General features: G+C 53.3%; 2 protein-coding genes and 1 non-coding gene across 3 annotated transcripts; 1 reads left to right on the forward strand and 2 right to left on the reverse strand.

Annotated features, from left to right (window-relative positions):
* Positions 1-8,961: 8,961 nt before the first annotated feature.
* CCN4 (cellular communication network factor 4) lies at positions 8,962-44,132 on the forward strand. The gene is made up of 5 exons (XM_039240217.1): positions 8,962-9,114; positions 27,666-27,945; positions 34,347-34,607; positions 37,929-38,122; positions 39,921-44,132. Exons 1-5 carry the CDS (start codon positions 9,046-9,048, stop codon positions 40,218-40,220), a joined length of 1,104 nt encoding a protein of 367 aa, XP_039096148.1. The 5' UTR covers positions 8,962-9,045; the 3' UTR covers positions 40,221-44,132.
* Positions 44,133-49,735: 5,603 nt separating this feature from the next.
* On the reverse strand, positions 49,736-105,965 carry NDRG1 (N-myc downstream regulated 1). The gene is made up of 16 exons (XM_039240191.1): positions 105,842-105,965; positions 92,472-92,552; positions 89,150-89,185; positions 75,202-75,307; positions 73,347-73,467; positions 70,688-70,750; positions 69,889-69,949; positions 69,181-69,267; positions 67,050-67,106; positions 63,708-63,811; positions 62,159-62,215; positions 61,314-61,365; positions 60,130-60,177; positions 58,435-58,470; positions 54,482-54,533; positions 49,736-51,627 (listed from the first exon to the last, which is right to left on the reverse strand). The coding sequence occupies exons 2-16, from the start codon at positions 92,532-92,534 to the stop codon at positions 51,416-51,418; spliced, it is 1,155 nt and encodes a 384-aa protein (XP_039096122.1). The 5' UTR covers positions 92,535-92,552; positions 105,842-105,965; the 3' UTR covers positions 49,736-51,415.
* Positions 105,966-118,365: 12,400 nt separating this feature from the next.
* Positions 118,366-118,450, reverse strand: TRNAQ-UUG. The gene has a single exon. It is a non-coding gene; the product is annotated as a tRNA-Gln (tRNA).
* Positions 118,451-141,652: the final 23,202 nt, after the last annotated feature.

The following is a 141,652-nucleotide window of genomic DNA, read 5'->3' on the forward strand; positions in this document are numbered from 1 at the left end:
TATGTTTGCAGAAAAAGCTGGGCGGGCTCGCTCACAGCAGCTGTGTTTTTAACAGCCCCGAAACTGGAAACACCACAATTACCCTTCAACGAGTGAGCATCTAAATCAACCGGGGCTCCCGTGCCATGGAGCGCTCTTAGGCAACAAGAAAGAACAGATTGGGGTGCCTGGGGGGCTCAGTCGGTTGAGCATCTGACCTCAGCTCAGGTTATAATCTCAGGGTTTGTGGGTTCGAGCCCCATGTCAGGTTCTCTGTCGTCAGCTCAAAGCCTGCTGAGCTGCCTCCCTCTCTCTCTGCCCCTCCCTTGCTCTCACTCTCTCGTGAGCATGCTCTCTCTCAAAAATAAATTAAAAAGCATTAAATAAAAAACTAATTGGGAATTGGTCCTAGGAAAGACAGGCTCCTGGGTGGGGATGGCTGGGAACTGAGGCCCAGAGCGGGGCGCTGGTCTGCCCACCATCCCCCAGGAAATGCGAAGCCCCAGTTCCCTTGAGGGCCAGCCAGGGCCCCCACCCCCTGCACCTGGGGAGGCCCCTGTACCTGCATGTCCAGCCTTGGCCGTCGGAGCAGCCACCCGGTGCTTCTCAGGATGGCCACCCTCCCCTGGTGACACTGTGTCCCGTGAGTCCATCCCAGGACCCACGTGGTTGCGGAGAGGGTGAGAAGTCAGGCCGCACAAGAAGCCAGGTCCACGTCCTAGCCTCCAGAGCCTGGGCTGTGACCTTACCTGGGAAAGGAGTCTTCAGAGATGCAAGTACATTAAAGATCCTGAGACGAGATCTTCCTGGATTCTTTGGGTAAGCCCCGAATCCAATGACAAGCGTTTCTGTCACAATTGCAGAGACACCTGGAGAGAGGAGAGGCCATGGGAATGTCAAGGCGCACAGGGAGGTTGTGCGACCACAAGCCAAGGGACACCCGGAGCCACCAGAAGCCAGAAGAGGCAAGAAAGCGTTCTCCCCTTGAATCGGCGGGGAGACTACAGCCGATACCTAGGTTTCTGATTTCCGACCACCAGGTAGGAGAGCAGAGGCGACTGTGGATTTGAGCCACCTGGGCTCTGGTAATGTTTAAGGCAGCACACGAGCACTGTGCTTGATTCCGTCCACATAACCCTGAGCGGAACACATCATCAGCCCATTTTGCAGATGAGGAGTAAGAGGCTCAGAGAATGCAAACGGCAATTCTGGGACGAAATGCTAGCAGGAGCTGAGTCCAGCCCAGGCCCGCTTGCACCCATGGCACATACTTGTTTTCTCTGCCCCATTGTTTCTCAAAGCAGGCTCTGGGGAACACGCTCCCCCCACCCCGGACTTACTGGGAAGTGTTTGTTTAAAAGCAGAGTTGCAGCCCTTCCCAGACACGCCGGCTGACTCAGAAGCTCTGGGTTGCAGTCCTGGGAATCTGTACATCATAGAAGTGAATTCCATGCATAATTACTTTTGAGAATGTCCAGTCCACCCTGGGCTGCATTTGAGGCCAGGCATGCCCAGAAGCTCAAGAATGAAGGCAGCTGGCCCATCACTGGCCTCAGTTCCCGTATAACCGACTTGGACAGGGATCTGGGACACAGAGAGGTGCACACTTTCTTTGACTTAAGACTCCTAAAATCCCATGAAGTAGATAGTGTTGTCTTTTTATAAGAGGGTCAGGGAGGTTTGTCTGCATAACCAGCATCTACGGAATCACCACTGCATGCAGCGCACAGGGTCAGCTCAGAGGGGGTGCAGAGATGGAAAGGTGGGATTGGTTCTGGTAGAGTGTCCCCGCTGCCTCCCATCCGGCGGGGACCGCCAGGCCCAGGGAAACAGGAGTGAAAGGTGGACACAGAGGCAGAGTCCCTCCCAGCTGGGTCCCCCGTGGCAGTGGAAGGGGCCAGGTCCCAAAGTTAGGCTCTGAGACGGGACCACATACCAGAACTGCATAGCAGCGATACAACGTCCCACCTCCCCGCCTGCCCCCACAGCCCCGCACCCCGGAACAACAATGGCAGCAGGAGCCGTGAGGATGAATCTCACAGACATGGCATTGAGCCCAAGAAACCAAACGCAGAAGGAGTTTCTGTTTACATGGAGCTCCAGAACAGAGAAAATGAATCCATGGTGACCGAGTCATCACTGTGATTTTCAGAGGAGGGTATCAGATGGGGAGAAGGAATATGGGGAGCCTTCCTACCCTGATCTGGGTGAGGGGTACGTGGGTGGACTCAAAGCTCACATGTAAAATCTGCCAAGCTAGGGGCCCCTGGGTGGCTCAGTCAGTTGAGTGTCCAACCTCAGCTCAGGTCATGATCTCACAGTTTGTGGGTTCGAGCCCCGCATCAGGCTCTGTGCTGACAGCTCAGAGCCTGGAGCCTGCTTCAGATTCTGTGTCTCCCCTCTCTCTGCCCCTCCCCTGCTCATGCTCAATGCTTCTCAATAAATAAATGTTAACAACAAAAATAAAATAAAGTAAAATAAAATCTGCCAAGCTGTATACTTAAGGTTGGTAGGTTTTCGGGTGAGCTCTACTTTAATAGAAAGGTTTTTAAAGAAGAGTAAGGCTGCCTGTCTGTCTGTCTCCAGGATTGTCCGTCAGGTAGAAGAGCCCTGGAAAGCTTTTGCCCTGGTTCGGACAGCGGGAGACAGCATGGATGTTCCAGCTTAAGGGTCCCCAAAGACCCTGCAGTCCAGGCAGGAAGGGATCTCAGGGTGGGCGAGTTCAGGGCACATCTGCATCCAAGGGGTCTCAGGCGAGCAGACCCCCCATCACCCCTTTAGAAGAAAGCCCCCTGATGCCACAGCGACAGCCAGGAGCCAGTCCGACTAGGTGGTGCTGGTGTCCCTGGGCTTCCGTTCTCTTTTCTCTTTCCTCATCTGCACACACCGCCCCCACCCCCATCCAGTTCTTCCAAGAGACCAGCAGAGACCCACACTCTGAGGACCAGAGGGCTGGGATTTTACTGGAAGAGGCAGGGACACAGAAGAACTGGGGACATTGGGTCCCAACCGCACCCCTGCTGAAGAGGAGACTCGGGGGAGGCTCAGGGTGACCCAGGCGCAGACACAAGCAGGGCTCTGTGATAAGTAGCAAAGCTCATATTAATTCCAGCCACTTATTCAGCATCCACCACGTGCTAAGCACTGATTTAGTCTCCAGTCACAGCCCTAGAAGGCAGATGGGATCAGCACGCCCATTTCACAGACAAGAACACTGAGTCTCAGAAGCAAAGTGGCTTCCCCCAGATCTGCCACCTGGTATGTAACAAAGGGAGCGTTGGACATAGACTGTCCTGACTCCAGCACCCTTTCTTTTCCCCCCTCTACCTTCCTGGGTGAAAAATGGGGGCTCCTGGGGTGTCCCCACCTGTTTCCAAGGCTGACACTAGACGTGTTCTCCTGCCCGGGTTAGTCACTGCTCTAGAACCAAGTAGTGAACAGGGGAGCCAATTGGGGGCTGTGCGTGGCTCCAGCCTCCTGGAGCTGACCTAGATGTTTCCACCAGGCACGAGGGACCGTTATCCCGACTCTCGGAATCGAAGCAGACCTGGAGTCCAGGGTCACCCTTCAAGGGTTCCTCCATTCTTGCTTGGGCCCCAGGAAGAGAGCAGAGCCCCACCCAGGCCACCGAGCAAGCGTGGCTGGGAGGCAGGGCAGAACCACCTCCCCCTCCTCCGCCTTCTGAACCAGGCTGGTTCAGGAGATGTGGCTTCTGTGTCCCAGGCAGGGGTGTGCTGTGTGCGTCTGAGTAGCCCCTGCAGACACATGCTGCATGCACAGTGTGGGCTTCGTGCTCATTCGTGTCACAAACAAATGACAAATAGGCCAGGAGCAGATCTGCGGCTTCCTGGGCGCCTGGTCCTGAGAGTGTCTGGAATCTTCTGTGCATCTGGTTCTGGTCAAGACGGCCTCACTGTTTGGCACAGGAATGCTCCCAAGTGGCCTCTGTTCTTGAATCCTCTCCTCCAGACCCTCTTTGGAATTTATTTACAGCTCTGGGAGGTCTGCTGGAGAAAGTTTCTAGAAGCTGTGGTCAGGCTAAGAGATAACATGCAAACAACTGGAGACAGGGACCCTGGGAGAGAAGGAAGCGGAGGCCTTGGGGAATGGGGCTCGAGCTAAACGCTGCCCCAGTCGGCCTTTCCCGTCCTTTGCCACAGACATCTTCGGTCCCTGCTGTGTGTCAGGCCGGATGCCTGACCTTGTCCAGACTCTGTGCTACCAACACAGAGGCCAAGTGAGAGTGTTTATCACAGATGAGGGCTCGAGCGAGCACTTGCAGAGAGGTTACGTGACTTCTCTGAAGCCACACGGCAGAGGAGTGGCAGGAGGCGAGATCCGGCCTAGGCCATCAGCCACCACGACAACTAATGGTGAAGCCCGAATCCCAGACAAACCCCCCACGGTCCCTTACGGGGACACGTCTGAGCCTGCTGGTCGGGAGTTGTGCGAGGGCCCCTCAGGAGGGGGATGGGATGAGGTGCAGCCTGAAGGTTGCACCCTGGGGAAACCAAGGCACACACACTAGAGAGAAGGAATGACCAGAGAGAGATCTGAAGGCCACGGAAGTGAGTGGGGACTTGGGCACTAGAAGGAGGCTGCTTCCCGCCCTTCCCAAGGAAAAGCCCCCAAGTGCGAGAGACGCAGAGCCCACGCGCCGGCCTTGAATCTGCACTCTGGCATTTGTTTGCAGATCTTTTAGCTCTCTGTGCCTCAGTTTCCCCGGATATAAAGAGGAATGAAGCCAAGACCTACCCTCCCTGTAAGGCGCTCAGAGCAGAGCTCAGCAAACAGTAAAGGCTTCATACGTGATTATTCAATTAAAAACCTCACTACATATTTTACAAAGATACATGCGTACAGATGACATGAGTTCAAGGATGTAGATCCTTGCTGTTGGGGGTACGGGTGGGGAGGGGTGTGGAGCGCAGGGGTAAGTAGGAGAGAGGAGCCAATGCTAAGCACAGACGGAGCCCCATGTGGCCTTGGCAGTTTGCCATGAACCGTCCGCAGCACCAGCAGAAATAAATGACCAAGGAGGATGGACATAAATACCCCTGTGTGACATCCTTGGGCCTCACGCCAGGGAAAATGCAGAATGTCACCTTCACTCCACCCCGCACCCTTCTGCTGTCACCTGGACTTGTCGGGACACTGCTGGGCCCCCACCTTTCAATTACTCCCCAGCTGCCTCTCAGCAAAGAGTTTCTGAAGATCTAAGCATTTCACATTCTTCAGGCTCTTTGAGGAGCACGGGGTGGCCTGAGAGACACGTGGATACATTTGTCTCCAAGTGGCCTTCCTTCCCTCCTTCCTTCCTTCCTTTCCTTTCCTTCCTCCTTTCCTTTCCTTTCCTTTCCTTTCCTTTCCTTTCCTTTCCTTTCCTTTCCTTTCCTTTCCTTTCCTTTCCTTTCCTTTCCTTTCCTTTCCTTCCCTTTCCTTTCCTTTCCTTTCCTTTCCTTTCCTTTCCTTTCCTTTCCTTTCCTTTCCTTTCCTTTCCTTTCCTTTCCTTTCCTTTCCTTTCCTTTCCTTTCCTTTCCTTTCCTTTCCTTTCCTTTCCTTTCCTTTCCTTTCCTTTCCTTTCCTTCCTACTTCCCTTCTCTTCCCTTCCCTTCCCTTCCCTTCCCTTCCCTTCCCTTCCCTTCCTTCCTTCCTTCCTTCCTTCCTTCCTTCCTTCCTTCCTTCCTCCCTTCCTCAACCCATACACCCCTCACCACCTCTCCATCTGCTTCATGCATTTGTGCACCCTCTTGCCCACAGTAGGTCACGGCCCAGAACGGAAGATGTGAGCCTGCTCTGGCCCTTGGACCTGACAATCTATGAGACCAGCCAGGGCCTGTGTTGGCAGAGTGGTCAGGGAAAGGAGACGTGGATGTGGAAAACAGAGATGTGGAGCCCAGCCTGGGAAGGCCTGGGAACTGGAATATTCCAGACAATGGCTTCATCTCCCCATGTGTTCATCCATCGGTCCATCCATCTGTCCATCTACCATATTCGTTCATTTCTGCATTTACTCATTTCCTTGCTCGCCACATGAGGCAACTCGGTCTACTTGAAAAAAAAACAAACAACTTGTTTTGAAGCCACACAGGTGTGAGTTCTGATCACAGTTTCACTGCGCACTAGCTGAATGGCTGCGGCCAGACCTCAGTTTCTTCATCTGTAAAGGGGCACAATGATAGTGAGATGTCAGCATGAGGATGAACCGAGATGGGGATCCGGTGAGGGAGCAAGCGTCGCGGGGACGGGACCGTTGCCCCATAAGTGGCGGTGGTGTCACCGTCACCACCAGCCGGTCATTGAGAGTTTGTCCCGCTCACGTGCGGGAAGTGCCTGGCCCCAGGCCCCCACTCACCGCGGCTGAACCCAGGCACAAACCCAGGCTGCACCATGAGATCTTTCGAGATGCCGATGCCCTAGAACAGGACAGGCATGGGGCGACCCGACCACACTGGCCTCAGCCGGGGCCCGTTCTGACTCCTCCAGCCACAGATGGACCCGCTCCCCGCCTCCTTCAGGCCTCCTGATGACCTAGAGGTTAGGCACCAACACAGTCCTGCTTCTGTGCACGAAGGAAACTGAGGTACAGACACACCGTTGGTGGTCCAAGGCCCTCCAGTAAGTGGCAGAATCATGGTGGTACCTCAGGGGTCTTGCCTGCTAACCCGCCACTCGGCCCGAGTCACCGGGTCACCTCTCTCTGGGTGTCACTGGTGCTGAGGAGCGGCGACTTCCGGGGCTGGCTGGGCCATCCGGGCCTTCCCCAGCAGGTGCAAGCTGAGCACTGCATCGTGCTTTGGCTAGCTGTCCCACCTGCCCCTCGCGTTCTCTGGGTTCTGCTTGGCTCCTGTCCGAGAACACCGACAGGCTCGCTTGGCAGGGTCCCATCCTGACTCTGCTTTGTCACGGTCCTAGCCCCAGGCCTGACCCCAGCGAGTGTGTGCCCTCGAATTACCCAGTGTCTCTGCGTTTCCACTCCGTCTACCTTATGCTCATGAGAGGTCTCCCAGCACAGGGCCACGAGTGTTCATCAAAGGCTCACTGAACCTGAGTGAGCACCTAACACCTTGGGTGATTTCTTTATAGACGCCTGTCGACAGTGATTACTTTATGGGACTTCTATTTTTTAAGTTTATTTATTTATGTTGAGAGAGCAAGAGACAGAGTTGGGGAAGCGGCTGAGAGAGAGGGAGAGAGAAAACCCCAAGTATGTTGTTCGCTGACACCGGGGCTCAAACCCATGAACCGTGAGATCATGACCTGAATGGAAACCAGGGGTCAGATGATTAACCGACGAGCCACCCAGGTATCCCTTCATGGGGCTTATTCTTAAGAGGAGCAAGTAAGTTCATGAGAGAGGAAACAAGAACTGATGTTACCTATGTATCGTACACCCCTGTTTGCCATGCATTTTTATAAAGCCCCATTATAGCAATTAGGATGCAGTTGGCGCTAAGGAATAAAATAACTAACTATACTTGAGCATAAATCACCAAATTAGCCCCTATAACAGGAAGTCTGGAGGTAGCTGTTCCGTTTGGTTTAGCATCACTATAAAATCCCAAAGACCCCAGCTCTCTTCCTCTTTCTCCTCCACCAACCTCGGCATGTTGGCATTTCATCCTCAAGTAAGTTGTGCCTCATGTGCCCACGTGACTGCTGCAGCTCCAGCCATCAACTTTACACACAAGTAAAGAAGCAAATGAGTAGACAATTTTTTTCTCCTCCCAAGAGATGCAATCCTTTCTAGGAGCCCCCAGCAGAATTCTCTTTAGGTCTCACTGTCCAGAATTGGGTGAGAGGCCCAGTCCGAGGTCAATAAATGGAGAAACTTCTGTGGGGTAACAAACTCACTCACACAAACCTACACCACTGCCAAGTGGCCATGCATGCTCCCGCATCTCCTTGATAGGCTGCAGGAAAAGGAAACGAAGGGCAGGGAGTCCCCCTGAAGCCCAGAGACGGGATCTTGCTGGGGTGTGAAAGGGAGAGCAAGGAACTGAGTGTGGTCAAGTGTTCCCACTCACCAGGGCTGGGGGTTCCACCTAGTCCATGGGCAGGCTCGGGGAGGCTGTAGCCCGGAGGGAGCTTGGTTCGGTTTTCCAACATTCGCTCTGATGACCTTGGGAATTGGTGGAGGTCATTGGGGGGCCAGAAGGGAAGCTGTCTCTTAGATCTACACAGAGGATGAGAAGGTGAGATGGGGGTAGACGGGGCCCCAGGGGACACCCTTCCCGTGTGCGGCGATGTCCAGCAGAAGGCAGGCGAGGCACCCACGCCCACCAGGGATAACAAGTACCCGGACACGGGGAGACGGTGCCAGCACCAGAAGGGGTCTGGCTGATGACAGGGAAAGGGAACTCCTGTAAATTGGCAGAAGCATGGCTTTCATCTGTCGTGGAGGGATGATGAGAGCCTGAGCCCCAGGGCTGAGTTCATTTGTAAATTCCTATCATTTCTAGATGGCTGCTCTCAAAGCCATGCTCCTCTGCTCGCAGCCAGGGAGAGACGAGTGAATGAAATGAAAACCAGAAGTAGGAACAGCCTGAAGAAATGGGAGGGAGTTCATTTCCCCCGCTGGGAGCCCCAGAGTTCTTCCCCCCCCACCCCGCCCCGCCCGCCAGGGTAACTGTATCTCCACCTCGCCTGGCACCCCCCCTCCCGCGAGTCCCCCCTCCCCACCTTCGTGAAATACCTTGGCAGGATGGTCCCGGCTCCTTCCGCGAGAATTTACTGCCCCAGTGTGAAATCATAGCCCTGTAACTTTCCCTTTAAGAGCTGTCAGAGCCGGAGAGGCTGGCCAAGCTTGGGCTGGAGGTGGGGACAGAGGGAAGAAAGGGAAAAAGAGAGAGAGAGAGGCAGGAAAAGTTTTTTCAGAGGAAAATGCAGGGTTTGTCCTTAACTCTGACGTCAGATCTTGCTTTAATAAAACCCCCCCAAGGGCTGTGGGAAGAGACATATCTGGTACTCCTGATGGGCCGGGCCAGTCTCTCGGCCCAGCTCTCCCGAGAGGCGGCCGGATCCTCTGGGCTGCTCGGTCGATGCCTTTGCCCCTGACTTCCAGGCATGAGGTGGCTCCTGTCCTGGACGCTGGCAGCAGTGACCGCAGCAGCCGCGGGCAGCACCCTGGCCATGGTGAGTCCTGCTCGGAGGGGCTCAGGGAGGGGACCCAGATCTCTTTCTGCTGCACGGCTGGGTGGATCAAGAAGGGCTCGAAGTGTGGGGCCAAGGAGGTGCCCACCTTGAGACTGGAGTAGAGCCCAAGGGGGCGCTGTGCGGGGTCAGCTGATCCCCGCGTGGCTGGGGTCCGAGGAATGGGGAAGAGGCAGCGCCTGGGGGGGCAGAGCAAACAGGTGGCCCCCGCCCTTCTTTCCCACCTGAAGCGCAGCAGAAGGGGGGCGCTTGGTGGAGCGGGAGTCGGGGGCTGTGCCCAGGGCTGGCTGCGTGACCTTGGGCCAGTCACTCCTCCCTGAGCAGCGCTGGGTGAGGAAGTCGGCAGGGGATTTGTGACATCTCGGGTTTGGGGCAGGAGCCCCTCCAAATGCTGGAGATACTACAGGGAGAGGAGTCGGAAAACGCCGAGAGCGTAGGAAAGGAAAATGCCAGCTTTCAGCACACACGCCTCTCTCTTGAGCACACACCGCTTGGGGGTGATTTCTGGCCCTCGCGGCTGGCGCCTTGGGCTGGCACGGCCATCTAGGGCTCCGGAAGCTTGCACGTTGGGGCCCTGCGCGCGAAGCCTGCTGTTTCGGTGGCGGGGGGGGGGGGATCCCGAGGGTTCCCTCTCCTCCTCTCTCTCCCCCAGGGCAACCCAGAGGGAAGTGGGGAGGGTCTGCCCCTCTAGGAAGCCGGGGGAGCAAGTCACGTGGCAGACACAGCCAGCCTGCGGGCTTTGGGGGTAGAGGCGGGCCCAGGGTGGGCAGGAAGGTCCAACCTAAGATCTCGCAGCCCGGGCCACAGCCTGCTGCCAGCTGTAAAGCCAAGAGTCAGAGGGAAGGTGGCAAGAAGGGATTCGTTACCCGCTCACGAGGACGGCTTCTTCTGGCCTCCAGGGGCCCCATCTGTGGGTGAGGGAGCTGAGGCTCAGGGGCGAAGCCGATCGCCCACCGGCTCGAAGACACAGGTTCTGATTCACCCAGACCGGAGGCTGAGAGCAGGCGGCCGGCCCCAGCCCTGGTGCCTCTGGAGCTGGTGAGGGCTGGTGCCCCAAGCGCCGTCGTAGCGTGGAGTCGGGCAGGGAGCGTGTGTGAGATTTGTGGTCAAATCTTCTGAACCTTGCATGGTGCCCCGCCCCCACAGTCGGGGCCAAGCCATCCTACAAAAAAGCGGATACTAACTTCATTTTATAAAAGAAAGAGGGCAGCCTGGGGGGCTCGGTCGGTTAAGCATCCTACTTCAGCTCAGGTCGTGATCTCACCGTTCACGAGTTCAAGCCCCGCGTCGGGTCTGTGCTGGCAGCTCAGAGCCTGGAGGCTGCTTCCGATTCTGTGTCTTCCTCTCTCTCTGGCCATCCCCTGGTCACTCTTTCTCTCTCTCAAAAATAAACATTAAAAAAACTTTTTTAAAATAAAAGAAAGAAATGGGAGCTTAGAGCAAGTGAGGAACTTGTCCAGGGTCTCCCAATTAGCAAGTGGCCAAGGCTTAAATTTCGACCTTCCCTTGCCAAATCCTGCTCTTTCTTCCAGAGCTTCCCTAGCTTTGGGGAAACTGAGGGTTCCCTACAGACTGGAGCAACTGCAAGGGACCAGATCAGCCTTTATTCGGGGTTGCTGTGGCTGGGAGGTCAGGGGGTGGATGGAGAAGAGGTGCGAGGTGTAGGGTAGCAGGTGTGTGAGTGAGGAGGGGGAAAGGAGCCGCGGGTTGTCCAAGCACACCGGAGCCCGTTACCTCCCAGAACGGCTGGTGCTGGGGAAGACAGAGCCCGTCCACATCCACGGGCTCAGCCAAGGGGCCTGTAGCACAGGGGCCAAGAGTCTAGACAGCCCTGGGCAGCAGGACAGGCGAGAAGCTCCTGGGAGGAGGTGGGCATCTCTCCTGGATGCAGCCCCGGCCTGGGGACCATCTCCGGGCACCCAACCCTACTGGGCCCGCACTTGTGTCCAGACTCAGGAGCTGCCAGACAGAGTCCGGCAGGAAAGCTCTTGGAGCATCCTAAGCTGGCCCCCTCCCCCCACCCCACGAGAGCTCTGAGACAGATGGCGACAAGGACTTAGCTTTCCCGCTGAACCCCGTACACGGCCAGCCTGTCACACTAACATAGCGGGAATGCAAGCCCATTCGGGAACAGGTGGGACTTAATGGAAAAAATGATCGTGGATGTTCATATGGAAGAATAGGTTTGCGAGAATTGCCAAGAAGGCTCTGAGGGAAGACTTGCCCTGGCAGATAGTGAAGGATTATCTAAAGGTTCTGTTATCAAAGGAGGAAGATGCCAACAGTGAAGAGATGAACGGAGGAAGACGGGGCAGGGAGCTGGGAAGCTCAGCCAGGTCTCCTGGGGAACGTAATATACCATAAAGGTGTATTACACATACGGCCGGCTTTCCATCTCTTTGCTCTTTTCTTCCTTCCACATGGGCAGAGGCCAGCCCCTTGTGCTAAGAGAGAGGGGCTACAATTAGTGGGTACCGTGGCGTCCCGTGCCAAATGCTGAGTGTGTGTTCGTGTAAGACCTTCCTCGGTTCATCCAACAAGCATTTGCTAGCATTTATTGTGCACCTCCTCCAAGTCTCATAGCAATACTGTGAAGCTGATGTAATTAATCATCTCTCTTTGTAGAGGCAGAAGCTGAAGGTCAGAGAGGTTAAGCAATTTGTCCAAGGTCACACAGCTAGTAACCAGCAGATCTCAGTTTGATCCGGGGTCCAGCTCTTTGCGCTACAGCCCACTGTCTCCATGGTCCATGTACTCGTGCAGAAGTGAGGGGCTCGCGGTTTCTGTCCCTACAGAGCTTACAGGCTTGTGAGGCAGATGAGAGCCAGCCACACGGGGGGTTGAGAGGTGACAGGGATGGTCCCCTCCAGGAGAGAGGGGTTGGGTGCCAGCTGTGGACCAGCTGGACCGGCGTCAGCAGGTCCCTTAGCCACCCCGGGCCTCACCATCTGCTCTTGCAAACTGGGGCTAACGACCGTGGCCCCACCGTCTCCCTCTCAGAAGCCTGCGGCTAGGTAAACAAAATCTGCGCCAATAAATTCCAGGGCACACGTTAGGTCTGTGGTATCCTGAGTGCGGGTGAGACCCGCACCCCTTCCCCCGTACACATGTACACGGGATGTGCACAGCTCTGGGTGTGTGCGCCCATGTGTTGGAGATCGTGGCTCATCTGAGGGTGTAAATCGCCACGGTGCGTGTGCACACACACGGGTGTACGTGCTGGGGGTGCACGTGCTGGGGGTGCAAGTTCGTCCTCTGCACCTAGGACCCACCGCAGAGTAGTGTGGCCCAGAATTGCAGCATATCCCTTTTAAAAATGTGAGAACAGAAATGATATGCCTTCTTTACATCTCCTGCCCATGGTTTGGGATCTGAGCCAGCATTTCAAACTCCACCCCAGGCCCCTGGACGCTCTGCTCCCAGCTGCGGCCCCTCCCGCCTGCTGCTACTCCGGGACATCCCGGATGTCTGTGTGGCCACGGACGGGCACTTTCCACCTGGCGGGGCGCTTGGCGAAGCCCCACCTTCTGGAACGGGCGTGGGAGCAGTGCTCCTTGGAGAACCAGACCCTGACCACGGGCTGGGCAGTACCTCTGGGGGCCTGTTAGCCGACTCAGCTCCCCCAGCTTCTAGAAAAGGTCCCCGCCCCATGCCGGCAAAGCAGCCAAACTCCAGGAGGCTGCTTTCAGCTTCATACAGGGATCTGTGCCCGGGGTTCCTCCCAGAAACCTCTGGGCAATCGGGAGGGGCTGCTATACACACTGTGGTTTCCGTATGGGAGCAAGGAAATCGAGACAGCAGTGGCCCAGGCTGGGGTCCCGAGAGGGGCTGGGAGTCTTGCCAACCACAGCCAGGAAAGTGAAGGAAGGAAGGAAGTTTTGAGCTGAGACCGTATAACGCTGCAAAGGTCTAAGAGCTAGGGGTTGGCACTTTGCACACTCATTCGACACCACCAGAGCGCCCCATGTCTCAGCAATGCTGATGGTAAGGAAGGCCTACACCGATTAGGCACTCACGGTGTCCTGGACTGTGTCCTAAGCACTCTGCATATAAGTCACTCGAAAACCACATCTATGAAGCAAGCAGCATCATTCTACCAGTGCCGTCCAATGTGGTCACTGAGCACGCGAGGCCACGGAGGCAGCTCTCAGCTGTAACACACACACACCAGATTTCAAAGATTCAGTGTGAGTACAAGGACATACCATTCTCACTGTGATTCTTCTATTGACTCCGTGTTGACATGAGAATATTTTTAATATATTGAGTTAAATAGGATGTTAAACTAACTTTCCCTGATTTCTTGTTAGTTTTCAATGTGGCTCCTAGAAAAGGTAGAATTCCACACACGGCTCGCATTGTGTTTTTCTAGGCAGTGTTGGCCAGGAGAGGCAAGAGCATACAGATGGGTTTTAATAGGTGGAAAGGGAAAGCTACCAAGGGCTCTACCCCCAGCTCTTCCACTAAGAAGGTTTCTTCATTTGTGAAAAGAAATAATATTAGTGCTTTCCTCCTTGGGTTCTTGAGATGATTAAGGAATACAGATAAAGCACAGAAAGCCACAGCACACCCCAGGGGAAGGGGGGAAATGATTCCCTTTGTGTCAGTCACAGGGGTGGAGGCAGCCCAGCTTGATAGGAAGCTGCAGAAAAGTGCCAGGTCTGAGCAGATGAGCAGGGGTTTATACAGACTGCAGACTCAGCTGCCGGCGGGCAAGAGGAGGGGCAGACTTCATGGTGGGCTGTGATGGGCTTAGGGCTGAGCTGGTCTCCTGAAGCTCCCGAGGTTTTCACATCCTGGCCAGCTTCCCAGCACGCATCAAAGGAGTCAGCGAATGCGTTCGGATTATCATGTAGGAGAGAGAAATATGGACGGTGACGGTGGGGAAGATGGTGATGGTGGTGGTGGTGATGGTGATGGCGGTCATGGTGATGAACATGGTGGTGGTGGTGGTGGGGCTGGTGGTGGTGATGGTAGTGGTGAAGGTGGTGATGATGGTGGTTGTGGTGATGAAGGTGGTGATGATAGTGATGGTGAGGAAGATGGTGAGGAAGAGGATGGTGATGGTGGTGGCGCTGATGAATGATGATGCTTGTAGTTGAGACTTATGCCTTTACAACCCTGAGTCCCCTGATACCGACCATGGCTTTCATAGCCCATCCGCTTAGCTGTTCCACAGAAGTCGACAGCCTTGCTGTGCACACGGCCTCTTCCCATTTCCAGAGCCGTGGTGATAAACTGTCATCTGTGTCCCCACTGTCAAGTATGACTCACGTGTTGGATACAATTTTTTACACTAGCAGAGAGGAGTGCATTGAGGAGTCCGAGAGGAAACTCGGAGGGCTGCAGGAGTAAAGCACCAATTCCGGGGCCCTGAGCCTGATTCTTGAGGGAGAGGCCCCAGACACAGTGCATGTTAACTGGTGCCTTGGTGACTCTTACACAAGCTTGATTTCAAAAATCACTCTTGTCCCTCCTCCAGCCTTGACATTCTGTTCATGTGTCTTCCTGTTGCTCCTCTCTGGAAGAGAGACGCGGAGGGGCGGAAGGGAGACAGACTCAGAGGACAGAACTAGGCCTCTTGAAACATGAGCAAGGAACATTCCAGGGGATACGACACCATTTATACACACCCACCCCCAAGGACCCCAGTCTGGAGGCGAGTCCAGGCTTGGGACATCAACACCGGATCTACTGAGCCTTGGTGGGGGTGGCAGGGGGTGGTGAGAGGAAATGTGAGCCCAGGCCGCAAGAAGAGGGAGAGAGGGGTCCAGCCCAGCCCCTCTGGGAATCCTACATTGCGTCTTCTAGGTGAGAGAAGGGTCATGTGCCATGAGCCTGCCCAGGGCGGGAATGCACAAGGGGGTGAAGGCTAGAGCAATGTTCTAAGAAAGCAAGGACTCGTGACCTTGTCCTTGGGACAGATGGTGGACTGGCTTGGCCAACAGCTCATTGGGGTGACTTTAGCCACCTGCCTTCTCAGTGCTTGCTTTCTGATTTTGAGAATGAAGAGGTTGGACTTGACCCCTAAACTTGCTTCCAACCGAAGCCATCAGAGTCCTGGGGTCCATCCACTCCTTCCCTGGGCCCACCGTGGCATCAGCAGCAGGGCTCCCGAGCTATGGTTCTTCCTGAAGACGCTCTAGGGAGAGCTTCATTGGCTTCGGTGCCCAAAAGGGTGTCTTGTGCCCTGGGATGTCCCTCTAAACATGCATCCTTCCCTTAAGGTATTGCCAGTGTTTTCCTGTTTGCCTACGTCTCATCTTTCAGCCCTCAAGGTGTATGCCCGGTGTCCTAAAGTTGAAAAGCTCACCACCTGTTTCATCTCCATGGGGCCCCCCATGTTGGGGGTTCTTAGGTTCCTCAAGTTCTACCCATAGAGAGCACCCCGAGGCAGGCCCAGGCCTACCAAGTCAGGCTGGGGCAGGCGTCCAGGACTTGAGTTCCAACATTTCCCACCGCAGATGAACCTTGCGGTCTTGCAAGCTCAGGAAGCACCCTTGTTAGTGACGGTGCCATAGAAGGAGTTAGGTCCCCACCTGCTGCCCCGTTTTGGTGAGTAATGGCTCCATCTGCCCCTGTCAGAAGCCTGGGGCTACCGCTCACCCTCATCTCCTCTTCCAGTGCCTCCACTCTTCCCTCCTGTTCGTGGGGGTGAGGCCCTCCCTATAGTACCCAGGAGGTACTGGGTACTATGGTACCTGGGTACTATAGTTTCTTGGGACCCGGAGCTCCAATTCCCACATGGAGCTTGGAGGGAGGATTATACAACCAGAATGCAATCTTTCTGCACCAGAATCATCTGGAGTAAACCGTGCAGCCTGCGTTGGGAAAGGGGGTCGTCTTGAGCACGTCACAACGTTTTTGAGCCTCAGTTTCCTGTGATGCAGGGACCTACTCTCTCTGAATGTCAGCGAGTCAGGGAGGGAGTTGGGTGGGACGGAGAGCCTGGGTGCTCCCTGAGTAACATCTTACCTGCCCCTCGCTCTCCAAGCCTGCTTTCCAGCCTCCTCCCCTGGGACTGCCTTTGCTCACCTTCTCCCCTAATTCAAGGGCCATTTTCCCAACTACTCGTGTGACCTCACTCCTGCATGCGCCCCTGCGGTTCCTTCTGCCTGAAATGCCTTCCCCCCTTCTGTGTTCAGAAAATGGCTGTTGCTGTCACTGGTATCCTCCAGGAAGCTGCGCGTGGCCTCCACCAGGCACAGCAGCCGGGGGGCACCCATGGGTCCCTGTTCTTACCCAGGCGTTGCCCCATGTACGAGCCACCTTTCCTCATGCACCTTCCTCTCGCAAGGACAGACCCCTGGGCCTTAGCATGTGCTGTGCCCTGCCGCCTGGCCTTGCTCAGGCTTTCCCCCTTCTAGACCTGAAACTTTCCCTACCCAGCTCTGCTGCCACTGTGGGTGCACGCTATAGGGGCTTAATGCATACCTGTTGGTTGAATGAATGAATGAAGGAATGACTAAACAAAACCAGAAGGGCTGAGCAGGATGTGTGTAGAGGGACAGGGAGGCAGGGAAGGCACGAAACTGGCCTTTCTAGTGGAGGCTTTGTGCCTGGGAAGCAAGGAAGGACCTGACGAGACGGCCTGACCCCTAAGAGGGCTCGAGGGCGAGCAGCTCAGGAACTGACGTCCCGAGCACAGAGCCAGGAGTCAGAGGCCTGGTTCAGGTCAGGCTCTGATTGGGTGTCGAGCCAATCTTGTCTTGCGGACAAGAAACCCGTCCCGTGCTCCCGGCGGGACGGCGCCCTGGGTCCGGGTGGGGGAGGGGGGTGGGGGGCAGCACACAGCCCGGGCGAGAGCAGCTCTGCCGCCTCCCAGCTGGGCCTCGGGCGTCCATCCGTACAATGGAATTGAAAAGCCCGGCTCACAGAGCCCCTGTGGCTGGAGAGAGAAGGCGGGGTGGGTGCCGAGTGCGTGTGGAGGACGAGGTTGGGGGCCACAAGTGGGGGCGACTGTCCAGGAGCTCCAGCACCAGAGGGGAGCGAGGGCCGCCGGCTGGGAGTCCCTGAGCGTCCGGGCGGGGCCACAGGCGCCTACCTGTGCTGGTCACCGCGGCCCTTAAAACCTGCACCCTAGGTGTGCGTGTGCACGCACAGACACAGGCATACTCACTCACAAGCATACACACACATGGAGACACAGGCAGACACAAGTGCACAGACACAGGCATACATACGTGTTCATGCATACACACAGACACACGTGCACACGCATACACACAGACACAGGCATACTCACAAGCATACACACACACAGAGACACAGGCAGACACACATGCACACACATACACTGGCATACTCACAAGCATACACACACACAGAGACACAGGCAGACACACATGCACACGCATACACTGGCATACTCACAAGCATACACACACACAGAGACACAGGCAGACACACGTGCACACACATACACTGGCATACTCACAAGCATACACACACACGGAGACACAGACACACATGCACACACATACACGCAGACGCAGGCATACTCACTCACAAGCATACACACACATGGAGACACAGACATATGCAAGTGCACACAGACATATGGGCACACACAGACACACAGATATATGTGCACACACAGAGGCACAGGCATACGCACATGTGCACACATAGGCACATACACAGAAGCACGTATACCCACACAGAAACACAGGCATACACATGCGCGCGCGCGCACACACACACACACGCATGCACACGCACACATGCACACACCAGCTGACTTCCTTAACAGCCGCTCCAAGGAGCCGTGTCCTGAGCCTGGCAAACTCCCCCTCCTGAGCAGCCGGAAGCTTCCCCCCCCCGTTGGACCCTCCCTGTGAGCCGGGGCCCCACACACCCTGTCCAGTGCCCAGGAGGGCTCTCTGTGCACGAGCTGTTATTGCCCCCACTACACAGAGGAGGAAACCGAGGCAGGGTTTTACCTACTCCCCAGGCCATCCGAGGTTCTAAACCACTGACCCCCTTATTCCCCAAGGGAATGCCAGCCCCTTGCCCGAGTCTATGCTCCCAGCCCGAGCTGGGACCCCATGCAGGAGGAGGAGGGGAGGGAGCTGAGGTCAGGCCCTGGATGGTGGAGGGAAGAAGTACCTATCAGAGGCCCAGCGCAGCCAGCTGGGGCAGGGGAAGAGGGGGCGGGGTTTCGGGGCTGGAGCCCAGGGCCTCCCACGTCCAGGTACCCCTAGGAGCTAGGGACACTTCTCTCTGCTCCGTCAGGCAGCGGCTCCCTCCTCCCTTGAGCAGGTCTGCTCTCAACATGGCGGTTTCGTCCACCTTGTCCATCTCGGCTACTGCTCCAGGGCTGTCCCCTCCCTGCTCACCCCATGGCCACCATCACTTCCAGGCCTGGGAAGTGGATGGTTCCCACTTCCTTCTGGCAAATCAGCATGAACTGGAAATGGGGCAAGAGAAGGGTCCCTTAGAAGCCACTGGAGGAGAATGAGACCTAGAGTCAGAAGTGAGCGTGCAGTTTTCTTGCTGTGTCTCTTAACCGCTGTGGGCCTCAGTTTCCCCATCTGTCGAATCGAGACCACGAGGGCTGTGACCTCACAGGGCTGTGTGATCATCACCTGGCATCATGAGTTGGCTGAAGACCCCTACTTCCCCCGGGGGACGCACATGTCCCAGCATGGCCCTCTGACGCTGGCCCCATCCTAACATCTCCATAACCCTGAACCCTAAGCCCCAACACTGGCCACTGGCCATTCGCGTGCTCTGCCACATCGCTGCTACCTGCACGGCCTTACTCACGCTGCTCCTCAGCTTCGGCGTTCTCTCTGCCCTCGCGGTCAATTTTCACTCATCCTTGAGGACACAGTGCAAAGAACGCCTCCTCCAAGAAGCACTCCTTGCTCCCATGCCCCTGCCCCTGGCCTTCTGGTCATGTTCTCATACCCCTTATTTAGACTCTGCTGAGACCCTTCGCAGTCTGGCCCTTGGGTTCAAATCCCAGCTCTACCATTTGCTAGTGGCCTTGGGCAAAATATCTGACCTTTCTGTGGTCCAGGTCACTCCGCTGTACATTGGGGAAGATGATTGTAAAAGCAGCCCGCCCCTTAGGGTTATTGCAAGGATTAAATGATTTACATAAGATATAAATGAATAAAAGAGGCACAAAAGGTGAAACGCAGAATCCCATGTAGACCTTGTGTTGATTTTGATTCAGAGAAACCATCTGATTAAAAAACAAAAACAAAAAAACCCCACAAAAAACAAAAAACAAAATCGTGGAGACAATCAGTGCAGACTGAATAAGGACTAAGGACTGGGTACTAACCAGAGAAAACTACAAAAGTGTAACTAATTAATTTTAGTGATCATTATATCGGGGTTGTGATTTTTAAAAATTTCTTGCCCATCAGAGCACAGGCAAGAATTTCAGGTAAAAATCATGCGGTATTTGGGATTTGCTTTGAAATCCTCAGGGAAGAAAAGCAGGTGGGAGTCGGTGCAAGTTGGTGGGTGGAGTAGGTACGAGTAGGTGAGAGTAATGGATGAAGCAGTATCAACAACGTGTGGATGAGCATTGAAGCTGGTGACAGGTGTGAGAGTCTCCAGATTTTGGTGATGTACACTTGTCTCTGACAAAGAACAAACAGGTTTTAAAAAACTTTTTAATTTTGAGAGAGAGACAGAGCATGAGTGGGGGAGGGGCAGAGAGGGAGGGAGACACAGAATCTGAAGCAGGATCCAGGCCCCCAGCTGTCAGCACAGAGCCCGACGCGGGGCTGGAACCCACAGACCGCGAGACCATGACCCGAGCCGAAGTCAGACACCTAACCGACTGAGCCACCCAGGCGGCCCAAGAATGAACAGGTTTTAAAGTCGTTGACCTGAATAGTGCTGATACAAACACCTGCCCGCTGAGCTGTGTGCCACCAAGGGTTAGCGGTCATTAACAGTCCCATCGCTCCGTCTGGAAGACAGCAGATGCTCCCTATAAAAGATCAGATGGCGAATATTCTAGGCTATGTGGGCTATAAGGTCTCCATGGAGTATTCCTCTTTATTTTTGTTGTTTTGTACAACTTCTTAAAAATGTGAAATCCATTCATTCCCCCTTACAAATCGCAATGGGCCAGGTGTGTCACTGGGTTGCAGTGTCCACCCTTTGTTCTATAATGCAGTTCCCTTTCCATATTCCTGTCTCCTCAGAAAGCTGCGTGCTCTCTGAGGCTTTGTACTTGGATCTTAGGAGCCGCTTCATATATGTTTGATGAGTGAATGAATGAACGGACACACGAGGGCTTGTTATTTGGAAAGAAGTCTGGCTTCCTGACCCTTCAACCCTGTCATATAAGGTTGAGCCCCCTCCCCAACCAGAAACTCACAAGACTGCATGCTTGTAAAGCCAGTTAGCAGAAAATCTCAAAAGTTCCTCCACACCCCATGACATGCAGCTTGGCCAATGTCTTCCAGGGGCTTCCATTCCCTGGAAATCAGCCAGAGGCTGGCATGGAAGGCTCTGGGAAGTGCTGCTGGGTCCTCCCCACACTCAGGTTAGGGGTAGGGAAGCTAAGACCTTTCCAAGACAGCCCCCCTCCCACGAAGGGCAGCCCCCGCTGGGAACACGGGTACAGATCCCTATGGGTTCTCTCCTCCAAGGAGCTCAGAAAATAGATGTCCCCCCATTTATACTGTGGCTGCCCCCATCAGTGGTACCAAATATGAGGACAATGTGATGGCGACAGCCCCGTTCAGGGCCCTTTTATCAGTAAAGGGATGAACAGAAACTGCTTCCAGGCAGGGCCGCCCCATCCTGAAGCCCCCCCAGAACACAGTTGGGGGCCACTCAAGCCATTTCTGTCTCAAGCCTGCCCTCTTGTGACGTCTCTGGGTGCAGCCTCCCAAATGCAGGCAAGCCAGGCTCTAGGACCATCCCTTCCAGAGGTTGGGCACTTGCCCAGGGCACGCGGGGCCCAGTGCCGGGGACTGAGGGGGCAGGAAGGGATAGCTCTTCCCTGAAAACCCCCATGGCACGGCCCTTGGCAGCTTGGGCTCAACCCCACTGCATCCCTCACCGCCCCGCACGGTCGTCTTAATGCTGTGCCCTTTCTTCTCACCGGTGCCCATCAGTGGTGAGCCACACACACTCTCAGAAGAGGACAGGGTCCACTTTATCATCAAGCAGAAATTTCAGTTCCCTGGGTGCCCCTCCCCACCAAGGCCAGCCCCCCACTTCCTGCCCCCGTACCTGCTGCCCTGCCTTCTCGGAAAATTGACGTGCAAGTCAAATTGAACACTTGTCCCTGAGGCCTGGAAAACACCGTAAAGTCCACAGTTCCCGCTCGTCTTTAAACAGCATCTCAAAACTACTTTTGCAGCATTTTCTACAGGGGCTTTCATTTCCACCCCCCCCCCCCGCCCCGTTTTCACCATCTTAAGTTTGCCCAGGAAGCACAACGGAAGGGATCAATTCATGTCTTCTAACCTGCCTGGTGATCACCCCCTTTGTCCAGGGGGGTAAGTGAGTGACACTATCTCAGTGCACTCAGGCGGCTGTAAGGAAATACCGCAGGTGGGGGGCGTATAAGCAACAGAAACTTTCCAATGAATGTTCTAGGCCGGGTTCGCGAATCTGTGTTTTAACGGGATCTGTGGGCTCACTATTCTCAACCGCTTGTGGCATTCGGAGCCACATGGAAAAGTTAGGCTATTTGGGGACAGGACCACACACCCGCGTTTGTTAAAGCCTCTGGGTGGTTCCGGCAAGCGCGGGGTTTGGGAGCCGCCGAGGGAAGTGATTTTATTTGTAATGGCTGCATCCGAGCTGCCTGGGGAAGGAGGCAGGGTCTGGGGCCAGCTCCTGTGTGTTCTGGAAAATACAGGGAGAGGGTCCAAAACCCAGAGAAAGCGGGAGCTTGGGAAAAGCCTCAGGGTGTCCCAAAATCCCCGTCAACACCCTAGGGCTCCAGGAAGAGCCTCAGCCCCTCAAAGGAAGTCCTAGAGAGAGAGGGACTGGAGAGAGGGACTGCGGCTTTGAGGGGGACTCAAAGGGAGACCGGAGGCTTCAAGCAAGGAGATTAGAGTCAGACCCTGAAGACTGGATCCTTATGCCAGTCGCTGCCCGAGCATCCGGGCAACTCCCTAGACTCCCTGAGCCTCAGTTTCCCCACTGGTTAAGTGGGTGGAATAGTTATTCCACAAAGGCTTGGTATGCAGAGGTGCTAACTGGATGCACACAGGGGCCCTCAGCACCGTATCCAGTGCATTTCACGCCGACAGTGACTGGTGTTAATTACCAGCGTCGCCTGTCCGGGGCCCTGGTATCAGCTGCGGGCACTCCTGGAATGGAACTGTAAGTTCGTGGAATTAAGAGCCTGGAAAGGCGGCCCAGTGAGACCGAGCCCTGCGAGGACAAGGAATCTTCTGGACCCGCCGCCCCAGCCCCGTCCAGCACAGGGCCTGCCCCGCTGCTGGCATCCAGGAAAGATTCTTCAGGAAGGAAACCATGGGCTTCGTGTCCTCCTTCAAAAGTGCAGGTTGGTCACAAGGAGCTCTGAGGGGCCTCCCAGCTGGAATGCTCAGGGCCCTTCAGAACGAGTCTGGTCCTAAGCCCTTCCCCACCCCCAGCAGTTATCAGCGCCTGCTCTTTCCAGCCGCTCAACCCCAGGATGGGAGCTCAGGCTAAAGTCCCTGGGGGAGGCAGGACTTCGAAGGAGGGCGCGGGGCCGTTGGGCCTCAGCTTCGGCAGTGCTGCGGACGCCGAAGGCCTCCACGTGGCACGAAATGCCATCCTGAAGGGACAGACACTTCGCACGGGGACCCCCACCGCCTCCAGGGGAGCTCCCAGCCTCTGGGAATTTGCCTTGGTTAGGTCTGATGAGAGCATGTTTCCAACGACCACAGGGGCTCGGCCTTTCCTGCGGGGGTGGCCAAAGACGGCAGAAGGGCTGAGGGCTCAAGACCTTCGGGCAAGGCAGACCTTAGTTTCATTCTGGCTGTGCCCGTCCCCCCCACCCCCGCCCCTGTCATGACTAGCTGAGTGGTCTCACACGGTCCTGAGCCTCGCCGAGCCTCTGTTTCCTCTGCTCTGGAGAAAATTAGTAGGCCTGCCTTGTGATCTGCGGGGGGAACCATATGAGATGAGGCGTGAAAACCTCTCCATATATAAAGAACACTCAGTAGATACTAGCTCTGATGTAAGGGCCTGTGCACGCACGCACGTGCACAGGGAAAGGGAGGACAGTGTCATGGGGGAATGTACATTGACTCTTCCATTCGTTCTATTGATAGATGCTAATTGACACCTACTGTGTGACAAGCTTTGGGAGGCCTGACACCCCTCTACAGCCCCCAGCCCAGAAGAATGTCTAGATGCTTCTTGATTACCTCCACGGGCAGTGTGCTCACTACCTTACAACTGATTCCTTCCATTAGAAAATTCTCCTCGTACTGTAGTGGGAAAAGCATGAACCCAACAGATTTGGGTTTTGAGTCTGAATTCTACCACGTCCTATGTGTTAACCATGGACAAGCCCCTTTGCTGATCTATAAAATGGAGATCGTGATGCCAACCATTGTGGGGAAGACAGAAGATAGGCCACAATAACAGACCTAGCCCACGACTGGCCCCTAGCGGTCACCAGAGCAGTGGTCTGCAGTGCAATGGACTGGGAAGGACAAGCTGGAAGCTACAGCCATGATCTCATTTGGTGCCTGCTCCCAGAACCTTGAGGGTGGGGGTATCTAGTCAGAAAAACACCGTTTTACAACAGAGAAAACCAAATCCCAGCAAGTGGACTCCCAGAGTCCCTCGGACAGTATGTAGCAAAGGCTGCACTTGACCCAGGGTGGTGTTTCTGAAACACAAAGCTGCCCCCATCTTTCTCCCGCTAACATCCTTCAACAAATTATTGCAGCGGACTCCAGCCAAAAGCCTGAGGCTTCCCACAGTCAGGTCGGTTTGGTTTCCCCACGGTACCCCTCAATGTCTGCCCAGCACCCGGCGCAGCACTTGGCACGAAGGGAGAGCGGACTAGAGGTGTGATGAGCGACCCAATGAATGGAGGGGGCGGGGTGGGGGCGGGGGGAGGCGCATGAATGTGTGACGCCGTCCTTATAGTGCCATCGATGGAGCGCAGTGAATTGCAATGACCACGTTGAGGTCTGTTGGCCTCGTGGGTGGGAAGCTAGTGAGAAGAGGGGTTGTGCCTCACACATTCTTGCTTCCTTCAAGTCTTGCACAACGTGGCACACGCCAAGCGTTCACGAGGCATCTGTTCCCATAGCATGCATGGAAGGGCAGATGCACATTTCCGCAACTAAACAGTCCACCCCCGGGGGTGCTACCCTCTGCTTCCTGTACACACACACACACACACACACACACACACACAGAATTCATCATCAGGAAGAGCATGCGGCCGCAACCCCTGTGGTGTCAGCGCTGCACAGGCAACAAGGTCTCAGAGGGTCTCACACCAAATGCGGGCGTTCCCAGGCCCACCCACCATGCACGCCAGGAACCTTCTCCCCTGGACTGAGGGCTAGGAGGTTTGCCACCAGCAGATGGCGCCAATGGCTAGGGCTGAGCTTAGCAGATGCCCAGAGCCTGTACCTGGAAGCCCCAGGTCCCTTAACTGGCTTCGCTTAAGGAGCTGTGTGGCCTGGGGCTCCAGGCAGTTACTGAAATGGAGGCTTCCTTTCCTCCCTTCCTTCCTTCGTTCCCCTGGAGCCCCCATGACAGACGGTGACCATATGGAGAGGGGCACCTGCCAGGCTACAGCCCATCCCAGCTCAGCTCAAAGTGAGCCCTACATTCCCCCCCAAGCCCTGTGCTGAGCCCTGTGGGGGTGGGGGAGGGTGCCAACAAAGAAATGCCAGGGAGAAGTCATGCTTTTGAGTGCCTGCCGCGTGCCAGACCCTGCTGACCCTCCGCACACACGGGAGCCCCTCCCCCTCCCAATGCCTGGAAAGGGGGCATGGCTGTGGTCAACCATACACGGGGAGGTCAGGGCCCAGACAGCCTAGGAAGCCAGTCCAAGGCCATGCGGAAGGAAAGCACTTCTGACGGTCTCAGGTCCCATGTTCTTTTTTTGACACTCAAAATTTAATCCGAGCTGAGAGGAGGGTTCCAGGACGGGAGTCCTAAACATCCAGTGACACCAAAGCGCCCGTGGTCAGCCGTCCCCCGACCACCCCTTCCTCTGGGCAACTGTGTGTCGTGGGCCACGTTCCAGGCACACAGACGGAAGCGAGGCCTTTACAGCTCACGTTCTGGTGGAGAAGGAGAACCGTTAACACACCTGAGGAAGGCATGGAGGGCTTCCTGGAGGACAGGACTCTTTGACCCTCTCTGCCATGTGTGTGTGTGTGTGTGTGTGTGTGTGTGTGTGTGTGTGTGTGTCCTGCGGGCCTGGGGAACTGGTTAGAGACTGTCCACAGGTGCTCCTGAAGCTCTGAGCTTTCTAGTATCACAGACCAATGAGGGAAATTCTCTCACAGAGTCAGAAAGAGGTGTGATATGTGTGTGCATCTGGTTGGTTTTACCGATTAAGGGGCTTGGGGTTTTATTGTGTTGCGTTGTGTTTATGAGGAAGAGCAAGCAGGGGCAGGGAAACTTATGTCCCTCCGGTAGAAAAGGAGAGGCCACGACTGAGCCCTGAAACTAAGCCCAGAGGTGACAAAAGCCTCAAATAAAGATCTGCTTGTTTGACTTTAAAGGGCCCTTCATTCGTTAAATCAATTTTTGCAGCACCTATGATGCGCCAAAGCCATAGCCAAGAGCCCAACTAACCCAGCACCTACCTGGATCATCTCTCTGGGCCACCGGTCCACACAGCCAAGTGCTCAAGGTGGACTTCACTCCCCTCGGCAGATCAATTTCCTGCCCTGACTTTCCGAGAGCTCCCGGCACTCCCCTGGGATGCCCAGTACTCCGCCTACAGCCCTGCGTTGTAATAAATCGCCTCTAATGTCTGTCTCTCCCCTGAGCTGTGGGTTCTCCAAAATCAGAGAAGTTTTCAGTTCGTCTTCAAATGCCTAAAGCTTGAAAGAGGCTGTGAGCTGTGCTGGGGTGGCGGGAGAGTGGGGTGCGCAGTACAACTTAAAGAACCCAGATGGCAAAGGTAAAGGATGTAGAAGTAAGAGTTACAAGAATCGTGTGTCTCTCAGTCCTGACACAGATTGGGTCTCCCTGAACATGTCCGTCTGCCCCTTTGGGTCTCAGTTTCCTCCTCGGGAGAAGGGAGGAAGAATCTGTCCGAATCTGTCAGCGTGTGCTGTTCAGAGGATGAAATGCAGAGCTCTAGATTCTAGAGAGCAAGGCTCCCTGCGTTCGAGATAGAGGGGCTGGCCTGGGCCCCAAGCAGCTGCACATTGGCCCCTCACAGAAGCCCTGGCCCCACCATTGCTGACCTTGGGGCTCCGGAGTCTTGGCTGAGAAGCCCTGGGCAGGATGCTCCCCAGCAGGGACCACACTGGCCTGGGGGTGGGAGAATGGCCGGAAGCTGGCTGCACCTTTCTCCCAGGGCCTCAGTTTCCCCCCGTGTAGAGAGGGAGAGTTCAGGGAGGGAGCCAGAGGGAATGGGAAGGGGACTGGCTCCCAAAGATGCAGGCGACTTGAAGCTCCTTTACTCAAAGACACCCCAGAGCCTTCTATCTACCTGTTTCTCGATGCAGGGACGGCTTTTGGGACCTGTTCCCGCCCCCCTTCCCAGCTTCCCTGTGTTGTGTCCGTCGTATTTTCAGGACAAAGACGAACCTGTGGGCTGGGGGATGGGAATGGGGCCCTGGGAAGCCCATGGGTAGGGGAGACTCCTCTCTGCAGGACTGACGCTAGCAACACAGCACTAACTCCCCTCTGCAGGGACAGGGAGAGCCAGCTGCAGGGGGCTCTGATGGTGGACACCTGCCCCCATGGCACCTGCAGCCTTTCCTGGTGCTCAGAGAAAAAAAAACAATGATCGACAGTAGTGGTAAGAAGAAGAAGAAGAAGAAGAAGAAGAAGAAGAAGAAGAAGAAGAAGAAGAAGAAGAAGAAGAAGAAGAAGAAGAAGTCAGCTGGCTAAACCTGGTGTCAACTATGAGTCACCTGACCCCGCAAGCGGCCCGGGACCCTCAGTGGAGTGAAGAGGGTCGCTCTTTGGGCCGCAGAGGAAAGGCAATGGGACACAGGCCACGCCTTGCAACCTGAGTAATCAGAAGCCATGCACTCCTCCAAGCCTCGGCTCCCCAGCCGCGAAATGAGACAGACTCAGTGCCCTCCCACGTTGTGGGGTGCTTGAGAAGGGAAGGAAACTCACATGAGGCTTGGTGGGACTACAGTTCCGATGTTGAATCTGGACCCCACCTCCTCCAGGGAGGCTGAGGAAATCGGCTTAACTGCTCTGACCTCCTGGCTCCTTGGTCCTGTTCGCTTTACTAAAGGGAAAGATGTCTGGCTCTCAGAAACGCGGTAGAAAGAGACAATTTTATGTATCCTCTTTAACACCATGAAGATGAGAAGGTGCTTGCCTGCACTTAGGGCTTCGAAACCCCTGCCTGACAGTCCTTTATCTCTGCTGTTCCCCCACAGGCCTTCTCTCCAGCCCCCACGGCCATGGCCTTCACCCCGCTGCCACTGGAGGATACATCTTCACGCCCCCAATTCTGCAAGTGGCCTTGCGAGTGCCCGCCGTCCCCACCCCGCTGCCCGCTGGGGGTCAGCCTCATCACTGACGGCTGTGAATGCTGTAAAATGTGTGCTCAGCAGCTCGGGGACAACTGCACAGAGGCAGCGGTCTGTGACCCCCACCGGGGCCTCTACTGCGATTACAGCGGGGACAGCCCGAGGTACGCAATAGGAGTGTGTGCACGTAAGTGAGACCCTCCCTACCTTCTGGCCAGCCCCCAGCACCCCCAGCCCTAGCCTTCACCCATAGCCCTTCCCTTGGCCGGGCTCCTGCCTGCCTACTCCAGGCCATGGCCAGAGGTCAGAAGCTGGGCCCTTCCTGAGGACGGAGGGATGCTTGCATTTCACTTGCCTCTAGAACCTGGCTTCCTGCTCTCTTTTCCATCTGGGAGGCACATCCATGGCTGGCTGGGGAAAAGGAAGCCACCAAGAAAGACCTAAGCATGGTTTCATTCTTTTAGTGGTAGACACTTTTTGAGATGCCTATGCTTCCCAGAGGTACCAAAACCCATCAGAGTTCCAGATATTTTAGTACTGTTTTAAATTTAAATAATATGGTTTTTAAAAACTTTGAAAGAATTAAATCCAGCAGCCTGCAATCATCTCTTTCTACACACCCATGTTCCTTTCGTTACTATTGTCACTTTTGATTCTTTTGCACTTTCTTCTGGTAGTTACCAATATATAATACGTGTCTTCTATGATAACTTAATTGGCTTAAAATACCAATTTTGAATAACCTCTCAAGGTTCCTATATGTTAGCTGATGACTTAACTCCTCAATACCACCTGACACATCCCGTATCTTCCAGTATCATTTTCATAATTTTGGGATATACAATAATCGGTATTTATAACATTTTGACTAGTAAATAATTGTTGCTGAAGCATGAGCTATTGTACTCATTTGAATTTCCTTTCTCATGAAGCTTTTGGTTTTCCTGGGGGTTCTAATTGCCTTTGATTTTTCTTTAGTTTCAGTCTTTATAATATCCTCATGTGGGGTAGACAACTGTCTGTTGTTCTTTTGCTCTTCAAGTGCTCTGTCATGTCCTTTTTTGTTCTCAGGAACTTCCTTTCAAGGACTTTCTGGTCTTATGCTTCTACCTGGAATGATAGTCACTTAGCTTGAATCATCTAAGCATTTATTCGAAATACATGACCCAGCATGATGAAAAGAGGTAACTAGGCATCATGATGCAGCAGTCTAACTTCTGAAAAATTATGCAAAGCCTCGTAAACCCAAGAACCTCTTTCTTCCCTTAGTGCTGAATTAAGACTTCTCCATAACTATGACCCCATACACACCCAATTACATGTTCACACACAGTGTAGTCTCTCATCCTCAGCTAACCTGCTCTATCTCCTGAGGTGGGTTGTTGATGAGGGTTATGCACATAATTCCACACCGAATGATCCTACCTGTGCCTCACAGTTAATTATAAGCACTCTCTGCTCTTTCATCATTGGTTCATGCTTCAACTTTCATACCAAGACATACCAAGTAAGCATCCTTGACTCTCCCGTCCTTCTACTTTTTCCCCTTTTATTCAGACTCATTAATAGCCCCACAAAACAGTGTGTTCAAAGAGAACTTGCAGCACCACCTGCACAAAATCATCCGACGTGTTGGTTAAAAAGGTTATTCTTCAGCCCGACCCCAGACCTACTGAGTCAAATTCTCTAGAGGTGAAGGTGGGTATGGACACTTTCAACAAGTTTCCCGGGGGATTCTCATGCATACCCAACTCTGAGACTGCTTATAGAGAGAGACAGCTGTGTAGTCCCTCCCCACACCTAGGTGAAGAAAGCCGGCTGAGCCTTCCTCCACTAGGATCCCTTCCAGCTAGATGAGGCCGTCTCCTCATTTCTTTCTCCTTTTTGAAGCTGCTCTTCAAGGTCACTAAAAAGGGGGCTCAGTTCATTGTAATCATTCTAATGTCTAAAGCTGCACTGACATCTTGCTATGGTGCCAGGCACCATGCCTTATTCTCTCGTGGACCCAGAGATTATGCAGGCCCTGAAACTGCCTCTCCTTCCTGCCATTCCCCACCAGAGACCCAGAAAACCGCCTTCCCAATCCATCTACACCCCCATCTCTTCGTATCTCAGGTTCTGCTTCTGCTCACTATAGCCTCTTATCTCCTTGTCACCATGAGTCCCTGTGTATTCCCTTCCCTTTTTTTCTGGAAAGAAAACTGGTCCACAGATTCTAATAGGTATCACACTTGCCAAGGGGTCCCTGGTCACATCGGTTTGCAGACACTGGAATAAACAATGTTGAACAACTATACAGAACTTCCGAGAGGTTTTAACTGTTCATGTCCACTGTAAAATTCCAAAGTGGGAGATATCAGAGGAAGCCCGATTTTTGAAACTTATGCGCACAGGGAATTGCTTTGTCCAGGTAGATGTTTACCACTCAACCATCCCACCACACACGCATGCACATTCCCAGATACACACATTGCACGCATGCGTGTGTACACACATACATACACAACTCACGAGTGTTCCGCCAAACATCTTCCCAGAAAGGCTGCCGTGGTGTCTGAGTTCATGAGACGCCAAGGCAAGAAAGAGGAGAGGCCAAGATCTGATGGCCATGCAGAGGAAGGCACCTCAGGGTCAGAGGGAGAAAGAATTAAGGACCCCTTTAAACAGACAATTTTTTGGCAAGTGGTCAACTCAGCCTATAGATGGTCCCCAAGACAGGTGACATCTATCCTTGGAGATGTGCACGTAATGAGGCGAGACAAGATAGGTCACAATGAGCAGTCATAGCACTGGCGCACGTGACTCAGAGAAAGGAGGAATGATGGCAAATTAATGAATGTCGGCTTTGGCTACCAGCGGTCACAGCTCCCGGGTACCAGCCACCATGGCCAGGCAGAAAAGCAAGCTAGGTCTTGTCCATTCTGCTCTGTCTTCCAGAGAATCCAAAAATCCAGATTTGTATATACTTTGTAATGTTGGTGACGTGTTCCAAAAAAAAAAAAAAATTTTTTTTAAACGCTCTGTGGGCCAACCTAAATACTTCTGTGGGCAAAGAGTGACCTCTGAATTATACTCTTTGACTATTTTGGTTGTACAAACATTACTCGGCCTTTAACTCAGCTGGGTCAGGCCTGAGAGCAGTGTGGCTTGCTGGAAGGATCGTGAAATTTACAGGCAGACAGACCTGGGTTTTGAATCTTAGCTCTGCCATTTGCTGGCTACGTGACCTTGGGCACATCACTTACGGAGCTTGATCAAACCAACTTCATGCAGTTGTTGAGAATAAACAAAGACCGCATTAAAGCCTCAAATGTAACCGGCTATCGTGGGTCATTGTTTTCCTTGCTTTGTTTTATTTAACTTTCCCTTGTAGAAATTATCTCAGCCTTATCCGTGGTCATCCTCAGAGAAGCCTTGCTCCAGGCTCAGCCTCCCCTGTGTGAAGAGCAAGGGCGTAGAAAGCTTCTGCATGGTCTCTGGGGCTGGACAATCTAAGTTCGAATCCCAGCGCCAAAGCTAACTAGTATGGTGTCCCTAGGCAAGCTAGTGTCAGTTTCCTCAGCAAGGAAAATGTGAAAAATAAGGCCTACTTCTTTGGGTGACTGGGATGTCAAGAACTTGATGCATGGTCAGGGCACAATACAGATTAGGGCTCACCCCACCTCTCATCCATCCATCCATCCATCCGTCCATCCATCCATCCATCCATCCATCCACTGACTCATCCCATAGCTATGAACAGGTAGGTGATATTTCAACAGTGGGGTTACAAGGCATGGCCCCTGTCCTTGCTGCCACACAGCTGACACTCCATTAGGGTGCAGGTAAGGGAAGTGAAGGTCTGGATGGTGGAGCAAGGGACCTGAGTCCCTGCTGGCCCTTCAGTAAGCACAGGCCATGGCTGTGCTTGCGAAGTCTGAGATTAGATAGGAGATGGTGAGCTTCACCACTAGTTTGAAAGTCAATGAGGAGGGCGCATTAGAGTCGGCCGTGGGCCCAGCCGTTGTACCTTTCATACACCCCTACTCTCACTCTCACAGGTGGTGGGCAGGCTGCCCAGGGCCACCAGCACCACCACTGTCCCCCACCGGCCCCAAACTCCCAAAGGACTGGGAACAGCTTTCAGAAGCAGTGGTTCCCAATCTTGACTGCAAACCGGATTCACCTGAGGAGCTCAAAACCGCCGAGCTCAAGGGATCCTGGGGGGCTCAGTCGGTTAAGCATCTGACTCTCGATCTCAGCTCAGGTCTTGATCTCAGGGTCAAGAGTTCAAGCCCTGCCTTGGGCTCCGCAGTGGGCATGAAGCCTACTTAAAAAAATAAGTAAGTAAAAATCCTAAAGCCAAAAAAATAATAAAAGCACAGAGTCCCATAATCTGAGGCTCGGTGTGGGGGTCAGATTTTTTGAAAGCTCCCCAGGTGGTGGTTCCGTGAAGCTGGTGGTGAGGGCCACTGTGCCAGGGGCTCCCAGCACTACTGCCTTGTCCATGCAAAGTCCCCCACATGGGGGCAAGGACCAGGCTTCTGCACACTCCTTCCTCCCCACCAGCAGCGTGCACGCACACACACGCACGCGAACGCACACCTTCCCGGGGCAAGGGCGCGGTCGGGAGTGACTCAGAACAAACGGATGAGTGATTCACCCAACGTGCTTCCTCCGCTTCTTCTTGTTTTGGTTTGGTTTGTTTGTTTTTCCAATTTCCCCTCCTTTACTGGTGTCTGGTGGAAGGAAATGGGCTGTGGAGCTATCGCTCCCCTGGGTTCGAGGTGCAGCTCTACCATTTCGCCCGCTGGGTGACCTTGAGCTAATGAATCACTTGACCTCCCTGCCTGCCAAACAGGGAAAATAAAACTCTCCCCGCGAAGCCCCTGAGAGAACCGAATGAGATAACGTATCAGATGGTGTCTGGCACGAGATCAGATGGTCAGCGAGCGGTCGGGCCTTTCCTTTCTGGGCCTCCTCCCTGTACAGTCTCCTCCCAGGAAAAACAGCAGCCGCGCCAACATTCCCACAGGCTGAGACTCTGTGTCTAGCTGTGCCGCCTGCGGCACGTGACTTCACGGAGACTCAGTTTTGCTGGACCTGAAAATGAAGGTGGTAGTGGGTGGTGTTTCCTTCTAGGATGAAATCAGCAAGGCAAGGAAGCCTGGCACGAGCCGGTCAGGTGACCAAGGACAGAGACAGCCAGCACCCAGGAACTCTCACTCCGGGTAGATAGTGGGATTATTTTTATTATGCCTGACCACCTGCAGGCAAACCTGGGAGATGTTCTAGAACCATTGTCAGACTGGGGGTGGGGGGCATTCTTGCCGCCTGGAGGCTCTCCGCCTGCGCTTCCAGACACTGTCCTCCAGGTAGGACATGGTGTCTGGGGTAGAAGAGGGGGTGCAGCGCTGGCCAGGCCCAGCAGCCCCAGATCCCACCCCCACCCCCCACCCCCGCCAGGACTCCGAACTTGCTTACGCACTCTCATGTGTAACAAAGAACTCTTGAGGCCACTCACCCCCAAACCAGCTTCTTGTCTCCCCTTCCAGGGTTCAGGTCACAGGAGTCATTCCTGACCCCTCTCCTCGCTCCTCACATCCATCCAGCAGCTTCTCCTTCCCAGCACATCCAGAAGCTGAGCCCTCCTCTGGGGTCCAAGCATAGCCACCCCACGCACCTGGATCACGGTGGAGGGGGCTCCTGACACCGCCCTTCTCCCTCTTCTTTCTGTTCACCCTTCAACACCCCGCGTGCTCCTGGGCAGCATAAGTCCTAGAGTTGAGTCAACAGTTTCTTCTCGAACACATCCTGTGTGTCCAGGTGCTGGCTTTGCACCTTCCTCCGAGTCTGCAAGGAAGCCGTCTCTCCCCTCATCTCCTGCACCCCCCCCCACCTCCCAGGCCTGCTCCCACCTGGCCCTTTAAACCTGGCGCTCCCCCCTGCCTGGAAGGCGCCTCCCGCAACGCCTGCGCGGGCTACCTGCCTCCCCTCCTTCCGCCTTTGCTGAAGCGGCCTCCCTTGGGTGAGGCTTGGATGCCCTCTTTAATGAGCAACCGCCCCCACCCCAGCCACCCCTCCCCTTCACTGTTCTCCCTGGGACTGGTGCCCGTCAACACTCTGTGTGATCTGTCTTTTCTGTGTCACCTTCCGCTGTAAAGTAAGCTCTGTGGGGGCACCGTTTGTTTGTTTTGTTCACTACTGAATCTCCAGTGTCTAGAACCTTCTATAAATATGCATCGAATGAGTGGAATGGTGTTTCCAAGTGTCCTGATTGGCTTTACACTTGGCCTTCTCAGAATCACGACCCTAGAGGTATTTGTCAGTACTAGGCTCTGTGCCACATGCTGGGGGTGGCCAGGGCGCGCATAGGTTCGGGCCCCCACCGTGCCCTAGCTTCCCACGGCCGCCAGGCTGGCCCCTGGGGGTCACTCAGTGGGTAGTGGCTGAGCTGCACCCCACACTCCCACACTGCCCCACCCTCGCCCACGGAGGGCGCCCCCCGGGGTCTGCGACAGGTCCAGAGGCGGGAGGTGGGCGCATGGGGGCGCGGGGCCCCCTGGGCCTGACCCGAGCATGTGTGTGTGTGTGTGTGTGTGTTTGCAGAGGTGGTCGGCGTGGGCTGCGTCCTGGACGGGGTGCGCTACACCAACGGCCAGTCCTTCCAGCCCAACTGCCAGTACAACTGCACGTGCGTGGACGGCGCGGTGGGCTGCACGCCCCTGTGCCTGCGCGCGCGCCCCCCGCGCCTCTGGTGCCGGCACCCCCGGCGGGTGCGCGTGCCCGGCCGCTGCTGCCGGCAGTGGGTGTGCGACGACGATGCCACAAGGCCGCGCAAGACAGCGCAGCGCCACACGGGCGCCCTAGGTGGGTTCGGGGGAGGGGCGGCAGGGTGGGGGAAGGGAGGGAGGGACCCCGACCCCCGTGATTGGCGCAGGCACGGAGTCTCAGTCCCAGAACACCGCCCCTCTAGCTGCGTGACCTCTGGGACCCTATTTCTCCATCTGTGCCACCTGTTTTATGGGGTCCTCCCAGCATAAAATGAGGAAGAGCTTTATCAAAGAATAAAGCCAGGTACGTGGGATTCAATGTTATCCTACTTAAGAGATTAGGTGGGGGAGTGGCGGTGCAGGAACATGTGTGTGCCCCAGGAGAAGTGTGAATACCTAGTGCAAGGGAGGGAGAGGGAGTAGGTGGCTTCCCCCTCACTATGGAGGCCAGGCGGACAGGTGAGGCTGCAGCCAGGTAAACCAGGCCAGAGGAAGCCCTGGAAAAGGAGAGGGACAGGCCCATTTGTTTTAACACTACTTACTGCAGTAGCCCAGTGCCAGCCACTTACCAGGTGCCAAACCGACGTTTGTTATATGGATGGATGGGCCGATGGTTAGATGGATGGATGCTTAATTGGATGGATGGATGGATGGATGGATGGATGGATGGATGGATGGACGGACAGATGGATGGACAGACGGACGGGCGGACAGATGGATGGATGGGAGGGAAGGCAGATGGATGGATGGATGAATGGATGAATTGATGGATGGACAGACGGACAGACGGGCAGGCAGATGGATGGGTGGGTGGGTGGATGGATGGATGGATGGACAGGTGGATGGACAGGCGGCAGATGGATGGATGGATGGTTGGTTGGATGGATGGATGGATGGATGGGCCAGTGAGGATCTTAGCTAGGGGAGTGGGGGTGGAGGTCGCAAGGAAGATAGATGTGAGAAGCACTGCGTGCGGAGTAAGACTGTAGCCATAGCATCAACCCACTGCATGCACTGAAGGGGAGGGAGGTATAGATAGTGACTCCCAGAGCTCATCATGGGCTGGGTGAGAAAATACGAAGAGCACATGGAGGGTGAAGGAGATCTGTGTTGTTTGGAACAGGTTGAGTTTGAGGCTGGGGGCCCCTGGCCTGGCATCACCCAGAGGAGCAGCCAGTGAGGCAGCATTGGAGGGGAAGGGGGGGCAGAGAGAGCTCTGGAAGCCATGCAGCTGGGGCTGCTGACGGCAAGTACGATGTCCCAGGGAGACTGTGCAGAGCAAGGTTTCTCAACCTTGGTACAGACAACATCTAGGACCGGAGAAGACTCCGCGGGGAGGGCTGCCCTGTGCATTGTGGGATGTTTAGCAGCACCCCAGCCTCTCCCTACTAGATGCTTGCAGCACCTGCCCCTCAGGCAGTAACAACCCAAAATACCTCCAGACATTGCTATCTGTACTCGGGGGACAAAATCGCCCGCGTGGAGAACCATAGGGATGGCCCTGGAAACACCACCATTTAAGGTGAGGGGGGAGGAAGCTGAGACGGGCAAATCCAAGAGGCAGGACAGAAAGAGGAGAAATAGGTTTTGCAGAAACCACGTGACGAAGGTGTCTCAGAGAACAGACTGGAAAGCAGGAAAGGAGGGGGTGCGAGGAGACCAGCCTAGGCAATAGAGACCTGCCCCCAGGCTGTGCACCCTCAGCGGGCGCCACCCTTCGGGGGTCCTGCCCCACCCCTCAGTTCAAGGGGAGCACAGCCTCTCCAGAGGGGCTTCGGGTGGTCCCCGGGGGCCGAGCCAGCCCCAGGAAGAAGCAATCTGGTGTTGATGGAGGAGGTGGCAGGGAATGCTCAGTTCCCAGCAGGCCCAAGGCAACAGCCCCCCCCCCCACGGCCCCCAACTGTCAGAGCCACACAAGGGTCACAGGAGGAGGGGCAGTGGCTGGCTGCCCATTGTATGTGGCCCAGTGACCCCCTTCTGACCCAGCCCAAGCAGAGCCCCTGCCTGCCAGCGGGTGACCCAGAAACCAAAGCCTTTTTATCCTCCTACGCAAACCCGTTCCTCCTCCTCCCTCCTCCGTGCTCCCAGCCCCAGCCCCTCCCAGCCCTCCTCCCTCTGCTGTTAGATGCCTCTTCTTGTTTTCCTCAGCCTCTCATAGCTCCCCCGTCTCACACATTCTTCCCGCCTTCGTGCATCCCTGCCCCCTGCACACCTGTTCACGTGGAGGGGGGCTGGGTACCCGGCCTGACCCTTCTCCTCCCTCCCTCCCTCTGATCCTATTAGATGTCCTTACTTTCCTCTTTCCCCCTCTCTGCCCCTCCCCCATTCTTTGATCACTATCTTCCTCCCCCCACATAGGCTCTCTCCCCCACCTTCTTCTCTTCCCCTCCCCTCTCCCCTGCCCTACTATCTGTCTTCCCCACCCCACCCCCCTGCCCAGTCCTTTCTCTGTCTTCCTGCCCATGTACACGTGTATCAGAGAGGGACTGGCCTGATCTTTAGAGCTTCTCTCATGTGTCTTGTTCTGTCTTTCTGGGGGACCTCTCCTTTGTCTTTCTGGCTTTTTCCTTGCCCTCCCCTCTAGCTCAGCCCATTTTCCCGTTCCCCAGGGAGTAACCGAGCACTCACCATGTTCTAGATGCTGGGATGCATACATTAATAGAACCATCCAAGACTCGCTGTTGAGCTGACAGTCAAGAAACCACGTAAGCTCATGTTTACTGCGAGTCTGCTAAGGGCCAGAGACAGCTCGTGGCTTTCCTATGTGTGACCCCATCTTTTCCGTCCGCAGCCCTGGGAGGGAGATGCTAGCATCAGCCCGTCTTGCAAGTGGGGAGCCTGAGCCACGGAGGTGGGGGCTGGCTTATCGAAAGTTGCCCAGTTACTAAGTGGCCATGCTCATAGTTGAACCCAGGCAATTTGGCTCTGAAGCCTGCGTGTCTCCTTAACCACTGTGCCCTCAGCATCACACAGATTAGATATTAGGTTCTAGGGTATAGACACTCCCTCTGACCTTCTCCAAATAAACTTGACCACTGAAGGGGCAGGGAAAGCGCCTGGCAGGTGATATGCATGCAATAAACAGGCCCTTTCACGGGCCACCAGCCGTGGAAGGCAGATATTTTGTTCCAACCAGGACACGGAGGCCCAAGGGTGAGCTATCTGGAGCCACACGGTGTGTAGGTGGCCACGCAGGATGTGGCCCACCTCTCTCTAAAGAAGAGAAGTAGAGGAGCTCAGAGCAGATCCTCCTCTCCCTGGGGAGGGGTTAGACGTTAACTTGCCCCTTGGGGAGTGGGTGAGACAGCCCACTTTTCTCCTCTTGGAGTGTCAGGGTCCTGGACCCTGTGGGCGCTGAGGGTGGGGAGGAGTGGCTGACGGCGGCTGGAAACTCAGAGCCTGGTCCCTATATCCACAGCGGCCACGGGTGGGGTGGAGCCGTGGCATCGGAACTGCATAGCCTACACTAGCCCGTGGAGTCCCTGCTCCACCAGCTGCGGCCTGGGGGTCTCCACCCGCATCTCCAACGTCAACAGCCAGTGCTGGCCAGAGCAGGAAAGCCGTCTGTGCGCCCTGCGGCCCTGCGATGCGGACATCCATCCACACATCAAGGTGAGGAGTCCTCCTTCCGGGGTGCGGCAGGCATCTCACACTCACAGCCAGGCAAGCCCGGCTCAAGGCCTGGCCCCTGCCCTTCCTCGAGGGGGCCATTTGTGAAATGGGGAGAGTTAAGCCCACTTTGTAAGAGTTCCGTGGGATAATGTGTGTCCGTGGGTGCCAGTGAATGGAAGCAATTGTGGTGACCGTATTCTTAGAAGCGGGGTCACTCTGGAGAGAACTCAGAGGCCCTCGGCAGTGCTCTCCTGTGGAGACGCAGGGGGACCGTCACCGACTGCCACTCCCTTGTGCTGCTGTCCCAGCCCCCACCCACACACACGGACGTGACAGCCGCGCCGGCGGAAGGAGAGCTCAGGACAGCTCGAGGCAAATGTGCACCCACCGCTGACTGCACACGACCGTGGCCGGTCTCGGCATCTCTGAGCCCCGGGTCCCTCATCGGTAGCACTTGGAGTTGGTCAGACATCTTTTCTGGCTTTGAGAGGCTAAGATGATCAAAGGATCAAGGACAGAGTGGGCCGCAGTAGTTAGAAATGGGTCTGATTTGCCTAACTCAAGGCCTCCTCGCTTCTGTCTGGGGACTGGTCGAGGTTCTGGTGCCACATAAAAGGAAAAGAAAAAAAGGAAAGAACATCTGAGCCCTGACTCCGTTCTTGGAGCACTGATGGCCGCTTGGGGTTGCTGAGGAGAGAACTGCCCAGGGGTCAGGACAGCCCAGCTTCCCACGAGTCCTCACTCCGGTCCCCCCCGCCCCACACCAGTTATCTCTGTGCCAGCCAACTGGATCTTTCCACCTTCTCCTTCTCCTTCTCCCCTTCTCTCTTCCTGTCCCTCTCTGATCAGTTATCTCTGCCACTCTGGCCTCCGTATTCATGGTGCCTGGTGCACAGTAGGTCCTCAGCAGCTGTGGCTTAACTGAGAGCATGAATGGAAGAGTCACGTGCAGTAGGAAAGATGGGAGCAAAGGCCTCACGCTGGGTGAACGCACCGTGCATTTGAGGTAGAGGTGGGTCTACCATAAGGCCAGCTCAGGTCCTTGCCGTTGGCCCTTGCATCCCGCCCAATTTTGGTTTTGGAATAATGAACCCAAGATGGCTTCTCGAACTGTATCAGCCTCAGGCCCTGCAGAGCCTGGACCCGCTCTACCCCCAGTTCTGCATGGGGCCGGTACACCGGAGAGCCATTCATTCAGTGAACTGAGTGAGTGCCTACTGTGTACCAGGCACTGAATTAGACCGTAGAGTCACAGAAAGGGCCCTGCTCTCAAGTGGCCCATTGTCCGGTGGGAGAGACAGAGCTAGCATTCTAGAATGTACTCTGGTCAGACAAGCTGCATGGGGACGATGTGTGTGAGAGTCTGTGGGGAGCGGAGGAGGAACAGGACAGAGGAAAGCGCGTCTCCCCGATAGTGGAGCCCCGTGATGCCTCTGGCACTCACCAGCTGGACACGTGGTGGACGAAAGAAGTTACACAAGCATCCTGCGTTGGTAAAACTGTGAGAGTCTTGGGCACTGGCAAGGCAGGAATGTAGGAAAGAAGACCTCATGGGTTGCGGGGAGGAGCCGTGTATGCAAGGCAGGGCCCTGTGAGGCCTTCAGCTACTTCTGCTTACTGTGTCTGGGTGTCGTTGTGTTTGGGGAGGTCCATCCTAGCTTGAAGCTGCCACAAACTTGAAGGGAAAGTGGAGTGTTCCCGCATGGTGAGTGCAAAGGGAGAATTGAGGGCTTGGAGGGAGGAAGGTGGCTGTTCATCCTCTGAGCATCCCAGCTGGAACCTTTTTCCTTTTCTGCAGGAAGGGAAGAAGTGTTTGGCCGTGTACCAGCCCGAGGCACCCGTGAACTTCACCCTCGCCGGCTGCACCAGCACACGCTCCTACCGGCCGAAGTACTGTGGAGTGTGCACAGACAGCAGGTGCTGCATCCCCTACAAGTCCAAGACCATCGACGTCTCCTTCCAGTGTCCCGACGGGCCTGGCTTCTCCCGCCAGGTGCTGTGGATCAACGCTTGCTTCTGCAACCTGAGTTGTAGGAATCCCAACGATATCTTTGCTGACTTGGAGTCCTACCCTGACTTCCCAGAAATTGCCAATTAGATGGGCACAAAACATGGGGCTCGGGGCGTGGCCCAGTGTGTGCGAAGCAGCCAGCCCTCCGAGGCCCACAGCTGAGCCTTCTTTGTCCACCTCCCACTGACTTCTAACTATCCTGATCCAGACCGTTGGCCCCCTGTCCCATTTCCAAACACCCAAATGACCCATTCCACTGCCGCTCGGGCCCAGACTCTGACTTCTGTCCTTGGCAGCTTTCTGAATACACTCCAGACAAAGTGCCTGCTTCCAGCTCTTCTGGACAAAACTCAATGGTGTCCAAGTGATTGGAAGTCCTGCCGGATCTTACCTGAGTTCCAAGGAACAGCACCAGCTAGGCATTTCCCCTCGCTCGTTCCCTTTCTAGACGCCATACCGCAAGACTCTTTGGGTCCATTCAGAAGGGCAGACAGAATCTAGGACAATGGGGCCGTCTGTTATGTGGGCCCTGCCAAGTGGACTCTAATAGACAGTTCTGGTAATAGCACACCCAAGTGTCTCTGATTCCAAAGATCTGTATACCGAAGGTCACCAAATATTTGCCAAGTGAGGTGAATTGTTGTTTGGTTTTGATTTTTAATGGCAAATTGTGTTCATGAACCCAGGCTTTGTGGAGGTGAAGTCTGTCTTCATCCCTCCCTGTAAAGGTTCCAAATTGGCTCGTTTCGGTCAGAAATGCCATTTGATAACTTTCATTCTTATTCATGGGAAAAGTCTCCAGTCAATACTGTAGAGTCAGAACAGGGTCAGAAGAAGCGATGGACCCTCGCGTGAATTTGCTGCTGGCCGACAGGACACTGGGCGGCTGGGCAGCTCTTCTGTGCATCCAGACCCTCTCCCTACTTGGGTGCTCCTGGGAGTTGGTGGTGCCTTTAGGATGGCCTCTCGGACCCTGGAGAGTGGCATCCCAGGATGTCTCTCTCCCTTGGGAGACCTAGCTGAAGCCCAGGCCAGACCTGCCTGAAATAACTGAGACAGTTACAGGCTATGTGTGGCTCAAAACAAGAAGTGGATCCACTCTGCATCAGCCTGGAGCAGCAGAGTCACCTTCTGGGCCCAGGACACCTGTCCTTCTCTTGCAGTGACCCTTCTCACAGACTTCGGGTCTGCTGACCCAAGCCCCAGTCCTGGTGCGAGGACAGAGGTTGACCAGTTGTTCAGAGTCAGAAATCTATTTAACAGGGACCAAATGCAAAAATGGGTTGAGGCTCAAAAGGAACAGAAGGCTGTTATGAATGGAAATGAGGCTGTTATCTATCTGATTAGCAGAATATAAATAATTACTGTTATAATTCTTTTATTTACTACCTTCTGTTTACCAGACATCGTTCCCAGTGCTTTATGTGCATTAGCTCATGGAGAAACGTGGCGATTGTGTTGGAAAGTGCCTCTTACTATTTCCATTCTTACAGATGTGAAATAGGAGCTTGGCAGGACCCTTGACCAGTCACCCAGCTGCAAGTGGGGAAGTCGGGATTCAAATCCAAGCCCGACTGACTTCACAACCCGTGTCTTTGTCCTTACTTTTAGAGCTTCCAGATGTGTCGAGCGGAAAGACATGTTGGAAATAACTGACTTCCTACTCTTGTCTTCCACTCTTTTTACTGTCTCTCTAGCTCCTTTCCCAAGAGAGGAGTATCTGCCTTTCAGATATGTAGGTGCCTGCACATTCAAAAAATACGGGATGGACAAAATACCCTCGGATCTTCTGTTCGTCCTCCCCTCCTTCAGATCAGGAGTCAGCTCTGATCATGCGTTTAAGAGATGGTTTTGTCCACACAATGCTGTGGATGAGAGACATATGGCTTATTCCTGAGGGGATTCGGTGCTGGCGGCCTGGGATTCTGAAACAGGAAAAAAAGGACTGGAAATATGCCCCCTTGACCGTGACCTCCCACACGCCTGGTCCAGTATAAGGCGTACAGTGGTCCTCAATATCTATTTGAGGAATAAAGGAAACTATGTCTGTGTTCCTACTTTTACTCAGAGGCCCTCTTCTTCCAAAGGTACGTGACAATCGAAGTTGTATCAGCCAAATCTTATTTTAAGTGCCACGGGGAAAGAGACACTTACTATTTCAACCGATGTATATTTTTGTTGAAAGAAGAATTTCGTGCAAAGAGCATTTACCCCAAGAATAAGCTCTTCTCTAAACCTGTGTGGATCTCTGTTGGATTTTCTCAGAGTGAAATCTACAAAGGTAGATTTGTAGGTCTACAAAGACCTCAGAGTGAGGTCTGTAAAGTACAAGGACTGGATGACAGCTAACCACATTTGACATCCCAAGAGCTAGGTTCTTCCTGAGTTTGCATCCCAGTTTGGAAAGATGAGCACAGCTTCCAAGATCGTAGGAAGCCTGGTTGGAGGAATCTGGGATTATCTTGGGGCCGAGTGGGCTGGGGTACCTCCAGACACTATTGGTTTTGAGAAACGGGCCTGTCCTCGGCAGGTGCCATGGGGAAAGTCTCAGCTCTATGCTTTGAAGTCATGGGGAAGGAGATTTGGGACCAATATAAGGAAAATCTTTTTAGCAGTCAGAATCACTAGGCAGTGGTGTGTGACCTACTTCCCTAAAAGTTAGGAATATTAATCACAGTGGAAGTCCCTTTATCGAAAGCTTACATGGTGCCACCCACTTTGCTAAGTTTTAAACGATCTTACTAATATTCACGACAGTTGGAAGGAAGCTTCTCGTCCCTCTTTTTATACATGGAAAGGTTGAGATGCAAAGAGGCTGAGAAATCAAGAGGCCAAAACAAGTTGGAGCCCAAATTCCAGCTTATTCCATTCGGCCTTGCTCTTGGGGAGGCCTCCAGGAAGAGCATGAATGATCCCCAGCAGAGTATCTCATGGGCAAGACCATCCAGTAGACAACATAGATGGGCCTTCCAGTCCTTTGTTGCTCAGTGCTCTGGGATAAGGGAGAGACACAGTAAGGACTTGTTAGCCTTTGGTGAAGAAATTCACATTAGTGCTTCAAGTGAATTTCTCTGGCATGCTTAGGTGGGAAGATAGAGGAAGCCTGTATTCTCAAACCACTACTTCTTGCTAAACCTTATTGCCAACACTTGGTGAGCACTCACTGAGTGCCAGGCCCTGGCTAGGTGCTTTACTGCTGTATCTTTCTGAATCCCCATAGCAAACCTATGAGACATGGCACTACTATCATTTCCCGCTTTAGATTAAGGTGCTGGGGCTCACAGACATTAAGTTCTTTGCTCAGTGTCTTACCAGCTTGTGAACTGCAGGCCAGGACTGCCATCCAGGGTTAGTCTGACATGTGAGCCACCTGTCCTCACACAAAGATCAGTGAGCATGCCCCCGAAACCAAAAGGTACCCAGAGATGCTTCACTGGCAACAGGGCAATGACTGCGATGTTAATTTCAAGGTGATTCAGAGAGGGAGTCAGGAAAGTAGATTTGAATGATACGGTTGTCTATAATCTCATTAACATTGTGCTGTGTGTACGTAGAGATAATGGGCAAGCAACGAGACCCCTGACTATTCTATTGAATTAGGTCACTGCTTTTTAAAGACTTACCTTGATGTAAAGCAACTTGCACAGCTTGGGACTCATGAATAGTCAGAATGGTCAACTATGGATCTCTGCACTTATACGTATGTGTGTGTGTATATACGTGTCTGTTTATATCTGTTTTCAAACTGTGACTTCATATTTAAGTATTCCTACCGCCATTTTCGCAAGTGGCTAAAAAATACAAACGAAGAAACGTCTTGGAATCTCCCAATAGAGGAAAAAAGTAGCACACGGGCGATCTGTCATGTTCTACAACATTCCTCATTTTTCTCACGATTCGTGTAGCGCGGAACGTGTTTGTTCAATGTGAAGGATTTTCGGTGCGCAAATTCCCCGTTTATGCTTTTCTCCTTAAAGCAATAAATCGTCAGCAAAATGACTTACTGGATCTTCTTGTACTTCAGTTATTATGCGCCAGGATGGAGCACTGGGGACATTCCATGGATGTGCAGATGGTGGAAAATAGGTCCCAGATATTTTACGTATGGTAATGAAAATAGCTAGATGTTTAGAGACAGGCTTAGAGGTATGAATTCTGAAATTCACAAAAGACCAGTGCTACACGTATGTCCACACTGGAAGATAGCTCCTGGAAATTTAATATTTGTGCATTCAGTCAGTCAGTCACTCACTCACCCATTCAATGCCTGTCTACCAGCTAGACTATGGGTACTTGGAGGGCGGGACGATGACTACATCCTCTGGGCCCAGCACGCTGCATGGCACATGGCAGAGACTGGGCAAGCGGGGATTGGAGGACTGGGTGCATAGAGATGGAGATTGCCAGCTGCTTTGGGAACCAGTGGGAGTAAAGAGGAGTGTAGGGGAAGTTGCGTGATAAAACGAAACAGCTCTGACTTCGGGACTTAAGTGGATCTTCTCATACTTCAGTCTTTACTGGAGCTCCTCACTTAACCCATCTGAGCCTCAGTTTCCTCAGTTGTGAGATGCAGAAAATGACGGGACCTGCCTTTGTGGCAGTGATGGTGTCATATGGAAAATGCAAAGGGCATTTGAGGTCCCAGGACAGGGCTTGGCACATGGTAAGAACTTAACAAAACCAGGTACTGTTGGCAGATTTTCAGTTTCCTCAGGAACGGGGGATAACCAGCAAAACTCTAGTAAAAATTTGAGTCAGGGTATGTGCCTGTATATTTTTACTTATTTAGATGGTTATGTCAGAGTAGTGAATATACAGAAAACGTATCAACAATGTTTGGTTGAACGCTTTTTTACTTTAATAATCATATGCTGCTTGATCCCTTAACTTTTATTTTTATGCCCTTGGTATGGGCTGTAATTTGATTAAACATCCTGCTTCTTTAAGGCAGGAACTTTTCTGCCTTTGCTGTACTTTTCTGTCTCCCAAACCCAACGCAGCACATAGCACATTCATAGCCACGTGGACAGGTATGTGTAGGGCTGAGTACAGGGAATGAAAGACACGTTTGATGCCTTCTGGTGAAATCCTCCTCATTCACTATCCCCAAAACACATTATGCTATTATAATAAAGTCAGAGGGAGAGCCAATGAATAAAAGAATAATTGCCACGTGAATTCTTTCCCAGAACACTTCTATCCTGAAACATACCTTTTTCAAAATTGGAACTTAGACCATGGAGTCCTATAGATGCCTCAGATTAAGAGAAATGTGTAGATTAGGGGAGAAACTTCTGATGACATCAGGTGGGTGAAATTTCAGGAAAATGGGATTTGGGGGAAATGACCAGAGCATTTCATTGTGAAGGTTAAAACAAAGCATATGGCCGAGATCCCAGTGATCTTGATCCCCTCCCTGATGAAATGAAAATGCAAAAGCATCCTACGTAATCAGCAGTCTAAGGTCCTGCTGAATCTGTGTTCCTTCCAAATAGAGAACTGAGCAAAAATGACTTCTAAGGGGGTGTAAAAGTGGGCATCAAGCCCATGTATGTTTTTATATATTCTATTCTGTAAAGAATGATTCCAGATTTCCACGCTGAACCAGACTACTCTTGCTTTTCACACAATAGTAACAAAGTGGGTTTCTCAGTCCATCACATCAAACGGGAGAGGACGCTGCTAAGATCAGGCTCATTGAGAGCCCGGAGAAAGCATCAGCCGGCCAGCAGAGGATGAGACAGAAGAATGAAGAACCAGATAGAAGACACAGTGAAGCACAGGTCACCCAAGCCTGGGCGAGACTATTTAACAGAGAGACAAGCATCCCCACAAGCAATAAAAGCCTTAAGGGCATCTGCAGCTGCCATCCAGGGGACAAACTGATGTCCCACTATCCGAAGACATCAATAGTGGCTGCATCAGTCATGTGCTCAGTGAACTGTTTTAAAAGGCAGCAAGGGATGCCATTTATTTTAGAAATTACTGGACAAGCCATTTGATCTCTCTGAGCCTTGGCTTTCTTAACTGTGAAGCAAGGATAACTCATCCTCACAGATAAAGAATAAGAAGGGGAAGGAAACAATAACACTTGCTAAATATTACTGTTATTGGAGGAAGTGTTTGTCTATTTAACAAAAGCCTCCTGCTTGGTGCTGGGCATCTGTGCTGGCCCTGGAGATGCCGAAGAAATGCTCGCATTGGAGGAAAGGACACCTAAGGGGATGTGCATTATAAATACGGCACAGACTCCCAGGCCCGCGTCTGCAGGATGGTCTTGTCACACAAGGTCATTAAACAAACACTTCTCAGAGCGGGGATGAGTAAGGGCCTGTCCTGCACCAGTGAGTTTGGCTGTCAATGAATTTAAGTGGGCAAAGCACTGGGCAACTTACAGGCTACAACTACATCAGTTGCTTCGAACCCCTGAGGCAGTCATGTGGGGAAACCGGGCTGGGGAAGGACGAACCCAGTCATAGTTGATTGGACAGCAAGTGGATGCCCAAATCAAGCTGAATCAATTCAATGCTTTCCCTTAGGAGACACAAAGACCTGATTGGGTCCACAACCAAGACCCCAAAGGTCATAGCCTTTGGGTGAGAGCCACCATTTTATTATGCTTTGGAGGCAGAGAGAAAGCTGATCTTGCAAAGAATGAAACTGGGGCGCTTGGGGGGCTCAGTCGGTTGAGTGTCCAACCTCGGCTCAGGTCATGGTCGTGGTTCAAGCCCCACATCAGGCTCTGTGCTGACAGCTCAGAGCCTGGAGCCTGCTTTAGATTCTGTGTCTCCTTCTCTCTCTGCCCCTACTCCACTTGTGCGTGTGCGTTTTCTCTCTCTCTCTCTCTCTCTCTCTCTCAAAAAGAAATAAACATAAAAAAAAAAAAAAACAAAGAATGAAACTGATGTGCTCCCTACGTCCCCATCCCTAACCTGGTCTCAAACTTCACAAGGCCAGGTTTCCCCTTCTGCCTTTGGAGTCAGTCCACGTGGCACACAGTTGAAAGTTTTCCCTGCAGCCTAACAAACCCAAGATGGAGCTACATCAAGGGCCCGATCCAATGACGAATAGTGAGGTTGTGTCGAGAAGGGGCAATGAAGAAGGGGACAGCCCTTGGCCGTCCCCACAAACCCTGCACATGGTCCATCTCAGAGCACGCTTGGTCTCCCAGCTCCTACTGAAACCCAAGGGTCAGGGGACAGAAACCAAAACAAGCAGCTAGGAGGACAGAAATAGATCCCCCAGCTGACGAACAGCCTCCGGGTATAGACCACTCAGTAGCTGCCGGCACATGTAAACACCTGTAACAGTCCGGGCCCTGGTGGAAGTCAGAGCCCCGAGGGGCTGAGCGTGGCATGTACGGCGGGGGTCTGCGCCCCACCCCCCACGCCCTCAAGCAGATGTTTGCACCCACTGGTATGGAACTTGCTTCTGGGCTCTTCCATCACCTGCCCTTTCATTGTTCTAGGCCTGACACAGAAAAGGTGATTCTTGTGAATTGGAAAAAGCTTCTCATCCTGCGTCTAAAGCAGACCTCTTTAACCCGAGGTCGTCCAGCCAGCGGTCCATGGATAGAATTCAGGGGCCGTGGATGGTGAGGATAACATGCATCTTCGTGTCTACTCTAATTGTAGTTTAGCATACACCTCCTCTAATTGTAGTTTAGCATACACCTCCATTTAAGCGTAGGCAACAAACCCCGATGTCATTGGTTGGCAGACATCTGAGGTATTCTTACGCGTATCGCTACCTTGAAATCCCATTGAGATCGGCCCCAATGCCACTATTGAACTTACTAAAGAAACATAAGCTGGTATGTCACACATTTGGATAATTACATGTGACTCTAATGTAATTGTGTATTTTACTTTACACATGTAAAACTCTTACTGCCTCACTGCCTGCCAGCATCCGAGGTCACCTGCCCTGGTCTACACTACAAGGCTCCCCGTGAAGGCACTCATCTTCCATCCTCCAGAGTCCACACTGGCCCCTTGGCTAGGAGTGCCTTCTCACCCTTCTGTGCTGTGCTAATGCCTCCTTGCCATTCCAAGTCAATTTCTGAAACTACAGTGTATCCGCTCACTGGACCATAATGCAGACTTCAAGTTTTCAGCGAATTACACACTCTAAGAAACTCTTCAAGTGAAGAAAATCCAATACAAATAAACAGCATGATAGCTATTTAAAAGGGGAGGTGGACAGGGTGACTCAGTCGGTTAAGTGTCCGACTTCATCTCAGGTGATGACCTCACAGTTCATGGGTTCGAGCCCCGCATTGGGCTCTGTGCTGACAGCTCAGAGCCTGGAGCCCACTTCCAATTCTGTGTCTCCCACTCTCTCTGCCCACCCCCCACCCCCACCCACCCTGCTCACTCGGTATCTCTCTCTCTCTTAAAAATAAATAAACATTAAAAATGTTTTTTAAGAGGAGATAGGCTTGAGCAAGGGGTGCATGTAGTGACTTCCTTCCAAAGAACAAGTGTGGGGCAGCAGAAGAAGTAATGGAGTGGTGGAGAACCCTGGCAAGCACAGCCTCAGCTAGGTGCTCAAGGTCAACTCCATCCAGCGTAACTCCCGTTGACCCATCATGCTGATAGCACGACACTTTGCTTCTGTGGTCTTCGTTCCAAAGACCCACCACCCCAGTTGAGCCATGAGAAAAGTGCCAGAGAAACCTTAACTGAGGAACGTTCTACAAAACGTAGCCTGACCAGTGCTTCTCAAAAAGGCCATCAAAAGCAGGGAAGGTCTGAGACACTGTTATAATCCAGGGGAAGTTCAGGAGACAAGAGGGCTACACGTAACGTGGCATCCTGGATGGTATCCTGGGACAGAAAGTATGGACATTCCAGTAGAGCGTGGAGCTCAGTTCATAGGAATGTACCAGCGTTGATTTCTTAGTTGTGATCAATTACAATAATGTACGATATACTAATCGGGGAAACCGGGTATATATTGGAACTCTGTGCTATTTTTGCAATTGTTCTGTAAACTTGCAACTAACCGTAAAAGACCTAAATAAAAATGGGAGGTTATACTAAAACCTGTTGTTTACCGTGTTTTTTTTTTAGTGCAGTATAAAAAAACATAGTCGTTGTCACTGGGTGTGAGAAAGGAGTGGTCTTATCACGTGCTTTCCTGTAATAAAAATAAAATGTAAAAAAAAAAAAAAAAGGATGTTTCTTTCTAAATATAGCTGGAAAAGCTTTAACCCTTTGTCACTGGGGTGCCCAAGCCATTGAGCCCCTGCAACGGGGCTGGTCTGCATCGACAGGTGCCATGGTGTGAAATACTCACTCGATTTCTTAGTGTAAAGAAGGTGAAATACCTTAATAGTTGTTATATTGATTCTATGTCAGAATCGTAATATTTTGGATATGCTGGGTTAAGGGAAATATACTATTAAAATTAATTTCACTTGTTTCTACCTTTTAGAATGTGGTTATTAGAACATTTAGGCTTAACATTGAAGGTTTTATCACATTCTTATGGGACAGCAATGCTCTAAGGCAAGTGTCAGGAAGCCCCAGGTAAAGAAGGACCCGCCCCCATACTGTGGGGCCACATGCACGATCTCCGAGGAAAAAGACACAAGCCGCTGCAAAGTTACAAATTTATTGGTCTGGAAATAAATACAAATATCTCATTAAGAAACTGCTCCGGAAAGCCTTGTACACAACGTTTTTCCAGTCTCGATTCAGCCATGCCTGTCCTGACCCGACCTTTCTGCACAGGTCAGGGGAAGCCTCCAAGTGGTAGGGGGAGTAAACTGAGTCACCGCCCCTCAAGCTACCTAGAAGCCTTGACTACTTCCTTCTACCAACTCTAGGGTCCCAGAAAGCACCAGGCCCCAGTGGCTGAGTCGCAATGATCTGTCCGCTCTGATCAAACTTCCTATAAGAAATGGTTAGCCAAAATGAAATCAAAAGGCAGTAGTATAGGAACTTGACCGCTACGCTGACGTTGCCCAGAAAGGTCAGTGGTGCCGCCCCGTTCAGCAAAAGGTTAGAGGGGCAGGGAAGGGGGGACGGCAGGAGAGGGAAGGAAATCCCGTGGAATATTCCAGAATCCTTACTTCGTCTCAGCCACCACTCCCGTGTGAATCCCCACCCCCTGCGAGAGGGAAGAACAGCTCTACTCGCAGACCCAGTGATGTTGCCAGGTCAGAAACGTTCAGCCGCCAAGTTCAGGTTCAACCCCCCGTTGTCAAATATTGGAAGCTGGATTTAACTCAATCACACAAGATTCCTGGGGACCAGGGTGGGATCGACTGAAATCACAACTGGGCTCGACCCCATTGCAACCGCAGAAATCCTTTACATCTAATAACCCAAATGCCCCCCCACCCCCACCCCAGTACCCCTGCGCCCCCTCACTGTGTGGAGGCATCACGTCCAGGTACAGCTGTTGGGACTGTTTCCTTCCATTTCAAAGAGAGCAAGTGCAAACCTAAATGGTCTTCCCCATGCACCCCATAATCACCATGAATTTGGGGTGAGAAGCTGGGCTATGGAGGAGGAATCAGACAGCAGAGCCAAAGGCTTGAATTCACGATACCAACGTTTGCCAAGACTGTATCTTTGGGAAAGCCCAGAGATTTTGCCGCCCGCTTACATCGTCCATTGGAAGGATGCCAGAAAAAAGCAGGCTCGTATGTTTCGTATGTTTCAGCATTAAAAAGCAGATATAGACACGCACTTGAGAAACCTATTTCTTCACGTATCACTACGTAGATTTGTTTTTCCAAGCATTCTAGCCACCACAGAAAGTCCACCTCTTTCCCACTTCCTGTTTTGCTGAGTTAGGAGAGGACACCACCACCCGCGGCTCTCCCCCTACCCAAATCAGAACGGGGTTTTGTTTCCAAAAACTGGGTCAGTTACTCCTTATGTGGACAGGAAACAGGAAGTAGAGGGGCTGGGCTTCCAACCTGTGCCGTTAGAACCAGCCTAGGCCTGGGTTTAGGAAGAGTTTAGGGCGGCGCGTCTTGTTTTTGGCAGTTTGATGTCTCTGAGGGAGAGTAAGAGGGTGGCCGCCGGGCCACCCGCCGATGAGCACAGGACACTGAGATGCTTCTTTTCCTTTGGTCCGCCCGTCCTGCCCTGCTGGGAGAGGCGCCCTCGACAAACCCGGTCTAACTTTGTCCCCCCAGAGCTCTCTTACACCATAAGCTTTGGGTTAATACGAGTTACGTGTGGTGTGGCAGGCGGGGCGGGAAGGGCTGGAGGAAGGGCAGCTGCGTGAGCCCAGAGTCCAGGGACGGCCATGGCGCGGGCCGCCTAGCAGGACACCTCCATGGACTTGGGCCCCGCGCTGTTGCCGGTGGCCCCGGAGTTGGGGGTGATGTCCAGGCGGGCGCCCTCGCTGGTGTGGGAGCGGCTGCGGGCGCCCTCGCTGGTGTGGGAACGGCTGCGGGCACCCTCCAGGGACGTGACGCTGGAGCCAGAGGCTGTGCGGGAGCGCATCAGGCGGGTCATGCTGGCCGAGGGCACTGGGGAGAGAGGGGAGCACCGGGTTAGGGATGGGAGAATGTCAGAGGCACCTGTGTGCGGGCAACGGTGCCTCCTGGTGCCTGATCTGCCCCTCCTTGCAACGATCCAGCCACCAGGCTCTCTGCCCTCCGTGTATCTGCTCACAGAGGTGGGCAGTGAGGCCCTGGTGGGGGTAAGGACTTGCGGCCGCATGGTGGTTTGAATCCAGAGGTGGCTCTGAATCCCAAATCTGCCAGCTTAATGGCTGTGTGACTTTGGAAGTGTCCATCTCTGAGCCCTCCATTCCCATCAGTGAAATGGGAATACCAGCCCCCTGGTATCAAAACCCATGTGTGTGCCTGTGCACCACAACCCCATACCGCCTACAGTCTCCGGAGTGGGGAAGATTGTCAAGGTGAGCTCGGCCACAGGTAGGGGAGCCAAGGCCACACAGCAAGTCTGCGGCCAGCCATCACTTGTCACCTCTTCCAGAGAAGGCTGTGAGCTCCCAGGATCTACCAATGGCAGCGCCCATTCTTCAGGACTGAAAGTGCCCTTGCACATAGCAGGTGGCTGAGAAAGTGAAATGAAGCAACAGGACTGAACCCTGTCCCTGTCCCTCCCCCTCCCCCAATTCACAGCCACCAGAATCTTAGGATGGAAGAGGAGTCCTTGCCAATATATTTAGTTGAGATCATACTGCATTAGGGAGGGCTCAAATGCAATGGCCAGTTCCTGGTAAGAGGAGACAGAACACCCCCTCAAAACACACACACACACACACACACACACACACACACACGCACACATGGAAGAAGGCCATGTGACCACAGAGCAGAGATGGGAGTAATGTGGCTACAAGCCAGTGCACACCAGAGACTTCCAGCTCCCACCAGAAGCTGAGATGAGGTAAGGAAAGAGCTTCCTAGAATCTCTAAGATGAGTACGACCCCCCATACCTCTTGATTTTGGACCTCTAGGTTTCTAGAACCCTAGCACAATAAAAGAATACATTTCTGCTTTTCCAAGCCATCCAGTGTGTGGAGAGCAGTCCGGGCAGCTGGAAGCTGGCGCACCACCCAAAGAAAGCGTCGCTGCGAAGTCCACACTGAACATCAGACACCACCATGTGAGGCGGCTCATAAATACGGATACGTGTAGGGGGCTTACATCATTCGTTCCATGGCTTTCTGTGACACATATCCCCGAAGAGAATTAACCCTTGCTGTATTGAATTCCCTTCTCAAAGAGCTAGTGTTTAAATCCAGAGAGAGTTGAGATCATTCTCACATCTGCCACTCACCTATTTCTCAGCCCCAAATCTGAGCGTTTTCCTGCCCTTGCAGGGCTCTGCTGACTACAGAATGGTGTCACCGAGGCAGAGAGCAAATCGTGCCTGGCCCCGCTTGAATAGGCACTCGAGCGGATGACTACTTGCTTTTTCTGTGGTTCATGCCTCTGGGACTAAATCTCTTCCTGCCGTCTTCCCTTCTAATCTGCCAGATGCTTCAGCTTTCTGGAATTAGAAGCTGGTGTGTGTGTTGGATGGAACAAAACCTGCCTTTCACTTCCTTTCTCCCCAGAATACACTTTCAAGGCAGAAATCCAAACCCAGGACAGGCCCAAGACGAACGAATCGTGACGCACGCCCTGCAAGGTAAATGAAGCCTGCCCGTCGGCGAATTCAGGCACTGTCTCTGCCTGCACACTCTCCCGTGGGGAAAGCAGATCAAAAGGCAGGAGATCCACAGGCAGAGGTTTTCCACTGGGATAGGGCACCTGGGGACAATGGACTCTGCCCAAAGTATATAAATCAGGCGCAATAGCTCTTGGCCTCTCTAGAAACTAAAACATGGCTGAGGCCAATCTTAAGACTGTGGTCAGTTTACCAAACACATCATTATTATTTTAAATGAACAAACAGTTTCAGTCCCAGAGGAAAAAAAAAAAAAGAAGAGATGAGACATTCAGACTTCCTAGTTAAGATGGGCACATAAATTATAATTATAGGCAGAAAGAGCCAAAAGAATCACCCATTGGCTCACACATCAATGGGCACCATCTGTGGCTGGTATCCAGTTGCTTAAACTTGGCATTTCCTGTCCTGGTCATGGGACTGCATGTATAAAAAAGGGCTATAGGTGTCTAACAAACTATAATCATCAAGTAAGAAACAGCAAGTTCTTGAATTATGCTTCCATTTATCTTTCAATTCCCTAATCTAATGAGCTGGCGAAGACGCACTGTATTGAGTATAAGCGACTTTATCACCTGCTTACACAGAGCTTTACAGTTGTCAAAGAACTTTCAGAGTTCCTCACTCTGCTTCTTGCTTCACCTCTCAAAGCCTAGTTCCATCATTTGTAAAATGAGAGAAGAATGTTCTCAAAGAATTGTTGCAATGATTAAATGAGAAAAAAGGAAGGATTTACTGATACTCTTTCATCATTACCATGACCATCATCATCACCATCTTCATCACCACCACCACCACCACCACCACCATCACGACAACTGGAAGTCTCTTAAGAAAGCTTGTAGTCAAAATGTCAAAGATTTTTATGGTTTCAATGTTGTCTTCTTGATGCTTGAAGAAATAATCCTCACCTAAATCTAAAGAAAATTCCCTCCCGTAAAACAACTCTTGTTCCACAGTGGAGGGAAAAGAAGCTGCTGTGGTATAAAGAGACACTAGGACCTCTACGCCGCCCTCCATCCTCCACATGCCTAAATATTTCCTCCCCTGACCTTCCTAGTTCGCAAAAAGGTGAAGGTGGCCAAGGTGATACAGAATACTCATCCAAACCCAGTTAGGGTCGTGATATTTTCAGTTCCCACATCTGCTCCCAACCCACTTGGAAACATCACACTTACTGTATCCCATGCCCTGCACGAAGTACTTGAAGGCCTCAGCAAGCTTGGCTGGCTGCAAGAGAAAGAGGGGAAAAGTGTGGTCAGTCGCCGAAGGTCCAGATCAAGAATGGCCACATTGAGCTGTGTCCATGGTCACCTTCATTAAAGAGCTTGACCCAAGAGAGAAGGCCACCACGTTGATAGAACAATATACAAAAGTAAAGGAAAGACTATTAGATATTATGGGGACCACAATTAGCTTTGGCGAGGGAGAAAATGTCAAATTCGTTTCATAGCTGGGGGGGTGGGGAGCGTGATTGGTCAAGTTACATGACCTCACCTGTGAAACAAGGACAGAGGGCCACACTTTCTTCTGAGTTTCTATAAAGAAGGCTACTCTGATAGGTGGACGCGTCTAACGCAGCATCCAGTTCCCCTGACAACTTTATGAGGTCGGTGCCATTTTCACACATAGGTCATTGCTGAACAGTCATGGAGGTAAATAATCCACCCAAGGTCCTACAGTTAGTTAGCTGCGGATCCTACAGATTAACCTAGGTCTTTCTAAACTCTGTGTTCTCCAGGCAGTTCATTCTCAGCCTCAAATACCAGCTGGATGGCTGGAAGGGTGGAAGGAAGAAAGGATGGTGAATAGATAAAAAGGAAGTAAGACTGATGGATAGAAGTAAGGAGGATAGACAGATGGATGAAAACAAAGGATGGACGGATGGAAGGAAAGAAAAAGATGGAAGAAGGAAGGATACATGGATGGATAGTTGGACCAACCAATTCACCAAATCAGTGGGGCTCCTGTGAGTGAAATGAGTTGGGAATGCTAAGAACACACCCAGTTCTACCGATTAAATTTAATTTAATGTGAACTGAGAGGTGAATGCTCTCACGTAAAGGCCATAGTCACAGTCAAATTAACCGCAACTCTCAAATGCAATGCCCTGGGCCTATTCTCCTCTTACTCTTTCTGCCCCGGTAAGAAGTCATCGGCAGAGGCAATGCTCCGGCCCCTATGCTACAAAAGAGCCACGTGACATTTAAAGGAGAGATGGGGCTCAAGACGTCCTCTGGGGTTTGTGTGATAATGGTAAGAAGGTGACATAAGGTACAAGCAGCGGCTGCGGGGAGCCAGGGACTTCCGTGCCAGCATGGCGGCAGAAACAACCTTCCGGCCTCTCTTTCCCCTCCCGGGACACTGCAATAAACACGTGCTCTTCTCACCTCTAAGGACCATTGTCCTTGCAGATGGAATGAAGGGTGGGAACGCCCTCCGTAAACCCGACCCGTAAGACCTTGGACTGGTCTCCTGGATGCCTGCATTGGTTCAGCTGTGGCCACACATTTAGAACGTGCTTTAATTACGGTTAGGGTTGGGTCTGTCCTCGTTTCAAATAGACAAAGGAAGAAGGGAAGGGGGGAGGGGAGACAGACAGGGAGGGGGGTGAGGTGCAAGGAAAGCCAGCCCCCTTTCTCCCTAGCCAGCCCTGGAGCTGTGCAGTCTCAGCAGGAATCTGGGGAGCGGGCTGGATGGATAAAGCTTCCACCACTAAAGTGCGGGTATTAACTCATTCTTCCGACTAAGCAGGGCTTTACTTGGAGCCCATCTGTTCCTTCTGGCGGCTGGGACACCCCAACCTTCTCTGGCTTCCCCCAGCTGTCAAACAGGCACAACACAACAGCAGATGAAACACTGAAAGGATTTTGTCCTTTTCTAGTGGCCGCAGAAGGGGGACACCACGGAGAGCCTCACAGAGCCACGAAAGGCCACTTGTGCCTCTATTTCTGTACAGAGTTCCAGAGGAAGGGGCTTGCAGTGACAGAAAATCTAGAGCAATGAGTTAAGATCCAGGATCCACCTGATGCAGAAATCTACTTCTCGGGGATCGCTTCTTCCGACCCCCAGCGAAATAGTCCGCTACCCCCAGAGAGAAGACTTTTCTGTGGGATAGCTCTGCCTACAGCCAGGGGAACCTCTCAGCCATCGCCCACTCACTGGGGGACCCGGAGCCAAGATTCTCCCTTTTGTATCAGACAATCCCTGAAACTGGCGGCGCCACCGGAAAGTAATCAAAGAACTGATCTCTATAGCACCGCAGGGAACAGTGAGGAACCGGAAATAACTTACAAATGTCCGGCAATAGGGCGTCAGGAGAATCAATGACAGTATATCTGTGCAATGGCATTTTTGTCCTGTCATTAAAAACAAATGACAGAGAGGGGTGCCTGGGCAGCTCAGCTGGTAAACATCAGACTCTTGATTTTGGCTCAGGTCACGATCTCACGGTTTGTGGGTTCGAGCCCCACGTTAGGTTCTGCATTGACAGCGCAGAGTCTCTTGGGATTCTCTCTCCCTCAATCACTGGCCCTCTCCCACTCAGGCGCTCACTCGCTCTCTCTCTCTCTCTCTCTCTCTCAAAATAAATAAATAAACTTAAAGAAAAATTACAGAACATTTTTTAACCAAAGGAAGAGGGCTCTGAGCTGTCAAGGTATGTGGACAGATGGAAAATATACATGTGATATGACCCTAATTTTGCTGAGAGAAAGGAAAAAATGTAGCAACTATAAAAGGAGACTAGGGGGATGCCTGGGTGGCTCAGTCAGTTAAGCGACTGACTTCAGCTCAGATCATGATCTCACAGTTCATGGGTTCAAGCCCCATGTCGGGCTCTGTGCTGACAGCTCAGAGCCTGGAGCCTGTTTTGGATTCTGTGTCTCCCTCTCTCTCTGCCCCTCCCCTGCTCACACTCTGTCTCTGTCTCAAAAATAAACATTAAAATAATTAATAAAAAATAAAAGGAGACTAGAAGTAAATACTTTAAAGTTTGTAACAACAATAATCTGACTATGGACGATGGACACGGTTTTGTAAATTTTTCTTTGATTCACCTTTACTTTCACATTTTTATTGATGGGCATGTATTACTATGTAGCTAGAAAATGACAAGTAATATATACCATGGATTAAAAAAAAAAAAAAAAAGCCTCCTAAAATATGCATTTCAGGTCCTGCCTGGTCCATCCCTCTGAGAGTCTAAGTTTTGTTTGTTTGGCCTCCCCAACCTGGTTCACTGTCCCCACAACAGGCTCGTGGATAAGCAGCCACTCATCAGGGACACAGGAGTCCCGGGCCTGCATCCAGGGTGGGGAGACCCACTGGGGGGAAGATTTAGGCTCTGATGCTCCGTGCCCTCCGCCTCGCCTCCCCCCAACACCCTGGCGGGTGAGAAACCCCCCAGAGGCACGCTCACTGCTGCAAGGGAGGCTCTCCAGGTTGCCCGGGAAGGGGGGGGGGGCGGGGGAGAGTACATACAGCTGGAGAAAGACCCAGAAGCGATCGCCGCTGGATTACAGAGCCCAGGGCCCCTCTCAGGGTGGCAGGAGGCCTCATTCCATCTCTTCCCCAGTTGGGTGCAAAAGACGACCAAAAATTCACACAATGTCTCATTTTAAGACAGAGTAAAAAACTATAATGATATAAAATCAAGGCTATAAATTAAAAAGTTCATTCACTTATTAGGTTGGGGTTTATTTATAGGGGAGGAGTTGGAGGGCCCAGTGATGGTGTGGCAAGCACACTGCACTGAATGATAGGTTTATGCATGCACGCGCGCGCACACACACGCACACACATGTTCACACCCACACATGCTTTGGTTTCGCCTCCTGTCTGCCCCCTCTGCCTGAGCCTTGAACTCTAGCAGAAGCCCATGGTCTTTGAGGTCGGGCCCATCTAGATTCTGGTCCACGGTTGCCAAGTTGTGTCTATGCGGCCAAACCCCTTCACGCCTGTGAGCCCCCGTGTTATCTAACCCCCAGGGACTCCTATTTTCCTGGCACGTGAGTCCTGTATAAACAGCAACGTGTCCACAGTGTGATGGGATGTCACAGTGAGGCGGGGGACGAGGGGGGACAGGTCACAGAGGCACCTGCCCTCTGCCTAGATGGCAGGTGGGACTCACCTGGGAGATCTGGGGGAGGCCGCCGCAATCTGCCATCTGGGAGAGAGGGAAGCGGGTTAGTGCTGGACACCCCAGCAGAGGGGCACCCCCAAGCGGGCGCCCCCCGCCGCTGCCCCTCCCCCTGAGCAGCGCCACGCTGGCTACAATCCATCTCGGCATTGACCCGTGCCTTCCTGAAAACCGATATGCTGGGAGAGCTCGAAGAACCAGCAAGGCTCTGGCCCGGGTCCGTCCAACCAGACGGCCGTCGCTGCGTGACGCCCTGTTTGCACATCTCTGTAAATATCCCCTCAGAAAGAAACCGCTCCCGACGGTCTCCTCGCTGGCCACACAGGGAAAGACTGGGGCTTCCCAAGTTCCTACTGAGTCATGAAACCTAGAGCCGCCACCTCTCAGTCAAGGCTGCTACAGGCACGTGTGGCTATCAGTCAGGCCCAGGGCTCGGGAGTTTCTGGGCATCAGGACCGGAGGCAGTGAGGACGGCTTGGAGACAGAGGTCTGAGAGGCGTACGTGACAGTGGCCGAGACGTGGCCATCCTCGGGGGCTAACCTCAGGACCACGCTCACCGGGGTACTCTGGGTAAGGGAATGCAGTGAAAAGAGGCCAGAATTTAACGCCAGGGCCCAGCCAGCCGGGCAAAGGGGCACAGTGGGTGCAGCCTGTCTGGAATCATGCTGAACCAGTTTGGATTCCCATCCACTATCGAATCGGCCGCTTTGACTCAGTCACCTGCCCTCTGCAGATGGAATGAGTTAAGATTGAGGCGGGCCCTAAATCCAACGACTCTGGTCCTTAGAACCAGGGGGAAGTTTAGACACAGAGACACCCAGAGGAGAGGGCTGGGTGGCATGGAGGCAGAGATGGGAGCGAGGTGGCTGCCAGCCAGGGACACCCTGACTTTGAACTTTTACAGCTTCCAGACGGTGAGAGAACAGACTCCCGTGCCTTTCAGCCCACCCAGCTTGTACTTGTTATGGAGACTAGGAGATCAACCCACCCTTCCGGAATGTTCCTTCCTCCTCTCCCTGTCAGAGGTGACTGTGGCCTGTCCATCTTTCTCCAGGGACAGCAGCCCAGATGTTGCTGGGGTCCAGACAAGCAGGTGCATGGGGATAATTTAGGCAAAGGGGCTCCCGCGTTAGCCCATGAGCGGCCCCCTCAGGCCCGAAGCCCAGTGTTTTCCAGTCCTGCAATTTCCTTGTGAGGGAATCTTAAAGAACCAGTTTGGGGACCAGGTCCGCCTCCTCAGGAAGCATCAGACGCTTCCTGGGCTGGACTGGACACAGACCTCCTGCCCGGCCTCAAGACCTGGTGAACTTGCTGGAGAGAATCCTGCCCTTCCATGGCCTGTGGGGGGGGGGGAGGCGGCAGGGGGGGTGTTTTCTCCTCCTCCACAGGCACAGCCCCCCTCGAGGAAGGCCCCAGCCCCGCCCTTGGCAGAGCCGGGGCCGTCCCTCATCAGAGCCACCACGGCCAGCAGCCCACAGACTCTCGGGGTCCCAGAGAGGGTCCCCTTCGTCTCCACAACCTCGGGCATCCAGCTAGTGCCAGGCAGAGAGACGTTTGTAGGGGACATAATTATTCCTACGGTTTCGGGCCACCAGCTTGGCCTCAATTAGGCACAGCTCAATTTTGCAGGCGACCGGGGGTTCCCAAGAAAGAACACGTACAAACTCCCGTCATGTCGTCTGTACCTTGAGGAGGGTCGTCTTTGTTGGGTCCAGTTTCGAGTTGCACTCCACCTGGACAGGGAAGGGGGAGGGGACTTGTTAATTTTCTATCTGGAGCCCAAGTCATAATCCTGCCCCGTCTGTGCCTCCCTGCCTCGGTCATCAGCACCCCCAATGTTCCCACTAGCGTGGGAGAAAGAACGTGGGCTCCGAGATTAAGCAACGTGGCCATAAACTCCAACCTCGCCATCACTGGCTGACCAACCTTGGGCAAGTTGCTTAATCTCTTTCCGCCTCTGTTTTCTCATCCATAAAATGAGGATGATGTCTTTTTCAAAGGGCTGTTACGAAGACTCGCTAAAATCTAGAAGGGGCTCCAGTACTAGCTGCTGACTGAACGGCATTGTGTCACCAGCTGCTGCCACAGATTCTCCAAGTTCAACATCTCTAGTCCTGGCAACTTTCTTCTACAAAACGGCACCCTAAGCTGGTTCCTCTCTTCAGTTTGCCAATGACCGTCTTAGCAGTGCATCCAAATTCGGGCAAAATTCCCACACGTAGCCTGTGATGTTCAAAGTGCCTACAGTAGAGTGATCACCTCCTTGGATGTGAAAAATGTATCTCTGCTGATGCATCCTATGATTATGCCCAGTGGGTCAGATCACAGGAGACTCACAGTCCATTAAAGGCCCCTCAGGTCTTTACCAGATGAACCTTTGCAAGCCCTGCTCGGTGGCCCACCGCACAAGGTGCGTGACCACCCTGGGACTCCGCTCACTAGCCCCGAGGTCTCCCAGTCCCCAGCCACAGGCATGTCGGAAAGGTAGAGTCTTTGCTTTGCCTCCACAACATCACAGGTGGGGATCAGGGGTGAGATGAGCCGAAAAGGCTGGTCTCCGCCCCCCTCCCCAGGTGCCTCTCCGCCCTGTCAGACAATCAGGCGCCAGCCAGGTCTGAAAACCGATTCCCAAAGGAGAGCATCTTGGCAGGAAGCCAAGTGGCAAAGACCCCCCCCCCCCCGATATACGCAAACCACTGGGAGGCAGACTGGCAGGTGACGGGGCCTGGGGAACGACAGAGGGCCACTACCGAGCAACAGGACTGGCAGCCACCCAGCAAGGAGCTGGGATCTGGGCCCTCTGTCCGAAGGCCGAGCAGATTGGGACTGTTGGATAAAGCACAGAAACAGTGGGACAATGTCTACGTACCACAGCATCCACAGCAGGCGAACTGTCCCCAACCACCAACAAAGCAGGGCACCTGGGGGCCGGGAGAGAAGAAGAGTCAACCCAAAATTCATTTAGAGATTCACACACTCCCAGGCCCGCCAGGCTGGGACCAGCGTTCTTAAAACATTTGTTTTGGTTTTGCTCTTTTCACTTCCTTCCCCTTCCATCCTCTGCTTCGCTTTTAGGATAAACTGGGTTGGTAGTCATTTACACCTTAGTATGAATTTCAGCCAGAGAATTTCTGTGCCCTGGTGTTTTTATTTTCAAGCATCCTCTCCTCAAAGAAGGATGAGTAGGACTTTGCGCCTTTGATCAGAGACAACGAGAACACACCCACAAAGGAAATGGCATGTGTCAAGTTCAGGTGTCAAATATTACAGTTCACTCAGGAAACTATAAAGAGACAGACATTGCTGGCGGAACGCAGTTAGCCATGTCCACAACTGTATTTTCCTCCTAGCCTTAGTGCGCACTTCAGGGTGGATTGTCCTCTGTCTTATTCATCTCCAGGCTCTGTGAAAGCAAAGCCTAACACGGTATTCGACACAGAGTAGGAGTTTAATAATAAATTCTATCCAAAGTGCGCTTCTCCTCTGAGATCCAAGGCTCTGACCCTGGTCCCAGGGACACCCCAGGACCCGAGCACCTGCACAAGGAGAAGGCAAGTGAAATGGGGTCGGGCCCGACTCCTGGGAAGAACGCACCCCGGGCTCGCCAATTACGATGTCCTAGCACAGAGCGGCACGGCCACCAAGCTGGGGAAAAAGCCCCGCGAGCGGCCGAGCCAGGCTACGCAGACGACGAAGAGGAGAAGATCTACTCACTGCAGGGTGACAGTGTGGGCTCCGGGCATGGGCCGCTCGATATCCAGGTCTCGCCGGCTGCGGACGAGGGCGCACAGGTACATGGTCACAGGGGCAGCGGCCCCGCCCCCCGGGGCAGCCCTTCCCACCTCGCCCATCCCAGGAGGTCTTCCCAGGGGCCATTCTGGCAAAACTATCCGTGTCCCAACCCATATGGCTCTCGGGGCATCATGGCCTCCTGGGGGCCACGTAATGGTTTTAGGGACAGTGGGACTCATGTATTTCCCAGGAAGCCCACTTCCTTGACCCCGATGTGGCTTTTTTTTTTTTTTTTTTTTAAATACAGGAGTACAAACCATATTCTCCACCACGGAGGGTCCAAACCCCCCGTACCTCTGGTTGGAGCACCTGAGTCCCTCTAGCCCCCAGCTCGGAGTCCTCTACACAGTAACCCAATCTCTTTAGATCTCAGATGTGATCCTGCACCCCCTCATTCCAAACCCTGCAACACTTTCCCACCGGACCGTGTCCCCACAGCCTGTCTCCTGGCCGCTCCCACCACCAGACAGCTGCCCGGAGCCAGACAGATTCAAACCACGCCCCTCCACTTCCTAGCTGGGTGACCTGGGGAAGGATGCTGAACCTCTCTGTGCCTGTGTTTCCTCAGTGGGAAATGAGGATGGGGCCAGTGTCATGAGGTTTTTAAGAGGATTCCCTTGATTGCCATGGGCACCGTGAGGGCGCGGCAGTGTGTGGGGGTTGGGAGGGGGGGTTTGTTCTGGTCTCTGTGTGTCCACCGCCCAGCTGACAGCCTGACCGCTCCGGGCCTCAGGACGCATCTGCTGAAGAAATGCGCTACTGAGTCCGCACTACCGCTCCCTCCCGCACCGAGAGGCGGGTAAGAGGAGACGGACCCTGACCTTTGGTACAGACACTAATGCCCTTCATGAAGGTAGTAACCATGATGAGACTCGGCCCACGTGGCCCCTTCACGCCCCCTTCCCGGGAACGTGGCTGGTGGCGCTGATTCGGCAGGCTGAGTTCCCTGCAGACCCCCTGGCTGACACCAGCGTCCCCGCGCTGTCCACTCCCCTCGCCGAGGTCCAGACCAGCAGCTAGTTACGGCCCCTCGCCAGAGGCCGGAGGAATGTGCCCTTTATTGGGATGACTCACCTCGGGACAGCCTTCCTGGACTCCTCCCTTCCCTTCCCTTCCCTTCCTCCCCCGCGCTATGCGGCTCGCTCGCTCGCTCTCTCACACCTGGCGTTTTGCATGGTCAGCCTGGGCACAGACACTAACTCCAAACCCTTCCAGGGCGTGACCGTGTCGCCCTCCCTCATGCTCGCGCCCCGGGAGCCTGGAGCCGTAGCTCAGCGCCTTGCAAAGCACTCAAAACCTCCGACGTCCCTTACTCCAGCCGCAGCCCTGTCCTAGTAATCTGTTTGCTCAGATGCAGGGGCCGCACCTCCCACTAACCCTACAACCCCCTGTGCCTGACCCCCACCCGGCTCCAGACCGACAAGAGGAGCTGGGCCGACGGCCGCGGTGTGGCCGAGCCGCGCGCCGGTACCTGTTGTAGGCGTTGATGAACAGGTGCAGGTTGCCAGGGTTCATGTCGTTCACGATGTGCTGGCGGTAGGTGTGGACCACCTCCACGTTATTCTGCATTTCCTCCTGCGTGTAGAGGGGGGACCGCGCCCTGCATCAGGACCCTGGCCCTGGGCCGGCCCCTGCTAACTCCATTCCTCAGGTTATACAGGACAGGGATAATACCGCCTAATCCACCTGACTGCCGGGAGCCTGAGGACCCCTTCCTGAAAGCAGAAGTCACCACCCAGAGGCACTATCCGATTTTGAGTTTCAGCAGATAGCAGGAAGGAGTGTAAACCCACCAGGGCCAAGCAGGCCGGCCTTCTGGGCTCCTGACTTCGGGAGTTTTTATTTGAAGCCGGTCCTCCTGGATCTGGAGCTTGACTTCATCACTGTCTTTTTTTTGGGGAGCGGGGGGTTAGAGAGCAAGTGTCTTCACCTTTCTGAGCCTTAGCTTCCTCAATAATAAAGGCGGGGGTGGGTAGGGGCACCTGGGTGGCTCAGTCCATTGAGCATCTGACTTTGGCTCAGGTCATGATTTCGTTGTTCACGAGTTCAAGCCCCATGTCGGGCTCTGTGCTGACAGCTCGGAGCCTGGAGCTGCTTCTGATTCTGTCTCCCTCTCTCTCTGCCCCTCCCCCACCCACCCTCTGTCTCTCTCTCTCTCTCTCTCTCAAAATTAAACACTAAAAATTTTTTTTAACAAAATAAAATAAAGGGAGTGTATACGTGTGTGTGTGTGTGTTACCTACTTCATCAGGTTACGGGATTTATTTATTTTTTTTTATATTTTTTATTTATTTCTAGGAGAGAGAGAGAGACAGCGTGAGCAGGGGAAGGTCAGAGAGAGAGGGAGACACAGACTCTGAAATAGGCTCCAGGCTCTGGGCTGGCAGTCAGCACAGAGCCCGACGCGGGGCTCGAACCCATGAACCGCGAGATCATGACCCAAGCGAAAGTCAGACGCTCAACTGACTAAGCCACCCAGGCGCCCCAGGTTACGGGATTTAACAGAGGTTCTGCACACAAAAGCCCTTTGTAAGTAATAAAACTGATGCACCTGTTAGCAATTAATGTTTGTAAAGGGGAGTTGGGAGGTTGTTGGTGCTGGAAAACAAAACCAACCCACGCGACTCCCAGGAAGTTGCCGGAAAGAAGGGCCATCTCAGTCCCCGAGGGGGCCAACCGGAATCTTGCGGAAGCCTCAGCCTTTGCTCTCCCCGGTTCCTTCCTGAATGTGATTTGGGACAAGCTAACAAGTGACGCGCTTGCTCTGTTTCTCATCTGTAGGTCAGCGGAAGCTGCGCGGCTGACGAAGCGGCCTGATGTGATCAGTGGCGACCGGAGCAGGACAAGGAGGGGGCAGGGGGCCCGTGTCAGGCCCGAGCTGTTGTGCAAACAGTCCCTGCTCACTGAAGCGGCCACGAGGCCAACGGGCTACGGAAAGGAAAATCAGAAAAAGTAGTCTGAAGACTGAACTGTGCTGGGGACCCCATCACAGCAGGCTGGGGGCATCGACGGGTACCTGGGGCCAGATTCCCCCTCTGTACCTGACACCTTCTCCTGCAAGGAAATACAGACACCGGCTCTGTGTCCACATTCCTATCCGGGTCAGATTCTACACTCGGGGCGAAGGAGACGGACCGCAAACTGAATGCAGCAGAGAAGAGGGAAGAAGGCCACAGGGGGCAGGGTGGCCTCGCAGGCTGTGTCCCCGTCAACCCCCCGGGGAAGGTGCAGGCTACCTTCTTCAGTAAAAAGGTCTGTAGAAATCATTAACTGAAGGACCCTCAGATGAGATCATTCTCGATTAGCCCAGTAGGTCCTAAATCGAATGACAAGGGTCCTTCTAAGAGAAAGGCAGAAGGAAGTCGGAAACAGACACGGAGAGGTCATCGAAGATGGAAGCAGAGCCTGGAGGGGTTCGGAAGCTACCAGAAGCTGGAATAAGCACGGATGGATTCTCCCTCTAGGCCCACCAGAGGGAGGGTGGCCCGGCGACTCTCCATCTCAGAGGGCTGCTTCCAGAACTGCGACACGGTTAAGCTTCTGTTGTTTCAAGCCACTCGGTTACAGGAGGCCCAGGACACTAACGTGAGGACAGAACCCAGTGGATGCACCTGGCCGACCTCAAGCGGAGGCGTCTGGTCACATATCAGACGGCCACACTCCCACTTGGGAACAGACGGTGCTCAGTGGGCCACACGGTGACCAGGAAACCGATGGGCCTCAGTGTCTGTGCCTGGGTCAGAACCCCTGCACGTCCTCTCCCGGGGCTGACGGCCGGAGTCAGGGGCCGTGCTGGCTGGCCAGACAGGGCCGGGGGCCAGGCTGCGGTGACCGCACAACAGCCCATCAGCAGAAGCACAGAAAGCCAGGGCCGTGCTCCAGATGTAGGAGGGAGATACACGGGTTCTGACCCCAGCTCCACCTCTCCCTGGCTGTGCAACCTCACACGAGGCAATCAACCTCTCTGGTCTCAGTTTCCATCCATAAAGTGGGAATACAATCAGTACTCTTCACAGGGCCCATCGAGCTCTCGAGTGGACTCCGTGGGTCAATACTTGTGACGTCCTTGGGGCCAAGCAGGGCACACAGCAGACCCCCTGGATGTGTTTGTTACAGGTCTGATCTGTAACAGCCCGGAACTGGAAACGACCCAAATGCCCAGCAACAGGTGAACCAAAGGGCAAACCCCAGGACATCCAGACAGAGAACAGAAGCCAGCACGAAAAAGGAGTGAACTACTGACAAACCCAACAGAGATGGGTCTCAAAGTAACTGCGCAGGGAGAGAGAAGCCACAGTTGTTTTTCGTGTTTTTGCTTTTTGTGTTTAAGCAGGACTACATACTGTGTGATGCCACTTGTACAAAAATCTGGGAAACACGAACTCATCTCTAGTGACGGGCAGATCAGAGGCTGTTTGGCGAGTGCGGGGGAGGGGGGATTAGCCAAGGGCACGAGGGGACATCACCTCAGTCGGACCCCTGATCTCAGCTCAGGTCATGATCTCACAGTTCGTGAGTCTGAGCCCCGCATCGGGCTCTGCGCTGACAGCACGAGCCTGCTTAGGATTCTCTCTCTCCCCCTCCCCTGCTCACCCACTCTCTCTCTCAAGCAAAATAAAAATAAACTTAAAAAAAAAGGAGAGTAAGCGATGACCTGACCAAATCGACACCATCAGGTGTGTGTGTGGAAGGCATCAGCAGGAGCCGCCTCCCCCCCCCCCACTGGCTTCTGTCTTGCTGTCTCTGTGCCCGACGCACGGGTGGCACACAATCACCCAGCGTGAGTGACAGAACGCCAGGCCACGTTACTCACCTTCCCGAAGAGGTGAGACACCACCATGTCTGGAAGGGCCTGGGTCCATCCGGAGATCTGGGGAGAAAGCAGGCATTTGCGGTAGTGAGACGAGGTCAGCAGAGCCTCCCTGCCCGCAAGGGTGTGCTGGGCTCGCCGGCCCTCAGGCCCAGGGCGGCCCCCTTAAGGGAATTGGGTCCAGGCCCAGGTGTGGCCTGGACCTGGGGGCTCCGGAAGGCGGGGCCTGGGTCTCTGTGAATCGCTTATTCTCAGAGCCCCGTGCACAGGGGATGGAGGGAGGGCTAAGTCTTCACAATGACGGCCTTTCTCCATTTCTTCAAAACGCACACTGATCTCTGCCAGTCTAAACCCCAGGACCTGCTAACCTTGAACCAGCCTTCCTGTATCATCGTTGACATTTTTCCCCTCAAGCCAGCACCCTCTCTTTGAATATCCTGAGGTTACTAAAGACACTGTCTCCTCTCTACCGCTCCCTAACAAAATGCTAGGTGTACAGTAGGAGCTCCATAAGTGATAGGCATCCAGCAGGGGCTTCATAAATGCTAAGGCATGCAGCAGGAGCTCCATAAATGTGTGCTGAGCAACTTCAGTGTCGGGCAGGGACTGGCAGGATGGAGAAGCTGTGGACGTGAGGCTTCTCTAGACTGCAGGTTTTGCTGTGCCCCAGCCGTGTGGTCCTGGGCAGGTAGCAGAGCCTCTGAACCCCGGGCCTCTCATCTGTAAGCGGACATGCCGGGGGCTTCAAAGTCACAGGGCCAAGATGAGGCTAACATGAGGCCACCGCACATGTCACAGGATCTGACGCCAGAGCCTGACCCACAGTGGGCTCCTGATATAGGTCTTTTTTCTGTCGTGGTTGGAGAGGAAGGATATGGTTCAGATATTAAAGCCAGACGTTCCTCAGGCTCCACATTAGCCAACGGTCAATGTCCCCAGCCCTGCGCGTCTGGCTCGGAGCAGTTACCGAGGAGCCAAACTGGCTGCCTGGACCATCACTTCCTTTCCTGGAAAATAAAATAAAAAACAGGGAGTGTGCTCCGTCCCGAGTATCACGCAGGCGGGAGGGACGGGCTGCTGCGTTCTGGCAGAACGTTCCAGGAAGAAAGGCAATAATAGAGGCCCAAGGCAGGGGGTGGGGGTGGGGGGGTGGGCACAGCCCCTTCAAACCTCTGTCCTCGACAGCCACCCAGAATGTGGCAAAAACACACTTTGGAAATGAGAAGCCAGGATCACCCCGGCTCGAAAGGCTTTGTCCTGCTCCAGTTAAGACAATGTCCCCCTCTCCTTGGCAAATCCTGGCCCTTCATGAGAAAACACAATAACCGTTTTTCAAAGATAAACAAGGAGCCCCAGGACACCGGCCAGGGCAGAACTTCCTCGGACGGCTGCGTCCATCTCCCTCTGCCAGCAGGCCTGTGTCCTGCCCCCTCGGTATCCCCAGACCTGCAGTGTTGGGGTCCAGGGGCTGTTCAAACACCTGCTGGGTGACGCCGGGGAGGCAGGAGGTGAGACCCAAGGACCGCGGAGTCCAAGGACCCCCATTCCACCCCAGTTCTCCCACTGCCTAGCTTTGCGGGCCCCTGGGCAGCTTCCGTAACCACTCTGGGCCTCAGTTTCCTCTTCTGTAACATGTTACGACAACCCCGGCCTCCCGGAATCACGGTGGGGATCATATGCGCTCACGCACGTGCAGCGGCAGAGAGTACGAACAGCGCCCGGCAACCACTCAGCACACAGGCTAATTCTTGCTGTTCTCAAACGAAGCGCCAGAGCTGGTCCTAAATACACTCTCCTGTTTCATCGACAGTAGTTGGGCTCCTGAGATCAGAGGCCTTGGCCTTGTTCATCTTTTGGTTTCCAGTATCTTGAGCAAAGCCCAGGACATGTTAGGTCCTCAGGATATGCTTATCAAAGCTGCCTCGAATGCTAGCGTCCCCGCGGTATGGCTGCTTTAGACCACAGCGTCCTACCCAAATCTTCTGAGTGGCAAATAGCTCAGGTCATGTTTGCTATTCCAAGCAAAGCAAAGGGGAGGGGCGGGGAGCACAGGGGAGGGGTGGGGAGCACAGGCCAGGAGAGGCCTCGGCCGGCACACCTGCTCCCCCGGCCTGACCCTGGCCCCCAGCCTCACCTTGGAGGCGGCCCAGTCCATCCAGCCTTCCGCACAAGGGTTCACGTTGATGAGGACGAGGCCCTCCACCATCTCCGGGTTGTTCAGCTGTAATTCAAGACACAAAGTGAGTGCCAGCCCAGAAATCTCAGCTGCTGTGAACTTCTGACAGTCAAACCAAAGACTAAGGAAATACCAGAAAAGGGCCAGAGGCGGCCGCTGCTCTCAAGGGACTTCAAATCCCACCCTCCACCTCCCCACCTTGCAAACCTGAGGGCCCAGCTCAGCAGACACAGGACAGAGCCCCTGAAAGAGTGGAGGGAGGAAGCAGGCAGTATAAGCGTCTGTGCGAGGCAGAGCTGCCCTGGGCAAGTCACTTCTCCCGGCACCTCGTCTTCCCCAGCCATCATGTGGGTACAGCAGACCTCCAACGTCCCAGTGAGGTGGGCATGCAACTGCTCTTTTTTGTTTTTTTAAAAATTTTTTTAGGGTTTATTTATTTTTGAGAGACAGACAGACAGAGACACATAGCATGAGCTGGGAAGGAGCAGAGAGAAGACACAGCATCTGAAGCAGGCCCCAGGCTCTGAGCTGTCAGCACAGAGCCCGACGCGGGGCTCAAACCCACGACCGTGAGATGATGACCTAAGCTGAAGTGAGACACTTAACCGACTGAGCCACCCAGGCGCCCCTTAAAATGCCATGTTTTCAAAATGCGGAAGAACTCACAGCAAATCGGGTGAGGATGTAGGCACCTGCTCCAGTCCCCATGCCGATAATGCTTTTCAGCCTGGAAGCAGAAATAAAACTTCATGTCGCAGGAGGAATGAGCGATGGGAGCCCTAATGACCCTCTTAAAGGCTCCCCTGCTCCTTGTCCCTAAGGAACCCCACACCTCCCCCAGCATCTGTCCCGGGGACACCACCAGCGTGGCTGGAGAGCTGGACAGGGTGGGGACACGCTGCTGTGACGTGCCTGGGGGACCCGAAACACATCACGCATCACGGCTCGACCGAAGGCCATGACCTTGGAGACACTGGCCCCTCCTGCTCACTGCAGCCCATGCACTGAGAGACCATCTGACATTTACAGGACAGCCCATGGGGGCACTGCTTTCTTCCCGCTCTGAAGCCCCATTTCAGATTCTAAAACTTGGAATGGAAATAAGCCGGGCAAGAACTCGGGAGGTATTAGCTTCACACAAAAGACTCTACTGACAAGGAAATGAGCACTGGAGAAATAGGGCCTGGAGGGAGAAACTGAAGGCTCAGGTAACCCTGTTCCAGAAGATTTCACTGGTCGGAGAAAGCAGTGAAAGAGGAAGGGGCCCGGAAAGGACAGGCGGGGTGGCCGTCTTCAGGTGATGTGTTGGCTCAAGGAGAAAAGCCCAGCCAACCAGAGGGAGAAGTATGAGGCCTCATACTTCCTGGCCTTTAAACCTCCATCTCAGGGGACAGGCCAGGTCAAGGCCAGGGGACAGGCAGAAGCTAGAAGGCAGGCTGGTGGGGGAGCAGATCCCTCAACTTACCCAAACTGGTGGAGGACCCCGGGGAGCATTTCAGCCAGCTGGTCCATGGAGGGGTACATGTACCTTTGGGGGAAGCCGTACAGAGGCCATTAGCCAGAGCCGGACCCCGAGGGGGAAACGAATCACTCAAACAGGGACACACTTCAAGGGCAGGACCCACGCACGCCTTTGCCAGTGTGCCCGGCGCCCCTGCCCGGCCCCCCGCAGCCCCCCTCCCAGCACCGAGCAGTGTGCACACACCCGCTGCACTGCGCAGGGCCACGCCCCATCCTAAACCGACCCTTGATCCACAGCTTCCTTACTCCACACCACGCATTTGAGGAACATTAGAAGCTCATTCAACTCTTCACAACAGCAGCTCTGTGAGGTCGCTACGGTTTGCCCAGTGCACAGATCACAAGCATCGCTGCAGCCGGGATGAGGGACCTGGCTTCCCGGCCAGGCGGGCACTTGGCTCTGCCTCCCACGTGGGCTCTGGGGTTCTAAGACTCCCGTTCTCACTCACCTCCCAAAAGGAGGCCTCCCGGCAGCTCGCTCATAGAACATTCTGGCCACAGGGAAGTCGATCCCCGCTCACCCCTGTCCTCCAGAGATGCCCCACAAGGAGCTTGGAGAGACTACGGAGAAGTGGGCCACCCTGATGAGCTGCACTACGGAGAAGTGGGCCACCCCGATGAGCTGCACCCCGGGGGGCTGGGGAAATGGATTGGCCGGGAAGGTTTTCAGGCACTGGGAGGCTTCAGTTCACCTCTTCTGGAACCACAGCTCCTGTTAGCAGAGGGCCGGGGGGCTCAGGATCACGACAGCAGGTAAGGAGAAGGCGGGAGTGGGGAGGCTGGACCCACGCTGGGCACTACGGCGTCTGTGGGCTGCCCTGAGCCTGCGCATTAAGGCGGGGGCTTCCCCCCGCGGAATGCAGGGGACAGCAGGGCCCACAAGCCGTTTCCTGTTCCCACTGTGCGCACCTCTCCAGCGGGTATACCAGTTGCCAAACACTGGCACTATAAGGAGCCGCTTCCCAGACTGGCCCTTCCTCTCGTCCAAGGATGGTCCCTCTCTTCCTGGCCGTGCACCTGCTGCTCTCTCTGCTTCTTCACAAGCAAGTGTGCGCTCACCTCCCTGGCATCTCCAGAAAGGAGGCCAGAGACCTCTGCCCCGCCAGGCACCAACAACCTCAGCCAGAGCCCTTGCACAGTCTCTCTCCCTTTCCCATCTTGCCCGGAAGAACTGTCCCTTTCCCCGGGGCGCCGGCTGCTGTCAGAGCAGACGCACATGACACCCCGCGCTAGGAGACCCCCGGCTCCAGGACGCAGGCAGAAGCCAGGGCCCGTTCAGGTGGGGTTCCCACCGGCCACACACCGAAATCACCTGCTACCTTCGGGGGGTGGGGAGCGAGCAAATACCCTGCAACTTGGCCTCCAGGTCAACTTCATGAAAATTCCAGGGGGTGAGGCCCCCATCTTAGAATATTTTTTAAATCTCCCCGTGGGGAGCTAAGAGCCACCGGGTTACCTCAAGTCTTTCAAGCCGTTGCTCTGAATAAAAATAGATTTCCTGACAGACCTCTCGTTCCATCTGCTAGTTAACAGGTGACTCTGTCCTGCTGTATTAGGAAGCCTTTAATTTTTGGTCCTGACCCCATACGGCTGGGTGTATTTTCCATACTCTGATGAAGGTTGACTATTGAGGATAATTCTGAACGCTAATAAATAAAAAAAGGAAGTCCTTTTGTGAAGGGCAGGAAGGTCCCCTCTGGGAGACCTGAAACCCAAGAACCCGCTCCCATCCTGGTCTAAGGACAGCATTGCACGGAGGTGCCTCCGAGGGGTCTGCCTCCTGCTGGTGACACTGGCTGTCTGTGTGCACGCGCCAGCCTGTCCTCCAGGAAGCCATGCTGGCTGCAGGGTGGGGAGAGCAAGCTGTGTACACACCGCGAACAAGGGAACCTGACGCGCTAATGAGAATACGATCCGTGCAGTCAGCAGGCTCTCCGACGCCCCCACTTGAACTCGCTTGTGACCTTGAGCAACGTCCTTAGCCCTTCCACTCTTCAGTTTCTTCACCCAGGAAATGGAGCTAATGACACCAGCCCCGTAGCCGTTAAGGACTAAGCGCCAGTGACGTGCGCAAATAAAAATTAAGCCAGGACCGCAGGAAGTACTTCATCGGTATTATTTCCTATCATACCCTCTCTTTTTCTTCCAACCTTTCTAGAACTCTCTCCTAACTATTTTTTTCTTGTCACGGTCCTCTCCCACTCAGTCCTGCCCAGGTCACTTATGCACACACATATTAAAAAACTAGCTACCCAGGTGGGCGAAAGCGCAGGGGCGGGTGGTGGTGGGGAATGAGGAGTTAGTGTTTACCAGGGACAGAATCTCATTTTGGGAGGGTGACAAGTCCTGGAGATGGCGGTGGGGAGGAATGCACACCAGTGTGAATGCCCAGTGCACTTAATGTTACTGAACAGCACACTCAAAATTGGTTAAATGGAAAATTTTAGGTTATATATATATATATATATATACACACACACACATATACATACATTTTTCCCTCCCTGCAATAACACAAATGGAAAACCCAGTCTAACGCCTGCCCCGCTCAGCCTGCTCGGCTTTCCTCTCCCTGTCCTGGGGTGCAAGGGTCCCGGGCTTACCCCACAGGGAAGGAGGCAGCGCCATCTTGCTGGCCAGGGGCGTCCACGTGGCACACGGCAAAGTGCTGTGTGATCTCCTGCATGTCCTCGTAGTTAAAGAGGGGATTGTAGCATGTTTTGTCTGAAGAGCAGGCAGGGGAGAGAGAAGAGGAAGAAGGAAGGAGAGAATAAATTAGGGTGCTCAGTGAGGCGTTTTGTTGGCTTCACCCCAACATACAAAAGGGGAATGAACATATGAGAATGCTGACCTCCTTTCCCGTCCCTCTGGTGATAAAAGGCAAGTGGGCGCAGGGGTGGAAATGGTCAGTAAACTTTGCTGGATGTGCTGGCGGCTGAAGCTTAAGCCTCCAGCTGGTGCTGGGGGGGAGACTCCCATCCGAGCTCCTGCATCTCCCCTACCAGCTGTGGCTGTGATGGCCCCAGTGTGAGGAGGGGCTGCCGCACTGATATTCTTTCTGTCTGGGTCTCCTAAAGCCTCACATTGGAAATAATGGCCAGGCACACAATTCTCAAACGAGGAGGAGCTTAGGAGCTAAAGCATAGGCACCCTCACTTCTTAGGTGGCCTTGGATGAGTCTCCCAATTGCTGAGGGCCTGAGGCAAAGATGGCCACCTGGTCACCAAACCATCCCCATCTTCTTCCTGGGCACAAAGCAGGACTACATTTCCCAGCCTCCCTTGCAAGGAGAGGCAGCCAAGTGACCAGGTTCTGGCCAATAGCACACAGTGCTCAATGTTTCTTGTTACACCTGCTGCCCAGCCTGTAGGTTTCTCTCTCTGCTGTCATCTGCCAGATGCAGAAGCCACTAAGACCCCAGGGGATGGGGTGCCATGCTGGTAGGAGCCTGGGTCCTAGAACCCCCATGCAAAAGATGTCCAATAGAATGCCCAGAGTTATTACATGAGTGAGAAATAGATATATAATGTGTACAGCCACAGAGGTCTCAGGGTCTTTTGTTTCCCCAGGGGGCTTACTAATGACAGCGAGCATCTATAACGGGGACATAACACCACCACAGCTGTCCAGCCAGCAGCACTCAGGTTTATGGAGATGCCTGGCCCTAAGGGCTGTAAACGCCTCTGAATCACCCCAGAGAAATTCACTTCTATTCTGTGTGATTTTAACATTCAGTAAAGGCAAAGATCCTATGCCTTTACTGTCTGTGAAAAACAGAGGAACCACATAGGCTGACGCTTCCTGGGAACCTCAAGAATGCAGTGTAAACATTCATGGCAGCTGTATTCAGAATGGTCAAAAAGGCAAAAACCAGCCAAATGTTCATCAGCTGAAGACTGGATAAACAAAGTATGGTACATCTCCTCAATGGAACATCTTTCAGCAACAAAAAAGGAAGTGCTGATACAACACGGATGAACTTTGAGACTGTAAGGAAAGAAGCCAGTCACAAAAGGCCATATACTGCATGATTCCATTTACAGAAAAGGTCCCAAATCCACAGAAAGTGGACTAGGGCCTGCCAGAGGCTGGGGAGCAAAGCAGACTGGGGCAGGACAGAGTAAGGGTACAGATTTTTCAGAGCGATAAAAATGTGCTTAAACGGAATATGTTGACGGTTGGCACAACTCGGTGAAAAATACTAACAACCACCGTACACATTAATCAGAAGATGTCACTTTCACATGCGGAGAGTGGAGAGCCGGGTTCCCAGAGCACCCAGGTGCACAGACAAGTCTGCGTCCCACATGGTACGTTCTAGGCTCTTCCAGTCAGTGGCAAGGTCCTTCCTACAACAGCCCCAGGAAGTGCCAGCAAGAGAACAGCCGGGCGCCCCGCCACCAGCCCTTCCCAGCTGTCCTATTCGTCCATCAGAAACGGAGATTCCCGGGAACTTACGGTTCATGCCGATGTCGTGGTAGGTGAGGATGACGGGCCGGTTCCCCTTGGGGGTCCCGCACAGCGTGACGTGAATGGAGCCATGCACGGTCTCGATGTCCTGCTCCTGAGGAAACACAGCAGACTGAGGGGCCTGTGGCGTGGGACTTGCAGCCTCAGTGTGGCCATGACTGTGGCCCGCAAGCACCCCGCGTATTTCCAACTGTGTTTTGAGGAAGCTCCCGAGCACGATTCTCATTTGGTCAGGAGGGCCCTGGCCTTCAGGCAGCAGGTTTCTCTGGCCAGAGAAACCACTCTAAGAACCAGGGAGGGAAGGAGAACTCAGTCAGGAGGCAGAAGAGAGTCCTGGCTCAGACCATGCCTTTAACTGCACAAAACTTGGGGAAGACCCCAGCCCCAGAAGCCCTCTCTGCACAAGACCTTGTTTTCTCCACCTGGGTCCTAGGTTACCTGCTCCCAAGTCTCACCTGTCCCACAGGGTTATTACAATGGTGACGAGCATCTGACAGCTTGGGGCTGCCCCAAGTTCAATCCCTACTTCCAAGAACAGCATCCAATTTCCTTTGGGCACCCACCCCACTCTCACCATCCATCCTAAAATGTCTGTTGACAAGGACTGCCGGCGCATGCTTCACGGGCCAAGGTCAATTCATGCATTCCATACTCCAGCTACAGGACTGGTTCACAGAAGGGCAGAAGAGCCGAGTCAGGTCAACCAGAGCCAACCACAGCTACTGGGGAAGTGGATTAGACTTGACCCAGCAACGGTGGGAAGGTTGGATCTGCAGCAGCCATGTTGTTACCATGAGGCAAGGGCCTGTCTGAACACACAGCCAGCCCAGAGATGGAAAAGACAGAAAGGAGGCCCTGTGGATGGCATCTGCCATCTAGGATTTTCAGACCATGAGCCAACAACTTCCAAGCCCCCTTAAGGCATTTCGAGTTGATGAAAAGAATCCTAAATGATGCCATATCCATCTCTCTCCTGTCCTTCCTTCTTGGAGGGCCGGGGTCCCTCCTCCCTTGGTCAAGGCCAAGGATGTGTCCTCAGGCTGGCTCACTCAGCCAGTCAGCCCCACATTTCTCAGGACTATATTGTGATTTTTTTTTTAAAGATCTGAAGACAGGTTCACCTTTCTACTATCCTTATTTTAAAAAAAAAATCACCTGGCCTTGATTCTAAGCCCATAAATTCACCTGCCATTTTTTTAACTAAACTTCTCAAAAGGGTGGTGGTCATGAATTTTCTCAATCCATCACTTCCATTCACCTTCAGCCCACCCCCGCCTCGGGCTCCCACCTTCCTCAAAGAAGCTCCAAGGACCTGTCACTCACAGCGCGTGAGCACTCTTCATGTCTGAGTGCGGGTCCTCGCCTTTCAAGTGCTCTCTGCCGGGGTCCTCACACCCACACTCCTGGCTCTCCTCCTACCTGGCGTGGGCGTGGGTGAGGCCACCAGCAAGCTAGGGACAGGGCGCTGAGAGTTTCCGGGTGCTGGGGGCAGCACAGAGCCGTTTTCCTCCACGCCCTGAGTCCCCACAAGTCCCCTGTAAGGGTGGTGCATCCCTGAGCCCTCAGACGCTGGCACCCTGGCTCAGGGATGCCAAGTCGGCTGCCCGGAGTCACACTCAGGACCCACCCACCCCGTCGGCCACAGTGTCCCCCACACGCCTCTCACTCCCTTACAGTCTGAGAAGCTCGAGAACTCGAATCACGTCCACTCCTTAAGAGGCTGCGTTAGGTAGGCACTGGACGTTTGTTTTCCTAAGAGGGAAGGCTCCAGATGCCGTCCAGCCTGCTCCCAGAAGCCAACCTAAATGTGAACCATATCAGTCACTGAGCAAGTGCAGGAGAGAGAAGGTCTGGGACCCGTCCTCACGGGCGAGAAGAAGAAAACGGGCCGACACCCCAGTCAGGAGCCCTGTGCACCTGGGCAAGCCGCCCCTCCCCCAGCCGCCCATACAGTGGGAACAGGCCTGGGACCTGCCAGCCCCAGGAATGCACTAGACACACAGGACACACTACAGGGACTGTGTCTGCAGCCCCTTGATCCCGGACCTGTCACCTCTGAGGCAGCGTGATGTGGCCGCAGCCACACTGTCTTCCAGGCTGGGGACCCAATCCCACCTCTGCTCCTTATCCACTTAAGCCAGTTCAACGGTAGCCAAAAACATGTATTAAGCACCTACTATATGCAGATGCAGAGATGAGTAGGTAAGAGCTCACGAGCTAGTGTTGGGGAGGGGGTGGGCCCCAGGACTGCAGTAAGGTGTGGCAAGAGCTTGCTACACACGTGCAGGGTGCTCTGGGAACAGCAAAAAAGAGGGTTTATAACCTGCTGGTGGGGGGAGACGGGCGGGGGGGAAGGGGACCAGGGTAGCCCCCACCCCTGGCATCCTTTGAGGTCGACGGCTGTCGATTGGAGAAACCTGGCTCAAAAATAAAGAAATACACCCCAATTCTGGCTCTACCTCTGGAACAGGGGGCGTGCTATCTGAGCTTTTAGCAAGAAGCCATTCTCTTCCCCTTCTTGAGCAGGGGGGAGTGGGGGCTTCCAGGCCTCACTGTGAAGACCCCTGGGGCAAGCAAGTAGGGAGCTGGGTAACCAACTAAGGAGACTGCTGTCACATCGCTGACCTGGGAAAATCATGGAACGTCACAGGGTGTGTGAGTGGTCACCAGGTGAGGCGCACAGGCCCAAATGGGACACAGCATGGAGGGGACCCTCGCTCCCATCAGCGCCCGGGCCCAGCCCCGTCCCAGGGCCCTCCTGAGCCTCCTGCCTTGTCAGCTCCAACAAGGGGAGAATGCCGACCGCGGAGCCTGGCCCCCTCCCTCTTCCCCTCAGTGCCCCACACTTCACTGTGCCCGTATAAATACTGGAAAAACACTGGAAAAATCCACAGACAATGGAGTGACAGCCTGGCCCCGGTGGGGGCCACAGATCATCTGCCGGGCCCCGTTCTGGCATTGAAGCCAATTGGAAACAATGGCCCATTGAGAGCGCCACATTCTCCATTGTCTCCCCAGCTGACCCACATGGCGCCCTCTAAAAATAGGCCAGGCCAGGCAGCGTCACCGCCAGCCTGAGGTCATCAGGGTTCAAACCCAAGCTCTGCCCTTCCTTCTTCAACCCCTCTGAGCCCTGGGTCTCTATCTGTAAGACAGATAGAGTGCGCCCCCTCGCCCCTGTTGGGAGAGGAGGTAACCTCGTGGTCCGAGACACAGTGCCAGGAGGAAAGGGGATCCTTGATGCATGGTGGCAGAGGTTGTTAGTGCAGTGCCTGGGCGCCATCTTGGTGGCAGAAGTGGAACGCCCGGCGCTGGCTGGCATCAAGGATGCCCCTGGCCACACCCAGGGGTGGGAGGTCTTAAAGTTATATGGCCACGGAACCAGAAGTAAATTTGCTTAAGAAGGGAGGGGCTGCCCCCGCCCTGCTTCCTGTTCTGTCTTAAGGCCTGGCACACGGGCGGTGCACACAGTACGTGTGCCAGGCTGTTGGTTAAAGACCCGAGACTGAATGAGCATAGTAACATTACTTCTCCGGAAAGCCCTGACTCTTCTGGTCCAGGCTGCACTCTGCCCCCTAACTGGCTGTTAGATTCCCGGCAAGACCCCTCTCGTAAACCTGCAGGATTGGCGTGAAATCTCCCCAGATTGGTGTAGAACCTCCCGGGATGGCATGAGCCCCACTGAGCACCAACACCTCACCCTCAAGAGGAACCACGGGAGCATCGTGGCCATGGCCCGCCACCTCGTCGCTGGCCCAGAGCCTCAGTCTGGGCAGGACAGGCACTGGCTGTGGCCCACCTTATCTGGAGGCATGGCCTACGCAGTCTCAGGAAGCGGAAGTGACACAGTGACAATACGCAGGTGCGGCACTGTCCCCTGGGTACAGGCGAGCGCACATGAGGGACAAGACTTCCCAAGCACCCACCAAGAGGCAGGCAAGGTGCCCAGCGTGCACGCCCCCAGGAAAGCCTACCTATCCCATTTCACAGATGAAGACACTGAGGAGACTTCCCCAAGGTCACGCGGCTTGTAGTAGCGGAACCAGGATCAGAGCCGTCTTCCGGGCCCTCATGCTGGTGCTGGGCCGTCAGGCCTCCTCCTCTGTGTCCGCCCGCCACACGGGCAGGAGGAGGAGGAAATGCAGGTGTGATCTCGCTTGTGCCCATTCCTTAAGTCACTGATGCACGCATGTGTGCACACACACATAACGTACCGTGCACACACATGCACATGTGTAGACACATGTGCAAAACACACATGTGTAAATGCATGAATGCACACACAAAATGTACGTGGGCACACACGCATGTGTGCATACACATGTGTGCATATGTATGCGCACATGTGTGCAATGTACACACATTCATGTGCGCGCATGTGCACACCCATGCGTGCACATACGTAAACATGCACACGTGTGGATATACATACATGCACACAACACACATGACATACTCACATACACAAACGTGTGTACAAGATCCCACATGCACACACATATATGTACACGTCCATGCACACACATGGGCACACATATGCACACACACTGGCACAAACACACCATTCTAAGCCAGCCCGGGTGGTCTCTCTCCATTGGCCAAAGCCAAGACTGTGCCTGCGACTGGATGGAGGGGTTCAAACTCGCACAAACACAGGCCTGTGTCCTCGTTAGGCCCAAGGAACATTCCGTCCTTCTGTCTTGGTGGGGGTGAATCACTAAGTGTCCTGTAGGGAGGCACCAACATCACACCCCCACATCCTCCCAGAGAGGAGGCACCCCGAAGCCCAGCGCCCAGTGTGCTTCGTGGCCTCCTGCCTGATGGCGGGTGGGGGGGGGGCGCCTGCCTTGGGGCTTGTCAAGGGTCCTCCCCCAGGTCAGACGGGGGCTGGAAACACACATCTCCTCTGTCAGCCAGACCGCCAACCTCGGCCCTTCCACACATCCGAGCCACATGTCAGGAGTCCCTGCTCACAGACAAGGTCCAGCCAGAAGCAGGCGGCAGAGAAAAACCAGCGGGCAAGAGCGTCCCTCTCCCCAGCTCTGGAAAAGCCACTCTCTCAGGGTGTAGAAGAGATTGCACGGGGTGGCAAACGGTCATCAGGTCAGCCCTCCCTTGCACTGAGCCCCGCCGTGAGCACTGCACAAGTGTCCTGTCCCTGAATGCACGCAACAGCTCCACTGCGTTTGCCAACCGGCCCGCAATTTTACAGAAGGGGAGATGGGCCCAGAGAGGGCAAGATATCTGCCCAAGGTAACCCAGCTGGAGCAGCACAGCGGGATTCGAACCCGAGACAGTCCAAGTCCAAAGCCTGTGCTCTTTGACATCTGTTTCACCCTCCGTGCCAGGTGCCACATGAAGAAAGGAAACCTCTAGTACAGAGGGCACGTTGTGACTCTCTAAGCCAGTCCCCGCCCCTCACTGAAGTGACTCTAGATGGCTTCCTGTCTCCCCGGTATCTCCAGGGACCAGCAGCCCACAGCCACACGCTGGGGACACGCTGGCACGTGTAACCAAAGAGTGGCGCTGGCTCCTCCCGCCCTTCCCACGATGTGCATCTCCCCCCAAAATGCAGGACGTCTGCCGGGGGTCTGATCGGGAAGGGCCTCTGCACAAACATGGCGCTGCCCAGCAGGCCCTTATGCTGAGCCCTGATCCTTTGTCGGCAGCACCTACCCCCCGCGACCACGGCCATCTCACAGCCACTTGCCACCCACCAGCCAGTTCCCAGAGGGAGAGGCCGGCTCTGCCGCACACCAGGTCAGGCCCAAAAGGGCACTGAGACTCCCACAGTCCATGCCACCTGTAAGCTGATAAGCGGCAAAAGGGCATCCACCCTCCCCCTACTGTCTACACTGCCTGCAAGATGGCAGCTGCTGGAAACAGCACCTACCACCAAGTATTCCTCGGAGAGTCCATCTTTCCGGCTGCCAGGCCTGGCTACGCGGCTCTGTGAGCTACGGCTGGCTGTGTTGGTCGACCTCTTAAACATGTTACTCCCTCCTTTGTGACCAAATTCCCAGCAATGCGTCTGATAAAATTCTCTCCTCCCCCATCGCCCTTGTAGCCAAGGGTGGTCCAGAGACTCATGTCTGACTCATGAGATGTGAGCAGAACTTGCTGGAGTTTTGAGGAGAGTTGTATTTGTTGTTGTTTTTTTAAGGGTCAAACATGGCCTTTTGATTTTTTTTCCTTTCACCCTTCCACCTGCTTCCTCCCTGGAATAGGAAGGCGATGCTTGGAGGTGCGGCAGCCATCTTGTGAGCCCGAGGACAAAAGCTACGTGCTGAGGAAGACAGAGCAGGAAGCTGGAAGAAATCTGGGACAGGGGGACATTCCCAGGTCTTCCAGGTCGGTGACAGCAGCCAACATTTCCTTGTTTAGAGCAGTTATCTGCTGAGGGATGTTACTTCTAACGGTACATTCACCATGTGCCTTGGCCAAGCTACCGGACTTGTGTGGGAATCCCTTCAGCTGTAAACTGAGGGTGGTAAGAAGTCCATCTGCACACGGAGCTGCACCCAAGACGAACACCGTGCTAGACACACTGGGAAGTGTTTTGCAAACTGCAGCAAAACTGCAGAGCTGTTTTGTCCGGGCTGGTTGTCACGGATGCCTATCGCAGACCTAATCGGCGTGAAGCCACAGGGGTCCCAGTGGCTTAAGTCACCTGGCTGAGCGATCAAAGGAGCTCTGAGACCAGCTGCCACCACCTCCCTCCCTGACGCCCTTCTTCCCAGCAGGCCCTGGGGCGCCACCGAATGCTCTGGACTCTAAGAGATGACGCACCGAGCCAGATGCTAAGTCAGCTGGTGCGCTGGGCTGCCCCTCCCCTCAGTCTAGCATGTCTTGGTTGAGGCGTGGCCAAGGACGGAGGGCACCCTGGAACAGCAGCCAAGGACAACCGGTCCTTGAGTCAAAGAACTCAAGCCTCCTTGGGGCAAGAGAGGCAAATCATGATAAAAGAGGCTCCAGAGAAAGTGGCAAGGGCCGGCCCCGTCACCTTCTTTTTGTAAATTATGCCCTTCCCAGCCCCATCTTCCTGGTTCATCCCCAGCGCCCAGTGGGGAAGCAGGAGGCCTGGCTGCACCCCCGAGCCTACCCTTTCCATTAAGTAAGAGCCAGGATGCCAGGGAGGGGCACACGTGTGGAAGAGACATCTTATTGATTTGCATATAAGGACAGTCATCTGTTTACTGGGCAAACGCCATGACAGCCGTTTGGCAGATGGAAGAAGTCAGAGTCCGTGCACCCAGCACACACATCTGCAGAGTCAAGGTTGAGGACAAGCCCCTGGGCCCCCGGGGCCTAACTCCCCGCGGAGCCCAGGGTTGCAGAAGGCACACCGGGTGCCCTGGAAGATAAGACCCCAAAGACGCCCAGTGCAACTTGGGGCTCCCCACCACCCCGTTTCTCACGTGTCCTTCAGGCTGCCGTCACATCGCAGCAAAGCTACAGTCAGGAAGCCAGCTGCCGAGGGCCGATGGGCATCAGCCTGGGAATACGGAGCGAAGCCGGAACCGCAGGGAAGGCCGCAATTCTCCAAAGAAGGAAGAATTAGGAGGAAGGGCTTTGTCGGATCAGAGGAAAGAGAAGGGGGAGCGCCAGCCATCCATCCATGGAGCAGAAGAGGGAGGCTTGTGAGTCCCACGCTGTGTTTATTTCGTGTTCACGACACCCTCGGGGGCGGTGACACTCCCCCAGATTACAGATGGGAAGACGAAGTCCCTGGGAGGTCAGGCCGCCAGCCAAGGACATGAGACTAGCAAAGACAGAGCTGATCCCAACCCGCTTCTGTCACTGCACCGGCCTGTGACAGCAGGAGATGGGCGTCTACACTCGGTGAGCCTGACAGCCTGGGCTGGACAGACCTGGAGAGAGCCAAGCCCCACCATGGGGGTGCTCAGTGGGAGAGGAGTGCCTCTCCCACCCCCACCGGGAGGGCGCCCCCAGGAAACCCACAGGGAAGGGCAGAAGAGGCAAGCCCCATTTCTCGGTGACCCAGGTGAACGTGTCTGCTGTCTGTCACTCGGGTTGGCTCTAAGCCCCTTGCTTAGAGCCTTGCTGGGAGGTGGGGCTGGGGGAGGGCAGGCATGGGAAACGGTGGGTTGAGGATTTCCAAGCCTCTGAGTTCTGCCCACCTTCAGTCAGGGAGCATGAAAACAAGAAGCAACTGTGTGAAAAGAAATTAGTAAAAGGTCACTGTTTCCATTTTCCCTAGAAGCTGATCTGCTTCCAAGAAAAGGAGGGGGGAATCACTGCTGCCCACACCCCCGCCCTCCCCCAGGATCAGACTGGACTCCAGGGTGGGAGCCAGACCCCAGGAGACCCTGCCCACCATCTCCTGTGCCCCAGGCCCCGACGCCCTCCACCCAGAGGCCCTGTGGGTGACGTCAGCTCTCTGCCCCAGGGAGCCCTGGGGAGCACGCAGACACAGATTCCCATGGAAACCAAATCAAATCAAACCATCGGACTAACTAAAGATCCAGGTGGAAGGAATTAGAAACAGCAAAGCCAACAGGAGATGCCATTGGGGCCGTAGAGAGTTTCCCGCCTCAGGGGAGGAGTGAGGGTCAGTGGGCACAATTCTGCCACCCGCCTCTCCCCACTGGTTATGTGGACTTGACTCCAGACCCGGGGACTGGCTTAGGCTTCACCATCTATCTCATCTCTGAGTAACCCAGGGCAGATCCCTTAAACCTTCTCTGAGCTGGTCTCCTCAACTATAAAATCAAGGGGTACCAACCCCTCTCCTAAGGGCCGCTGTAAGGATTAAGGAGATAATGCCGAGGAGGCCAGCCCAGTTTCTGGGGTACAGCTAATGCTCGGAAGTGAGCCATTAACGACCCCCATGATTATCACAGATCTCGGAGTCATAGGGGCCCAAAGTTAGGGTTGAGAGTACCATCCGGTGGACTTAACGGCTCCAGACTGATTTCTCATCTGCAAAAGAGGGGTACATTCCCATCTTGGCAAGGACGCCCTGAGACAATACGTGTGCCAATATGCGTTCACTCCCTTTCCCCCTTCCCCTCTCCTCAGTGGCCTTCCATGAAGACCCCCACCTGGAGCAGAAAGGGAAGGGCTGGATCAGAAAGAAGCTGCCAGCCCTGAGATTCTTGGATTCTAGGATTCTAGCCAAAGAAAGGAAGCTGGAACCCAAAACACTCCCACCCACCCCACTCACCAAATTTGCAAACACAGCTACCTAGATCCTGAGGCCAGGAACTTCTCTGCAAATTCACATGGTCGTGCATCCTGCCTGCAATCCAGCAGGAAGCCCAGCAGCCTACCCAGCCCCGTGCCCCGAGGGCCCAAGAGGGTCTCCAGGAAAGGCGCGTGCAGTGGGGTCCCACGGGCAGGTCACAACCTCACATGCCTGGGTACCAGTCCACTTCCCCCAAAACATCCCCGAGGCCAAAGCGAGCCGCTGACCGCGAGATGACGTCAGCCAGGAAGAGAGGAGGCCACGAGGCCTTCCGCTCACACATGAGCCTGCTCCTGAGCCGGGGAGCCCAGCACCTCGGCCAGCAGACCCTCCAGCCGCTTCTGGCCGCTCAGCTCTGGGCGACGGTGAGTGTTTTGATTCAGGGAGAAAAAAAATGTACTTCAGGAAAAGAACAAAGAATCTGCTTGAGTTAGTCAAAATGCTGAGGCACCAAATATTTTTCAAGAAGTAACACTGGCCGCTTTTGGATACACACACGGAAAGGCTGCTCAGACTCCTTAACCTTGACCCCCAAGGAACGGCTCCCCATTTCAAGGAGCCAAGGAGCCTTACCCCATTTGGTAGAGAACCAACTAAATGATATATAGATGAAATTATATAAATGAAAGCAGTTTGTCACTAAGGCACATCCGCGCCCAAGTCTCACATCAGTTTACCTTCAATAGGCTAACGTCAGCCCACCGAAGTATTGTTCAGATGATTTACCCAGCCAGACTTTTTTTTTTCGATAGGAATTGCAAAGGGGTGCCGGAATCTGCTCAGACTGGCCCTTCCGCGTTTATCGCTGCAGTAATTGAGGAAAACGGTCAGGTCAGACCGAGTTGGTTCGATGGGGCCCCCTTCATGACTGCCGGTTGTCGGAAAGCCTCAGTTTCCGCATCTGTCAAGTAGGGATGATGGTACAGGTCCCAGAAGAATCCGCAAGAGAACATGGGGGAAGCCCTGGGCCCTGGCCTGGCTCAACAGAGAACCACAAAGTCCTATCGGAGCCTCGTGTAAATCCTGTTGAGTCCCCTTGGTGGCCCAGCCTGCAGCCACCCCTGACCATGGCTCCAGTCATTGTCCTCCTCTGCGCCTGTGGTCAGGGACTCATCAGGATGCAGACAGATCAGTGCAGTGCATCTTCTGAAGGAAAATCCTCCAGCAGCCCACACCCACGCTTCTGGAAAGTGCTAGAAAGCTGAGGGAAGCCTTCATAAACATCATGAGTCAACCAGCTTTAGGAGCCCTATGCGAATGAATATAGTTTTATACGAAGATATGTTTTGGGAAACAACCTTGAAAGAGTGTCGTTCAGCACGGAGATTCAGCTCAAATATTGTGGTTCCCTGGTAAGATTGGGCCTCTTAGCTTAGAGAAGATCTCAGCTCACCCTCAGAAGGCTCAGAATCCAACCGGGGGGGGGGGGGGGGGGGGGGGGGGGGGGGGGGGGGGAGGCGCGTGTGATGGAGCCTTTGTATGGGATGATCGGCCCCTAAGCTTCTCCTGGTCACATGACTGGCTCCGTCTACCATTTAGCTCTCAGGTTCAACGTCACCTCCTCCAACAGCCTTCCCTGACCCCCTCAACCCAAGACGGTGCCCCAGCACCACGGCGTGAGCTGTTGTTCTCAAAGCCCCCACGGTAGCCGGCATGGCATTTGTGTGTTAACTTTCCGCCGCTTCTGGGGAGTCAGAAGCAGTGGTTTTAAACACGCGCTCTATGGGGCGCCTGGGTGGCTTAGTCGGTTAAGCATCCGACTTTCGCTTAGGTCATGATCTCGCGGTTCGTGGGTTCGAGCCCCGCATCGGGCTCTGTGCTGACTGCCAGCTCAGAGCCTGGAGCCTGTTTCAGTCTGTGACTCCCTCTCTCTCTGACCCTCCCCTGCTCACGCTGTCTCTCTCTCTCCTAGAAATAAATAAAACATTTAAAAAAAAAATTTTTTAAATAAAAATTAAAAATTAAAAAAATAAAATAAACACACGCTCTGGAAACACACCATCTGGGTTCATACCCCAGCTTTCTTCCTTTCTGCCCCTGAGACTGCGGGCAAGTTGCTTAACCTCTCTGTGCTTTGGGTTCTCCTTCTGCAAAATGGAGACGGGGCCGCTTATGAACCACACACGCCAGGCACTCCAAATGGTGCCAGCATATATCCAGGCTCCATAGTGCTGAGCGATTAGTGTGGAATGTAAGTTCCTGAAAACAAGGATCACTGCCTGTCACGCTCCCCACTGTGTCCCCAGCACCTAAGACAATGCCAGGCACAAAGCAGGCATTTGTGAAAGGGACAAAGGAATCTGCAATCAGGAACATGCTCCCACCTCACAGGGCAGCTCTGGGATTTAACAAGAGCCCGGCCCAGCCCGGTGCACCATGCGCGTGGACCTCATCCCGCCTCTCCCAGCCCCTCGCCGAGGCTTCCCTTCACGGTCACCACTTGGCTAATGCCATGAGGGGCAGTGCCCTCACCTACCCCTGGCCTGGGAAACTGTAGCCTGGGCACCACCATTGACCCCAAGGATAGAGGGTGGGCCTGGGCTAGCAGGTGGGGCCAGAGGTCCCATTCTCCGCTCTACCAACCACTTGTGCCTCCAGATCAGAGCACCTAACAGCGCTTTGCAAACTACCAGAGTGACAGAAACATAAGGAATTATCAGGGCGCCCGGGTAGCTCAGTCGGTTAAGCATCTGACTTCAATTCAGGTCATGATCTCACCATCCATGAGTTTGAGCCCTGCGTCAGGCTCTGTGCTGACAGCTCAGAGCCTGGAGCCTGCTTCGGATTCTGTGTCTCCCTCTCTCTCTCTGTCTGTCTGTCTACCCCTCCCCCACTCATGCTCTTCTCTGTCTCTCAAAAATGAATAAATGTTAAAAAAAAAAAAAAAAAAAGAGGGGCGCCTGGGTGGCTTAGTCGGTTAAGCGTCTGACTTTCGCTTAGGTCATGATCTCGCGGTTTGTGGGTTCGAGCCCCACATCGGGCTCTGTGCTGACAGCTCAGAGCCTGGAGCCTGCTTCAGATTCTGTATCTCCCTCTCACTCTCACCCTCCCTGCTCATGCTGTCTCTCTCTCTCTCAGAAATAAATAAANCCCTGCTCATGCTGTCTCTCTCTCTCTCTTAGAAATAAATAAAACATTAAAAATTAAAAAAGAAAGAAAGAAAGAAAGAAAGAAAGAAAGAAAGAAAGAAAGAAAGAAAGAAAGAAAGAAAGAAAGAAAGAAAGAAAAAGAGGGCACCTGGGTGGCTCAGTTGGTTAAGCGTCCGACTTTGGCTCAGGTCATGATCTCATAGTTTGTGGATTTGAGCCTCGTGTCGGGCTCTGTGTTGACAGCTCAGAGCCTGGAGCCTGCTTCGGATTCTATATCTCCCTCTCACTCTCACCCTCCCTGCTCATGCTGTCTCTCTCTCTCTCAGAAATAAATAAAAAAACAATAAAAAAATTAAAAATAAAAAAAGAAAAGGAATTATCTTCTTATCTTCACAGCAAACAGATAAACTATGCTTACCAGATTTCTCCAAATCAATGACCAAGCTTTGAAACAGCTACAGTCATCACATGATCGAACAATTCCGCTTCTGAGCGACATGCGTACCCCATGTTCGTACTACGCATGCCAGCCAAAAGGTGGAGGCAGTCAGTGCCCACTGACAGACGAATGAAGAAACCAAATGTGGTCTTTACATACAATGGAATATGATACGGCCTTGAAACCCAAGGGACATCGACACATGTGCCACAGCACGGGTAAAACTTGGAGACATTCTGTTAAGGGAAATAATCGAATCACAACAAGACAAACACTGTATGACGCCACTTAGTGCAAGGGCGGTGGCCAGGGGCCATGGGGAATGAGTTGTTTAATGGGGGCAGACTCTCAGTTTTGCAAGATGGAAACAGCTGTGGAGACGGATGGTGCCAATGGTAGCCCAACATTGTAAATATTCTTCGTGCCACTGAACCACTTAAAAATGGTCGTGGTGTTGAATGTCGTGTTGTGTGTATTTCACCACCAAAAGAAAAGAAAAGAAAAGAAAAAAGAAAAGAAAAGAAAAGAAAAGAAAAGAAAAAGTAAAAGTAAAGAAAAGAAAAGAAAGGAAAGGAAAAGAAAAGAAAATTTGGAAACAAAATAGACTGAGTAGATCAGGTGTGTTATTGATCCAGCACTGACCAGGACACATGACAGCAGGGTCCCCCATGGCGTGGGACCCATGTTGGCCTTGAGATAATGAGTCGAGGGCTTACAGTTCCTGGGGTTCCGACCCTCCCCTCTGCCAAGACCAGCCAGCTCGCTCTCCTGAAAACTTGTTCTTGGACAAGACTCCAGGCACACCCCCACTGCCTGCGCCAACCCCGGGTGCGGATGGAGCCGGTAAACCACAGAGAAGGCTGGGTTCTCTTTCCCAAGCAGAGCCAAGAACACTAAGCCTTTGCTGAGCTTCCCAAGAAGCCCACCCAACTGCTCCCCATTTCCCTCCCGCATAGGCCCCACACCTCAGCCTCTCCTTCCAGCCTTCACGGGGGGATGGGCTCCTGCCTCCTTGGCCAGAACTCAAACCAGCTTCTTTCCGGGGAGAAGGAGCAGAGCGGAGTGTGGAGAAGCAGTGGACGCAACTTCCTTCCCTCCCCTGCCCCCAGGGTCCAAACAATGCTCTTTGGCCATGAAAAGAAGAAAGAACCAGAAAAGACAGGGCAGGGAAGGGGGCGGGAAAACACTCCCTCTACTTGCCTGAACATCAAACTCTTGCAGAAGGCCGCTGATGGTCTGTGGGGAGACAAGACAGATGGATGGTCAGTTTTGTCAGTTTCGGGTGGGGGCGGGGGGGGGGAGGAAATAATGTTGGAATACAGGGCCTCTCCAAGCCCTGAGATTATATCTACCCCCTCCTCTGTGGGGCCTCTCCGATTTCTGAAGGGACTTCTCTTTTCATCTCAAAGAACAGCAATCCAGCAGAAAAGTTGACACATTAACCAGATTCCTTGCTGACTACAGCCTTGGTGAAAAAAGATCCGAAGGTCTAAGCCGGCCACAAGCTTGAGAGATACAAGAATGTCATTTCCTATTAACTAGTCTCCCTGTCTCCACCCACGTGTTATACTTTCAAACTCACACCTGACCGTGTCACTGTCCTTAAATTTCTTCCATGGTTGTCCTTGTCCCCTGGGGATCAGTGAAAACGTGGCTCTGAGGAGGAAGTGGAGCCACACGTGGCCAGCATTTCCAAGAGACGATGCCGGCATGTTTTCCTTCTGGCCCAGAGATGGATCCTCTGAAAACTGAGCCTCAGCCTGACCCCATCTCCAGGCACCAGGAAAGAAGACAGCCCAGCAGAGCGAAATGCAAAAGAGGGGAAGGAAATATGCATGGAGTCCCCTTGGGACAGTGGGGCTGGGCGACCAGACTGCAATAAATGCCCTGCTGCTGGGGATTAAACTGGCTTCACACGCCCTGGGCTGGACTAAGGACATCAAGGAGGCTGGTAAGTTCAGGTAGAAGCAAACGTGGCCAATGTCCACCTGTATACATGTGCACGTTGTTAGGAGGGAGCAAAAAAGCCATTCTGTATAACCCCAATCTTTAAAGCATCAACAAGAGTGTAGCAGCTTTCCAGATTGAGGCTAGATATCAGGAAGAACTTCCCAAAGCAATTCTAATTAAAAAACACTTTGCTGGGGCGCCTGGGTGTCTCAGTGCGTTAAGCATCCAACTTCGGCTCAGGTCATGATCTTATGGTTCGTGGGTTCGAGCCCCACGTCCAGTTCTGTGCTGACAGCTCAGAGCCTGGAGCCCGTTTCAGATTGTGTCTCCCTCTCTCTCTGCCCCTCCCCAACTCGTGCTCTGTCTCAAAAATAAATTTTAAAAAACCAAACCAAAACAAAAAACACTTTGCTGAGGGGAGCCTGGGGGACTCAGTTGGTTAAGTGACAGACTTCAGGTCAGGTCATGATCTCACAGTGCAAGCCCAGCATCGGGCTCTGTGCTGACAGCTCAGAGCCTGGAGCCTGCTTCAGATTCTGTATCTCCCTCTGTCTCCGTCCTTCCCCGACTCTCACCCTGTCTCTCTCTCTCTCAAAAACAAATAAACATTAAAACTTTTTTTTAAAAATACTTTGCTCAGTCAGTCCAAGGAATTGGAAGATTTACTTCTATCGAAACCTTGAAAGAAAAGGCAAATATTCACTTAGAGATAGACAGGTAACCTGCAGTTGATAACCTCTTAGATGTTTGTTATGAAAATAAAATTTTCCAAGGATACCAGGAGGCTGCCTGAAAAATATAAATACCATGTTTAAAAATGCATTTGCCCTTGGACTGAGATTCCACTTCTGAGAATTTATCCTAGAGTTGCACCTGCACACGTAAGAATAACCTGCATCCAAGGTCCAAGTGTCGGAAATACCCATCAGCGCTGCTGGTTAACAGCAAAGGGTCAGAAGGACCCACACGTCGAGACAAGGCACTGCTCAAATAAAGTTGGTGAGATGCTGTGAAATGGAAAGAGAAAAGTGGGAGCTGATGATGGAAAGGTCTCCAAGATAGTTCGTTAAGTGACTAAAGCAAAGTGTGCTGTACTATTTAGTATGACTTTTTAAGAGGGAGAAGTTAAGAACATATTGATTTGTATTGTATTACTTAGGGTTGGTCGGTTGGTTTTTTTTTTAAGACTGGCATAGACTCAGATGGAAGAGGAATGGATTTGGAGCATGGACAGTACACAGTAGGGATCAGCAAATCATGGCCCTCCCCTATTTGTGTAAATAAAGTTTTATTAGAACACAGCAAGCCTGTTTGTTCACATACTGTCTACGGCTGCTTTCTTAGTGTAACTGTAAAGCTGAGTAGTTGCAACGCATTGAATGGCGTGCAAAGACTGAGGCATTTACTGTTTGGCTCTTTGCACAAGTCACGTGCAGACCCCTCGTGCAGGATGGTAACAAGGATTCTGCAGCTTCAGGGGGCCTGGCTTCTAATCTTGTCGTGCCTCTGATCTGAACGAACTTGGATAATTCCTTTCCCGTCACAGACCAGTTTCTGTATCTGTAAAATGGGAATAGAGAGGACTGCCTCCCACATTCGTAATGAAAAGTCCACCAAGTAATGGGCCTAAAACAGAGCAGCCACACGCAGAGTCATAAGGAACTGAATGAACAGTCCATTCACCAAAGGCAGCTGGCCAGAGTTTGGCTCCATGCCTCACACTTTGTAACGACGCGACAGAGGTCAAATCAACTTCCTGAGACTTCACGTTCTCGCCTGTAAAATGGGAGCAGTCACAGAGCCTAGCATCTAACCAAATGTAGTCTTATCCCTTCGGTTAGCACGAGATAACCCACGAAGGATAGCCCAGCGGCGGGCATTCAAGACGTGCGTGGCTCACGCTGTTTATTATTATTTTTGAAAGCATTTAGTTGGCCTCAGAATAACTTCACTTTTGAGACTGAGCCTTATGTTCGTAAAAAGATGCATCATGGGGTGCCCGGGTGGCTCAGTCAGTGAAGAGTCCGACTTCGGCTCAGGTCATGATCTCACAGTCTGCAAGTTCGAGCCCCACCTCAGGCTCTGTGCTGACAGCTCAGAGCCTGCTTCCGATTCTGTGTCCCCTCTCTCTCTGCCCCTCCCCCACACATGTTCTCTCTCTCTCTCTCTCTCTCTGTGTGTCTCTCTCCTCTCTCTCTCAAAAATAAATAGACATTTAAAGATTTATTTTAAAAAATAAATAAATAAAAAGATGTATCATCACAGGCACCGACACAGCTCCGTAAGGACTAGCATATGGATGGGTTTAAAGTACAACGCCAACTGCACAAACATAAAGGCTTTTCCAGTCCAGGATGGACAGTGCAAGCCCACGATGGAGGCCAGGGGCTTCTGTTTCCGACAGGGAGGCCTCCTTGACGTGAAACGACAAGGTGCCTCTTGCGCTTTTGCGTTCTCAGACGCCAGGAGGCCGTGGGCCCGTGGGCACCTGCGCACGTGTACATGTGCTCGGATTCCGCGTATACGTGTGAGTGTGCAGGGAAGGGGGGTAGCCGGGAGCGTCTCCACTCACCTCCCCTTTCTCCACCAGAGGCTTCACCTCGGCGAGGTCCACATCCTGCAGCTCCCGGGACATGTCCCTGCTGTCACCTGCCTGCAAGGGAAGAGAGGCCATGCGTCAGCGCTTCTGCCAGAGACGTTTCCCAGGGGAGGCAAATGCGAGGCCAGGGAAAGAGCCCCATCCTGCAGCCCCCAGCCCCTGCAAGCACGTGACAGTCCCAAGGCCCCCAGCCCCATGGCATGGGCCAGTCTCGCATCAGGGCCAAGGAGGTGGATTTCCCGGAACAGGAAACCAAGGCTCATAGGTGTAACCGCGCTTCTGATGAAACGGATGGACTGACATTCAAAGCCAGTCCCCGGGCCCCACCCCCACCCCCAGGACACTTCTCACAGTATTTCTTTTTATCATTAAACTGTAATTGACAGACAATACGACATTTGTTTCAGGTGTGCAAGAGAGTGACTGGGTATTTTTATACATTAGGAAATGATCACACGAAGTTATTACTATATTATTGACCGTGTTGCCTACGCCGCTACGGAGCAAGTAAGCAGTAAGCTCTCTGATGTTGGTCTAAGCGGTATTTTGGGGTGCCTCCTCAGGCCAGGGTGACGGAAGCAAAGACAAACAACTAGGGGTGCACCTCGACGCATTTTAGGAGGCGCCCCTCACTGATCCCCAAGTCAGGCAGCCTCGGGTTGACAGACAAATAGAAAGTCATAGGAGGCTCCCACGTGCAGGCCTGGCGCAAGCATCATCTCCCTTCATCCTCAAAATCGCCCTAAGAAGGGGGTGGCCAGACAGACACCACCGCATCCACCTGTGTGCAGGGCTCTCTGCTACGTGCTGGCGAGGCCGGGCCCAGGCCGGGGAACGCCTCAAGCTCAAGGGGTCTGAGAGGACCGAACATTCAGGGGGGCTCGGCGAGAGAAAGCACTTTCAAGGCAGCAGAGGGTGGGAGAGCGGGGGGGGGGCAGGGGGTGAGGGACGGAAGGTGAGAGTGGGGATTGGAGATCAGGGTGGGGGAGGGGGCAGGGGGAGGAGGATGAAGGGTGAGAATGGGGATGAGAGAAGCAGGATGGGGGCAGGGATGGGTGAGCAGCGGTGGGGCAAGGGGGGAGGGGGAGGGGGTGAGAGCAGGGATGGGGACCAGGGGTGGGGGGAAAGGATGGAGGGAAGGGAGGGGACAGGGGTGGGAGAGCAGGGGTGAGGGGTGAGAGCAGGGATGGGGAGCAGGAGCGGGTGAGCAGGGTTGGGGGCAGGGGGGAGGAGGATGAAGGGTAAGAACAGGGATGAGAGAAGTAAGATGGGGGCAGGGATGAGGGAGCAGGTGTGGGGTAAGGGTGCAGGGTAGGGGGTGAGAGCAGGGATGGGGAGCAGGGGTGGGGGGAAAGGATGGAGGGAAGGGAGGGGCAGGGGTGGGGGAGCAGGGGTGAGGGATGGAGAGCAGGGATAGGGGGCGAGAGCAGGGATGGGGAGCGGGAGCCGGTGAGCAGGGCGGGGGCAGGGGGGAGGAGGAGGAAGGGTGGGAACGGGGATGGGGAAGTGGGAGGGGAGCGGGAGCGGGCGAGCAGGGTGGGCCAGAGAAGGTGCTGCTTGGCTCTAACATGGGCAGGTGGCCTCCGCAGAGCTGGGCAGGGGCAGGGTGTGGACAGCCAGCGCGACGGACTCCCTGGGGAGCCGACTCTGGGTGGCGACATGCACGGAGCGTACCCCTGGGCACTTCATCTGGAAGCGGGAGGCACGGGCGTTTGTTCTTGGAGCCCAGGAATCAGACTAGAGGAATGAAGTGCCCCCCAACGCCAGCGCGAGGCGCGAAGAACCCAGAAGGTGCTGAGGTGCCGCGGGCAGAGGCAGGGCAAGGTGGGAGAAGGCGAGAGGAGTCAGTGACAGAGCGGAGGCTGAGGGCCCCCAGGGCCCAGACCCAGACCCCCAGCCTCAGGAAAGCTGCTGAAAACCAGCCCGACCGAAGCCCTCGCGTTGCTACTTTCCGGGGGGCGTTGGGCTGGGGGGCCCCAGCCCCGGAGTTTCCCCAGCACCCCAGAGAGAGGGCGCAAGCCTGTGGGCTTTCCAGCCCAGGGCTCCTCTGGAGGCCCGACTCCTAGGACCCCCGGAGAACCCTCCCGGTGAAGCCCCTCTTGGAGGTCAGCCGGCAACAGAGCGAGGGCCACCCTGCACCCACCCTCTGGGCCAACACATGGCATTCCGTGGGCGGATCCCCTGAGATGCTCCGATCTGGGGCCCCAGCACGATTTTCCCCAGGAGATAACCAGCCCCACAAGAATGCCTTTATGCAGCCTTTGGAGTCTATGCTCCAGAACATTCTGAAAACAAAGTCGGTTTTATATTTGCGAGCATTCCTGGACGGCTGCCACCCCGGAGGCATGAAAAGCAGAGGTCTGTCGGCCTTGCGAATTCAGCGTGTTCATGGTCCCGAGGCCCTGGCCCGTGGGACACCTCGCCTACACAACCTGAGGAAGCTTCCAGAAGCCCAGGGCTCTGGCAGTGTCCCCTTTCATGATGAGAGTGTAAGCGGGGGGAAGGGGGGGTTCCTTCAGGCAGAGCAGCCCCAGCTGTGGGCTCCCCGGGACAGGGAGCCTCACCTCTCGTTCCCAAAGTTGGGCCACAGCTCGCTCGCTGATTACATGAACAGGTTTTATGCAGCTTAACAGTAATGTTGTGTTTAAATTCGCTCTTAAATCATCACTGAACCACAAGAGTGGCTTTAAACACATCCACATGTATATGGCCTCAGGCGTACGCCACAGTCCCGTCCAGCGCGGCCAGCTCTTGCCTTCCAGACGCTGTGATCACATCTCAGCCTCCACAGGCTTCCTCATTCGCCTTCGGGACAGAAAAGAGGTTGATCCCAGCCGTCATGGGTTCCTAAACGTCATGGGTTCCTCTTTACCCCACACCCCTCCTTGCCTTCCCTACGGCTCAGCTTCCCAGCCCACATGAGGGAGCAGGTCGGAAACCGGCCAGCCTCTCTTAAATATCGAGTATTGGAGAATTACGGCTTTTGAGAGCCCTTGGGGGGCCGTGGGGGGCTCAGGTGAGGCCATGAAGAACTATCACAGCGTTTCTCTAGACAAACAGGCGATTCTGTCCCCCAGGGGACGTTTAGCAATGTCTAAGGACATTTTCGACGGTCATGGCCGGGAGATGCTACTGGTCATCCTAGGATGGTTCCTGCGGCACGATTATCTGGCCGCTCTGTCAATAGCGCTGGGGCTGCACACGTGCCTGGGACTCAGACGTCTGCAGGGACACTCACTGGATAAAGCAGGGGAAGCTTCTAGTACTAATTGTGCCGAGCGGGGATGCTGTGGGTCCAGACAGCCTGCGGTTAATAAGTGCAAATGTCCATGCAGGGAGGGCTCCCCAGACGACCTTCTGGGGTCGCCGCCCCGCACTACCCACGGCTGCCCAAACCCTGGCTACAGAGGCATTCCCTGCACCCTGAACACCCCCCCACACACTGACCCCAGCCACCGGGGCTCAGCCTACCAGGGGCAGAGAGGCAGCTGACTGCTTTCAGCCCAATTCTGCTGACTTGGGCCAGTCCAGGACCAGCCTGCACCCTATTCTCGTTTGCCTGAACCAAGGAGCTTTTCAAGCTTTTGTTCTAGAACCTGTTTGTCTAGAAGAAACTGTAAAAGGAATCTCGATATAGAAAAACAGATTTAGAGAAGAACCAAAAAAAGCTGATGTGCGCTTCGGATAAAACCAGGGTAAGGGCCTGACGCCCCCCCCCAGCCTCCCCCCTCCCGGCCTCCCCCAGCCCACCGTGGGGCTCTACAGCCCCGTGCCCCCGTGCCCACCCTCAAACACCGTCTGAGCTCCAGGAAGCACGGTCTGAAACAGGGACTCACTCGAGGTGGCTTCCCGTACTAGGTTCTCAGCACTGAGCAGAGTGACAGTACCTACAGCAGTTCCGCGGACAAGGCCCTCTTGTGTGACGAGTCGGGGGCATGGTCATGAACAAACAGACGCAGGCCTGCCCTTCCGAGCTCACAGTCCCACTCACCCGCCAGGCCACGCACGGCTGCCCTGCCCCCCACCAGGCTACTCTCTCCCAGAGTCACAGCGTCCCACTGGCCACCGCCAGTGTCACCACCTTCACTTTACCAAGGAGGAGGCTGAAGCCACAGGGGTCGAGGGACCGTCCTGAAATGGCACAAAGCCAGCGGCAGACGAGTAGCCGGGATGGGGAAGCGTCTGATGCCCACGATTACTTCCTCACCCCCCTCCTCCTTCCTAAAGACATTGTGTCTAAGGGTTCAAGTCCACAGCATGCAGACCGCATGGCTCATTCCAGAAAGCAGTTGCAGCCGCACACGCCACTTTGTATGCTGGAGGGAGGGGTGGGGGGGGTGCCCTGGTTGGGAATGCTCTGGCTGGTGCCCCCACCCCCCGCCCCCGCCAGGCGCCACTGGGAGCCCACACTCAGGGGGCCACTCCCCTCAGGCTCCCCGAGGTCCTGCTTGGCTCTGCAGGGTCTCTCCCTGGGCTCGAGGCCAAGCGCCGGACGCCAGGCCCTGCCCGTCTCCGCCGCCACCTGGAAAGCCCCTACACGCGGCGTCAGATTGAAAAGGGCCAAGGCGATCTTTCAGGGGGACAGCGCCTAAGGTCACTGTGGGTGGGAGCCCTCCGGCCCCACCTTGCATGATGATGGATGGGCGGTACCCACCAACCCTGTCTCCAAGAAGCACAGACAGACAGACATCCCTCCGGACTAGGAATTAGGCCCGGGCAGGTCTCCTTCTGCTAAAAGCCCCCACTCAGGGCCAACAACAGGGCTCCGGGCCACAGCACCTGCTGCCAGACCTGTTCACCGAACTGCTTCCTTTCTTTCCCACCCGCTCTCCCTAGAAGGAATTCGGAGGAAACCCACCACAGACAAGTGATAGGTCACCGGGAGCTGGGGGAAGAATCATCATGTACTAGCTCTGCAGTCCCTAGCAAGGTATCTAGCCTAGTAGCCTCAGTTTGCTCGTCTGTGAAATGGGTACAATTCCTGCTCCCAGAAGATAGCAAGATGGCTTAAATTAAATAATGGCACGTAGCATCTGGCACAAAGCGTAGTGACCCCCATTACCTACGGGGGGGGGGGATACGTTCCAAGACCCCCCCAGGGGATGCCTGGCACTGTGATAGTACCAAACCCTATACACACCATTTGCTCCTAAATACAAACACTGTGATAAAGTGTAATGTACGAATTGGGCACAGTAAGAGATTCACAATAACTAGTAATAAAATAGAGCAACCGTCACAATATACTGTAACAAAAGCTATGTGAGTATGATCTCTCTCTCAAAATATCTTACTGTGCTGCGTCTACCCTTGTTCTTGTGATGACAGAAGGTGAGGAGATGGAGTGAGGGGGGATGACACAGGCAGTGTTGACATAGCGTCAGGCTACTGCTGACCTTCCGACCGTTTGTCAGAGGGTGGATCATGTGCTTCTGGACCTCAATTGGTCGCGGGGTAAGGGCTTAATTCGTCAGTGTGTTTTCTTTTCCTGGTCTCCACAGAGACCCGCGGACATCTGTGAGGACACAGCCTGTGTTTTCTACGCCGTCAGTCCCAGAGTAGGTCTAGCAAGGAGGGGGACCCCACGGAAGTTCAGCAAACGCCACGTGGGTTTCCAGCGATCAGATCCAATGCACCACGACGGAGGTCTCCCTTCCATCAGCCACGTCCGTCAATGAGTAACGACAGCCCAGGGAAAGCTAGGCGGATACCTTTCCGGTTCGATAGACCCAGAAGACAGTCAGCGATTAGTTGGACCTCGTGGGCTCCGAGGGAAGCCAAGCCTGGCATTGGCCCAAGAAGGAGAGAACATGACCCGGGGGCGTGGGGGGCAGTGGACAGAGGCATGTCGGGCAACGAGAGGCCTCGAGAGAATTGTTAACCAGTCACGGGGGCAGTGAAGGGACACACAGAGCCTGTGGCTCTCAAAAGCCTGGACACTGGCTTAGGGGTCAGGGCACAGAAACCCGGCCACTCTGTTCCCACGTGACTCTGGCCAAGTCATTCATCCCCTTCTGGGGGCCTCGGGTTCCCCAGCTGCAAAATACGCAGGGTGCGCTCTACACACATCACATGGTCCATGAGAAATGGGGGCCGATTGGAGCCCTGGGGGGAACGTGCTCTACACAAAGACAAAAAGGCCCCGGTCCATCTCAGTCCTGTCCGGATCTGCCCGGGGGACCTGGAAGTCCCTGTCCTCCCGGCCTCAGACCTCTCCCTGTCTGAAAGACCTGGGCCCCCCTCCAGCTCCGATTCCCCACCATCTCTGATTCTCGGCCAGGGGGAGCCATCAGCACACACAGTATCGAGCAGGCTCTCTCCTGGGACCCCAGAACTCCCACAAGGTGGGGCAGAGGGGGTGGCCAGCACGGAAACATCTGCAATGAGTTCCGCCAGCTCCAGGATGCACCGAGCCCAGCAAGAGTGGCCACGGGGATGGGGCGCCTGGGGGGAGCAGTCGGTTAAGCGTCCGCCTTTGGCTCAGGTCCTGATCTCACGGTCCGTGGGTTCAAGCCCCGCATCGGGCTCTGTGCCGACAGCTAGCTCAGAGCCTGGAGCCTGCTTCGGATTCTGTGTCTCTCTCGCTGACCCTCCCCTGCTCACGCTGCCTCTCTCTCTCTCTCAGAAATAAATAAAACATTTTAAAAAATTAAAAAAAAAAAAAAAAGAGTGGCCACAGGGAGGCCACAAGGCCTATGCTAACAAAACCCTACACGACACGCCAAGATGATAGCACAGGAACAACGTCTGTGGCATTTACTGGATCCCAAAGTCTGGACTCCCTCTGAACTTCACAGGACTCAGCGCCGTCGTGGTCGCCTTCTGACAGATAGGGAAACTGAGGCACGGAGCAGTTCAGAAATGTGCCCCAAGTCTCCAAGCAACGAGCTAGCGCAGTGAAAAGCAGCTTTAAAGGCAAACATTGACCTTGAAACCGACTTGGCCTAATTACTCATGAACGGTATGCACCTGCCCTTTGTCCAGGGAGGATGTTCTAAGGACGAACCAGGGGGCTTTTCCTGTGTGGATCAGCTGAGGGAGTCGCGAGCTTCTCCTCCACCTGCACAGTCCAACGGGGATGGAGTCTGTGCCCTAGACCTTCCCACTCTGCCTCATAACACCCAGAAAGGCTTTTCTTAGCTCTCCCCCAGGAGCCTTCCTCATACGGCCATTCGATGCTATTTTTCCTCAAGGAGGTCCCTGGCAGAAGGGTGGATACTATCATCCCAGCTTACAGATGGGTAACCCGAGGCTCAAAGGCAAAGGCTCATGTGACTTCCTAAAGGCCGGCACCCTCTCTTTCAACGTGGGTGCAAGTGTGGAGAGCGGAGGCGGCCAGACGGCAGCCTCGTGGAGGCCTGGAGTGAAGCAGAGAAAGAGGCAGACCAGGAGGGAGAGCTGGCAAGCTCACGTCCATTCTGAGTGTCAGCAACTGGCCCAGATTTTGTCCCTCCGTAACACGCCTGGTTTCAAAGCCACGTGAAAGTGGTGTTCTTTCCAGCACACTGGACTCTTTATAGAACAGAATTTAAAAGGGGGGGAGAAGGGCGGGTGAGGCGGAAATCAATGTGCCCGCTGCTGTTAGGCAGAGCATCTTCCCTGAATCCTGCAGTCCCTGACGATTCCAGAGAACAGACCCACGCCTGCATTAACCTCAAGGAAAGCAGCCTTGGCGCACGCCGTGGATACTGCGGCCCTACTGTGGATACTGTTCTTTCCTGCCAGAGAGGTTCTGATGTCAAGCTGCAAGGCAGTTCACGGGATCTCTTGGTATTTCCCGGACCTTTTGAAACTCAACGTTCTGGGGAGTCTGAAGAAGTGGGTGACCTTAACTCTCAATGCTTTTCTTCTGTAATCAACCTAGTCAGCAACATGGACCGACTTACTGAACCTTCAAGAAGGTTCTCCAGTTGAGGGGAGCCGAAGGCGAGAACAGGGCTCTCTAAATCAATAAAATGGTACAAATGCCATGCAGAGGAGAGGGTCAGACTAGGAATTCCTGGAGGGTCCCTTCCTGCTCCACATGGAGCCTGAAACTCAGCAGGCATTCAAGGAATCATTTGATATCAAAAACAGAAAAAGCAATCTCCCAAAACAAGGCAAAGCTCTGCTGCCCTCAGTCCCTGGGTACCGGGGCCAGAGCTGAAATGGGACCTTCTCCCTGGGTGCAAGCAGAGCACAGAACTAGCCAGAGGGTCCAGGACACAGAGCAGAAAGAGGGAGGGGGTTTGGCCATCCAGCGCCACCCACCGGCTCTCTGCAACAGCCCCCCGTGCTCCGGAGAATCTTCCTGAAGGTTCTCAGTGGAGTTTTGGCAGCCCGATCAATTTGCTTGGCAGAGATAGACTGTCTGTGGGGACAAGCAGAACAATGGAAAGTCCAAGGAGAACACTAGGGGGGTTCCAGGATTTCCTCTCAAATCTGCGGGACAAGCTGCATTGGATGGTCCGTGAGATAATTTGTTGAATGTACACACATGGAGCCAACGTTAGCACAGGGCATGGACACAGATTCTTCCTACAAAACCCTTTGTCCCAGAGATGCCGTGATTGCCACACAGACAGGATTCCTCCCCGAAATGGTCTTGCAGCTTCTACGCTCTGGATGGCCTTCCAATCTTTCCTACACAAGACGACCCAAGTTATTTCCTTAATGGAGGGTTTCTTCTGACCAACATTAATTGAGTGCCTACTAGGTCTACGGGAAGAGGGTAAGTAGAGACTCAGCCCAAAATGATCCAAGGAGGGCACACACCCCAGCATGCCAGCCTGGAGGGGAAAGCCAGAAAAGGCATTCTGGAGAAAGGAGGCAAGTTCAATGCTTAGAAAGAGAGAGGAGAGGAAGACAGGGTTCCCAGCTGGGAGTCTGCAGAATTGACTACCTCTTAAGATTGACGCTCATACCCACATTTGGGGGGTGCCCAGAATCTTCTCAAAGCCAAGGAAGTAAAGCTAGGATTAGATGGGCAGCTGGATGGAGCCCTGATCCCCACCCATCTCTTGAAGCAGAGCTGCACACAGGTGTAAAAATCCCCACTTATACTGAGGCTTCCATAGATTTAAGAGAAGAACGACAATAAAGCACAAGATGAACTCCTGAGCAGGCCATTCAAGGCCCCCAGACAGCTAATGAGCCTCATCTCCTATCAGCTCAGTTGGAGGAACACCCTGTTAGGACTGGAAAAGCCTAGAAGGCAGAGCCTGGGCAGGTAGGAGGTAGGCAGGTCTTCAGTAAACATTAGACGGCAAGTCAAAGATTGGATCACAGAAAGGTCCCTTTGTGGACCTGAATTTGTAATCTGTTCCGTTCTATAAGGGGAGCATGCCTCATCTCTCACAACACACCCCTGCAGAGCTGGGCTCCACACACAACCAAAGTCCCCCAGTCCCTCTGCACACCCACCTCCAAGAAGCCTGGGCTGGTGTGGGAGGAGCCCAAGAGAGGATCAGGAAACTCAACTCCAGCTCTGCAGCAGACACTGCCTTCCATCCGCCTCTGGTCTCCAGATGGGAACAGAAGGAGCAAGTAGAAAGGCAGGCCTGGGACCAGGCTGAGATCAGGGAGGTAGGAAGGGCAGCACGAAATAAATCCAGGAAGCCAAGTACGTGGCTTCAAAGACAGGTCCAGGAGGGTCTGGGTGGGAAAGGTCAACACTGGAGGGAAAGGTCCAGGGAGGCTCACCTGTAATAGGACCCCTCTCACTAGATTCTAGACACACAAGTCACCAGCCCAACCCTCAGTTTTCTGACCTGAGAAATGGCAAGAATGTCTCCCTATCTTTCAACCAAATGAGGTGATACATTGAAACCACAAGGCACCTTAGCCAGGTAAGAGTCGTTTACGGAACACCGCGGCCTGCTGACACAGGAGTATGGGATACGTGGCCTCTCCTTTCCTTTTCCTCTCGCCCATCATTCTGGGGCAGATTTCTCAACACTGGCTGCCTTCAGCATACCCTACCTCTAGCCCAGGGCAGGGAACTCTGACATGGTGCAGATTCCTGGCCCCTCCCAGACTTGCAGGGCCTGGGAATCTGCATTTCGGACAAGGGTCTCATCTTTATGCAGTCTGCAGAAGCTTAGTTACTTTTGGAAGAACTTCAAGAGCAAACCATGAGTTCAGCACTTGCAGGCAGTTTCACTGGCCTGGGTAAGCTTAGGACAAAAGCCCCTGACACTGATTGCCAAGAGAATGCCTTAAGAAATGTAATTTGTGAGAATCATAGTCACCAAACACCTGCACAGTGTCCCCACACACTCGGCACTACGCCCAGCTCTTCACGTGGATTAACTCAATTAATATTTACATGTCTCCATGAGACGGTGTCTGTCACTCCCACATTACCAGAGGGGAAACTGAGGCAGGGAGCTCCTGTCTGCATCTCTGGACATATCATCCCAGCTTTTTCTAGTCACCCCGACATGCAGTCATGAAAAAGAAGGAAGGCTTGGAGTCTGACTCTCTGGGCCCAAAGCTTGGCGCTCCCACTCTTGTCCAGGGGGCCATGTCCCTTAAACTCTGAGCCTCATTTCTCAGGTCTACTCAATGGAGCCAACACAGCTCAGGCAGAGCTCTCCCAGGGATGAGAGGGGAAGCAGGGATGCGGCAGTGGCTGACTAGGAGAGAGAGCCCTGCCCCCCTACCCCCTCCCAGCCTGAGTCAGGCCTCCTCCCCACTGGAGTCTTAGATGCTGAGTCATCACCCTGGCTTCCTTTTTCCAAGGCGCAGAGACTTTGAGTCATGCCTTGGATGGGATTCTCCAGAGCTGGGTCCCAAGGAAGAAGTGCAGCTTCAGGCCACCAGAAAAACACAATGCGATCTTTCTTCCCCATCCATGCCCAGGCAAGCTCAGGCCAGGAAGTTTCATGAGCCTGGGGGGGCAGGGGGCAGGGGGAGAGCCCCCAGCTCTGTTCAGATCTAAGGTCCCACCTGGAGGCGCCGCCAGAATCCAGTCCATCACCTCTAAGCAAGGCTGCACCCCCTGCTCCCTATTCTGATTCTGCTAAGCTCTCAAGAACATCTGATTTACACAAAATAAATAAATGACGTCCACGTTCTGCCTAGAAAGTTTCTGCACCAGAAATTCCGTGAGGATCCTATTTATTTTTGCCCGTCTCATAGCAGAGGAGCAGACATCAAGACCAAGAACCCCTTTCGCTACCTTCAATCCCAACCAGAGGGGTCTGGAGGGTCAAGCTCCAGCTCTGGCTAAGCCTTGACAAGTCATACCCCATCTCTGGGCCTCAGTTTCCCATCTGTAAAGTGGGAAGAAGTTGGATTAGGACCTTGTGTGGGTTTTTAATTCCATACTAAATTATCAAACCAACAGGTAGTAATCCTGAATGTGCATGTCGCTCCAGGTCTCCCTCTGGGGAGAGGAGACCCCAACTGGTGCTCCGAGGTCTCTCTGAAAAGCCAAATCGAACACGGCCACCCCAAAAGGTCAACTGCCTGCTTGGGACTATTAGAGGGGAATGGGGCAGAGGAAAGGAGCCATTCCATTCATTCAATGCTTGGATTTGAACTTCTCTCAAGTGCCAGGCCCTGGGACAGGTACCAGGTTACAGGAAGAGGCAGGCAAAGCCTTCCTTCTCAGCCTCTTGTCGGGGACAAAGTCCCACAAAACTAAGAAGTCACAGGTGAGGGGACTTTATAGATGTGACTCCTTATACCAGGGCAGGTCTCTCTGGCAGTTCCCCACCCCTTCCTGATCACCTCTACTTGCCCCTCCTCCCGGGACCCCCACCCCTGTGCCACATGCCACACCAGCACTCCCCCCCTCCTTTACCTGCACTTGCCCCCGGAACGGGAATGGGTGAGCCCCTTGGCAGGCAGGTGCCGGGTCTGCACTCTCTGTACTTGCTAATTTCAACTCACATTAGTGAAAGTCAGTACAGACGCAGGATTTCTGTACAGGAGGCACGGCTGGCGGGTTGGCCTTGACATTGCCTTTCCACAGCAAGAACACAGTTTTGTATTTAGATACCTTGTTCATTAGAGGAGAACATTAAGTATGATGGACGGACGTGATGAAGAGAATAAAACTCTCCAGTGTGGCCACGGGCTGAACTCTCTGAACCTTCAATCTTTCCCTGGGAACTTAAAGGAAGCGCCCAGGACCTCCGTGAAGAGCTGAGCCTGGGCCCTCCCCCCCCCTGGCTGCCAGGCACCTCCCCCTTCCCAGCCACAGATGGGTGCTGCCGCTGACCCACAGGGACATCTGACTGCAGAGGCGACAGACGGGAGAGTCCCGGGGGGGGGCGGAGGGTAAGGAAAAGATCCACTAAATCCCAGCTTCAGTCACCAAAGTGACAGAGGCGGTGACGGAGCGGTTGCACCAGGCCCGACACACGCCTCATGTCCCCGTCCCCCCTCCCCCCTTCCTCGGCTGAATCAGGGACCGCGGATCTCCTAGGAACATCGGAGCAATTCCAGCTGTTCTTCCCCGCGGAGGGCCAGAGAGGCGGGTCCCGGAGGCTGGGAGACCAGGCGAGCGGGGGAGGTGGGCGGAGGCGAAAATGACGCCACTCGCAGCCCTGGCCAGCGCCGGGCGCCACTTGCCCACACGACCCCTGTGGAGCAGGCCGCCTCTTCCGCGCCGCCACAGCGCCAACCCCGGGCCACCTCGCGGTGCGCACCCTACCCAGCGGCGCTGGCGGACACGGGCTCCCCCGCGTAGGCACGCGCCGCGATACACCCGGACCCCCCCCCCCCGCCCCACCGCCGCACACACACCCCACCCTGGCTTCCAGGCGGAATCGGCCCCCGCCCCTCAGATGCAAATCGGTTCAGGGCTCAGTCTGGAAACCAGACACACCCACGCCCCTTTTTCCAGCCTCAGCTCGCAGCTCTCCCTACCAACCTCCTTTCCACACACGCGCGCTCAAACCCTCCTTCCCCAGACACCCCACTCCGAGGACACACCCCACCCCAACACACACACGCGCGCGCGTGCACACACGCGCACTCTCCCGGGCCTCCTCCGGCTCCCACTTCCAGCGCGCCCCAGGGCCCGCGGCGCCCGCTGTGACTCCGGGGTGCCTTTGGGAAGCGATCAAGGTGCTTCCCGGCCAGCTCTCCACCCGTCCCCGAGCCTCAGGATCCCACTCTCCCAGCTGGGGAAAGGAGAGCGGGAACCTGTCTTTTCTTCCTCCTCTTCGCTAATCGAACCCCCCCCCCCACTGGAGCGGCGGCCGCGCCCCAAAGCCCCTTCTTGCGCCCGCGCCGCAGGGTCGCCACGCACTTGGCCGCTCCGGGGCCACAAAGGGCGGTCTAGAAGCTGCAGCAGCACCCATGGGCGATCGACGCCTCCCTGCCCCGCAGGAAGAGGGTGCCGGGCTTACCCACGCTACAAGGAGAAAGGCAAGAGGCGCCGGAGCTCGGCTGGAGGCGCGGCGGCCAAGGGGGCGCGGAGGACAGCGGTGACGATGGGCGTGCGCCCGAGACTCGGAGCTGCGAGCCAGGCGAGGTTTGTTTATGCCCGAGCGGAGAGCGATTTTATAGGCGCCGCGGCCCCGCCCCACGCTCGCCCCGCCCCGCCCCTCCGGAGCCCGCACACCGCGGGGACACACCCCTCTCCGCTCCCTCCTCCCGCGGCGCTCCTCCCGCTCCCGCCAGTGAGCCGGGCCGGGCTGGGCCGGGGCAGAGCGCGCCGGGCGCCCGCCCGAACCGCTGCCTGTTGCGCAAGCCTTTGTAGGGGCGCGGCGGGGAGGGGCCTCCGAGCACGGGCTGCGGTTCGGCTCGGCCGGCGCCTCTCTCGCCCGGAAAGCCAGGCCCTCCGCGTGTGCAGCTGGAGCGTGTGCCCCGGGGGGAGGCGTTTGTGTGCTCGCGCGCGGGCACGTGCACACTCGTGCGTGTGCGTGTGGATTTCCGGTGTGTCTCCGTGTGACCAAACGGCCCCATCTGTGTCTCCGAGTTTCTTCTGCTGAGCCCCGTTGCGCCACGCCCTGACATCCCTTGTGGGCTACTTCCCACTTCCTCCGAGTCTCAAGATCTCAGCTCCGAGCCCCAGTTAACTGCCTTCCCGAGGCTGCCCCCTTGGCTTCCCGGAGACCAGCTCCCCGCTGGGGAAGGGTCCCTCGTGTTGCTTGGCTGAGACCCTCGCTCCCACTGAATCTCATCCATCAGGTTCACTCCATCCGACCTTCTGGGCGCAGCCCCTACCTCTGCCCCTCCCCAGTCCTAAGCCCACCGGCCTTAGTAGTTTCACTGCCCTTGGCCTTCTCCCCTCCCCTGGGAGCCATGGCTGGGAGGGTCCTTACCCCTTCCTCTTCTGCCTCCCAGTACTTGACCCCGAGCACCCTTTCCACGCTTAGCTGTCCTTCTCTGGTACCTCGTTTCTGTTTAAAGACGGTCTCTGTGTTCTCAACCCACACTGCATATTAGAGTCCGCGGAGGGACTTGGGTTTTTTTGTTTTTTGTTTTTTTGAAAGGTGCGTGCCAGGGCCCCATCCTCAACCAGATTAAGCAGAACATTAGGGAGCTCCTCGAGGTAGTTCTAAGGTACAGCCAGGTGAGAACCACTGGGCGGGAAGAGCATCATTTTATAAGTAAAGGAAGACCCTGTCACTGTCCCCAAGCCCCTGTCAGCACTTGTATTTGCAGGCTACGGTCACCTCCCCACCGCCTTTTGTCTTCTGGCTGCTGATAAACCCATTCCCTCCACCTGCCCGTGCTTTGCTTCAGCCAAGGGACCTGGCTCCCTGCACATCCCGTTTGCCTCCACGCACCCTGACATTTACTTATCCTGTTATCCCACAAATATTGCCACTGCAATGAGCCAGGTTCTGTGCTTAGTCAGTGGGAAAAGGACCGAAAAGGCAAAGTTCTCACCCTCAGAGGCATGGCTGAGGGGACCGAGGCTCTGTTTCCCCATCCATACAACAAGAAGGCTACACTGAGCCCATTCAATCGGTACCTGGATCAAGCACCTACTATGTCCAGGCACTGGCTTAGACACTGGCGATACCGTAGTGACCAAAAATTTGCTTCCTCCAAATCCCCCCTGCTCGTTGAAGACCTTCCCAGATCCAGCAGTCTTTTACGCCACTCATGCACATCTGTTTTGCCTTACCCCCTCCGTTTTGGCTTTCAACAAACATTTATCGAGCATCTATAGTTTGTTACCTGCCAAAGATACAGAGTCAAGTTCAAAACTATGGAGGAGGCTGCCTACTCCTTCACTAACACATTAAAACGCTAGTGTGTGGGCTGAAGGAGGGCATTTCGCCAAAAGAAGACATTTCCTGTGCCTTTGAGGAAGTCTTTGGGGACAGAGCCCACAGAGCCACCCAGACCTGCAGCCAGAAGCCCCAGAGTTGTGTACAGGAAACCCCAGCTTTCCAGAAGGCAATGAGCAGAGAACGAATTCAGGGACAGGGGAGGGAAGGTGCCAGAGACAGAGAGGAGAAGAAGTGGAACAGTGGAGTCGGAGGTTGGAGAGCTGAGGCATTCGAAAGCGAGGTCACAAGGAGGTAATTGCAGAGTCCAAATGTGCTTGGAGAAGGTGCCCCTGGACCCCACACTCCCTTTCCCACAGAGCTGACACAGCCAGCTCCCCCAAGGTGGCCACAAGATAGGAAAGCCCGACTTTGGCTCCAGCCCAGATGCACGCGGGATTAAAGATGCCCACCCTACAGAGCACGCCTGAGGATCCAGAGCTGCCCGCACCCCTGCACCCCCCAGCCCGGACCAGCTGAGGCAGCAGAAACCCTTGGAGCCAAATGTGGGTGCAAGTGAGTTGAGCTGTTTAAATTATTTCTTTTTCTCGCTGGTCAGCAATAGAATTAGATTTGCCTTGTAAATGTGTGTGGGCTGTAAATCCATCACAGGATGAGATTAGGGCTTCTGGATGAATGTCCTCTGGAAATTTCTATTTAGCAACACCTTAAATTTATCACAGAATATCTGGACCAGAAGGACTTTCGGGCTCATCGATTCCCCACCCTCTTTTTTCCCCCACCCTCTTTCTTGACATGTGTTGGTACTCAGGGTTGAGAGAGACCCGAGAAAGCTGGAGTTCAGGAGAATGATACCTGCTTCCCATACGTAGGGGCTGTGACACCTGTGCCGTTAGTTACCCCACATCCCTGCACCTCCGTCTCCTCCACCTGCATGTATGAGAGATGCCATCAGAACTTCTCACCACAATTTATAAGCCTGACTCCAGGGCACCGTATTTCCTTCCTGTTAAGATGAGGAAATGTCCCTGAAAAGCCAGCCTCCCCAGCTCCAGTCCCGGACCCCCCTCTCTATTCTCCAGAATCCCCATCTCCCTCTCTTCCGGAACGTTCTAATCAAGGAGGACACATTCCCTGCACTTTGTGACCCATCCTTTCTTTCTTCCCGCTTCCTCCACCGAACTACTCTAACTAGGTGTCAACACACACCCCCCCACATCCTTCTGTCCCCTTCCCTTTATTTTTAAGCATTTATTTATCAAGTTCCTGGCTGAATAATTCTGCAAATGTTGTTGGGGAACAAAAGGATAGCTTTCCCCACCCTCCTTGCCTCACAAGCTCTACACCCCTGGGCAAGTGCTTTGATTTCCTGCCTCAGCCTCCTCATCAAAGGAAAGAAAAAAACAAGACAAAACAAAAATCAACAAACAGAGGCGCCTGGGTGGCTCAATCAGTTAAGCATCTGACTCTTGATTTCGGCTCAGGTCATGATCTCAGAATCCTGCAATCAAGCCTGACCAAGTCAGGCTGGGCGCTGAGCGTGGAGCCTGCTTAATACTCTCCCGCCCCCCCCCCCCGCCCCTCCTCTGCTCACTCTCACTCTTTCTCTAAAAACATAAAATATGATAAAGTAACAAAAAACAAAACAAACAAACAAAAACACAGAAAACACAAACCACATTATAATAGAGTATAATAGAGTTAACTCCTAGGGTCACTGTGAGAAATATATGAGTTAATATATGAGTTAATATATGAAGTGAAATAATGAGTTAATATATGAGTTAATACATGTAAAGTGCCTGAACGGTGCCTGGCACGTAAAAAGCTCTTGATGAACTATTAGCAGACTTCATCATCGCCACCATCGTTGCTGGCATCTTGCATGGTGCCTGATTCATACAGAAATCCAGTAAATATTGAGCAAATAAGCGAGTGGACGCAAGTCCTTCTCTCTGAATTCTATTTTGTGCAGCCAGGCTTGGGCTTGTCAGGAGGGGAAGGGATCTGTCTACTTGCTTTCTGAGCCCACGCGTGGACCTCTGGAAATTCTCCCAGCGCTCTGGAGCCGCTCTGCCTCGTAGCATCTCACTGTGGGCAATGGGAAAAACGGCAAAGGAGAGAATTTTCCAGCGAGGCTAGATGTTAACCTCTGCTCGGGGCACAAAATGATCCTTTGCTTTGAGCATAAACAAAGAGGTATACAAGGTTGAGCCCATGGAAAATCAGTTTCTCTTCACTCCTGGTTTGTTTTTGTTTTTAATTTTGTTTATTTTTATTTTTATTTTTTTTTAGTGTTTATTTATGTTTGAGAGAGAGAGAGAGAGTGCAAGCTGGGGAGGAGCAGAGAGAGACGGAGACATAGGATTCGAAGCAGGCTCCAGGCTCTGAGCTGTCAGCACAGAGCCCGATGGGGGGCTCAAACTCACAAACTGCCAGATCATGATCTGAGCCAAAGTCAGACGCTTAACCGACTGAGCCACCCAGGCGCCCCATCTTCACTTCTGGTTTGTAAGAGTTTGTCAGAGCTGCTGTAATGAATTACCACAAACTGGGTGGCTTAACCCAGCCAAAATGTTTTTTTTTTTTTAATGTTTTATTTATTTTTGAGAGAGAGAGAGAGAGAGAGACATCATGAGCAGAGGAGGGTCAGAGAGAGAGGGAGACATAGAATCGGAAACAGGATCCAGGCTCTGAGTTGTCAGCACAGAGCCCGACACAGGGCTCGAACCCACGAACCGTGAGATCATGACCCGAGCCAAAGTCGGACGCTTAACTGACTGAGCCACGCAGGCGCCCCCGAAATGTATTATCTCATAGCTCTAGAGGCCTGAATGAAGTGCAAAAACAGGGTGTCGGGAGGGCCATGATGCCTCCTTGCTCGTGGTGTTCCAAGCTCCTGGTGCTGCTGGCGCTCCTTGATGGCTCTTGGCTCGCGGCCACGTCCCTCCTATCCCTGCCTCTGTCATGACATGGCCTTCTCTGGGTGTCTCTGTCTCTAGCTCCTCTCTTCTTATAAGGGCACCAGTGAGACTGACTTAAGGGCCCACCCTAATGTGATATGACCTCATCTTACCCTAACTAATCACATCTGCGAAGACCTCATTTCTCAATAAGGTCACATTCTGAGGTCCTCAGTGGAAATGAATGTCGGGGGGACGGGATTCAAGCCAGGACACGGTCAGTGTGTATTTATACTTGCAGCGTATTTGCAGAAGGACCCACTTACTGGCCTGCTCCGGGCAGGCCTGAGGACGCTGCCCTCGGAGGGGCTCCCGGGGCTCCCGACCCCCTTACCACCCGCTGCCCTGATGTCATCGGCCCGCTCCCATTCACTTTGGCCGCTGCTTGGCTTCCTCTTGGGCAACCTAATCACAGGTCCTGCCTAATTAAACCTTCCACCGCTCCTGCTGAGGGCCGTGTCGCCACCCACCCCCTCCCGGAGTGGCCGTAAGGTGCCCCTACACACGCCCGGACTTTCCTTTCCCTCCCCCAGGCACTAGGTTACTCACCACTTCCCCTCATATCCTCACCTCTGCACCTCGGCCCACAATGTTTCACCTTCCAGAAAACCCCCGACACCCTCCCCTATGCAGATTCCATTCACGGGGGGGGGGGGCGCTATGGTTGCTCTCCACCGCCCCCCTTCCCCATTTCACCTCTCCTACCCCCTGCCCCGCCTTTCCCTGAAGTTGGGCACACGGTGTGCCTCTCACTGTCAATGGAGGGGGAACAGAAGTGACCTGTGTCACTTTAGATGGGAAGGTTAATAGCCAGTGGGGGAGTCACCGTGTGCTCCTGCCTCGGCCCCAAGCGATACCCCAGACAGTGTAGGCGCCTTCCCCTGGGGCTTGGCATGAAGAAGCATGGAGCAGAGCCCCCAGCTGGCCCCAAGGAGGTATGTGACACGGGGAAGAAATAAACTGCCAGGCGCCTGGGTGGCTCAGTGGGTTGAGTGTCCAGGTTCGGCGCAGGTCATGATATCGTGGTTTGTGGGTTCAAACCCCACATCGGGCGCTGTGCCGACAGTGAGGAGCCCGCTCAGGATTCTCTCTGTCTCTCTGTCTCTCTCTCTCTGCCACTCCACCACTTGTGCTCTGTCTCTCTCAAAAATAAGCATTAAAAAAAAAAAAAAAAGAAGAAGAAGAAAAGGAAAAGAAAGACCTTGCCACGAGTATTTTGTGCTGACCTATCACTGCTGAGCCCCCACAGCCCCTCCGGACTGGAGGGCTGTCCTCCAAGGCCACAGCCACAGTTAGGTTCCTCCAGGTGGCCTCTCTCACGCTTCTCCAACCAGTTCATTTTCCAAATTCAATACATAGTTGTCAAGCACTCACAAGCCATTCAGGCCCAGTGAGAGCAGGAACAAAGGAATGAATAGGAGGATGGCTTGCCCTTGGCCTTGTAAGTGTCCTTAAGAATAGAAAGCCACAGGGGCGCCTGGGGGGCTCAGGCAGTTAAGTGACTTCGCCTCAGGTCATGATCTCCCCATTCAAGAGTTCTAGCCCCATATGGGTTCTGTGCTGGCAGCTCGGAGCCTGGAGCCTGCTTCAGATTCCCTGTCTCCCTTGCTCTCTGCCCCTCCCCGGCTTGCTCCTACACTCTCTCTCTCTCTCTCTCTCTCTCTAAAAAATAAATAAACATTAAAAAAAAAATTTTTTTTTTAATAGAGAGTCTCAGAAGACTCCGTGACCAAGAGTCTAACCTACTCTGAAAGGTCTGGAAAAGCCTTTCTGAAAAAAGGATATGTGAAGCAGGCAGCCCTTTGATGAGGCATGGGTGACCATGACCTTGTCACTTTCTGATCCCCAGAGATTGCATGTTTCCCTTTCTTTTTGTTAGTTAGAATTCTTTTTTTTAAGTCTTTTTTAAAAGTTTTATGTATTTTTGAGAGAGAGAGACCAAACAGGGGAGGAGCAGAGAGACAGGGAGAGAGAGAGAGAATCCTAAGCAGGCTCTGCACTGTCAGTTCAGAGCCCGATGTGGGGCTCGAATTCAGGAACCCACGAGATCATAATCTGATCAGAGATCAAGAGTCGGACGCTTAACTGACTGAGCCGCCCAGGCGCCTCTGTGAGTTAGAATTCTTTAGTGTGTATGTGGCATAAATGGTTTCAAATGGCTTAAGCAACAAAAGGAAGGGCATATCTCTGGGCTCACGTAGCAGTGAAGCCCGCAGGAGGCTGGCTTCAGGCACGGCTTGAACCAGAGCCTGCTGCCACCAGGCCCCTGCGTCTCCAGCTCTCAGTATCTCGCAGATAAGTTTTCCTCCAAGTTGGCTTTGTTGGAAGGCAGGTCCTTCCTAGATTCCATCAGAAGGTTATCAGGTAGATGTAGGTCAGTTAGCGAGAGAATTCCTTATCTCTAAGGAGGACAGAGCCCTGGGAAATTTTCCTCATTTTCTCTGAGAGGCCACGGGAGCTTTGAGGAGCCTGAATGCATGCTTGGCAGTCGCTCCTCTGAAAACTGCTGGCCCTTAGCTCTCCACCCACCTTCCTGACCTGACCATCTACCTTCACTGCCACTGATAGCAACAACTGCCCCTTCTGGTCAAACCTGCTTGCTTGCTCGATCCGGGTACCTTCACGCCCCTGTGACCCTGCTTGCACACCCGCAGGGACAACAGCTCCTCTAGCTTGGGAACACGCAGACTTGCACAGGGTCGGCAGGACTTGACTTGAGCCATGTTTGCTGACTGAATGTAAGAAAGGAGCGAGGAACGGGACTTGAACCTTATGTGCAGACGTCCAGGTTTTTTACACTCCTCCTTCACACTTTCAAAACATTACTCTGCTTCCTTCCCCCCCCCCCCACCTCAACGCCTGCCCCAAGGCTCCATTTCCCTTATCCTTAGAGTTGCTCACTGATGCTCTGAGCAGACGCTCCTCTTTGAGAAGCTAAGCCTGAGCCTAAGTCTCCGTCCCCGCTGGCTCCCAACGGCTGGTCCCCTTCTGCCATCACCTGGGGACTGAATCAAGAAAAGGCAAAAAGATTTCGTAGTAACCATGAGATTTCCTTGCTGACCCGATTCCAGAAGGGGCGTCACGTGACTCTGCCTTTCTCGTGTGAAACTAACGCTCGGTCAACTCCCCTCTGCCGGACCGATGGTGAATTCCATCCTGGTCAATACATTATCCTGCCTGATGTTATTATCATCAGGAAGGCAACTCTACTGCCTTTTTCTTTTCTTTCCCCTTGCAGGGCTTTCCGAAGCTCCACTGAAATGACTCTCAGCTCCCCCCCCCGCCCCCCCCAGGGGCCTCCTACGCTCACCTCGGCGTCGACCCTGATTCCGCGGGCCCGTTTGTGCTCCTTCTTTCCGGACGGAAACTGAAATTGTCATCCCACCGAGGCGTTCTACAATATGTGCCTTTGACCTCCTCCGGGATCAAATTCAAGAGGAGTCTCTGCAATCTACACCCACTCCTGGGAGCACAGGGGAAGCCTTCACCCTACAAACCACGAGGGATCAGATGATCGATCCGCGTATGGACAGGGGAAGGGCGGGCTGAAGCAAGAGAAGTTAGGATTGTTTTCAAGGTTCAAGAAGACCAAGGCCGAGGTGCCCTATTCCTAAGCAAAGAAGGGAGGAATGCGGAGGGGAAGCCAATATGCCCTTACACAATCTGGGGAGGGGCAGAGTTCACTCAGAGTGGACAGGTTTGTTCTTAATACTCTTTCTTATAAGGTTGGAGAGCATGGGACCTTTCAGAGAGAATTCCCCCCTCCCCGAGCCTGTCCTGTGGGCAATGTGGGTACCCATTTCACAGATGAGGAAGCTGAGACCCAGATCTGACTGATGGCCCAAAGCAATCCGTCCTGGCCCAGGCCTGGGAAGGTGGTAGTCCCAGTGGCTGCCAGACTACATCATTGCTGGACAGAGAGCTAGCAACATGAGCAGACTGTCCCTGAGGAGGAGGAAGCAGAGTCAAGGAGGGTCAGGAGAAGACAAAAGGTGACTGTCCCGCCAGCCAGGTGAAGCTGGAGACAGAGCCCCCAGAGCCACACCTGGGGCCGAGGGGCATTCAGTAGACCACACTTTAATCCTGAGCATATCGTAAACTAGGAAATGCTACCGAAATGGTTGCTACCATCACAACAACAAAAAATTCAAAAATAACTGTTCCATGTGGAGCTATTAGAAAATTCAGATAAGCACGGGGCGCCTGCGTGGCTCAGTCAGTTAAGCGTCCGACTTCAGCTTCAGTCATGATCTCACGGTTCGTGGGTTCAAACTCTGTGTCGGGCTCTGTGCTGACAGCCAGCTCAGAGCCTGGAGCCTGTTTCAGATTCTGTACCTCCCTCTCTCTCTAACCCTCCCCTGCTCACGCTGTCTCTTTCTCTCAGAAATTAAAAAAATTAAAAAGCATTAAAATTTTTTTTAAACTTAAAAAAAAGAAAATTCAGATAAGCATGGTATGCCTGGGTCGCTCAGTTAGCTGAGCATTGACTCTTGATTTCATCTCAGGTCAAGATCCCAGGGTAGTGGGATCGAGCCCCGTGTCAGGCTCTGCGCTGAGCATGAAGCCTGCTGAAGATTCTCTCTTTTCTCCTCTGCCCCTCTTCTTCACTCATGTTCTCTCTCTCTCAAAAAAGCAGTCAGATAGGTACTAAATACATACAACAAACAACAGGAATCACCAAGAAAATGAAAATAACCCAACACTCAGTAATAATCTCTAGTACTATTTTGGTGCCTCTTACTCCAGAAATTTCTCTACGGGTATGTAGGTTCGCAGGTATGGGTAAATATATATTAAAAATTTATGATAGCATTTAATTGTAAGTAGGTACTTTGATGACAGCCTGTAAAAATAACTATTGACTTTGTTAAAACCTGCCTTTCTCACACAACCAGATATGATGATCGTCTTTGCATCTGAAAAAAAAAAATCTGCCCACACATTTGTTTTTTACTTTCTTATCATAAAATACAGCCTGTATGAAACAGAAAATGCATCAGATGTTAAGTGTGCACTCTAGTGAGATCGTTATAAAGTGAACGTCCAAGAATATTTAGCACCCACCTGGGCCGAGATAGGGGACACGACCCCATGGAAACTCCCACTGCCATCCCCAGCATCCACCAGGCAAGGAGGCTGTTCCCAATAACATACAATATGTATCCCCTTGCATGGATGGACAAGGCCTCTTATAATAGTTCTCATAAGCATAGCTCATACCTACTTAGCACAAAGGTACAGGGGGCTGTTGGGAACCATTTGCGTGTAATAACATCAACCTCCACCCCATCTCCAAGACGTAGGGTGCTATTTTTACCATCCCTACTTTATAAATGGAAAATGCCAAGGCAGGAAACATATGAAGTAACTTGCCCAAGACACCCAGCGAGTAAGGGGTAGGGCTAGAAACCGAATCTGGGCTGTCTAGCTCCCGAGTATGCTCTTCGCCACCATGTCTGGCTGGCCCCCAAGCCCACATTCTTCTCCTCAACCACCAGGGACCTTCCAAAGCCAAGGGGCTCTGCGAACATTTTTATGGGATGTCGGCGGGGAGATGTTTGGAGCCAACGCCCCAGCAGTGGCCACAGACACCCAGAGAGAAAGCACCTGGCTCAGCGTCCGTCCTGTGGCTCTGAATCCAACCTCGCTGCTAGCAAATCTCCTCTGCTAAAAGGGAGAAGGGCTCCCTGATGAGCTCACCTCCTTCCAGGGGAACCCCTCCCCCGCCACCAGGGCCAGAGAGGCTGCTCTCTGAAGTGGTGATAATGGGTTTAATCATTAGGTGAGTGACCACGGGAGGCTTCCTGTGGCTGATTATTAATAGAAGCTCAGGAAAGTGTGCGTGTTCAGCAACAGGCTAGCATCTTGGGTGCCAGACCAGCTTGGTCTCTTGGTTTCTGGAGTCACCTGCGTGATTCAGGTTCTAGGCTGCTTACCTTGACTCACCGATGCCCTGGCCGAGAGCTTGGCTTCTCGCCACTGGGGCACCCCACGCCCAAGGCAAACTGCTGTCTCACTTCCCTCCTTGCTTCTCATTGACATCATCTTTCTCCAGGCTGTCTGCAGGAACTGAAGCTTCTAGTCCAGGAGACCTGGCTTTAGATCCTGGGAGACCTTGGCTAGACTGGCTAACCTCTTCCTTAGAAGCTCACCTTGAGATGGGCGTGGCATCCGAGTCTTGGGGGGCTGGCAGATGGTCACCCAGCAGACACGCAGTGACCCACTAGTCACACTGAGGCTGCAGCAAGGTGTGCTGGCTGCTGGAGGGCTTAGCTGCCTCTATCCCTTTTCACCTGCTGTTCCCTTGGACGCGCATATCTTTTCCTGGCCTCTCACCCTTTACTCCACTGTGGGGTGTGATAGTTGTATGAAGAGGTATGATTTATGGCAATATTAACTAGTGGGATTCTTCTCTTTATTTTTTCGGCAGGGCTCTAGGGAAGACCCTTGGCCCCTTTGAGCCCTCTCAATCCCGCCGTAAGCTGACTGGGCTCAAAGCAAGACACGGACCTTGCTGGCGTTTGTTTCGGGAATGGCTGAACCAGGAAAGGTTTTGTCCCAAGAATACGGGAAGGGAAGGGAGGAGCTGGAAGGTGGAAAAGGAAGACCCCCGTGCCGGGGGTGGAGGCAGGGTCTAGGACCCTTGACCCTGTGCCCTGAGGAAGAAGAAGGGCTGCGGTATCCTCACCCACCTGGTGAGGGTCCTGGTACCCAGGCAGCACCCTTGCCTGGGAGAAAACCTGGGCTCCCCCACACCTGACCGCTCCCTAACACAACCCTGCAAACTCTGCATGGCCCTTGGTGTGGGGGAGCTGGGGACCCCACTCTTGACTGACACGGAATTTCCCACAGGGCTGGCTGTAGGTCTGGTTTAATCTGATGTAAAGAAAATAAAGACACGGGTATTTTTTGGGTACCTGAGCCTGTGGCCAGAGGTCCCAACACCTGCAAAGGGCCTCCCCCCCCCCCCACATCCCTGCGTGAGACGGAGCACCGCTGCACAAAGCGGTCCTGGAGAGAGCATGCTCTGTGGTCAAATGTGTCAGGAAATAGAGTGGAAGCAGGTCGGGGTGGGGGGGCAGCTTCCTGGAGCCTGGACCTGCACTCACGCCATAGGCAGTAGCCGCAGCGGCTCTCGGTAAATTAATTCCAATGAAATGAAATTTAAAATTTACCATATTGCAAGTATTTGATAGCCCCGTGTGCCCCGTGGCCACTGTCCTAGCCAGCACAGTTCCACCGCAGCAGAAAGTTCTAGTGGGCAGGGCCCCTGAGCCCAGGATGGTTCCGCAGGGAGCATGGGGACAAACTTTGTCCACTCTGACAGTTTTCAGGGACAGCTCTAATGATTTCCAATATTCCAGTTCATGGGGATTTCGTGGCCACTTTGTTCTTTGAGGTCTTCCAGAAGGCTCTTTTGAGGTGAAGTTTCTACCACTGTGGCCCCCTGAGGAAGGACGTAGAATATCATGCCGAAGCCTCATTTTTTTTGTGTGTCTCAGTCAGTAGAACTAGCAACTCTTCGTCTTGGGGTCATAAGTTCGAGCCCCACCTTGGGCATAGAGATTACTTAGTAATAAAAGTAAATTAAAAAAAAAAGAGAAGCCTCATTTTCTTTTTCTAGTGTTTATTTATTTTTGAGAGAGAGAGAGAGCAGGGGAAGAGCAGAGAGAGAGGGAGACACAGAATCTGAAGCAGGCTCCAGGCTCTGAGCTGTCAGCACGGAGCCCGACGTGGGGCTCGAACCCACGAACCGGGAGATCATGACCTGAGCCAAAGTCAGACGCTCAACCAACTGAGCCACCCAGGCGCCCCGAGAAGCCTCATTTTCTATTGCCATTTTATCTCTTCTCTTTGGGTGCTATCCAGCTCTTTGAGAAAAACCTGGTCACCGGTACATCCCCAGCCGGCACACAGTCGGTGCCTAATACATGTTGACAAGATGGATGGATGGATATGTTGCCAGCAGGCAGACCGGCTTGAGGTGGCTGACTTTGATCTCCCACGTGACGGGTTTTAAACCTCATTGTTTCCAGGAAATCTTTGCTGATTACCACCTCCAACTCTGGGCAGAATCCTATGTGTTTGAGAGCCAGAGACCTCTCTGCAGTGATCCCAGATGTCTCCATTGCTTTCTTAGGTCCACAGAACAGGCTAGGGGTCAGTTACAGCTAGCAGAGCCGAGAGATCATTGACCAGAAGAGGGGGAGGGGAGGGGAGGGGAGGGCCAGGGGAGGGGAGGCTGTCACTCCATAGACAAAAGAGGAGGAGAAAGGCGTGGGGAATCTGGGGTAGACAAGCCCTTCTGTGTGCACAGCCCGGGTGCAGCTATCTCCCAGGCCGGCCAGAGCCGCACCTCACTGTTCCTCTGACGCCTCCACCCTGCCCGTGCTTGCCTGCGTGCTCGGTCACGTCTTCCTCGTCCGCTGCGTCCCCCACGCACCCTGCGTCAGCCTCCCAAGTTGTGCAGGTAAGCCTCTGGCCAGGGTCCAGGTGCCGGCCCCTGCTGGGCGGGGGCGACGGTGCCTGCCACTGCCCCTCCTGCCCACAGAGAATGGAAGCCTGTATTTTCACACTTGGGCACGCACTTTGTCTTTGAGCGTTTTTCGCTAAATGTTAGAGGTATCAACTGCCCACATGACTCTATGCCACTGTAACCTTCTTCCAAGAAGCAATGCTTCTAAACGGCATTGCTTGATGGATCCAGGATTCATTCATTCATTCACCCACTTGCCTAACAATATTTCGTACTAGGCGCAAAGGGTCCCGCTGTTTACTGAATGCTGAAGGTCCAGGAGCGAATGAGGAAACTCTGCCCATGACCTCTGGTCGGGCAGGTGGACAGGTAGTAATCATCGTGATTATAGCTCACACTTCCTGTGCGCTAATTCTGTGCAGGTCGTGTTCTAAGTGCTTTTTTCTATATTTGAAGCCTCTGAACATTCTTATGTGGGAGATACTTTTGTAATTCCTCTTTTATAAATGAGGAAAACGGACCCAGAGAATTTTCTTTAATGTTTGCTTTTAGTTTTGAGAGAGCGCAAGCGCGAGAGGGGTGGAGAGAGGGGGGACGGAGGATCCCAAGCAGACTCTGGGCTGATGGCAGCCAGTGCGGCGCGGGGCTCGACCTCACAAACTGGGAGATTGTGACCTGGGCTGAAGTCAGATGCTCAACCGACTGAGCCACCCAGGTGCCCCTGGGCGCAGAAAATTTAAGCGAAAAAAATGTCACACAGCTTGTGTGAGTCTGCTAGGGCTGCCTCACAAAGCACCACAGACTGGGGGCTTAACCCACAGGGGTACAGTTCTTCACAGTTCCGGAAGCTGGAAGTCCCAGATCAAGGTATCAGCAGGGTTGGTTGCTTCTGCCGTCACTTTCCTTGGCTTGCAGACGCCACCTTCTCCCGGTGTCCTCACATGGTCTCCGCCCTCCCCGCCACGTGTGTCTCTGTCCTAATCTCTTATAAGGACAGTCACAGTGGATTAGGGCCCCGCCCTAATGACCTCATTTTAACTTAATTAGCTCTTGAAAGCCCCTGTCTCCAAACAGCCAATTTTGAGGTCCTGGGGGTTAGGACTTCAACATATGAATTTGAGGGGGACACAGAGGCAGAGCCGGGATTTGAACCCAGGCTGGTGGCTCCGGGAGGCTGCATGTCACAGAGACGTGCCACAACAGATGACAGAGCCAAGGCTGTGGATTCCCGGAACAGGGGACACCAGGAAGGAGGGGGTGACAGGGAGTGACAGTTGGTATCTCCCAAGCCCAGCCCCGCCTCACAGCTCTCTGAGCCTTAGGAACCGTACACCCCCCTGGGGGCTCTCCAGTTCCAAAAAGACCTCCTTATCTGGCCGGGAGCCCCCCCACTCCTGGAGCAGAGCAAGAGACTTGCGAACAGAAGAAAAGATTCTCCCTGCCCCCCCCCCCCCCCCCCCCCCCCCCGCACCTTGCTGGGTCTTTTCCCCACGATCCATCCAACTCAGACAATAACCTTGTAAGTTAATGACTGTTGTCTCCAAGAGGAGAACATGGAGGCCAAGTTCTTTGTGATGCCCCTTTCCCCCTACCCCTTGGACACATCTTGTCAGAGAATATTGTAACTGTGGGATCCTCGTCAGTTATGGGCTCCGACAATTCTGTAGATAAATACACTGAGGCTCAGAGAAGGGACTTGGTTTACTGAAGTCACAAAACATATTCGAATTAGAACAAGGGTACCCAGCTGGAGTGTGAGTCTATGGGGGTAGGGATTGTGTCTGTCTTTGTCACCCTGAATCCCCATCCTGGAAAACCAGATGAGCACAAAGTAGACCTTTCCTACATATTTGTTTGAAGAATGAATGAGTGAATGAATGAATGAACAATGAATAAATTAATGCCCAGCCCAAGCCCTTGTTTTAGCCCCAAATCACCCAAGAAAGAAGAGATTCTACTCATTTTCCTCTGTTCTCTCCATTATAGAACACCAGATTTTAACACAAAACCAGCCCAGATGAATATATTTTCTGGTTTCCCTTGTATGTGACTAAGTTTTGGGCAATAATATTAAGTTCGAAGTAGCAGTAGTTGAACTCTAAGAAATATGCTTAAAGGGAGGAAGGATGCACAAATAAATTTACTTCCTTTTTAATGATGGCAAGAATGAGATGCAATGGCTGGGGCTCCAGCAGCCATGATGGACTGTGAGGTAATCTTCAAAATGGAAGGAACCTGGGTTATTGATACCATGAGGCAGAAGTCTGACCCAGACAGGTTTAATTTGGAGGGGTCTGTCTTGCCACCTACCAGTTATTTAAACAGGCAAGAAATTCCTTCAATCAGCTCACCAGTTCTGGGAATCTTGGAGAAATAGCCATTTAAACTCTCTGAGCCTTAGTTTTGTCATCTGTACAATGGGTATACTTCCAGTAATACCAACCTGGAAGTTTGCTAAGATAAGGAGATAAAATCATACTTCCTGGTCCCTCCCTTCCCTCAGGGCCAGGAGGGTGGCCTCCAGAGGACTTGTACAAGTAAGCTTGATACACAAAATTTATTTCAAGAGCACAAATGGAGAAGGACATGTACTTGCCCTATGTGATCTCCTGACTACAGGTGAGCCAGAGAGGGGTGGAGCTCATGCCAGGTGACAGTCCCTTCAGATGCATGAAGACCTTGTAGGAAAACTCTGCCCCTTGCCCTGGTCCACATCACACCAGCGAGAAATGTTTCAATATTAATGAATGAAAGGTTAAAGTAACGTGGAAGCAACAATAAATTTCAGTGACTTTATAAGTAAATATTACAATTATTTTATATTGAAATTTCTGTGTCTTTGGGGCACCTGGGTGGCTCAGTCGGTTAAGCGTCTGACTTTGGCTCAGGACATGATATCGAGGTTCGTGAGTTCAAGCCTGGCGTTGGGCTCTGTGCTGGCAGCTCAGAGCCTGGGGCCTGTTTTAGATTCTGTGTCTCCCTCTCCTTCTGCCCCTCCTCTGTTTGTACTCTTGTCTCTCAAAAATGAATAAATGTTAAATTTTTTTTTTTAATTTCTGACGGAATCAGAGATATCAGGTACCAAAATTGTAATGGGGCTTTGAGAACCAGTCTAGAATGGATAAATGGATTGCATTTCTCCTGCGTGGTGGTGGATGAGAGATGGCTGCCTGGTGCATACTGCGTTGAGAATTCTCTGTGTCACATCAACTAGTCATGTCTGTCCTTCATATCAACTAGTGATGTCTGCCCTGGGCAAAGAACAAAAATGGGAGCATATACACATGGTTCGGGTATTTGTCACCCCTGAGCTGGTTCCTTCCTATCATCTGGTTAAACCTAGTAAAACTAGTTAATAGCTAGGTAGTAGCTCAGAGACCTCTCCTTGGTGTAGGTCTCCTCCGGGTAGAGCTGAAAGAGAAAGTTATGTGGACACAGATCCTGTGCTAAGTTACCCAGAACTGAGCACGGAAGACTGAGCCCTTTACACACATTATTTCTGACCTGCCAACAATTTTGCCAGCTAGGCACAAGTTTACCCCTTTTACAGATTAGGACACTGATTTCTGAGAGTGAAAATGACTTGCCAGGACCTTTCAGGGACTGTTAAGAGGCAGAGTTGGAGTCTTCCATTCAGCAACACTGTGATCCCCTGAGGCTGACAGTTACAGAAGCTTTTTTCCTCCTCTGCCCTTGCTGAGTTATCCAGACAACAGCCTAGCCCCCGCTTGGCTTTGACTGTGGGGCCCAGCCTTGGCTTCCACCACGGACAGTAGTGTGGTTTCTCCAGTGGTTGGGAAACACCTGTGTTTTACCCCACGCAGGCCAGCCTAGTTAGGAACGTGTTCTTCACGGACTCCTTTGCAGTCGTTTCCCCGCATGCAGAGACAAGGGCTGGGTGCTGACTCACGGCTGCCTGAATGGTCTGGGGTTTGTTCTAGCAGAACCTGTAATCTCTCCACCAGCTCCTCGCTCGTGGGCCAAGGAGTAGGCTCATCACGGGAGCTCGGGAACCTTCTCTCCCCTCTCACGTAGACTCCATCTCCTCTGTGCTGCTTTAGTGCTCATTTTGCTAATGTTGCAATGGTAAGTAAATTCGAATGAGGAATATATTCGAAGAGCTTAACAAATAAGCAATAGAAAGAAGTGCACATGAAAATTTCTTACTTCCCCTCCTGTCCCACATCCACTGTGCTCCCTACTCCCCTCCCCCCACCCCCACCATAAAACGATTTATCTTACTCTTGTGTATTACCGTTCTGAGTTTCCCGGAGAAAATACACACCTATATGAACATATATAATTATCACCCCACTTCTTTGAACAAGTGTATTTTTGTAATCTTGACTCTTTTTTTTTTTTTAAGTAGGCTCCATGCCCAATGCAGGGTTTGAACCCACAACCTTAAGATCAAGAGTTGCATGCTTTGCCTACTGAGCCAGCCAGGCACCCCCTCCCTGATCATCACCCCACTTCTATTATGTGAAAATTAGCACATTGTTTTACATCACCTTGCACCTTGTTTATTTCAAGGGACAATAGTCCCCGAAGCTCATAACACATAAGAAATATCCTAGTGTCTTTCGGAACGGATTACTAGATTGTTCGATTCATCTTTACTTCATAGATACTAGGTATGTTTCCAACTTTTCATTACAAACAATGCTGCAACATTGTATGTCACTTAGTAACTGAGCAAGATTATCAGCTGGATAAATTTCCTGAAGTGGGATTGCTGGTTCAAAGGGTAAAAGCTTTTATAACTTTGCTAGAATTGCCAAACTGCCCTCCATAAACCTGTACTAATTTACACTCTCACCAGCGATAAACCAGTTTCCACCCAACATCACCAACAGAACGTATTGTTAATATTTAATTTTTTAACTCAATCTGATAGGTGAAAAATCATCCCTCGTATTGTTTTATTTGATGATCTTTTATGTTGTGGCAAACTGTATATCTTCTTCATATTTTTTTAAGCGACTTCTGTTTTTTTACTAAAAACTTCCTATTGATACCTTTTGCCCATTTTTGGGTTTCTAGTCTTTTTCTTGTTTGTTCCCGAGAGCTCTTTACTTAGGAATATTAAAAGATTAAAAGTGCCCCATGCAGGGCACGATGTGCATCACTGAGCCAGTGGTCCCAATAAGAATGGAGAAGCGTGGGGGCACCTGGGTGGCTTTGTTGGTTAAGCATCCGACTTTCGCTCAGGTCATGATCTCGTGGTTCGTGGGTTCGAGCCCCGTGTCGGGCTCTGTGCTGACTGCCAGCTCAGAGCCTGGAGCCTGTTTCAGTCTGTCACTCCCTCTCTCTCTGACCCTTCCCTGCTCATGCTGTCTCTCTCTCTCCTAGAAATAAATAAATAAAACATTTAAAAAAAAAACATTAAAAAAAAAAAAAAGAATGGAGAAGCGTGGACAGCTCCAAGACGGAATCGGCATGATTCGGTTGGCTGCCCGAGGCGGATGAGAAAGAGGGAAGAGTTCGGACGATGCCTAGGTTTCTGGCTTGAGCAAATCTAAGCCTGGAGAAGCTATTCACAGAGACCAGAAACACTTGGAGGGTCGACAGAGAGAGGCTGAGCTTGGTTTCAAGCAAGTTGAGGTGTGTAGGGGTCATGGCCTTGGAGCTGTCCAGTGGGTGATTGAAACATATTTCTGGAAAAGACAGAAGGTCTGAGCTAAGCTGGAGGGATCAGCATGTTGTAGGCAGCATCTCAAGACACAGCACGTCTCTTCCCCTTCTAAAGATTAGAAATTTATTCCCTACAATATAGTCATGCAAGTTCCAGGCCATTGGTTCTGAACTAGGGTGATTTTGCCTTCAGGGGACATTTGGCCATGTCTGCAGACATGTTCACTTGTTACAACTAAAGAGATGTATCTGATACTCAAACTTCCAACCATGCAGAAGGCAACTTGTACAAGTTCAAATTGTCGGTGGAATAAAGTAATCTGATATACCAAGCAACATTAAGGTCCCAATGACCGAGAGCTCAATGTGCTACCACAGGGACTGAGTTCACATCCTGAATCCCACTTCCCAGCTGAGTGACTTCTGGCAATTCATTTCCTCCCCTAAGCCTCAGTTTTCCCATCTTTAAAGGGGGCATAAACCATGCGTACTCCATTCATGTCCTAGGAGGATTAAATAAAATATTATATGTTAAAAACCTGGCACATCATAAATTCTCAACCCATGTTAATTTTTTCTCTTTCCCTATAAATCCCCTGCCTCGGCAGGGTCTTCTGCAGGAACACCTTGGGCGTGCCTGCCTTCTTCAACCAGGGCACTAATGCCATCCGGATCTCAGTTCAACTCTGAGCCACATAGCAGGGCTCCCCAGATGGCTTCTATCCAAAGACGGCCACCCCCGAGTCTCCTCTATCACATGAATCTGTTTCCTGTTTGCCTCACCGCAGTCAGCGCTGATGGAAGATGGTGTTTCCGCCAGCTTGTCTATTGCCTGTTTTCCACAGGAGGCTGACAGGCCAGGAGGGCAGGTGCCCCAGCTGTCTTTGTCACTGCTGTGTCCTTTGTGCATAAAACTGTCCCTGGAACATAGTGGGCGCTCAGCACGTATTTTGCATATGAGTGAGTGCGTGCAAGAATTCCTCCAGAGCAAAGAGAAACGAAACAGGCCGAGTATAGCTATATTCACAGCCCTCTGCTACTTAGGGCAAAGCATCAACAGGGACAGGTGGGGTGGGGGGGAGACGGGTGGCCCAGGGAGGTGGGACGAAACAGGGGAGATGCTCTGGTCCTGCGAGACTTGGTCCTGATCTGGGCATTCACAGAACCCCCAGCAGCCCCAGCTCTCCTGGCTTCTGCAGGAGCCACAGAGGCCCATCGAGAGAGCCCAGGCTTATCAGGTGTGACACATCGCCCCGCTTCTCAAGCTGGGGAGCCCTGGGGGGGGCTGACACTGTGTTTGAAGAAGTGCTGAGAGCAAATAGGCACAGGCTTCGCTGGTCTCTGGCGCAGCGGGAGACTCAGGGCCCCTGGTGCGGGAGGACAGGCGGTGTGCGGGCTCCTGCAACCCGGGAACTAAAGGAGTACTTCCCTCGGTGCCCCGGGACACACCCACGGCCAGGCAGGGGACGGAATTTGCCCACGGCACGTGGAAAGCCGGTGGCAGGGCCGGCGTCCCAGACAAGGCTTGACACGAGATGGAATCGTCAGAAAGTGATTTCCGCTGGGCTTTCGGTTCCCGTGCTCGTTACTGAAATTGCAACGGCGCGTGTCAAAACAGCCCTCGGATGCAAGTCTTGCCTCTGCTGTGGCTCCCGACCTGGGTGCTGGCGGATAGCCAACACCCTCCTCCGCCCCGACACCCAACAAGAATTCGTTCACCTGAAACTAATCGGCGGAGGACCTCCGTGGGCCTGGGTCGTGGGGGGACAGAGGAACAAAGTGCTGTCTGTGACCTTGAGAGGTTCTCAGTCTGGTAAACGTGCGGGGAGCGCCTTCTCCCTGACGGTAAGCAGGTGGAAGGTGCTGCTGCGGTTTCAGACAGCCACAGACAACTCCGTAGAGTTAGGGCAACTGAGGCAAGGAGCCCAAAGAAGCTTGAGTAAAAGGCTCAAGTCCAAGTGAGCAGGTAAAATAACGGTGGCTCTTGGGTAACCTGGAGGCTCTCATTGATGCCATCCACCAGGCATTCCCCTTCTCCAGCCAGACTTATAGGAGAAGGGGGCCTCCTGAAGCAAGGTGCGGCCATGTGACCAGACTGGGCCTATGAGGTGCGAGCAGGAAGTGGTGAGTGGGGCTTCCAAGCTGGAGCTTTATTTAAGAGACAAGGCAGGTCCACCCGCTGTCTACTCCCCCTGTGACAGTGAGAGGTCATGCTCCTGATGGGGTGGTCTTGTCAGTCCCTAAAGGTAGGACAACATCCTGTGTGAGCTCTCACCCAGTTGACCAGCACACAGGGCAGGGAAGAAATCAAACTTTGTGCTTTAAAGTCACTGAGATTTGGGGTTTTACGGCCATGCAATCCAGTGCATCTTGAGCAATGCAGCCCAAACCCAAATGATCTCACTCACAAAGTCTGGGATCTCACCACCAGGAACTGCTTTTGCCAGAGTCAGGATTGATACATCTCACCGCATTAGTCAGGCTTGGCCAGGCTCTGCCACAATGACAAAAGTCCTCCACGTGTCAGGGGTGTCTCATAATAATTGATTTCTTGCTTAGATCAAAGTCAGATTGGAGTCAGGCGTCCCTCCCCCATGTAGTACCTGGACCACTGGGAGCACCTTGTCTGCAAGGTCACTGCAGGTGAGAAAAGGGAGGGAGCATGAGTGCCTGAAACTGACACCCAGTCGCTTGTGCTCGCTGTCTATTGACCAGAAATAGGTAGATGGTCCCAAACATAACCTGGAAGGGATTACATCACTAACCACTTCTGCACTGGAGTTACTATTAGTGCACGCGTACTAAACTGCTATCACCAGTAACTGTGAAGGTACAAAGTATTTGCTGCTTTGGGGGAATAGTAAAACTCCTTTTATGAAGCACACGTGCTACCTTTCGGAATCCTCCCTGCAGCCCTCTGAGGTGGGTCAGATCATGATCTCATTTACAGCTGACTGAGCAGGGATGAATGAAGCTAAAAGAAACTTCTGCAGATCACGAGGCTCACCAGCAGGGCTTGGGTTTGAATGCAGGCATCCTGGCTATTAGTGCTCATTCACTGGACCACTTTATTTCACAGCTTGTATGAGTGGTGTTTTGGTTTTTTAAATGTTTGTTTATTTTTGAGACAGAGAGAGACAGAGAGTGAGCAGGGGAGGGGCAGAGAGAGAGGGAGACACAGAATCTGAAGCAGGCTTCCAGGCTCTGAGCTGTCAGCACAGAGCCCGACACAGAGGTCAAACTAGCTAACCACGAGATCATGACCTGAGCCAAAGTTGGACGGTCAACCGCCTGAGCCATCCGGGGGGGCCCCAGAATGGCGTGTTGTTGACTCAGGGGACCTTGTAACCATAATGTTCTCATTCCACCACAAGCCTGCATCCTGAGAGGGGAGATAGGGGTGCAGCTACAGTTACTCCGATAAGAATTGTGCAAAAGTGAGATTTCCGTCCCACAATGAATCACTGATATGATCACCTCTCCTGTGTGTTCAGTGGAAGAAAGTTGAGAGGTATGGACCATCCATCACTTGAGAAATGGAACAATCACTGAAGACCGTTGCTTTTTATAGAGCCCAGAATGTGTCCCAGGCACGGGGCTGAGCCTTGTTTAGATGTTTGTGCCTCTTCATTGTTACAGCCCCAGCAGGAGAAGGTAAACGGCTCCACTCTACAGGCAGGAGCAGAGGCTCATGCTTGGCTGGGCCAAGCTCATGAAAGGCATTAGGCAGGGTCAGGTCCGTATCAAGCCCCATGTCGCCAAGACCCAGGCTCTTGGCCTCACATGTGGTCCTTCCCCACCTACCAGTTATGGTACCAAATGTTCTTGGGGCATGCTCAAAGCAGAAGGGAATAGCTGGACTTGGAATCAGAAGACTTAGTAGCTGTGTATCCTGGAGCAAGCCACCTAACCTCTCTGTGCCTCTGTGTGCTCAAGCGTATGATAGACCTAATATTACTTTGCCCCTGAGTTGTCTGTGAGGCACAGTGAGGGAGAGGCCGTTGCTTCACTTCGTTCTCTCATTCAATTGCGTGGCAATCTGGTGATTGTCCCATTCTATTTTCCAGGGAGATAAACTGAGGACAGAAGGAAGTCTGGCTACCCGCAGGGGGGAGGAGTTGAGAGTCCAGAGCTGTCTGAGCCCAGGCTCTCTGCAAGCTCACCTATCCTGTCTCCCGACTCCCTTCCCAGTCGATGACTTCACTCTCGCTGTGGGCTCGTGGGTGTTTTCCTCTGGCTGGAATTTGGCAAACCCGGAGTCTTAGCTAAAGAAACAACGGGCCCAAGATTTTGGGTCTGGGCCTAATGAGGCGCCACTGGGATTTGCCCGTGGGGTTCTATTCAGTCAGCACCGTCCCCCCCTCTCTGGAGAGCTAGGTGACGAGGCCTCTCTTTTCCCAGGGCTGACTCCCAAACGCACAGACAGACCCACCAGGCAGTTCCGCAGCCCACAGACATGGTAGCCCTTCTGGAACCTTCTCAAGGTAGTGCTTCAAGTTTTCCTGGAAAGGGGATGAGTCAAGCCTGAGGAATCTACCCTGAGAAGAAGTTCAGGCCAGGGCCCCCGGAGGCCTCCCTGCCTGGCCTCCATCCTCCCAGAGCCCTGACTCTGTGTCCTGAGTCAGTGTGGGTGCCCTGACTGCTGTGAAAGCCACCCCCACTTCTTGGGCTGGAAGGCCACCCAGAGGCTGGGCTGGGTCAGGCTCTGGTGCCAGGAGGGTTATCTGGACTCTCATGGGCTCTCGTAGGGGCTCAATCACCCCTCTCAGGAACAGCATAATAATGCTCACCTCCCAAGCTGTGTGGGCATGAAGCGTGGGGACCCATTACTTTTCCTCTACTCCTTCACCCATTTAGCCAGTTACAGATGGGGCGAAGGCCGGGAGGCTGGAGTTCAGGGGGGGAAGGCTGGGCGGGCCTGTGAGGGAGGAAGGCTGGCTGACCCAGAGCTTGGCTGAAGGGCGACCCCGAGGTCTGCAGTGGGCCAGTGGGGAGACCCTTCTGACTGCTGTGCTCCAGGGTGGAAATGTCCAGACCAGTGAGGAGACAATCCCAACTGTCCCTGCAAGAGACAGCACCAGTCCCGGCCGAGGGTGGCCAGTGCCTGTGGAGGGAGGGAAGGGAGCCGAGATGCACTTGAACTTGAGAGGAGTGGGTCCTCTCAAGGAGAGGAGTGGTGTGCCAGCCAGCATGGGACCTGAGGCACCACCAGAACGCAGTACACATTCGCGCTCTTTCCTGTGGACCCTGAGCAGGGCTGGTCTCCGCGCTCTCCACAGCCCGCACAGCCCCTGCATGTGGTAGGCACTCATGGGCATTTGATATGATTAACTAAACACCTTTCATCAGCGTAAACTCAAGGCAGTCCTGTAAGCACCCCGTGCCTCAGTTTCCTCATTTGTAAAATGGGTATGGTCGTAAGATCAACCTCGTAGGGTTTTTGTGAGGATTCAATGAGTTAATATATCAGAAGCCTTTAGGGGCACCTGGATGGCTTAGTGCGTCAAACATCTGACTCTTTTGATTTCGGCTCAAGTCATCGTGATTCCACAGTTCATGAGATCGAGCCCTACATTGGGCTCTGGGCTGATAGCCCAGAGCCTGCTTGGGATTCTCTCTTACCTTCTCTCTCTGCCCCTTCCCCCACTCATACTCACTCTTTCACTCTCTCTCTCAAATTAAATAAACTTGATATATATATCAGAAGCATCTAGAACAGCCCCTGACACATGGTAAAACATATGCAAGTGATAGTGATAATTTCTCTCATCTTGTTTTTCTCTCTCCACCCTCGTGTACCACTCTGTGGCTGCTGTGCATTACAGAGGCATGCTACCCTGCCCTGCATGGTTTGTTTACTGTACACCACGGGTCCCTCCACATCCCACCCTATTTGAAAATCACCCCGCTGGACATCCAGGCAAGTAAAATAGTTTTTTATCATGATCTGAGCTCAGAATCCATATCCATTTCACATAGACACCCAAGGGGGTTTTTCCAGGGCTTTAATATTCCCTGAATTTTCTAGAATGCAACTACCGTGTAAATCAAGGGACGCTTGTGCTTTGTCGGCCCTGGGGTTTTTCCAAGAATTGTTCACTGTTTTGGAAAATCACATCACTCACAGAAGCGCTTTGAGTCACCAGCAAAACACACCCGTGTCGGTCTGCATGTGTAATTGTGTTCGTGGCGACTTTTTATTTATAGGTGTGGGCAAGCCAGTTGCTTTGTTCCTGGTTTTTTTCAGTGCAGTCGGGCCCAGGTGTTTGCCAAGTGAAATCCAAATCGGTGGACTACAAATCCTTTTCCTTTGATTCCTCCTTTGTATTAAAGTTCGAGCATTACACGTGTTTTCTAAAAATCGTATGTGTACACGGACCATGCTGTCTGTGGTGTTGATTTCCAGATAGCACAGGATATTTACTTTTAGAACCATTCGGGGTTTTTTTAGAAGGAAATAAGTAGGTCAGGAAGAAGAAGTGCTCGCTGGAGGGTCATGGTGGAATTTTAGGCATGTAAACACCACTTGGAGAACTTAATACTTCATGTCCCTGCCATGATTCGTGCCTTGCTTTCTTCTGTATTCTTTCTTCTGGCCTCTAAGGTTTGGGCAATCTCCGGGTGTCTTTGCCCTTTAAAAAGCCTCTAGAAATTCATTTCTTTGCTTTTTGGGATACGGGTTGTGTGTGTGTCTCCACTGGGGATGGATGGCCTCGGTTCGAGTCCTTTTCTGCCGCTCACCCTGGGACGCTAAACTTCTTTGGGTCTGTTTCCTCATCTGTCCAAGTGTGAATAATAGTCCCATCTCAAACAAAACACAACAAAACACCTCCCATTTCTAAGGGGGGGAGAGTTTTGAGATCTCTCAGGTTCCGTGTGGACACCGCGTTCCCTGGAAGGCAAGGTCACAGACCACCACCTCCCCCGAGAGAAGGGTCAGGCCACACCCCGAGTGCAAGGCATGCTGGGATGACCTTGGGACTGGCTCTGCCCACCAGCTGGCCTAGGGGCCTGAAGTCCCTCCCTCTCAGCTTCCCCATCGGCAAAGCAGGTACAGAGGCAGAAGTCACAGATGTGTTCTGAGGCCCACCGACCCACCGAAGGCCTGTGAAGGTAATACAAACATGTCCACACAAAGGGGGAAATATACGTATTCGGAAATCATCTCTCTTTGGATAATGGGAAGGTGCCAACCCGTCCATGTTCCATGTGTCTAGATATAGCCTTGAAAGGAAAACTTGCTCCCAGACAGGAAGGTGACAGCAATCATTTCCACAGGCTGCGCAGGCTCCCAGGCAGGGGCCACTGCGTCTGGAGCTGCAAAGGGCTTTCAGTCATTCGCTTAGCACCTTCCCTGAACCAGGCCCCTCTGGCTCTTCCAGGCCAGTGAGGAGGCAGGTACAGAGAAGAGCTAGGCCCTGGCTGGTGCACTAACTGTGATGGTCAAGGTTGCCCAGAGAGCTGTGGGAGCACAGAGCAGGACCACCCAACCCAGCGCGGTAGGCAGGTATCAGGGCCAGGCTGAAGGGCCATAACCCTTGAGATAACTCTTCTGGACAAAGAAACGGATTGGAGGGCATGGTATTTCCAGGCAGTGGAAGGGTAGGAGGCGTGAAGAAATGTGGCGTGCTTTAGGACTGACTAGGGATCACTTTTACTGGGCACACAGAGTACAGGGGTTGGAAAATCTAGAATTGAGTCTGTTGGGGAGATCAGAGCCGGCCAGGATGGTCCTTGTAGACCCTCAGAAGGAGTCTTGAGTGCCCTTTGGGTAACTGGGAACCGCTGAAAGATGGCAAGCAAGAGAAAGAAATAGTCAGATTTGTGTTTTCGGAAAAGCTTGCTGCCTTCCCTTATGTGGTAGAAGTACCCTAAAGGGAGAGATGATCAACACTGACCTGAGGCAGTGGCTGAAGGACGTAAAGGCGCAGGAGAGAAAGAACACAGTGAGGCGCGAGATGGCGGCACCCACAGGTGCCTGGGTGGACAGCCTTTACCTACGTGCGTGGAGGACAGAGCTCAGGCATGTGGTGGTGATGGCTTTCATACGGGTGGCTCCTGTTGAGGGCCAATGTCACACGAATCTTTGGGCCAATCCTGAGACTTGGTTGATTCTGGGATGCTAGTTCTTCAGAGAGAGACAGCGACTCGCCCAGGGTCACACCTCCGGGAAACAAGCCATGGTCACGCCAGTCCTGTTAACGGGGACCCTGAATGACAGAAAGGCGAGAGGCCCAACCAGGACCTCTCAGCGCCTGCTGCTGTGTCACTGAAACAGTGTCTCAGCATCTAAGAAAAGGCGTGGGTCGTCCTTACGGGGACCCACCTGGGTGTCAAAGACTCGTGAGCGTCTCAAGCTACTCTGGGAGAGAAGACATGACGCCCATCACTCTGAACAGAAGGGTCTTTGGTTGTCATGGTGACTGGGAATGGCGAGAGAAGCTTTCTGCTCTCTTTGAGAGAAAACACACACACACACACACACACACACACACACACACACACACACACACACTGAGGTGTGGTTCCTTCTGGGATGAGCTATAAAATGCCTCCCATGTTGTGCCCCATCTGGATGCCTCTCCTCCTTTCTCTCTTCCCTTTGGCTTGTGAATTCCCCATCCCTGCCAAATAGGTCAGTTGATTTGGAAACATTGATTGTTTGTGCTGTTGGAAGCCAAGTTCCTGCCTGGCCTTCCTCACCTGGCACCAGTGCACACACCCTCTCAGAGCCCAGCTAGGTGGCCCCTGCTTCCTGAAGCTCTTCCCCGCCGGCTGCCCCCTCCACAGCCCTACGCCATGCCCTCAGCTGACTCAGGGCGGCCCTGTCTCTTGAGCCCCCCCACCCCCCGCAGCACTGGCTTGAGCCCCTGCTGGTGTCTGTTCGTGTGGGTCATCCCCTCGACTCTGAAGTCAGTCCTTTGTGTCTTTCTACCTGGGATGTGACTGCCACCAAACTGTTGAATGAACCAGTGAACAAACGGAGCCGCCCGTGAGTGAATTTCAAAGGCATCCTAAGAGACGCTAGTGAAAGCACTGTCTTTGATACCTTGTAAATATTTTATTAAGTATTTTTATAAAACACATACTGAGTCCAAAAAACTCTTACAGTGTCTTGTAGTTTATTCCGGCTGCTGTAACAAAAACACCACAGGCTGCGTGGTTTCAACAGTAATGTATTTCTTACAGTTCTGGAGGCTGAGTCCAAGACCACAACTGTCTGGTGGAAGCCAAGTTCCTGGTTCACGGATGTCAGCCTTCTGACTGCATCCTCTCCTGGTAGAAGGGGTGAGGGACCTCTGGGTGTCTTTTCTAGAAGGGCACTAATTCCATTCCCAAGGGCTCTACCCTCCTGACCTAACCTCCTTCCCAAGGCTCCACCTCCTAATATCATCACATTGGAGGGGGTTAGAATTTCAACAGTGAAATTTGAATTTGGTGGCGGGGACGCAAACCTTTCAGTCCGTAACAGTGCCCAAGGGCATAAAGTAAGCAGCGAGTCTTTCTTCCACCTCTAAAGACCATTCCCTGGATGTTCCAACTCACACAATGGTTGTTTATATTTTCAAAAGTTTCCCTTTTATATGCTTTCCACAACTGGGGACATGCTGTCCAAACTGTTCAGTTAGAAGATAAACACATTTTTAAAAATATAATAAATAGAATAAAAAGAAATCTTTTCTTTCATGTAACCGTATCATGGAGACGGTGGCACCTCATTCCCTACTCAGTTTTATAGAGCTCCATTTAATGGATACAGAGTATTTTCTTTAACGGGGCTTTTATTGGAAGACCAGGACTCTATGTCAATTAGTACCTCTGCCTTCATTTTTGCAGCAGTAGGTACAATTTTATTTATTTTTGGACCTAATTTTAGTAGACTTCTGGATGAAAGAGGTGGGATTGTCAATGTGCCTTCATCCATGCTGTTCATACTGCGTTATACTTAGTAATTAATATTTCTATTTATTTTTCTCCAAAGGCTGTGAAAACACTCCAAAGGCGGGGGCTGAAGTGCACATAACTACTATTCCCCATGTGGCACTCACTACATTTGTGGACAGATGGGTAAATCAATGTCTGCGGATGACACGAGGCAGGAAGGGTAGCAAATATTTTCTGATGCAAGGTCAGTGGCTTAACAGGTAAATTCATTAGGATGTCATTTCCTGAACTGTATTCCAACGAAGTCAACACAACGCTTCACTTCATCTACTTTTAGTCTTTCAGTATTCTAAATAACGTTATACATTTTTAGGAGTATTTCCTTACTGAAATGTTCTGGAAAGTCCCAACTGTGGAACTGCTGAATCAAAACCATCCCTATTTTAGGGATTTTTGACACATTGTATCAGAATGCCCCTCCAGGAGACTTACAGAAATTTTCATGCCAAGGGGGCTCTGTGAATCTTGCCAAAGACCTCTTCCTTCCTCGGGTGGGGAGAGATTAGGTGAAATTCAAATGTGCATTTCTTTAATAGTAGTTAGGTTGGCTATATTTTGCTGTCTGTTGGCCATTTGTATTTTTTTCTTTATTTTTTTTTAAATGTTTTATTTATTTCTAGGAGAGAGAGAAAGACAGCGTGAGCAGGGGAGGGTCAGAGAGAGAGGGAGTCACAGACTGAAACAGACTCCAGGCTCTGAGCTGGTAGTCAGCACAGAGCCCGACGCGGGGCTCGAACCCACGAACCACGAGATCATGACCTAAGCGAAAGTCGGACGCTTAACCGACTAAGCCACCCAGGCGCCCCTGTATTTTTTTCTTTAAATGTTTATTTACTTTTGAGGTAGAGAGAGAGAGACAGCATGAGTCGGGGAGGGACAGAAAGAGAGGGAGGCACAGAATAGGAAGCAAGCTCCAGGCTCTGAGCTGTCAGCCCAGAGCTGGAAGCAGGGCTCAAACTCGGGAGCCTTGAGATCATGACCTGAACGGATGCTTAACCGACTGAGCCACCCAGGCGCCCTAGCCATTTGTATTTCTTATATGAATTATTTATTCTTATCCGTAGTCGATTTTTCTGCTGGGATTTTGTCTATTTTCTTACTGTGGCAGAATGTTACTTGGGTGTTCCCAATGAACCACATCCTCTGGCATTCAATGCCTGTGCTCCCTCCCCTGTTGCATCTGGGTGACTTGCGTGACCTACTGTAACGGACAGAATTGAGGCAGAGGTAGCCTGGGGATGGTTTCAGGGCTCAGCCATCAGAGAGCCTCCCCTCTCCTGCTCGAGTTGTCATCGAAGCCGGTAGCCACAGACTGGTGACACCACCGTACAGCCAGAGGCCCGGGCTGGCCACCTAAAGGAGCCTCGGGAAGAAAACTGAGGCTCCAGCTTAGAGCTCTGGCCGAGCTCCCGACAGCCAGCCAGGTGGGTGGTGGGGACCTTGCTGGTGACCGCACTCACCCGACAGAGGACCTGGCTGTTGCCAAGCCCTGTCCGAGCTGATGCCCAAGATGGCTGTCCTTACAAGCCATTACCTTGGGGTCGTTTGTCGTATTCCAATAGAAAACCCAAACTCTCACTCTGTGTTATCAGCTCCACAGATCAAAGCTCATGTGCTGGAGATGCGGAGTGTCAGAAGTGAATTTTCATGGTCCATTTTCTCCCCCCAGAGTTTGTCTGGCCTTTCATTATAGCTGATTGATTGGGTCAGATCTATCCCTTCTTCTCTGCACGGTTTCGGCTTTTGAGGTCATGCTCGAAGCTCTTTCTCGTCCCGGTCAAGTCCAACAATGGTCAGCTGTATCTCTTGTGTCACATTTGCATGGACGTGCGTATTTTTCTATGTGATGTTGAAAGTTTTCACCAATCTGGAATTTACACTGAATCAGGGCAGGGGTGGAGGAGAAGTGTGTGGGGGTGCGGGGCTTTTCATGGACCTGAAGGGAGAGCAGCAGATGGGGAGGGGGACGGATGGGCTGGAGGTGGGCCAGCAGGTATTACAGGTGTGCGAGGGTCCAGAGTACCCCAGAGGCCCCCACCTGCCTGACCTCCTCCCAGGAACCCTCTGACGTGACATGGTGCCTCATCTGCAGAGCACGTCTTCCGTTCAGGCCCTCCTGGGCCCCCCCACTGAATGTGCCTTCCCCCATTATCTCTGAGAAGGTCACTAAAGTTCCTTCACTAACCCAGGGAGCTCTACAAATGGCCGGCTTCAGGCCCAGCTGGGAACCAGCTGCAGGTGGATGAGGGGACGATGGGTATTTCCAGAGGGCGGGCCATTCTTCACAGCCTCTAGGCCCCTCCAGGCCAGCAGCCAAGGTCAGGGGAAAAGAATGCAAGCAAAAAAAAAAAAAAAAAGGGTGTGGACAGGAGACACACCTCTAAGTTAAGAGACTTAGAATGTGTCTTAGACAAAGCACTGCATGAGTCTCAACGGGATTCTGCTTTGAGGGGAAAATGTTATGAAAATTACTCGGAGGACAATTCTGGATGTTTTGCATGTGCACTGAGTATTAAATTATATTATGAATGTGTCATTAATTTTCTCATTTGAGGTATAGAATGTGGTTCTGTGAGCTAAGGCCTTTATTTTTAGAAGATACTTGTGGGATGGGGCGCCTGGGTGACTTAGTCGGTTAAGCATCCGACTTTCGCTTAGGTCATGATCTCACGGTTCGTGGGTTCAGGCCCCGCATCGGGCTTTGTGCTGACTGCCAGCTCGGAGCCTGGAGCCTGTTTCAGTCTGTGACTCTCTCTCTCTCTGACCCTCCCCTGCTCACGCTGTCTCTCTCTCTCTCTCCTAGAAATAAATAAAAAAACATTAAAAAAAAAAAGCAGATACTTGTGGGAGTATTTAGGGGCAGTTGATCATGGTGTTTGTATCTTACTTTCAAATGCTCCAGCAAATAAAAGCAAAAATGAAAGTAAAATGTGAACACTGTTGAATCTGAGGAAGTAGGTAAGAGAATGATCGTTGTAGAGTTCTAGAAAATTACATTAAATAATAAGAAAAGAAAAGAAAACAAAATTAAATAATTAAATAATAAAATAAAATAAAACAAAACAAAATAAAATAATAAAATAAAATAAAACAAAAAAATAAGATAATAAAATAGGATAAGACAAAAGAAAACAAAATAATAAAACAAAACAATAAAATAAAATAAAGTAAAATAAGGCACAGTACAAAATAAATAAATAAGTAAAATGAGGTATAATCTCTTTGGTCCTCTCTTGGTATTTGATTGAGATCCTTGAGAAAATGCCAGTCTGCCTCAGAGCTACTCTAGGGTGCAGGCCCACCCAGGGCTGAATGTGGAAGTGGGGTGGTGGTGGCCTCATCAGGCTCTGAGCAGGGGCAGGCTCTTCCCTCAAGGGGGTGGGGGTGGGGGTGGGGGTGGGGGGTGGGGTCCCTCGCATCTGACCAACTCATCCAGGGTGGCTGTCCTGGGCAGTTTAACCCTCTGAAAGCTGGCCCTGACCTCTGAGAGCCCAGGGAGCCCACTACCAGGGAGGGCTGGATGCAAGGATGGAGGCGTGCGCGACAGTCCTTCGCCCACCGCCCTCCGCAGGAGGCGGGCGGCACCAGGGCCGGGCCCCGTGACCTCTCCGGCCTCCCTCCCTGGCCCTGGCCAGCTGTCTGGTCCACTGATCACTGTGTCATCTGAGCATCTGAGCCTGGCGACCGACCGCTGTCTAGGGCGTGACTTAGAAAGTGGGGCACAGATCACTATTGATCAGCGAAGACTGAGAGCATTTTCCCCTGGGGCTGGAAAGGTCACTGTCATTTCAGTTATTCACTCACCCACTTATTCATTCGTTCAGGAGGCTGACTCCGGTCAGATGCTGCTGACCTGGGGGTTGGTCCCTACCCTGGAGGCACTCACCACGGTCACGGCCAAAGCCATGGTAAAGCCCAGCATGGGATACACCTTTAGAGGTGAGTAAGGCACGGGAGAAAAAAAGAGGAAATGTTGTATTCCACCGAGGGCGTGGGAAGCGGGGCTGAGGGCAGGGCGCCATGAGTCAGCAAGGGGCTTAGGGATGGTATCACTGATAATGACTCTGGTCTTCATCAAGGCTCTTACTGGAGACGACACAGAACATTCCTTCTTCCTCCCAGCCGTCCTGAGAAGAAGACTCGAATGCCGTCCCCCACTGTGCAGAAGGCGCGTGAAGGTCGGGAGAGGTGGCTGTCTCCAGCATCACCTGCTATCTGTGATGGAGACGAGAAACCCCTGAGAGACAGGCCACTCCTGAGCCCAACCCCCACCAGCGGCCTCCACAGCGAAGGGCAGAGGTGGCCCAGGCAGAAACACGAAGGTCAAGAACGAGAAGAGTGGCCCACGAGAAAGGCAATGAGCTCCAGAGCAGGCTGTGAGGGGGCGGGATCGAGACCCCGGGGGCTCAGTCCACAGATCATTTATTAGCCCATCTTACAGGGGTACAGACTGCGCTCAGAGAGGTTGGGGCCCCGCCCGGATGCACCAGCCGCGGGGACAGCACAGGAACCCAGACCTGCCCTTTCAGCATGAGGACCTCCGGCTCTTTCCCCTGCAAGGGTGGCCTGAGAGGCTCTGCTTGACCTTGATCCCGAGTGGAGCCAGGGTCAGCTGGGTGGTGTGGGGGGTAGGGGAGCACGGCAAGGAGGGGGCGAGTATCTCTGTATCCGTCTTCCAGTTAAATAAAAACCCAGATTGCAAAACTGCTGTCTAAGCCCTCATCCCTTGGGTGCGCAGGGCCGTGTCCGTGCTCTGGGGACGAGCCACAGCAGGCAAATGTTTAATCAGCTAGGAGACGGGTGTGTCCCGTGCCTCCCAGAGCCTGCCCCGTTCGCCCTAGTGCTGCCCCCAGGCCGGCCCCAAAAGTGCTGTGGGAGGTTCCTGACCGGGGTTGCAGCCCACCAGCTGGAGGTGCTTCTAGGCAGTTCCAAGCTGGCCAGCACCAGACTCCACCCCGGACCCTCGGCCCTGGTCTGCTAAGGGGCAGGCATTTCCTGAAATCAGAAGGTCAGAACACCTTACCTGTAGAGTTAATGGTCCTTCCTTTACAGATGGGGAAACTGAGTCCCGGAGAAGGGCAACCTTGGCCTAGAGTCACACCAACAGGAGAGGGACAAAAATCTAGCCTTGACACCCAGCCATGGACCTCATCCTCCCTGCCTCGGGTGGCTCATGCTGCTGTGACAAAACAGCTCAGACCAGGTGGCTTAACCAGGAGCATTTATTCTCACAGCTCTGCAGGCGGCAAATCCAAGATCAAGGCAGAAGTGGTTCCCAGGGAGAGACCTCTTCCTAGCTGGCATCGCCACGGGCCTGTGCAGAGAGGGAACTGGCTGTCGGGGCGTCCTCGGGCACCCTTGACGGTGTTCCTGTCCTGACCTCACCCCCGTCCATCCAGGCTTCTGCACACCCCACGCACCTTCCTTCCCATTCAGCTCTGATGTCCCGGCCCGGCTGGCCCTTCTAGACTCACTGATAGCCTCAGCGGGAGGGACAGAAAGGATCACCCAGGTCCCCTGTCCAGGGGTGTGAACCTCATGGAGACGGCTGGGGACCCCTTCCCCACCATCACTTTCTGAATAACTCAAGGCATTTCGTGAATCACGGAGGACGCCAGCTATTCCTGAGTTAACCCCTTACGCCCTCCCGGTTCCACCAGGGAAAGAGCCTTAATTCCGCACTGGTCCAGAAGCCTCACTGATGCTTTTCCTTCTTGCCCAAGGGGAGAGCTGCCTCTGTGCCCAGGCTTTTCCCAGCCAGGATTTAATGCCTAGTTGGCTTGGGGTTGTGATTATTTTTACCAGTGACTTCAGACAGAGCATTGACCAGCAAGATGGCTTCTCCACTTCAAACGGTGATGTCATGCTTGCCTTCAATTTTTTTCTTATTGCAGCTTCTCTTAGGGGATCCATTAACTTTAAAAAAAAATATATATATATATATATATGATGTAATAAATTTTTCAAAATGTGTTTGGACTACGGCAAAAATCACAAATGTAATATGCTAAAGACTGCCATTTGGTGGCTGTTACCGGACGCAAGCAATGAATCCAGGCAGGGAAGATGAGGCCTTGGAAGGGGAGGCCGGCGGCCGCTGTGTGGGGGGACGATCTCGGGAGTCACGTGGATTGGTACCTACCACACACCTTGTTTGACGTGCCAGGTCACTCTTCCCCACCAGCCTGCAAGATGCTACTTTTCCTGTGACGGTTGTGAAAACTGGGTTTCAGAGAGGCTGAGTGACTTTCCCGAAGTCACACAGCTAATTGAGGTGATGGGGATTGGAGGCTTTGTTCCCTGGGCCAGTGCTATGCACCCCCTTACCTCCCCTCCACCCCTCACCCCCAGTGAACCCGAAGCCTTCCCTCCACTCCTCCCACCCCCACAGTGGGCCCTGAAGCCTCTCCTTCCCTACCTCGCCTCTCCCTTCCCTGGCACACCTAGAGGGAGCTGGCACCTGAGTGTATAAGCCTGATCTGGCCTCTCTGAGAGTCTCTGTCCCCAGTGCCAGCTGTCACCCTGAGCACGGCTGTCTCAGCAAGGTCCCCCCGTGTGCTGACCCGCAGGGAAACACTGACTTCACCTCCTGCAAACACGCAGGACCGTTTTCGCCTGCAAGATCCACGTCTGGCCCATCCAGCCTTGAACTGAGAGCACCTGCTTGGGCCCTGGGGCCTTATTTAGACTAACTGGATCTTGCACACAGACTTGTGTGCTGTCCCATTTTAAACCTGGGTACAGTGAGGCCCAGAAGCTTCCATCACTCATCCTCACTCACCGGGCTTAGCAGGGAAAGAGCTGGCGGTCCAAGCCAGATTGGTCCACAGGTGCAGAGCTGATATCAGTCCCCCTTTGCCATGAACATCCAGTTTCAGAGAAGCCTCCATCTACCCTGATCCCAGGATTTATGTGATGGCCCCAGTCCCTCATCTCTGGCCCCCTCCTGGAGTGGCA

Source organism: Hyaena hyaena, unplaced genomic scaffold (assembly GCF_003009895.1).
Source record: "Hyaena hyaena isolate Hyena2069 unplaced genomic scaffold, ASM300989v1 scaffold_169, whole genome shotgun sequence".
Classification (NCBI taxonomy): Eukaryota; Metazoa; Chordata; class Mammalia; order Carnivora; family Hyaenidae; genus Hyaena; species Hyaena hyaena.

What these genes read in the sequence shown, in the direction of transcription:
- CCN4 (XM_039240217.1), top strand. Translation starts at nt 9,046, where the DNA reads ATGAGGTGGCTCCTGTCCTGGACGCTGGCAGCAGTGACCGCAGCAGCC. An exon ending in CGGGCAGCACCCTGGCCATG is followed by an intron (nt 9,115 to 27,665) that starts GTGAGTCCTGCT and finishes GTTCCCCCACAG; the next exon opens with GCCTTCTCTCCAGCCCCCAC. An exon ending in CGCAATAGGAGTGTGTGCAC is followed by an intron (nt 27,946 to 34,346) that starts GTAAGTGAGACC and finishes GTGTGTTTGCAG; the next exon opens with AGGTGGTCGGCGTGGGCTGC.
- NDRG1 (XM_039240191.1), bottom strand. Translation starts at nt 92,534, where the DNA reads ATGTCCCGGGAGCTGCAGGATGTGGACCTCGCCGAGGTGAAGCCTCTG. An exon ending in TGCAAGAGTTTGATGTTCAG is followed by an intron (nt 75,308 to 89,149) that starts GCAAGTAGAGGG and finishes GTGTTTCCTCAG; the next exon opens with GAGCAGGACATCGAGACCGT. An exon ending in GCCCACACTGTCACCCTGCA is followed by an intron (nt 61,366 to 62,158) that starts GTGAGTAGATCT and finishes CCCGGCCCCCAG; the next exon opens with GTGCCCTGCTTTGTTGGTGG.